The following is a 130,005-nucleotide window of genomic DNA, read 5'->3' as shown; positions in this document are numbered from 1 at the left end:
CTCTTATCTGTCAGCTCAGCAGCAGCCCAAGGTTTCTGTCCCTTTCTGTTACACATTTTCCTGTTTCATGTGCTGGGATTTTTGATTTTTTTAGACTTCTAACTAGTACAGTTACTGTAGATGCTCCTGGTGCTAAAGCAGAATGAATCAGTTCTGTGTCCATTCCATACACTGCTGAGAGCTGCTAACCCAGAGCAGAATGCCTCAAAGCTGTGCACTGACAGCTGTGATAGGTAAGTGATAATAGTTAATACTGGTAACCAGGATGGAGTAATGTCTACACAGAGCAATCCAAACTGGTCAAATACTGCTTAGAAAGAGACATTCAAGTCTGATTACAGAGCAGAAGAGCCAGTAAGGACACCTTCACACATGCTTGTCTGTTAGAACCAGATTCATTCCTTTAAAAGCTGTTGTTTCATTATTATAAATGTATAAATATACTCTGTGAAATGGTATTAAGATCACAAAAAAAGGAAAAATCATGATCTGTAGTTGCAAAATGTTGTGGAATGTTTGCACTTTTTACTGGCCAACAGCTCCTGTGTGGGAAATAGCAATTGCTTTTTGTCCCTACTTCCTTACCTAGCAACCTACTCTCCTGTCTTGCATCCTCTCCTGACTGAGTTAAAAGCATTTCTCAAATGCAGCTGGCAGGGAGCATCTGCAAATGCAGACCTTTATAGCTTTTGTATCACCAGAAGATATTTTTCTCAACTGTAAATAAGGATTATTTGATCAGTGTTTCAAATGCCAATATGTGGGGTATACTGGCTGGGGGTTTCTTTTACACTTTATTTTTTTTTGTTTAATAAAAACATTTTAAAGGTCGGGTTTTGTCTTCAGAGCCATGTTTGCTAGAATCAGGTGACTACTTATGCAGTACCTAAAGGAAACTATCAAAAGCCCTTTTTCTGGGCCTACAATGCAAACATTGAATATCAAAATTCCCTTCACAGAAGCAGAGTATACTTATTCTTTATGAACTCTAAACTTTGCAACACCCCAGTAAAGTAGTTTTTACTATATTGCAGTGATGATGAGAAAATCTTGGGTCAAGGCCACACAGAATATAGAACCTGGTGACCAGAATATGGAGTTACTTTGTTTCTTTTGATTCAGTAGGCCACATTTCTAGAGTGTATTGTTTCTGTCAAGGAATATACATTTAGTTCATGGAGAATTGCTGCATAGATCTTCTTGCTACCTGTACAGCACAATACATTCAGGTGGGCTCAGTGTGGTGATTGAGTTGCTAGTGCTGAGAAGAGGAATGAGAATTTATGACTCAAAATAAATAAAAGTGAATTCTTGCAAGGCAAGAACAGCATCTTTCATTCTGCCTGGGCTTCTGAGTTCAGTCTTCAGAAGCTTCTGATCTTGGGGAGGGTCTGTCACATCAGCAGCCTGATTTTACATTTGTTCTGTGGCAAAGGGCCAGCTTTCATGTTCTCATTCAATGACTGGAAGTGATCTTACATTTAGTTTAAGCTCACATTTTCAGTTACAAATCTGACTTCCTGTTTGGTGGGCTGACTCAGTGTTTACACTGAGAATTCCCATTTTCAATTGCCACACTGACCAGTCCTCAGTAGCACTAGAGCAGTTAGTTGTTCCCTTCAAAAGCAGCTGTAAAGGAAACATAAAGTGCATTTGCTTTACTGCAAGCAGCAGAACATAACATACTTTATAGGCAGAGAAATTATCAGAGCATCTACAAAAAAGAAGACTGTGAAGACTTCCTTAATTAGAAGTGGGGTGTGGACTTGGGGAGGTGGAGAATATCCAAAAGTATTATCCCAGAAAGGGTAAGTAATATGTGAGGGAGCTGGGACCATAGCATGGAATTGAGAGTACTCCACAGAAAAGGACAAAATACTGGGTTTGGGAGTCATAGAGGAAGAGTAAGACACTTCTGGTTACAATATACTGTGAATCTGTGATTATCTAGGCTATATCAATTCTGCACAAAGCATTTTGCTCTGTCACTGGGTAATGAGGTCTGCTATCTATTATGCAGTTCTCAAGTTTGGTCTCTCCTTTTGTACTCAGAAACCACATTTGTCCTCTTGGACAGTTGTCAATATGCCACAGTAATAAAAAATAACTTGTAGAATGCTACATAGTTGAAGACTTGAGAGTTGTGTGATATTAATCAGGTTGAAATGAATGTCAGGTCAGCAGTATGATGTCAATGTGTTTGGACAATTCTGAAAGCAAGGCTTCATCTCTGTCCTTAGAATGTGGCACAGAAGTATTACAAATGCCATCAAAACACTTCTAGTGTGAAGAGACCTGTTCTGCTGCACTGTGGTCTCTTAGTTGCCAGAGTGAATTTACATCTTGCTAACTTTCCTGGTATTTGGGTTTTGACAGAATTGTCTGTTTGATGTTGGAGCAGGACCTTTGGAATTAGAGAATGAGGAAGGAAAAGCAGTTATCTCAGTTCTGAATTCTAAAGACACAGGCCGTTTTTGTAGTCTGCATTTGCACATGATAAAAGGCAAGGGAGGAATTCCCTTGTGGTCTCAGTAGGGTTGGGGATAATCTGGAAAGAAGAATTTTGACTTGGCATGTTGCTAAGCTGGCAAATATACTGGTAGATATTGCTGCTGTGCTTGTAAGGGTGGGTTTGGATTTGTTCAGCCTCCCCACTGTCAGTGTGAAATAAACAGTTAAATTTAGCTGTTGGTTTCTGACAGTGGAAAACTCACTTCCACTAAATTTTCAGCTTTGCTTCCTTTCCCCTTCCATCTTCATTCTTCCCTTGGTACCATTACAGTAGTGGAGCACAGTGCTGGGAGCACTTGTGAACGTCAGATGTAAGAAACCTCCAAGTTTTCTTGTGTCTCTTTTGAGATGTGGTTTGCCAAGATTTTTTTAAAACTCAAAATGTTCCCAGTACTAGCAGTGGACTGGAGGCCCACCCAGGCTTTTGTTTCTTAATTATTTGAAGAACTACCACATAGAAAAACCAGTTCTTTCAGCAAACCTTCACCTCTTAAAGGTACTGGTAACGTAAGACAGCACTGACTTCTGCAAGAGGTGACTTGTCTTTCTGGGGGTGGAGTTTGTGTATAGCATTTCTCTGCACTGTTTTGAGGGCAGCTCTAGAAGAAGTTCTGTACCAGTTTGGACTCTTCTTTTCTTACCTGAAAATTTTAGATGAATAGATTACCACACATTAAAGAAAATAAAGGAAACTAGAATAGGTGAACTTTTCTTTTGTAATACTATTATATTCTGATATGTAGGTCTGAAATAGATACATTTTAAAAGGCAAGGCTGTGCTTTTTAGCCTCTCTTACCTTTCCCAAAGGATCAAAACCCACATTGAACTCTGCATAAAAAATTGGCATAGAGATATTCTTTACAAGAAAATTACTTGGAAAACATTTGAACAAAGCTTAGCTTGAAGTTTGATCATATCTTCCCATGCAGCAAGTTCTGCTAAGTGGAAAGATTATGTCCCACTCTACCTTTCCTCTTCTACTGTTCTGGAATAATGCTTGCTTTTATGCAAATAACTAAACAGGAACTAGAAAACCTCTCAATTTTGTCTTTACAAACCAGGCATAACTTCAGTGCATCTGTGAGATGAGCACCTTAAAATAGACTCTTTGCTCATCTGACTCTGCACATGCTGTACTTTAGTGACTTAAGCTGGATAGAAATTAATCTGCTTCTTCCCAATAAACTTTGTGAAGACAGCATGGCTAAGACATAGTAAGATTAATTCTGTTCCTTCTGATGCTTCCCCATTACAAGTCTCAACATCAAAAGTCTGACCATCAAAAGCACCTCTTTTGGCAGCAACCTGAAATACTTACAGTACTTTTTGCTGTTACCAAATAATGAATTATTCCACAGCGCTAAAAATTACTCAGATTTGGTCACATATATATTTACTGGTGTATTAATTCTTAGGACCCCTCCCTATGCACCAAGTCAGCTGTATGGACTACTGTGAAAGTTTGAGTACTCTATAATGGAATTAGTAGGTTGACCACAGAAATATATTCACTGTTGCTTTAAATATATCAAACCAAAGGATTGTTTTTCTTCCTGGTCTTACTGAGTTCCAACTCTGTCTCATCCTTTTTTCCTATTTTAACATACAATCATAGGCAGTAATAACTGTCATTTTCCTCCAGAAGGGAGTGAATCTTGCAGCTTTCAAGATATTATCAGAAAACAGAAATATCTCCAATGTAGGGTATAACTAGAAACATTTTCTGTCTGCTGTCTGGGACAATGCATAAGAGGAGCACAAGCCCCTGAGGAGACCAACTGTGGTGCAGGTATTTTTGCCTGAAGCATGTGGATCAGACATAATGCTAGGAAAAGAAAGGTAAAATAGCTGTTAGTACCTGATTGCTGGAGTTTTATATGACTGGGATGTATGAGAATGCCTTCTCCAGCCTGCTAATGCAAGTAGTCAAATGACAAATGTTCTCTCCCTGTGGAGTGAGTGCATCTGCAGTGTGAACAAATGGCCCCTATGCTGTATCAGAATGCTTAGGGACGTTTACGTACTGAAAAAGGAGGGAGTGGGGTGGAGAGAATTTTTTTCCTTTGGTCCCAAGTAGGCCAGCATTGAAGGCCCTGGTCTGAATGGGTGAGAGCCTGGCAGGAGCATTTTCCTGTGATGTGTTAATACTGTGTGAGTCCTGTGTGAATTTGATCTCCTAGTCCACAGTTGTCCTGAATGTTGAGAAGGTGTCATTTCTCTGCCTGCAAAGGATGAAAATAGCTCAGCAAAGGTGAATTGAGAAATCCTATAAACTTTGTCTAGTGATTGTGATATAGATTCTTCCCTATAACTCCTTTGGAACTTTCCGTAGTTGCCACCTGTGGGATCTCTACATTTCAGTTTAACACCAAGGTTTAGAAAGCTAAATGCTCTCCAGGAAGAGCATAGCATAAGTGATAGTAATCCACCTTTCACAGAACTGTGCTGGGTACTGTACAAATTTGTATATCATCTGAATCCCACCTTTAACATCTGATCTAGCAGCTCAACTTGCTTATTCACTTCATTTTCTTGGGCAGGCTGGGGGGAATTAATCAAAGAGAACATCACCCAGCAAGTATATCCTTTTTCTCCCTAAGAGGAATAGATTTTCTTCCCTAAGAGGAAGGAAAGTTGGTTTAGTGATAGGGAAATTGCATATGTTTAATGAACTTGCTTTTGTTTTATATGCTACCACTTAAAGTGCCAGGACTGTCAGTGTGTTTTGTAGCTATTAAGCCATTGATTAGTAGCAACAGTAACATTATGTTTGGATAATGCACTTACTGCAGAAATGCCTTGAAGCGGCAGAGATAGGGAAGGTTTCTGTCTTTAGAACAAACAAGGGAAACCTGGGAGCACCTGCACTTGCAGGGACCATGTGCATAACTAAGCTGGGTGGACTTGCTGCATGTTGTTCGTAAGGGGTCTGTGGCTTTGTCACAAGGGGTGGCTCAGAACTGTGAGATCTGGTGGTCAGGCTTCTTGGAAGGTAAAGGAGGTGCTCCAGAAGAGGTGAGTTCTATAACATGTGACTCTTCAATGATTCCATCTAAATCAACCTGTAAATTAAACAGTAGGAGAAACAGGCTGTGTCCTCCATAGCTGCATTAAAATTTTTTCGTTGTTTTTATTTTCTAAGAGAGCTAATATCACTAGTCAGGGACAGCAACAGTACGGTTTTATTCCTACTTCTGTTGAAGGCTCATTAGGGGCTATTTATTCAGTTTCACAGAATATCCTGTGTTGGAAGGGACACCTCACAAGGGTGATTGAGTCCAACTTTTGAGTGGCCCATACAGGCAGTGAACCCACAACCTTGGTGGTGTTAACACCATGCTCTGACCAAAAATCTCCCTGCCTGTTGATTATTCTCCCTCTCTACTTGGGGAAAGTTGTTTACTTATGATATTTCCCAGGGAAGGCAGGTGGAAGACTTTTGATAGACTTTGGTTGGATGAGACTTCATATACAGAAGGTATGTCAGTGCAAAACTTTTATGACAGAAGGTTTGGGCCGATGGGAATAAATGAAGGAAAAAAAAGCGAGTTATTGTGATGTTCCCTGGGCATGAGGAGAACATGATCATTAGTCTTGAGCAGAAATGGAACAGTGGGAGTTCCATTAAGTGTCCCACAGGCACCAGGGATATATGGGAAGCAGACATTAAACAGACAAAGACTGAGGTATTCTAGAGAAATGGAGAAGCAGTTATTCCACTTAATGACTTTGAAAGGCAAGGAGAGGAAACAGATGAGATTTCAAAGCTGATTATTGGAAAGAACAGCCTTTCTATATCTCTTTTCACATTGCAGAAAAAATTATCTATTTTACATAATGAGCATTTACTTACAGTTCTCCCAGATACACACACACACTGACCTATTTAAAAATGCAAATGGTCGTGAAGTTCCCTTCGGGCAGCAGTGACAAAATCAATGTAGAAGGAAGAGGGTTAGTCCAGCAAGACAAGATGTAATTGTGTTGTAGTTTGTCTGCAAGAGATTTCTCTGCAGTCCTCAGGAAATGGGAGCAATATAGGCTTTAGCATTCGAATGACTCACAGCTCAAGGTTTACACATGAGATTGTGTATAATCCCTGTTAACCCAAAGCTGATGATGATTCAGAAGTAAGAACTGTGATGAGACAGAGGACATGTGAAAAGATGAGAGAAAAACATGCAAGAATGACCTTTTGCTACCCACAGGTCACTGTAACTTAAAATACAAGAATGACACATACCCAAGGGGGCCACTGGAAATCACGGGAACCACATTATGGATATATGTTACAGATTGAATGTGTGTTGGAAGGCAGGACCAGCTTCACCTCCTAGACAGCTGTGTACTCCTCAAGGGAAGATTATTCAGCAGAATCTACTTCTTCACAGAAGAGATGTGGGCAGTTTCAGAGATTTATTGTGGAGTAAAGAGAATTGAAACGCCAAGTCACAACTGCATAGAGAAAACGTATGTTAGGTATCCAAAGCAAAATAATATCCTCCTCTGAAGTTTAACTGCTGGAGCTTTTGTGCAGGAATTTTCTTGTGATGGAATCTGGTCTTTAAGTTGCTAGTATCTGGTCTTGAAAAATTGCTCTAGGCCAGGCTGCAAATGATTTGTGGCTGGTACAAAAACTCATCCTATGGGATGAGCTAAACTGAAGAAAATATGGTTCTGTCATTCACTCAGTAGCTTCATAATGGCAATAATTGTTGGGATGTAATTCTATACTTTGTTAGGCTTTAAGTCATAGAATAGTTTGGGTTGGAAGGTGTGGTGGGCACATTGTTTGTGGTGATTGTGAGTGGGGCTGTGGCCCAGCCTCATTCCCCAGTGGTGCAGCTGTGAGCAGCACTGACAGCAATGAGTCCTGGAGTGCCCAGGGGCACTGACCAACCACCAAAGGGAGCAGAGGGCACACAGGGGCAGTGCATCAACATGAGGGGGATAAAAGGATGGGCTAAAGAACAAGAAGGGCAGATGCTTGCAGCTTTCTGAAGTGCTGTGGTGTTACTCTGTATGAGTTGAAGGCTTCTGATATTGTATGGTGACACTCTGTGTATCATGGCCCTCTCAACTGTGGCAGGAAGGGGCCTTGAAAAGTCATCTAGCCCAGTCTCTCTGCAATGTTTCTTTAAAGAAACAATCAACTCCACTTTCCAATTCCTAGAAGAGCAAATGCATCTGAAGGTAATATACCCTTGGCTAAAGTCTTTGTTGTACAAAGATTTCCTAAAGTCTCTGAGGATTTTCTGTGTATTCTCAGAGACAGCACAAAACCAGCCAATAGGGCAGAAGTTGATGTCTTCATTACATTACAGTTTTCCTCTGGGTAGCTTTGATTGCACAGATGATACTGAGGCAAAATCCCCAGGTACACCTAGAACTGGCAGCCTGGTTGATCAGGTTCTAAATTCTCTGGTGGCAGGGTGCAGGGAAGCTTGCACAAGTGCTGTGAATGCTCTTCCTCTAGACTCTTTTGGGGATTTGTTTGGTACCCAATAAGCCAGGCATGTCTGTGGAGCATGAATTTTTCCCAGCATGAATTAAAGGCATCAAGGCAACTGAGAGAGGGAGAAGGAAAAGGCAAGTCAAAAAGCATTTACAGTTTGAAGTCAGATATTAGCTGAAGAAACAGTTCTGCTAAATTGCAGCTCCAAGCCATATGATTCCCTCTCCAGCCTGTTTTGCAGCTGTGCTTCATTCCCAGTTCTTTTATTCAGATAAAATCAGCAATGTGTGCTGCACTTCCAGGTTTGGGAGGCAAAACTATTAATTGCAGGAAATTGCCATCTGGTTCTGACTCTTGGGGACTGGAATGAGACCTATGAAATCCTTCTGTTGTGATGGCTTTTCAAAAGTCACCTTTCTGGAAGGGTACCAGTGAGGCTCCAAGGTACCATTCTTTGGGGACATAACTATTTCTCCAATGCTGCATGGTAGGCCCCTTGCCAATTTGTTGTGCTAGGCTGCTCCATTATAGCTTTTCATCTTGCTGTACAACTAATCTCTGCTCTCTGAGGCCAGTGTCAACCTGGTGACCTAGAATTATCTCTCCCGGAGTTTTCTTGGGATCACTAGTTCCTGAAAATCATTTTGGATGATAAGGTGAGAAAAACTCACATTATGGTGCTGCTATATGAGCGGTTATGGTATCAAGCATATGTATTTAATTCATATCCAGAAACTTCTGTGAGTAATGAACCAAGGATTCAGGTTTCCCTGCTGCTGAATTTCTAGCATATACAGGTGGTAAGGGTTTTTTCAGTGAGAATATCTAAAAAGTTTTCAGGGCTTTGTGTGTTTATTAATAACCTAGTGGCACAGAGAGTGCTCTAACAGCTTACTTTCATCCTGAGGTTTTCAAAAGAAAAGGTTTTGCTCCTATTTTTCAGCTGAGTGGTTTATAATATTGAGAAGCAATATGCACACAGATAGGTGTATTGGTAGAAATGCAGATGTAGGCAGGACAAGATTGTTCCTGTGGAGGATTTTGGAGATGCCCATTTTGGGCTGGGGCACAGCCAGTGGCAAAGACTGTGCTCTGCCTGCATATTCTGTGTGCATGTTACAGTGTGCCAAGGCTGCATTGATTTCCTTGCAAAATTAACAAAGAAACTGTCTTTTACCCACAGGCCTCGAGTGTAGGTGTCCTCAAATGATGTCTGCAAAAAGAGATTAGATCTGAAAAAAATCCAGTGGAAGCAGGCTGGTTGTGCTGTTCCCTTACCCCCTTATTGTCTATTCTACTCAAGAGGCTAAAGCATCTTCTAGCAATAACAGAGTTTCAAATTGAAATCCTTCCTCTACCTGATTCCTCTTGGCTGTTAATCTCTAGTCCGTGTCTGTATCACTGAAGATGTGCTCTTGTATACGGGTGTATTCACAGGGTGACCAGCTGGAAGCTGCATCTAGGAGGTGACTGTGAAGTACCAACCTAGAGCTGCATTTTCTGGGACACTGCCTCCTTTGCAGACCTCATCCCTGCTTAGAAAAGAGACCCTTTGCTCTGAGGACAGAGTCTGTTTGACCACACTTTAGACAAACAAACCCTGTCTTTTGCACTTCTGGAGGAATATGTAGTAGGAAGATGGAGGGAAGTGGACTAAATAAAGCAGGACATCATTTTACAGTAAAGGAGAGCTAGGGTTCTGTCACAGATACTCTGCTCCTTACATTCACTGTACTCCTCATTTCCTCCCTGCACCTGATGTGGAGTGGCCATTTATCTGTGCAGTGGATGGATCCTCCATCTGAACCATGGTGCAAGTGCTGTGTTTGCTTAGTGACAGCTCAGTGACAGCTCCTCTTCCAGCTGCTCTTTGGAGCTGAACTCTGCTCCCTGTGTTACAGTGAGTCATTTAGCTTGCAATTTTGACCACACAGTTTCTATGACAAAGGAATGATTTTTATAGCTCAAATAAGATCGAGCATAGATGATCTTTTAATGAAGAGATCCTTGTGCCCGATTGTATTAACATCACAGGGAGACAAATGAACCTGAGCTGCAAAGAGCCCCCCTGCAGCTATAATTAGGTTAATAAAGAAGTTCATATTGATCTGTCCATTGGCATGAGGAAGGAAAGAGCATCACCAATATGTGCTTTCAAGACAAAAGCTGGCATGGGCTGCAGAGATATCAACATAAAATTGTGACCCTAAACCAAAAGTTTCAACCTGCTTGTAATGATACTGCTCCACCTACTCTGCAAAAGAGATGGCCTGGAGCAGAGTCTGTGCCTCTGGAGCTTTTGGGGTCACTGTTGCCTGGGAGGAGCTGTGTTTTGTGTGGTGTGACTAAGAGAGCAGCTGTGCTTGGTTGATCTAGCAATGAGCAAGGTGATGGTCTGGTATCCTAAGAAAACCCATTGTAGGATTTTCCTTTGCTGGCACCAAGTTGGCTTGTGCACTACTCAGTGCCCAGTAGTCCCTGAGCACTGATCAGCACCTTCTGGCCAATTCCCCCAGTTTATGTACTGAGCATGAGGTTTGTTGAATATCCCTTCTGCCACACTGGGTCAGCTCTTCTGGCCATGCTTTCTCCTGGCTTCTTGTGCACCTGCTCACTGGCAGAGCATCAGAAACTAAAAAGTCCTTGATTTAAGGTAAGTGCTACTTAGCAACAACTAAGACATCAGTGAGTTATAAACATTATTCTTACAGTAAATCCAAAGCACAGTCATGTACCAGCTACTGAGAAGAACGTTAACTCTCCCCCAGCCAGAAGCAGGACACTGCTGTAGCCCAGTGTGTAGGTGTTTGCTGTCTCATGCAGCTGCCTGAGATCCTCACCCAAAGGGAACACAATCCCTTTCAACCAGGCCTTCACTCCCTTGATTGCTTTTTAAAATGTCTAAAAAAAACATTTTCAAAACAATCAAAGGAATCTAATCATCTGTTCATGCTTAAATCTGTATGAGCTTGCAAGAGGTCTCCAGACACAACTGCTTCAGTGCAAGGGGTTGTTCATGCACCCTTCGCTGCCTGCTGCAGTGTGGCTGATGGAGGACACAAAGCAGGAACGTGTCATTGGACTTGGTGTTGCTCTCTGCTTGGCAAAGTAAAGCATATAAAAGTATTTCAAAGATCTTATGTGCTAATAAACATATGTTCTGGTGGCTAATCAGTGATACTTGTGATTAGGACATATGGGATTTACTTGTAATTTTGCTGAGTTCTACCCTCAGGGGAGGTGGTTTAGGTCAATTCTCTGAGCAGAGCTTTGAACAGGACTTTAACATCAGTTTTCAGTGCTGCTCATCACATACACTCATCTTTCAGTGCTGGTACACCCTTTGCCTTGCTCAGTTTTTGTGCTCAGCTTTTGTGCACCTTTGTTTGAGAGCAGCTCACTGGGCATATCTTTTACAGTTTCTTGGACAGCCATCCTTCCCCTTTCTGTGCCTCAGAAGGAATATCTGGATCAGAGGCCACCTGTGAAGGAACTGTGAAAATTCAGTGTTAAGTACATGAGATGGAAAGGGATGAGAAAAGTGTAATAATTTTGTTAGAGAAGAAGACATTAAAAGCTGTATTATATCCATGAATGAAGCGAGAATCAGGTCAATTTAGAGGTGAGCTTGAATCAAAAATTATTATCTCTAGTTCCCTAAATAGTGTTTTTGTGTCTTGAACTGAGTTCTTATCAGCTGAGCCAGACCAAACTGCTCAACTCCAGCTGTATGTGAATGGTCTGAGACATCATCTGTAATTGCAGATCTCAGATCAAGATAAAAATGCTAGAAGTGATGTGTTGCCTTTTGATTTGATTTTTGCTGGTTTGCATACCAATACAGTTTCATTGACTTCATCAGAGAGATGCTTATTTTGTATATTCTTGTGAATAAAATAAGTCCCTCTGCACTTCCAGATGGGTCTATGACAAAAATAAGGCAGCTACTGCAGTAAGTGGTTAGTTAAGAACCATGCTACATCAGAGAAGAGCTGGTTTTGTTTTCCCCTCTTCCTCCTCACACAGCTTCTAAAGGTACAAATGAGACATTCTCCTGACATTGAGAACTGAGAATGCAATTGTCTATTGTACCAGACTAATTAGTGTTTCTCCTTGACTGTCCATGACAATAATGCTATGTAACTGGAGGTATTAACTGATTTATAAGACAGGTGTTAGAAAGTGATTTTTATATTTTTTTTATATTACTCTTCAACTACATGCCTGCTTGTGGAAGAACAGGACAGAAGTGTAGTAGAGAATCACTAATTCAATATGACACTTGTTTTGCAGTGTGGCAGGTTACACCAAGTTCTTCTGTAGTACCTGGTCTATACAGTGGGTAAAAATAACATTGGGGCTTACCTCAAGCTGACAGTGGCAAGAAAGAAATTTGAAGCTAATGTTGTACCCACATCCCCATCTTACCTTATAATGGCCAAATACTGCAGGGAGCCTGGAATGATGGTTCTCTTTGCAGCATGCAGTAAGGTTTTAATGTTGTTATGAAAAGAGTTTCTTCTAACATGCTTTTTTGGAGGGAGCTAAAACTTTAACATTAAAAGACAGTAAGTGAAATGGGCTTAAACCTAAAACTGGGACAAAGAAAAAAATCCCTGTCCTTGGAGCATGGTTTCCCATACTTTTCCTGATTGTGCAGTCTTTTGGGGCTGGACAACAAGGGAAGGGCTCTTGGAGAATTTGATGAGTTAAATATGTAATACTTGGAGGGGTTAGAAAGCAAAAAGATGTGAAAACCCCAAATCCCCCACCACATCCTTGCTCTCTGGTTTTTGGAATGGTCTTTAGTTGAGGTGCAGGTAGAGTCAGAGAATCTGACCCAAATCTTAGGTTGAGTAATGGATTCAGTCCACAGTGGATGCACATGTCTGTACCTATCTGTCACGTCAGCTGATCTGCAGAGACATGCCACATTATCTGCTTCCTGAAGATGGCTTAAAATGCACTGGTGGAAGATTAACCTCCTCTAGCCCTTTGGGCTCAGGGGAGCACAGTGTTCTGAGGAGATACTTGCAGAGCTCTGACCTAGCTGGCTTTTCACAGATGCCTAGGGCACTTCTGCATGCTTCTGTTCTGCATGATACAGACATGCCTTGAGGCAGCTGGGGTCACCTGAGCAATAACATCTCCTTCTGTGTTTTGGTTAGTCTTCAAAAATTTTAATCCTTGAACATCTGGTCTGTTCTAATTTCTCTTCCATTCTTCTCCTGAGACATATAGGTATGTATGTGGCATCTGTCTCTCACCCTCCTTTGCTTAGATGGAGATAAGAGTTGTTACTATTTGCAAATGGCCACAGCATCTGTTGGAAAGTGCCTTCCCCATTTTGATTCCATTTCTTTCCTTGACAGTTTTCTTCTTTTTGTGTAACAGGAAAAGGGGCCCATTGTTACTTTGCTTGTATGTTAGAAGTTCCTTTCTATACTGAAGCCTTTTGAAACACTGTAAGAACCAGGTACTGTAATTTGAAACAAGAGCCCTGTGAATAAACTCATTTTGTTGTCCTCTGCTAACTGGATCGTGTCTTACCCCTTGATATATGGTTCTTTTTCAATTACTGAACTAAAGACCCAGCAAAAAGCACGAGCCATGCACCCTGGGTATAATCACCCCCTCTAATGTGGGTGGAACTGGTTGCTTGTTGTGGATGCCCCATCCCTGAAAATGTTCAAAGCCAGGCTGGATGGCACGTGGAAGGCAGGGAGGTTGAAATGAGATGATCTGCAAGGTCCCTGCCAACTCAAACCTTTCCATGATCATAAAGCAGTGGTCTCTGTATTTACTTCAGCATGTCTAACCTAGCTGTTTCTTGTCCCATTCCAGCCTGAGGAGCTGTGGGAAGCTGCAGCTGCATCACGCTGAGCTGGTGCTGCAGAGAGCTGTCCTCTTGTCCTCAGGAGCGAGGCAGTGTTTAATGAGAGCAGCTGGCGTGATCCAATGCACTGATGCCTCCAATTGCCTGGCAGGCAGTGGGATTGTTGCATTGTGGCCATATTAACTAATCACTGCTGATAATTGTTATTAATCATTGGATCTGTAGCATGAAGAAGCCTTATTTCCTCAATTTTTACTGTTCGAGGTGAAATGCAAGAACTGCTTAATAATGCATAAGTAGGATAAAAATGGAAGGAAAGGCTTTTCCTCCCCATCTCTCTGAAAAGGCAGCACCTTTTGCAAGGTCTCCAAACCAGATGTGTGAGCTGCACTGGCTTTGAAGGTGATCTGGTACCCTCTAGCTCTGTTTGTTGCACAAGAAAGTGGACTTTTGTGGTGTTCCCTCAAAAATCCATTGCCTTGTAGTTGTGCTTAGATTATAAAACTTGAAAAGCCCTAGTTCCTGCCCCTGGCTGTGGGCATTTTCTTTGCAGTACAGTGACAACATTTTTTAGGTTTAAATGGCTGTGCACTAGGGCTTTCCTCTTTTCCCTTCTTTGGAAAGTGCTTCTGGAGTCTGGGATTTCTCAGAGTAGAAAGTGCCTTGATCAGCTTCATCCTGTTTGACTCAATGATCCTTGTAGGTCTCTTCCATCTCAGGATATTTTATGGCTCTGTCATGCCTGGTCTTTGCTCTGATGGAATCAGGACTCGTGGTTTGTGTCTGGTTTCTCAGAGTCTTCCCTTGACCTGCCCACAGGTGCCCAGTTTGCCACCACTTCCTGAGCAACTGCTGCTGATTGCTGTCATTCTTTGACTGCTGAACACAGGAAGCATTGGAAGAGTTTGGCTTCCCATTGCATTTCCAAAATCCCTCTTTTTCAGGACAGGTTACAACTAGTTGAAGGAGAACAGACACTCAAGATCAAAAATGCAACAAATTCATTACAGCTGGAAGATTCTGGAAAAAGGACAACAAGGGCCAAAGTCTTTAATTTCCTCAGCAGTTCCTGTCCTTTACTGAGACTGCCCCTTCTGATGTTGAGAGCTAAGAAAAGGTGATTAAACAAGAAGTTAAAACTACTAGGCCCCAGCTCCCAGCAACACCAAAAGATTAATGCATCATGTTGGGGATGCTTCAAACTCCATGATATGCTCTGCTGCCTCTGTTCTGGGGCTGTTCACTGTGGACTCTTCTGCCAGTTCAGTCAGTGGTGCTGTTAGATTTATTGAGGACTTTGACAATTAATTGCTTTCAGACCTGAGAAGGGCCTCATTGTTGTCCATCAGAGTTTTAATTAATCAAAGCGGCAGATGGGTAGTATCAGCCTCAAATGCTGCTGTAATTAACTCATTCATTATCATGTTCTCCTGCTCTGTGACGGTTTATAAAGGACATCTTTAATCTAGCTGTCATGATGCTGTCCCCATAGCAGGAGTTAAATCATCAGTCCTTACCATAATTGCCTTCTGTCCAGGATACCATTAGGGAAAATGCTGATTTTTGCCAATAAATATGGAGGCCCCCCTTGGCTTCAGACAGGTGAGTAGAGTTTGACCTGCAAAGATGAGCAGGGCTGGTGAAATTAGAGATCCTTTTGAAAGTCTCTGGAACACACCTTTTGAGGCCCTCAAAACTGGCTGTGCAAATTGCCTCAGGAGGGTTTTGTTTGCAGCTGACCAAGTCCTTGCTGGGATATAGTGCCCGTTTGGAAGGAGTTTCTTGGGTCTTTCTGAATATTTGAGATGTCCTTGTCATGAATGGATGCCCAGGAAACACTCCCAGGCTCATCTTGGTAAGTTGTTAACACAGATTTTGACCTGCTTTTGGCCCCAGCTGTCGGCATGAGGGTACCCAGCAAAATTCAGGAGCTGACACAGGTCAGGAGGAATGGACAGTTTGGATGTGGCCATCCTTTGGCCTTTTTTGCCCTGAGGAATAAGAGTTTGCACTTGGCTGAGTCTGTACCCATTGACATTGGCACCAGAAAAAGGTCCTGAGCACACTGGAATAAGTGTTGCTATAGATACACTTATCATGCATTAAATGAAGAGTTTGAAGTGGAACCAGGAGTAAAAAAACAAAGAACTTAAATTCTGTGTATCAGAAATATAACCAGTACTCCTCCTAAGTCCTCATGTGATGCCCGGGAGGATTTCTGGCTGTCTTGTGGCAGCAGCTGCTTCAGGAGCTTTGGAGTGACCTGCACAACTGCCCATACCCAAGTGGCTGCTTGCAGCCTGAGAGGGCTGAAATGGTCTTTCCCAGATTGCCTGTAGGGTTGTGAAAAGGCTGAGACCTTGGCCTGCTGAGGAAACTTTTGTCCTGGATGTTCTTCCTAAGAAGTGGAGGGAAAGTCATGGCTTTACCTGAACTGTGGGCCCTTACATGAGGATGGAGGCACTGTCCATCCCAGCTGAAGCCAGGGCTTCTCTCCAGCACTGAGGCATCTTAAAGAATGAGATCATCCACCTTTAATGTAGCATCAAGAAGGCAAAGTACAGAGTTTGTAGCTCCGACTGTTGTGTGAAGACTTTCCTGCTGCCTGCATTATTGCTTCCAAAACATTTGTTAGGAACAAAAAACCCATTAAAATTTAGACCAAAATCCTCAGCCAAACCAATACTGTGACTTTATTAAGCACGAGGTTTGGGAAAAGAACAGCTTGGCTGTTCTTAATTAAGGTTGTCTTTCCCTGGCAGATTAATTACCCAGAATTCACTGCAGATTCCTGGCACCATGGATGTTATTGATCCAGTCAGGCTGATAGTTTGTGCTTGCAGGGATCTGTCTGTGATCCTTCTTCCATGGGAATTTGGGGAAGGAGGGTAGGAGAGAGGTGGCTGGTAGTTATTAATAGAATTTGGAGTAGGTTTTTTTCCCATGCTGATTAAATCAAAATGCTAGACAGTTGCATAATCTCGTGCATCTCAGTAACAGCAGCAATTACCACCACCACAGGGCAGGGAAAAGTGTGGAAAAAGTGTGGAGACAGATGTCAAAGGAAGTAGTGAATTTTTTTTTTCTGGAGAAGGAAAGTAATGGGATTTTTTCACACGTGTTCAGAAACAGAGCGCTGAGTGTGTACTGTGGGTGTTTCAAATGCCTCCTGGCTGTAGTTTTAGTGTAATTTCATGTGTTCAATCCAGTCCATGGCAAGGAGCAGGGTTGCTGGCACCCTTTGATGTGCACATGCAGGTCAGGGCTGATCCCACCAGTGCTTGTGAGCTCAGCCCAAGGCCCACTTGTTGGTGGGGGTAGGAAGCCAGTGGCCTCTGCTCCTGCCCTGCAGGAGAACAGCATGTCTTGGCTTTCCAGAATGGGAGGCTGAGATCTGAGATGCCAAGTGATGGGAGAGGAGCATTGCTGTTTGGGTAGCTGAGAAAGGCAGCCCAAGGAATGTCTCCTGGGTGCAGAGCTCTCCCTGAAAACATCAGTTCCTTGCTGTGTGAGATCATGAGTGATTCCCTTTCACACATTTGTTACTTTGCAAAATTTAACGAGCTCCAGCAGCTTTACCTTGTTGAGCCTCTGATCTCCCTCAACCTTGCAAATAGTATTTCAAAGCCTCAAAACATCTCCCTATGTCTCTTCTTGCTCGCTTTGGCTGTCAGAAAAATGCTTTAGTTAAACATTTTCAGGCATGATTTCTAATCCTGAGGCTGTCCTTTAGCACGAGGCTGTGCTTTCCATCAGGCCAGCTCGCTGGTTATGGTGGCTTTACTTGCTCCATTTTGTCTGGTACTCAGCCTCTTTCTGCATTTCCTTTTCTGTTTTCTCAGGATTTTGTGCAGGCTTTAAACAAGTAAACTATTTTCCAAAGCTCTGAAAGATGCTTCTGTTACAAGATGTGCTGTAATGATGAGAGTCACAAATGGTGACAGGCATAGGACTAGCTGCCTTGCTGTTTAGAGAAACAACTTTTTGCCAGACTTCATCCACAGCCTCAAAGAATTTGCTGTTTAAAAAATCCTGTGTTTCCCCTGAGTGTTTAGAAATTCAGGCCTGAATTTTCAGGACGCAACAGTAATTTGAGGTGCTAAATTGGCCTAGAAAGTGTTTGGTGGTTTTTTGGGTTTTTTTTTTACTTTTAGGAAAAGTTGAACAGTATTTTACTTTATGCTTTTTGCAAATTCAGAACTGAAGTTAAGAATAGGAGGCAGGTTTCAAGCCACAGGTGTAATGATCTGTAGACCCCAAGCACAATTAACTGCAGGGCTGAGAGGTTTGGTAGCTGAAGTCTCACACTGACTGTGGATAGTAGGAGAACCTCACAGTTGCTGGAGGTTCCTTCTCCCTTTTTAAGGAAGTGAAGAAACAACTGTTTTGGAGACCACATCTTGTATTCAGCCTGGGCAGCCAAACTTGCTTCCTCTGATTAATAAAGTCAGGGGGAAAATGACTGATGCAACTGCTGGGTATGTGGTACATGCAAAAGAGGGGTGGATGCTTTTTTCCTAACTTTACAGAGAGGTGTCAATTTAAAATTGAGACAATGGAGGCCAGTCAAGCATCTCAAATCATGCTAGACAACTGTGTGGGCAGTTTGGTGCTGAACACAATTGAGATGAATAATTCCAAGGAGGCACCTATTTTTCTCTGATGATTACTAAAAAAGCTTAGAGTTTGACAAGTGTCCTTTAGATGTATAAATTTGGGTGAGCTGTAGCTGTAGATGACTACGTTAAACACAGACAAAGGCAGGTGGAAATAGGTGGCCTTAAGCATTGCTCATCTGGCAGAGGTGGTTTACTGGAGACTGAAGACACAGAGAGCTTCAAGGGTCACTCCATGTGCTGTGAGCAGAGACAGCTCCAGATCTGGCATCTTTCACCACTAAGAAACCTTATCTGAATGGAAAAGACACGGCTTGTATGTGAAAGTGGCTCTCAGTGAAATTATTTTTCCTTCCTATGCACCAGTTATAGCTCTGAACATGATCCATCATACTCTGACCTGAGACCACTCCAAAGTTTGATGGGGCTTTAGTGGTGCAATAAAGTTCACAGTAGTCACAAATTAGAGCGAAGGCTTGGGCATTAAAAAAAAAGTATATAAAGTAAGTGAGTTTATGGGTGTCTGTTGTTCTTTAATGCATTAATCAAGGCACTGTTTACATGAAGTAATCAGTGCTTGTTGCTCCCAGCTAAACCTGAAATGAGACTGAGTGAAATACTTTAATTATTCTCTGTAAAGTGTGCAACTCTGTGCCTGTGTCTTGCCTGGATGCATGGAGCTATTTTTGGCTCTTTTTGAGGATAGGAGGCCTTGTTTACAAATGTAACTGACCTTGGTAAGAGCTCTGAATATTTCAGCTGATCTACCATCCCTGCCTGTGAACCGGCTCTTCTCCCCTGCAGATGCAGGTACCTAACTGTGGTTCCACTTTGGCTGCTGCCCGTTGATGGGGCAGAAAGAAATGCATGCCAGGAGTCATCTCAGGTGGCCTTGCTGTGACTTTGTGTGTGCCTGAGCACTGCCACCTCACACAGGCACAGGTTTACACAGGTAGGCATGACTGGGTGTAGCTGTGTCAATTTACACGAGGCTTTTGCAAATGTGATGCTTTAAAATTAAAGGCTATTAATGCAATAGGAAACATGGGAGGGGTGGGGAGGGCTGTATGGTTAAAATAGTAATTTTTGCAAATCCTGCAGCAACACTGGCTCAGTTGACCTCGCAGAGCTGATCCACTTACTGCTCTCCTGTGCTCCTCCTGAAGGATTGCAAAACCAGAAAAGTAATGAGGAGCTGGGAGAACAAAATGCCCCAGGGGCACAGCCCTGATCTTACTTGCCCACTCAAGCCTGAGGAAAAATCCTGCAGATTTCAGTCAGGTTTATGTCAGCCCCTTAGCTGATCTCATTCAAAATTAATAAACTTGTTGTCTATTTAACAGACTTATATTACATTGGGAATTTTACCACTATAATTGCAGACAGTTGTTTGCCATCTTCTTTAGAGATGGGCATTCTCTGGCCATTGAGTGGACAGTGTTCTATTGCCTCTAGAAGTGGCCAGTAACTTCTGGATGGGAGGCACTGACTTGCTGCTTGAAATTCTCAAAGATTATTTTCTCTTTGAGATTCAGGTAAATATATTCCCATTCACATGATACCTACATTCACAGTAGTTTAGGTTTTGAAATTTCCTCCCATTTCTAAACCAAAATACTTGCATGTTTCCAGGAGTTAAAACAGTTTCCTGTCACCACCTTGCCACTAAAGTTTTTCACTCGAGCCTGTGATTTTTGCAGTTCTGCTGTGAATTTTGGAGCTTGAGCTCAGACCCCAATGTTTTGGCAATACTCCTTTCTGTGTGTGAGGGAATCCAGGCTGCAATATCACTCAGACCTCCTCGTTTTACAGACTGCCTTACATCTCTGTAGAGCAACCCAGTGTTTGTGTCCCTGTTCTCTTGAAATCCACTGATGTGGCAAAGACCACAGCTCAGCAGAGCCATGGCTGGCTGGTGCAGGAAATTCCTTTTGGTCTGAGCAGGTGCAGGGCACATGATGGCTTTTAGCAATGGAGCTGTGTGCACTGAATAAAACTGGCCCTTGAAGGCCACCTTGAATTAGGAATAATGCATTCTGTTTAGAGTAATTGGGTTTGAGGTAAGATGATGTGTGCAGTAATTTGTGTTTGTCTAGCCTGGGCGATGCAGGTTTTTGTTAATCAGGGGATATGATCTAGCAAGAAGTTTGTCAGGCTGCAGTCTGTGAAAGAACCAGTTTTGTTACCAGACTCATAGAAAGGCTGGTTGGAGAGGGTTCCTTTAAGTCCATTTTGTCCATATTTCATGGCTTCTTCCTCATTTCCCTGAGGACCCTCTAGGACCTGTCTCAGCCTCTTTATTCCAAACCATGAGTGTTATCACTGAAATAATCAATAATTGCCACCAGTCTCTTCATGTTATCTTCCTTCTCTCTATCAGTCCTATCCCTGCTCCCACTGCCATAGTGCTTCTTCTTCTTTGTCCCTCATTTCTGATTAGCACAGCTGTTTCTTTACAGGCACCTCCTTGTCCTGCCTATTTCTTTTTCTCTATTTGTTCTTTCTCCTTCTCTGTCTCTCTGCATTTCAATAGACTTACTGGAATAGACCTATATTAAATAAAAAATAAAAAAAGAAGTGAGAGAAGTAAAAGGCTTATCTGCTTCCAGGGGATGGATGAGGAACAGACTGCCTAACTCTACCGAGCAATATCCTCACATGTGCAAGCATAGGGAAGTTCAGTGATCTTTTGGCATAAGTAGAATAAGCTCAGATTTCATAAGTTTTCTGAGTTCCTTGTGACCATCTTCTGGTGAAACCCTGCCCCTGCTTTCCTCCTGAGACAGGAAGGCTGTGTGGCTGATGGCACTGGGCTTCTGGGCACATCACCTTGACAAGTGATGCTCTAGCTATTCAGCAGGCACCTCAGAAGCAAGGGGCAGCCTCAGAAGATGTCCTGGAGCACAGCTTGGCTGCCACATGCACTCAGGAGAGGAGCTGTGGATCTAGCCCAGCTCTTTACCATTCCTTCCAACCATTTGGAATTGCTTCCACTGTCCTCCCTTTCCCTGTGCATGCTTGCTCTGAGCACTGCCTGTCTCTTGGTGTTCCCACAGCAATCTGTGGAAGACACAGCCCTGGATAGAGGTTGACTCCAGCACTGCTTGGACAGGAGATGCTCTGTTGAGGGCAGTTCTGTACGGTCCCTGGGAAGGACACAGCACATCAGGGTGGGTACTCTGAAAATAGCTGCATGCACTTACCATGGTTGCCTCAAGCTTCTCTCTTGAACATAGGGAAGGCATTACACAGGAACCTTACAGTGAAGTTTGGTAAACAATTTTTGCTGTTTAATGCCATAAACAAATGATAAATCAAAGTGCTAACACATTGTGCTAGGCATGCTGAGCCCTGGCCCTTTGTTCAAATCTCCTTATGTGAAGTCTTCACCTCTGATGTGTAAAAAGAAGATAAAAGTTTACTGTGCAAGGCCCTGTGTGAATTGTGACCAGAAAGAAAGTGATTTTATTGTAGCAAACAAATGAGAAAGGAGGTGAATTTCACAATGTGTTACAAGTGAAGAGAGGAAAGGAAAAGATTACCAAGAGTCATTAATTTTCTTTTTTTTATTATGTATATTTTCATTAGAAAACAATCTTGAACACCCAGGAATAGTTTTCTAATAAACGTAAGCTCATGAAGAGCACTTGGAAGTTTCCATTCTGGGTTCAGGAGAATGACGGGACAGTAACACAGTCGACATGGTCATTCCTCTTAGTCAGCCCCTCCCTTGTGGCTGATTTTTCCTTACATTGCAGCCTTCCCTTCCCCGTGCTTCCTGCCCTGGACAAAACCACCCCCTCCCTCCCAACCCCACAGACATCTCTGTAGTAGTCTCAAAGAGAGTATTTCTGCATGGACACACCACTGACTCATCTCAACCCACAGTGAACGTAGTGATTTCTGTGGATCCCAGCAGCAGACCTGGGGGATCCATGCAGAGACACTGCTTCCTCTCCTGGGCAGACCCTGTAATAGTGAAGGAGGCCTTAGGAGTGACTTCAAAGGGGACTCACATGTAGAGATGCAAAATTTGCCCACTGGGGACGAAGATCCAGGGAAGTGTTGTTGCCATCCCTGCTAGCTACCTCCATTCTTGCGCTCAGCCTCTCGGGGGCAAAAGTCCTGAAGGGATCGATGCATAGCTACGGGCTGGTTGTGCTTCTGGAATGAGGAAGATTTCCTGCCCAGGCCTGGCCTGCATTGCCTGCAAAAGGGTTTGTTTGTAACGGAGAGCTGATGTAAATGAGCTAAAAACACAAGGGAACAAGGCCATTTTGATTTGCTACCGTATGAAGCTGACAAAGATTCTTGCTCTTCTGTGGTCAGAACAAGCCTCGCCCAGGTTTACCACCATCCAAAGTACAAGTTCTTTGTCCTCACTGTGTTTCTGGCTCAGGTACATCATCCACTGTAGTTACCCTGAGGCTAAGAAACAAAAGATTCCCCGTGCCATTATCCCACAGCTTGATAGCAGTGAAGGAGATGCTTGAAAACAGTTGCTCTTCTGGATCAAGAAGTGAAACTCCACGAAAAAGGGTTCTGCTGGCCACATCAGTCTAGAGGGGCAGGAGGAAGATCTGTGTGCCTGTTAGCAAGGAGTAGAAGGGCTGTCCAGACTCCCATCTCAGAGAGATTGCTGCCATTTGGTAGCAGTGAATCACCCCTTTCCAAAGGAAAGTGAAGATTATGGAGTAGTGAGTGAAAGGGGAGAGGGAATATCATCTCGTAAGAACAGAGGTACTGAGATCAGCTGGTCAGAGAACATTAATTTTTGTCTCTCTAGCTAGAAAATAGATCAGGTGGGTTAGTTAGAAGTCTGTTAATCCTTATAGGAAAAAGGATCTTTATAAAGTGTAGTAGAAAAACTCCCAGAGAAGCGTGGCAGGCTGGATTTTAAAGGAAAGCTCTCCTGTGATGAAGACCAAAGCCTAGAGTAGCTCTCATCAGCTTGAGCTGTGAAAGGATGAGACCGGTCACTTGCAGGGGCACGATGGGCATGTGCAATTTTTGTGATTAGTAATATTATAACCTATATCAGCTGATCAAAGCTGCCCAACAGTGACTTGCTAACAACAGGTGGTGATCCTGCCACAGAAGAGAGAGGCCGGAGGCAAACAGCCTGATGCCAGCTCATCCAGATGGGAGCTCTGGTACTTTGGTGAAGGCTACACACTAGGAAGTCTCCTTGAGCAGACTCAGTCACTGAGACTTTCTTTGAATGATCAGGGAACTGAATGTAATATCCTAATTCTGTTTGGCAAAGCACATCTTGATGCATAATATAACATAGAAAGGAGCATCTTCTCTTAGTACCTCTTCTCCACTGTTACTTCTTTAAGACTTGGGTATCAGAACACTCCTTTTTCATTTTCTCTTTTTTTTTTCCTTTTAAAAATAAGAAATATGGGAAATGTGGCTTGGAAAATAATTTCTGTGTGAGTTCTTGTCCCGTTTAGACATCCATCTCTTTTCAAGCAGTTGTGATGACAGCTGTTTGTGCTTTTGCATCATTGTGCTTGTTTGAGGCTCAGATAATTTTGGGGGTCTTTAACCTGTTTCCTGCTGCTGGAGCTGAGTGTCTGTTTTCCATATATTTCTGTCTTAATTAAATGCTATACAATAATGAGCATGAACTAAAGATAGGCCAAAAGTGCCATAAAAGTATCTCCCTCTTCTTTCTTCTCTTTGCCTGGTCAAACCCTATATCGCTTTTTCCCCACAGCAGCTCCCTGGCTTCTGACAAGATCTATTAAAAATCAAGTATTGTTGTAGGTTTATTTAGGTTTTTATCTTTTCTTTATGTTTGCAGGATAACATTTATAAATATATATGTATATGTTTACATATCTATTATCTTGCAATTCCAGTTCTGGAAGAGAAAACATCATTCTTTCATCAAATGAGAAATTCACCCACTGACCTGGAGGTAATTTGAATAATGAACTAAGATAGTTTTTGATGTTTGTGTAAACAGCAGAGAACTGTCAGATTCTGCTCTCCTTTTATCCAACATGATAGATGTGAGATCAAAGACTGCCTGCAGTAACTGCTGCATGTCAGACTTGCATTATTGAGGGAAACATTCCTAGAGCCACTGGTCCATTGCTGCAAAATGGAGGAAACCAATTGGTGTTTTCAGCACACTTCCTTCAGCACGTGAGAGATGGTGAAGGTCAATGCAATAGGCTGCTACACGTGCTTGTGCTCTCAGGATTCGAATGTCATTGTTTGTCAATGGAGTGAATTTTCCTGTCTGGAAATGTAAGGATGTAGGAGACTTAAAAATTACTCTGGGAGGAATTTTGTCTGCTCATGAGATCTTCAGAGCCAGTCTAAGGATGGCAGTGGGGATGAGGCATCTGTTGCCTCAGGAATGAGAAGGAGCAGTCACAGGGGAGATGATGGTGGAGATCAGGATTCTCAACCAGTAGTTCCTAAGGCAATTGCACTGCTGAATGTTTTCCTCCAATTCCTTGACCAACATAAAAGAGAAAGAGGAAGCAGCAGCTCTTCTGACCATGCATCCTCACAAGAAGACAGACAGGAATCCTGGTGGATGTACCACAGGCTGGAAGTGCTAATGGTGCATCCTCATCCTACACTGAAGAGCATTAGTGCTTTGCTTAGTCAAAATAATATTTTTCTCTCAAGGAAAACAAAGAATGACTGACCACTAGAAGTGGACAGAGGATGGTCTTCAGAACTGGAAAGTCTTCAGAATGGTCCTCCAGCTACAGCCATTGGCTCTAGTATTACTCATGCCATATCAAGGGCTTTGAGAAGGGCCAGGGATCTAGCAGGCATGAATAGTATTTTCCTGTCTCCCTGAGTGAAAACAGGACAGCCGACACTTCTCTTGACTCAAATCTAAGCTGCTGACTTTCTCTTTCCTTGGGTTGCCCATTCCATCATGGGAAAGTAAAACATGAACCTCTTCATCACCTTGCTTGGGAAACCACGCAAACAGGGAACACACCGGATTTGTTTGAAAAACAGCCCATAGCTTTTTACATTTTAAATTGGAAATGAAGTGTTAGCTGGGTATATGGGTTTTGCCAGCATTTGTAGCAACCAATTAACAGCAGGCACTGGGATTGGCAAAGTAAATATATATCAAAGACTGATGGTTATAGAGTTTGAAATATTGATACAGACTCTTAACATTCCCTGTGTTCTCTGGTGACCCTTGGGTTAGTGCATGTGCCTGACCTCTTGCAGGCACAGAGGAAGAGGGTTTGAACTTGGCAGTGAGTATTTACCAAGAGACAGGATGGCAAGAATGGAAGAGCTGTGGAAGCTGGAGGCCAGCACTGATGTTTCAGTAGGCAAGAACAGCATTGGCGACTGACACAGAGCAAAACACCTCTGAAGAGCATAACCAGAAAAGCATTACCAGAAAGACCTGTCAAAGCTGACAGAAAATCAGGGGACTGGCAGAAATCACAAGATCGAGCAGGACCATACGCACACGATTTCTGATGATGGTTGAACACAGTCCTCCACACTGACCACCCCCAAACAATGCTGGAGGACCACAAAGCCCAAGAACTGAGGGGTCTCCACAGTGATAGGACCCAGAATTTTCTCCATTGGGAGAAACAGCTGCCATACTCTGCAAGCTTTGTTTGTCAGTGGAAGGTGATCTGACAGCTTTGCAACAAAGTACAGGGAACGTCTCTTCAGGGACCCAGCAGACAAGACTAAAAGAAAGACATGGGGAAGAAGAGATGCCTCTGTAGCATAGCTCTGCCCCGTCTCATCTATCTGCTAGAATCACCCAATACTCAACTTATTTTTCATGTCTTGGGAGCGTACTGTCTCCATTTGCACCTTTGAAAGTCCTGCATAGTAGCACAAAGGGGACGGCACAAGGAGATTGTGGGAGATGAGAGAACTGTGCTATGGAAGGAAGAGATCCTCAGTATTTCTGCCATCAAAACTTTGAGGAGGAAAGGAAAAGGGAATTCAAAACCCCAACCCCCACACTAAATTTGCACTTGTTCTCTCAGGCTGGCAGCCTAGAAGTTCGTAAACTCAGAAGTACCTTGTTGTGGAGTAAACTGTTCTGAAAATAGTTTCCAATGGCTTCCCCCGAGTTTGCTTTGTTGGTGGCAGCCCTTCGGCTCCCATGCTGGCACATGTATGAAGTTCTTTGAACAAGTTTTGACCTTCCTTTAGCCCCTCTGCCCATCAAGCCAGCTAATGACATGCTTCGTATTGCACAGAACACATACAATTGACAAGTTCATAGTGTTGTTTAAATATTAAACAGTCTAGACAGGCTTTGGAGTCTTATGCCGCTGTGAAAAGGCTCAGACCGTGCCCATCTCTGAAACTGGGCTGCGGGATCATTTGCACAGTAAGACAGACAATAAGACTTGTATACATTGCCATGCAACAGAATAGACCCCAAACCGCCAGCCCTAAGTGGAAAGTTTATTTCTAAGCACAATATATGGAAAAAACAAACCAACAAACCCCACAGATATAGAAAACGTTGTAGCAAATCCCTGGTCAAGTAGGACTTCATGTCTGTCACTATCCTGCACCTCACAGCCGCTTAAAATGTCATGCAATGGAGGAGAGGGCACTCGGACGACAGCCTCCGCTTCCGATCGAGGAGGGTCTCCAAGGAGGAGAAGGCCGATGGGACTCCCGCTGTGATTCAGACTGTAACCAGCAAAAGGGCAGCGCTGCTCACCCCCACCACACACCTCGTGACTACCGGTGGTAGACTTAGCACTTCTACAGGCTTTACCAACGTGGATTCTCACAACACCCCTGTGAGGTAGGTACGTATTTTTATTCCCCCTTTGCGTGGAGGGGGGACTGAGCCAAACAGCCCAAGGCTACAGAGTCAGTGGCAGAGCTGGAGTGAGAGTATGCAGAGTCCTGTGTGCTCAGAGTACACCACTCTTTCACAGCAAGTTGTGCTTCTGACCTCATAACATTTTATCTGTTAGCCAAATAAAAGGAATTTGACTTCTCCATATTAAATGAGTGGAGGGCAGGGAGGGAAACGACATCATGGGTGACAGCTGTCCCTTCATTCTGTGTAGGCTTCCCCCTTCCCAAAACCACTATAATTACTCATCTCTTGGAATGAGGACAGCTTCCAGAACAGGCATAGGGGTGAGAGGCTGCTGTGTTTGCTTGCTTTGGCCAGGTTTCTCTCTACTGAAGCAGTTCTTCCAGAGATCATTCATTGCAACACCTTCCTTCTGGGGGATAGCTACTTTCAGAGATGATTGGAACTGCCCCTTCCCTCTCCCTCTGCCCACCACCATCTCTCTTCTCCCCTCTGCCAAAAGCACTCTTTGGTAGATAGTAAATCTGGTCAGACAAAGGTACAGTGGCCTCAGAAACCATGCTGTTTCACACTGGTCCTCAGTAAGCTTTCTCAGATGGTGTTCCACCTCCCACATTCTCTGCCAGAGAACCTGTTCTGTTGCATTCTGATATTTAAAGGGACACTGTCAAGTAATTGAGGTGAAAAACATGACCTTGCCTCAAGCTGCTAACTTCCATCTTCAATGCTGCAGGATGGCTGCCATGTTCAAACTCAGAGGCACCTTCTCCACTCCAGAAACACCTGACCTGTGAGAGCCTGGCTGCCAAAGGAGCCTGTAGCCCACGTTTGCCCTGTCTCCCCAGAAGGTGCGAGAGGTGCTGGTATGATGATGGAGGGCAGCTGCATTCAGCCATCGTGCAACGTTGCTTGGCACTGCTGCCAAATGGACACAGTTTGGCTGAAGACATTGTCTTGATTTCGGAGGGAGCTGGGTTCAGGTTTGAACTCTATGGGGCCATTGTTTTGTGATAGCTGAGCTTTTGCTCCTCAAAATCCCAGCTAATCTCCATATTTCCAGGGTTCCTGCTCTTATGCTTCCTCTGTGGCAGCTGCAAAAGAACTCAACCCATAGAGTTGGGACATACCCTCCATAGAATGAGGACAGTCAGCAGGAAATCAGAAATATGGATTTCCTCCTGTTGCAGAAGAAAGGTGGGGAGGAGAAGGACAGGGATGGTGAGAGGAATGGGGTGAGTGGAGAGAACCATACATGCCCAAATGGAAAAGGACAAAATCCATAGGGAAAGAAATTTTATTTTCAAGCTTGTAAGAGAATATTACAAACAATGGAGAGTAAAAAAAGCCCAAACCCTAAAAACTATTTAAAAAGTACTTGACAGTGTCCCTTTAATATCCACAAATGATTCAGCCATTGTGCATTGAAAGAGAATGTTCCTGAAGAGCAACCGATACCTTCGAGGATATACCCCAGAGAAGGAGACTTATTAGAAGTGCTACACAGTCAGTCAGCAACTGTGCTCCCTCTTCAGACTAACTCTCTTTTGGATGATTGAATGGAATAGACTCTGTAATAAACTAACAGACTGGATGTGAAAGGATCAGCCTACAAGACTGAGTGAGACTGTTGCAAATTGAGCAGCAGAGATACAGACACCAAAAAAAAAAAAAGTACATCTCTAATGCATGAGTGTCTGAATCAGCAAGGGAGCAGAAACCCACCAAAGATGGGTCAGCTTCTTGTGATTGGAGTAAAATGGAAGGAAATTAACCTGGAATGTCTGCATGGAAAATGATGTGTGTGGGTGGCAAGGTCTGGATGCTGGATTTGGGGTTATGGAGGCATGAATCACACCAGTACTTGTGCTTGAAACACCTGCGGAACGTTTGTACAAAATTTGCCAAAAATGCCTATACGTCAAATAAAGGTTATGGAGCACCCTCCCCCCTCCCAGTTCTACCCTCACAAACCCCTTGTCAGGAACATTATGAAAAAACAGGCTTCTTGGTGAAATTTGGGTATGCCTGGATTTTGTTAAGATTTTCTTAGTGAGATGATTTAATCTGTCTTCTGTAAATCAATACTGAAAAATCCCCAGCCATTTCACTTCAGGTACCCCACGGTAAATCAAACAAGGCTCCAGTGACTCATGAAACAAAACAACTCATAGCCCTGGTTAATTGGAGTCTGGGAAATAAAAACACTCCAAATATTTTGTTCCCTTCCATGTTTTTACAGATCTCACACTACGTGTGTGTTTGTGTGCGCGTGCGTGTGTGTACGGGGGCTGTGCACAGAGCGTTACCTATTCCAGGTAATAGGATTTGTAAGACATGCTAAACCGTCTGTTCCTCTGCTTCCCCAGAACTCTGCCTACTCAGTTTGTAGTCTGTATTGCACTTGTTTTGTTGGTTTTTTTGTGATTTGTGTTGTTATTTTTTTCTTTTTTTTTTTTTTTTTTTTTTTTTTTTTAAACAGGCTGGAAAACATTAACCTCTTTAGCATGAGTGTGCAGCTCTCCCTCCACCTGCTTTTTTCCTTAGCTGGCCAGGTGCCGCCTCTTATATCTTGTGCAGTTACTGAAAAAAGAAAAGAAGAGAAGAAAAAAAAAGAAAAAAGAAAAGGAAAGAGAAAGAAAAAGGCACACCATGCTCCTCTGCTTTATGAGTTCTTTGTCTCCTCCGCTTCGTGTTAAGGCCTCCTGAATTCCTCTGCTCAGACCGTCGTGACCCTCATGACGAGCTCTCTGTTACTACTAGACTGACTCCTCTGTTCGTGAGGCCTCAGGTGGCTGAGTATATGCAGGATGGTATAAGCACAGTGGTGGTCAGAGAGGGTGCCTGTGGCATGGCCGGCAGCCCGTGCCCCGCTGTCGGCTGGAGCGGAGTTAGTGGCTGTACCACCAGTGGAGGACGAGTGGGTGGTTTGGGAGGAGGGGCGCTGATTTGTCCTGGTCCCTGTTTTTTGCTCCTCCATGTCCTTTGTTTTGTCATAGTTCAGCACTTTCCACTGCTGATTGACCGCCTGCCACCGTTTAAAAATCCGGTAAACCGAGGGCCCTTCGTGTATTATTAGACCTGGAGGGAAGGGGGAAAGAAACAGACATAAACCACAAAACTTCAGAAAGAACCATAAACTTTCCCCAGCATTCTCCCCCAGTTAGCTGGTTAAGCTCAGCTCTCCAGCCAGTACTTTCTCGATGATAAATCCTGTATTTTAATTACCGACAGGCAGAGCACTGGTGGATCCCTTTTCCCCCTGAATTAAAGGGATTACGGTTTTATCTCAGCCATCGATAAACGGATCGTAAATGGAGCACAATGAGTTATGCTCTTACAGCAAAAGAGTATCTGTTTACCAACAAATGCCCAAGGTTTATCTCTCACTGGGCTAATTTTGCATGCTGCATAGGCATGATTCACCAGGCTCAGGCGTGTGTTTGGAGGGGGTGTAACTGCAGCTGACGTGTCACTGACGGCTGCTGCACAGCGCCGTGTGTGTGCACAGCCCCTGTCTCTCCCCACACACACAGCAGCAGAGCAGACACTCATGTGGAGGCCAGAGGCAGAAACTAAGCAGAAAAAGAGGTCTGTCTATACCTGTAAGTGGTTTGTTATCCAAGGCAAAGTTTTGCTCATTTGCAGAGCAGGTACCTCATCGAATGTCACTGCCTCTTTTCAAGGGGGAGCTCAGCACGCTTGACAGAAAGGGCAGAGAAGCTCCCAGTGTGTGCAGAGCATTCAGACAGACAGTGCCTGTGTCCTGCTGCCCACCTGCAGGCACAGGGCTGATGTCTGGGGACGGCTCTGGGCTGTAGGACATGGCACTGCTAATGGTCTCTGTTCATAAGAGAAGGAGCAGCTCAGGCCCCTCAGTAGCCCTGCAGTTATCTCATTTCCCAGCTGTCTCCATCATCCTCCCAACCCATGCATGAGGACTAAGGAATTAAATCATTTCAGTTGCTTCGATGATGACAGAACTTGAGTATAAAGCTCTGCTATTATTATTGAAGTTGCCAGACCCTGGCTAGACCCTGTGGCAGTACTAGGTTTAGCAGTGGCTGCCACACAGGTCTTCTCCACTGATGCTGGAGGAAGCTGCAACATCTCCTGTAGACTGGCTTAGCTGGCACACCGTAATATACCTCACAAGCTTTGCTAGAGAATGGGATTTATGTGGAATGAGGGGAGACTGAGTGTCCCTGCTTTGCAGCCATCTGACTCTTAAGGGAAGTGCCTTTGTGTCCCATGTAACTGAAGCCAGACCAGGAGGCAGGACTGGGTGTGTTAGCACATGGGTGGCTTCATTGTCCTTAACGATGAAGGTTTCACCATTCTGGGTCAGGATCAAGATTATCAAAACCCCTTCTAAGAAGAATAGCTCTCTTGCCTTCCTGTTGCAAGCATAAAAATACAAGAACAAGACTCACAAGAATCAAACCCATGCCTAAACAAAGGGGCTGACTTGACCAACAACGTGTAGAGAGATGATGGGCACCCCAGAATAAAGTGGTTTACAGCTATTCCTGATTAATCAAATGCTACAGTTTTACCCACCACCTACCTTTTCCAGATAGTTCTAGCTTCTGATGACAAATAATTACTGGAGACAACCTGTGCCACATCAGACCCCAAAATACCTGAAGGTCATCTTACCCTTAGGGCTCATCTCTCCATTATTCACTGATAGGATGCAGCCACTTGGTTTCTTAGATCAGATCTGATGTCAGAGAGTTTAAAGCACTGCCTCAGTACAGACTGAGTTTCCAGCCTCCCTGGTTCTAAGCATAACTAGGAGCCCTGCTGACTTGATCCCAGATTAGCTTCAGGGGGACTGACATTCATTGAAATGGGGTGCTGAGCCTGCTCACTGGCTGGAGAAGTAACTCCATTGGGTTGCTTGTATGCAGATCTGACTATTTTGGGACAGGGAATGGTGTAGGGCACTACAGTCTGAGAGAACTCTACCCTCTGGTTCCCACAGGCCACTGAGATTGCACAGCTGTAACCCTGCAGTGCTGCTGGCTTTTTATAACCAAACCCCGTGATGTCATAATAGAAAATGTGGGTTTTCCTTCCTGCTTTGAAACACGGTTGAGAATTCTGACGTGCTCTGATCAAAGCATCATCCATAAAAAGCAGGACTTAGGGAAAGCCTGCAGATCCAGCCAAGGAGACAGAGCTTTGAAGCATGCCTGAAGTGGATCAGCCCATGACAAGGGACATTAGACATACATTTAAATGAGCTGTCTGATCGGTAATGAATGAAATTCCACTCTGATCAGTGTTTCTCAGAGACCACTTTAAGCCTGGGATAAAAGAGCCAAAATCAAATGTTTTCTCTTTGGCTGTAGAACATTCTCCATAGAATCAAATCCATTCTACAAAGTATTAAACACCGAGCCACGACTGTAAATCTATTCTTAATTACCTTATCACAAATATTTAATGCGCAGCCTGATTCAAGAGGGCTGTTTATAAAATTCTTGTTTGTTTGCTTTCTAATTATAAATGTTTATGATCTTATGCAATTAACTGTGTGATGCTGATGGATGGGTTGCTGAGTCAATTGAGCAGCTGTTTTCTTAGATAGTTTTGGTTTCCAAATATTTATAAAAGTACAAAATAACCTCTTTTCATCTGTATTTACTGGGCTCTAAATTACTTATCGATTTCCCAGTGTCAAGCTCAGGAAGCTGTAAAATTGAGAAGGAACCAAGTGGAGGGGTGGGCATGGAAGCGGAAGTAACAGTGATGTATTTGCAAGAGGAACTGCCAAGAGTAAGCAAGAGTCTATCAGTTAATATCAAGCTGCAGGATGCTTAATGCTCTCACTGAAACAAATCTTGTCTGCCTCAGACAAATTAGGATTGGAATTCTTACATTCAGCTCTGTGCATCCCTTAACAAGAACACCCCTCCCCTCAAGAATCATTGTTGTTGACAGAGGTGAAATGGTCAATTTAAAAGCCATAATTCCATGGCAAGTCCTTTAGAAGGACTGTATTCAACTTGAGGTGTTCATTTGGAAGCAATTATTCCATAAGCCAAATCCTCTATGTGAGTGTGTAAGACTGCAGGTTGGTGTGATCTCTCTCTTTTTGCAGTCCTCAACACAGAAATGTCTGTATCAGAGTTTGAGATGGATTCTGGGAGTGTCCTGCTCCTTTTCTACTCCTCCCCATTTTATCTTCACATCTTTATATTATGCTTCACAAAATCTGTTATCAGTGGATCCTCTGTGAAAACCATCCTCTTCTGAAGGAAGATTTCTGTGAGTTGTACACAAAACCTGTTAGTCCAGATCGCTGCCTGCTTCACAAAATCCCTTGTTTGTAGTGCTGGTGAAGTGGAACACCCATGGAATGTGGGCACTCATGATGTGCTGCTCTCATTCCCATTTTCTCATGTAGAGACCTGGCTGGACCAGCACTGGATGAAATTCCTTGATCTGAAAATCATCGGAAGCTGGACTCTCTTGGGCTTAGATGAGACAGAGGTGCATTGCATCAGTGGGCTTGTAAGAAAACTGATCAGGAGAAAAGTCCTGAGCCCAAGGGCCAGAAGGGCTGCTGGGAGAACAGTAGCAGATGTAACAAGGGAATTGTATTTGTGTCTCTGGATGGGGAAGCAGGGATCAATTGCTGTACCACCATCCTGTGAGATTAACCCACAGGATGTGAGCCTCCAATTTAAAGTAACTTTGGAGCAGCAATTTCCCAGAAATTACATTCAGTGAATTCCTGAACATGGTCAGCCTCTGCCACCAAGTGATGTTTTCCCCAGAATTTTCCGCCTCTAATTAACCTTCTTCTTATTCCAACACTTGTCAGGCATTTTCCTGAAAGAAACAGGTAAATTTTTAGGGCAGGAACTGTTTCACCTGTTTGCCAGTAAAGAAAACCACCAAAACAGGGCTTCTGCTGACAGTGGATGGCTCATCACCCCTGCACTGACACTGATATTATCTACACGAGAAAAAAAATCACAGTCCATTCCAGCCAGTTGCCTTCTCAAAAAGGCCCTGTTCTGTCACCTCTTGTTTCCACCTTCAGCAGGACTTTGCCTTTTTGTTTTCCTTTTCAAATGCAATTTCATCTCAGGCAGACAGCTGCCATGCTTCAGCCTGTTTCTGTTGCTTTCATTATTGGGTGTCAGGGGAAGATTATGGCAGCTGTGATCAAAGCTTAATGTTTGCCTCCACAGCAGTTGTGACTCAGGCCAAGGTAAACCAAGCTTTCTGGAAGATAACACTTTATTTGCTAGGCTTTCTCTCTACTGACATCATTGCATACACAAACCCTTCCCTCCCTTTCTGTGAATTCTTTAATCTTTTGTGACAATCTCAAAATTCTGCACTTTTGTTTCCAAAGCTCCACCAGCTCAGCCCTCACTAATCTTTTTGCCTTTATCTTATCATATTTGCTCCATCCTTAGTCTCCTTTTATCTTGACCTAAGAACAGGAAAGTGTCTGATGATAAATCAAGAAAAGAGAGCCAGAAGGATCTATTCCTGGAAATACAGGCTTGGAAAGGGGTACATAGTATCTGCCATCCCTCACCCTTGTGCCCAGGTCAGTTCCAGCTGAGTATGACAGGTTCTCTAACAGCCTGGCATACTTAGATGATCCTGTGGCTGATACTCAAGGCTGCAGAGCTGTGCTCTTCAGGAAATGGGGAAGAGGGTAAACCAAGGAGCAGGGAGAGGTAGTTTTGTAATTGAAAACAATGTCATGGCATCAATGTGACTCTGCACTTGGGCTGATTTGGAGGAGAGTTGTGAACCTTGGAGCTGACTAGGCTGGGAACGAGGTAATGTCCTTCTTCTCCTCAATCCTGTTCATCATCTCCAGAACCTCTTCATTTCATCCCCCTTTTTCTGCAGGCAAACTCCCCAGCATAGTGCAGTCCCAAACCAGAGAGGTGCAGAATCAGCACTGTAACACCCCACCTGCCTTTTGATTCCCTGATGAAATAAACTGGTGTGTCACTTTCTTCAGCAGTGTGACTGTCTGATCCAGCTTGCATCTGGGATTCTGATTTCTCATTCCTAAGGGTAATGCTTTGCACCGCTCTTTATTCAATTACATCTTGTTGATTCCTCCAATTTGCCAAGATAATTTCACATTTCAAATGCCGATCTGATCCTCCAAAGTGCTTGCAGCCTTTCCAAGCTTGGTGTCATCCGTGTATTTTATTACAGCACATCCTATTTAATTATCTAAGTCAGTAATAAAAATATTGAAGAGAGCAGAGTCCAAAAGACTCTCTACTTGAAATGTGTTTCCAGCTTACAGCACACCACTGGTGACTACTAAGAAAGCAGTTTCTCCATTGGCTGTACACCTGCATTATACTTACTTAATCTAGAACATGCTTCTGTGGGAGGAGAGTCCAAAGGCAAAGCACCAAGAGCATTGCCCAAGCCACAGCATATTAAAATAACAGCTTCCTCCTTAGCCACTTTACAATTACCTTTCCAAATTACATCTGGTTATACTCCTGTGCTCACCAATTGGTTAGCTAAAAAATATCCAGTATCTTTCTATGCATCAGTTAAGCTGATGTGCCCTTCATTTCCTCAGTGCCTACCTTCATTATCTGATAGAGATTATATTTAAAGTTAGGTACTCTGCTTGCATTTCCCCAGCTGCCTGGCACCTCCTGCATCCTCCTCAAGTTCCTGATGATGAAATGCTCATGGGTCAGCCACTGTTCCTGCAGCTGCCTCTGAAGTTCATTAGGACATGCTGACAAGGACAGAGCTAACTCATTTGAATATTTTTGAAGCTGTTCTTTTCTGATTCTGCCCTGGGCTCCTTTCTCCTCATTAAAATTATTTTAGTTAAGTTTTATTTTAGTTAAGAGGACTGAAACAAAAGCAACATTTAACTATTTGGCCCTTTGTTATCAAATACTATTTGAGCTCTTAGACTTGCCTTGTTCTTCTTCACTTATGCTTATGGACCCAGTTCTTTCTGTCCTTTGAATCTCTGGATACTCATTTTGGGGCTCAATTCTGACAGCTCCCCCTGCCTGTGTGATTTCCAGAGACTTTTCATTAGTTGAAGGTTATTCTTTCTGCCTTTTGTGTGATTGCAGCTTCTGATTTTGGGTCCTCAAAGAGTTCCTGATGCAGCCTCTGTGCTCTCTTCCCACGCTTCTGAGCTTCCCCCTGCACAGGCACAGTTTGCTGCTGTGCCTTTAGTATCATCACTTTTGGCAGCTGTGAGCTGTTCACAGCTCTCTTATCCTTCAGATTCTCTTCCCAAGAGACATTCGCTGCTCTGCTCCCCTGGGGATGCTGCTGCTGCTTTTCTGGAGTCCATTATCCTCACATCTTACTTTTCTTCAGCTCTGGAATGCTTTCATTAAGCAGTTGCTTCCCATACAAACTACTGATACATTCAAATTTTCAGGGAGTCTTTGCTTTCTGGGGAAATCGAATAGGAAGTATAGATTTCTTCATAACTGTCATCTCCACTCTCCAAAATATAATTTTTGTCCCCAGAATGTTTCAAGAGCTGAACACTCTGCCCTGCATCCAGAAGTAGTTCCTACTGGTTAGCCTGGAACATATGGCACTGTCTTTTAGACATTTCTGGAAGCTGCAAGACACTGGACCAGTGATCAAGATTTCTCTAGTCCACAATACTTTTAGCAAAGGTCTGCTCTGAATAATGCTGTAACTGTACTAAGAGGGTGTACAAACTTAGCAATTGCCAGCATTGAATGAGATAAAGTATAAATTGAAAATGTATTCATAATGATTAGAGCTCAAGTGAATGCTTAACATATGGAAAAATAATTAGCTGATTATAATCAAGCATTTTTTATCAATCATTCTCAATGCACTTTTTTTTTTTTAATGTCTAAAGAACTGATTATGTATGAATCTGAACTGTGTTTTGGCTCAGCAGAACTGGGATGTCTGTGTGGCCAGACTCCCTCGAGTGCTGTTATCACTGGACGACATGGCCCTCATGGATCCCATGGACCTGGGGAAGCCAAAACACTCCTTCTGCAAAGTGCATTCACTCTAGTGAGGTTTCACTATCACACAGCTTTCCCAGCACTGGGATGCCATGCTTGGATCTCCTGGGCTACAGGGCCATGACTCCAGCAAAACTGAAATTGAGTCCCTCAGAGAATGGTACCTCCATGGCCAGGGAAGAGCTCCCACCAGTGTACACAGAGAAGCTTCTCCCAGTCTTGAGGAAGTATTTTATGAAGGTTTGGACTCTTCCATTTTGGGTCACTACAGCAAAAGCAAGCTGACCCATAACCCTTCAAGTGCTGACTAACCAGAAAACCTTGTGTTTATTACAGCTCATTTCTCCTTGTTCAAAGGCAGCTGTGCCTCAGAGCTTCCTCAGATCCTGGTGGGCAAGGACCATCCCCACCCCCAAGTGCAGTGAGAGCCCTTCTCCCTCCCTGCTTCCTCCACTCCATCTGGCAGAGCCACGGGAGCAGCAGATCCCATCTGGGCAGGTCATTATGCTGCATCCCAAGCTCTCTGCATCAAGAGCCCTGCCAGGTGGGACAGGGATCCAGCATGCTGGCACCTCAGGGAGTCCCCACAGCTGCTGCTCCACCAGGTGGGTGATCCTGGGGCACAGTGTGGGAGACTGGGGACGGAGGAAGCTCTTTTATTACTGCTGGGAGTGCCTGGTGTGGCAGCATCCCTCCCCCAGGAAGCACTGTGATTTTGCAGGATGAGGCTGAGCTACATGGCAAGACACAATTTCCAGGCTGTGACACTGCAGCATGTCACGAGTTCACGTGACACAAGGATGTAGCAGTGATTCCTGCATGCACAGGATACCACAGGCTCCTCCTGGAAGTGGGAGCTGTCCACACCACAGACGTGGCATTTGTAGCTGCGGGAGGAGGAAGGCTTTATGCAGCAGGATGAACTGAGTTGACAGGCAGGACTGCCTGTCATGGGACTTGTGGAGCTCATGGGAACTGGGGGCAGGGTGTTACAGAAGCATTTGAGGAGCTTTTATGGCTGCAAAGTAATTCATCTTCTCTGTGAGGTGCTGCCTCCATCCCAGGGCAGCCCTGCTCAGCCATGTTCTGCACAAGACATGGGCTGTGCCCTGTAGGGCTGAGCTGATAAGACCCAACACTAGGAAATGCTGGCAAAATTTAGGAGCTGAGAGGAGGTGCCCAATGGAAATGAAATTTCATTTTGTTCAGCACTCCCACACGGTTTATTTGCAATGGGAGAATAACACCAGCTGTCCTGCAGAGATGTGACAGAGGAGCTGGGCTGATCCCTGGAGTTGCACACAGCAACACCATGGCCCTGGAGGAGATGCCACAGTACTTCCAGCTGTAAATATACAAGCTACCAATCACCACAACTTCCTCCTCCTGCACTGCCCAGAGCAGTACTTTTTGTACCCCTTGACTCAAAACAGCAATAAAAAGCACCCTAAAGCAATACAAGAAATAACAGTGAAAATAGGTAAAATGCAACCCAAAGAAATTCTTGCCCAGCAGTAGATAGAAGCATAAACCAAAGTACTCCCATAAACTCAGCTGGCTGTGGACAGCTACAGCAAAGTGGATGTTGTGCCCTAAAGGGCCCTTGTTCTCCTGTGGTATTTAACACACAGGGCATTATAAAGCAGAGGATTAAAGGGCAGTCTGTAGTTATTCAGGCAGCAATAAATGAGACTCTTCCTGGAAAAAGCAAGTAAATAAATGGAGATGGGAACTCCAGCAAGAGAACAACCCCTTGCTTCTGAATCACACCTCTCCAGCACTATTCCCCACTTGTGTGTTTGTCCTTAACTGTGCCAGAACAGAAGGGATAGGGCTTGGAGGCAGTACTCATATATCTTCTTGCTCTCTTAAAGTTTCCCCTCCTTGCTTTGCAGTTAGGACTGGGTAGATCCTTTTGAAACTTTTTTTCCCCTCTGAATTTAAAATGGACATAAGAGCAACACCCCACATATTGAAAAGGCTTTGTTTAAGAGGTGAAAGACACTCATTGTGTACATGACAGATACTGCAAGGTCTTTAAAAGAAGGGAGTAAATAATAATTTCAAGCTAGGTTGAACAGAGCAGTGATGTCTAGGTGATTTTATGGGTCTTTTCTACCTTCAGATTTCAAGACAGTCCCTACAGAAGTCCATGGAGTTGAATACTTATGGATGAGGAGAGAAAAAGCATGTGGCTTCCACTTCATCTGTTTGCATGACAGAAACCATTCCTCCAGGTCTGGGTCCTGAAAACCTTCCTATGCCATAGCTAATGTTACTCTGACCAAAGAACTGCCTGTACAGTCATGCTGATCCCCAGACATTCCAGGGACACTCCTTTAAAAGGAAAGCTGGACAGTACCATTGTGCTGTGCAGGGCTTGGGAATCTGCCTTCACACTTGGAGACCTGAAAAAATCACATTGTTCCCCAGAATGAAAGAACACATGTGTATTTGCAGACAGGTTAAAATGTTTCATTTGGAATTGAAATTTTTTTAAATGTTGTATTCTAAATTCTGACACTGAATTTGAAATACTCAGCATGAGCAGTCATCTCTAAATGTTAAATCAAAATGCTTTGTTCAAGAATGATCAAAACATGACATTTGCTTATTGAAAGTAGAACTAATGCCTCCCTCTCTGCTTTTATTAGCAAATGAAGTTCTGTAAGGAAAAATTAGAATAGTTTCACAATTTTTTCATTTTCTAAGGGATGCAGGTCCTGTCTGAGCCCAATTCCTCCAGCCTATTTCAGTCACCTAAGTGCTTTTTCACTAAGAGAAACACAAACCAATTAGGAGAGACACAAAGGCAAGTACAGATCACCCTTGCCATCCCGCAGGGTAACCTAGGGCACACAGCAAAACTAATGGACCTGAGTTGCCATATTATTGCAGAAGTCCCATACTGTTGTCTCCTTATCACAAGTTTCATACCTTCTTGGTGTTTTCTCATGAGCAGCTCCTCAGAGCACTAACTCGTTCTTCTTCACAAAGCAGCCAACATACTCCAGTTCCCTCTCAACCAGCTAACCCACTCTTTTATAGCACTCTTCTTCTTCTCACTGGTCACAGCTGTGGCCTGTCAAAATCAGGCCTGTTCCTAATCTTTAGTAATGGGCCCATCTGCAACTCCTTAGGGGTGAGATTACTTTCTGCACTATCTTTATTTTCTTACATTCTGGCCCCCCACACCTGAGATGCCTGTGATGTCACATGTTGGCATATGCATTGTGATTGCCTCTACTGCCTCACTGGAGTGAGATGTGGGCATGTGGGCATCTTTCCCCTCCAAAATGCAGGAAGGCATCCCAAGGATGTGAGGCAGAAGGTGTTCATGCTTGAATTGGGCCAGCCTTTTGCTGGGATAAACATGTTCCTGGGGCACACCACAGTGCAGCCTGTTCTGTGCTGCTTTGTAAGAACAAAGCCATGACAAAAAAAAAAAATCTTTCATTGCAAACCTAGGATTTCTGTGAGATCTCCCAAAGCCTTTCACCTTTGGTGCTACAGCCTCTCTCTGCTCCCTGACAAGGTCCCCACAGGTCTCGTCCCACCTCCTCCCCTACAAAGGTCTTCAACTTTCCCACAGAGGCCCTATTCAAAATTAACAAAGGTGGTAGAAGCCAGGAGGGCAAGGGTCTGTTACTTCTGATCTGTTACTAGCTAGGATCTCTAGGAAGGCAAAACGTGTTCCTTGCTTCTCTGCACCTACAAGGGTCTTCCACCAGAGCTGAAGCCTTTGTGGCTGCAATATCCAGATGAGTGAATGCTGACAGAGGCTGAGGGGCAGGTAAGGGTTTACCTGCACCTATGGGGTCTAACAATGCTGAGCTCACCAGTATCACAGCAGTGAACAGAGCAGAGTGTGGCTAAACCTGCAGCAAAGGTTTAGAGAGCCTTAGAGAACACAGCAAGGCTCCTCATGTGGCTGTGGCTGAGCAGAGTGAATTGTCCCACCTGGCATAGCATGGATATTGTGGATCCAGCTCTGCCATGGGGCAGAGGGGCTCAGGCTGTGGCTATCATTTGTAGGTCTTGGTGCAGGAAGAAAAGCACTGCTTCATGGAGTAACTTTCAGGAAAAACTAAGTTTAGCAACTTAGCCCATAGGCCTGTTTGCAATATTCTTCATTACAGCCTGTTCTATCTAGTTGAAAGATGACTCTGCTGGTAGGCAGCCATCAATCAGTCTCTCCGAGGTGATCCTAGAGCCTGATTAATGTGGCTTCATATTAATCTCTTCTTACCTCTGCTTCTGGCTCCCCACTGAGCTGGAGACACAGCAAAAGCAGCTTCATCCACGATACATGGGGGGTGACCCTGCCACGGTCTCATCTTTGACCATGGAGTTGAATTCTCTTGCTACAGCCAAAACAGCCTGCCATGGACCACAGCTTCCACCTCCAGGAGTAATGTGTCTGTGGGGATGCAGGCTGTAGTAGGAGGAGTGACGGGACAGAAGGCAGTTGGAAAAACACAGCCTGGCACAGAACTGAGGACTTTTTTCATCCCTTACTAGACAGCACAATTTGTGCAGCTGGCATGGGAGATCCTACCAGCTGCCTACAAGGGAATTTCCTGCCACAGTGTAGAGGTTGTGATGGGCAGGTGAGTGCTCCTGCCTCTGCCCACATACAGAAACTTAACCCGGGGACACCAGGCACATGATTTTGTCAAGGAGTTTAGTGACAGGAAGGCACCATTCTGATTGTAATGTATCACACCTGAAAGCACAAGATGCAGTTCACAAGGCGAAAGAATTTCTTTTTTCCCTCAAAAAATGTTAATTATGTTGCCCTCATTAAATGCCAAACACATTGATCCACTGGAGCAGAGAGCACCATATGGTTATTCACGATAAATACATCCCTGGAGCCCTGCTGCAACAGTGGGACCCTGCTGGAGATGGATGTGGGGAAGGAGTGTGGAGCTAAACGCACACACGTGAAAGCCCAGGTGCTGCTCAGGTTGTGCTGGAAGCCAAGTTCCTTCCCTGCAAAGAGGGAGAGGGATCAGAGCCAGGTCCAAAGCTGTGTCTCTGCTCAGCAGTGATGTGCTGGCTCTGTGGAGAGTGGCCAGAGCTGCGCTGGAGTCCTGTGGGCACACGGAGCCCCTGCAGCCCTGCCCACTGCTGGCAGCACGCAATGCACATGTGCCAGAGGCCCCTGTGCTCTCTCATGGAACAATCAATGCAACAGTGGATAAAAATAGGTCCCTTCTTTCAGGGGCAGAAGGGTGGCTTGTCTCGATTTTGCCGAGCATCCACTGTTCCTGGATGACAGCCAAGGAGTCAATGGTCAGATCAGCTTTGCAGTGTTGCTTCTCCTGATGCTGGCCCAGCTAAGGGCTAACAATGATTGCTCCCCAGGAGGGACCCTGCCCATCTGGATCGAGAGCCCCACAACATGCCCTGTGGGGGCCGTCCTTTCTGCACAGCCTCTGTACAGCTGATGGATCAATGATTTGCTCAGTGTTTTTAAAAGCATGCGCACTGTGTCTGAATGTGTCCAAACCAGAGTTCATGGTGAAGAAAAGGTGATTTTGCTGCCTAGCTTTATCCCAACTGCCTGCTCTGAAGGTAGGACCTGGATCTGGCCACTGCTCTTAGCTCCTGACAGCTCCAGTTTACATGCAGATTGGGTAAGAAGTACATGAAGAGCACGGCAAGCAGGGCATTAAGCTGAAAGACACAGAAGACTTCTGTATACTCTCACAGATCTCTTCCAGGTATGCCAAAGCCACACACATTTGCTGTGTGGGCTGCTGTCAGGTCTCTCCTCCAAAGGCATTTGCTGAACTTCTCTGCCTTGTGCTCTGCCTTTAGGGTGTCATCAAGCCAACATGCAGGTTTGGTGCTTCCTCAAAACTGATTCCCTACCACGGTAGTGATTCTTCCAGCTTTGTACCTTGGGGACTGTGTAGACCTGAATGAAAACATCTGCTTTCCTTTTGAGAATGGGATCAATACAGATGAAGACCAAGACCCTGAAGACACCTCATTTCTCAGTTTCTTTTTATTTCATTGTGATTTTGACTCCTAAATCCTTTGAATGCTGAGGGCCCAAGTGACCTGGCTAGATAACACCCTGAGGCTACCTCAGCCTGGCATTTCCTCTAGAAAGCAAAGCTCATTTAGAGCAAAACCCCATTAATCTTGGCAGGAAGCTGGAATTGTCACTGTTTCAAGGAAGCTCCATTAATTACTGTTCCCACTGTACTATGAAAGATCAAATGCTGTGGATCAGTTTTAATTGGCTATTGATTTCTTATGTTATTACCTATGGTTGTGCTGAGATGCTGTCAGACATACTGGATGCTTTTGATTATTCCTTCTGGCAGCTGGGATTAAAAACATCAGGCAGACATTTCCTGATCTGTAATGGATTGCCATGGTGTGCCAACAAGAATCGTTGGCTGGATGAATGGTCCTGCTCTATCTTGTGCTGCTGAGCTGCAGTGCTGTTTTGAAGGCAAATACCATCAGGGACCAGCCAGGGAAAGAGTGGGGAAAGCTTCAAAGAGCACGAGGATTTAGTCCTTGCAGAAGTGCACTGCTGTCAGCACCAAGGCAGGGTGAGCCAGGGAGCAGGGACTTGGGCACAGACAAAGCAGAAGTGCCCATCAGTCACTGATCCACGGAGAGGCAGATCAGATTACTTTTGCATTGCTGGGGATAACCCCCCAGCACACCAACTCCATGTGATCCCAAGCAGGCCAGCACACACAAACCATATTGCCACAGCCCTGTGCACACAGCCTGCTAATGGCCCTCCTGGGACATGCTTCTCCCTCAGAGACCATCTGGGGATGCCTGAGCCTACTCTGTGACATGCTCTCATTAGCTGGCAGAGTTCCTCCTTGTTTAACAGGAGATGCTTTCCTGTCCTCCTGACCCCAAATGACACCTTATTCTACAAATGTCGACTTCCCCTAATTGCACCCTGACAGGGAGAGAGGAAAACCCCTCCTTTCCTCTCCAAGGACTGTCATTTAATTAGCAGACAGGTATCTCTCAGGATTTACAGGCCAGCTCTAAGCTGCTACTCTCTCTGCTCAGTAGCTGAGGCCTGTGAAGGCTCATTCCATTTATCTGTGCATTTCTGCATTTTTGCTAATCTCACTATGCAAGAGATTTACCTCTTGGATTTACCTCTCATGGACCATGGAGAGAGCAGTTAATCAAATGAACAGTCCCCATCTCACGTCTCATTCCCTTCCTGGTTCCTGATCTCAGATGTCTGTGTTGTAGATGACTTCATAAGCAGAGCAGTACCTATGCTGACATCGTCACCAGTTTCTAGTTTAATCCAACTCTCATATCTGTCCTACAGACATGACCAGAGATAGCACAGATGAAAGAGAGATCAGAATCAAAGACATCGAGGCTGGCTGGATATCAAGAAGCATTTAATTTGTTCCTCCTTCACAAACTGGGATCATCTCTCTGCAACCTGTTCTTGACATATGTTTTCTAACAGGTTCTTAAATAAAATCCAGTACTGGAGGTTCCCACAAATCCCAAGCAATCTTTCCCAGTGCTTCTTGCCCTCCTGTTAGATGTCTGAGAGCAAGGGGGAGAACAGTGTTGAAAGGCCTTCTTGTACATCTTGCCCAGAACAGAGATTCTGGTGCTTGGGGCCATACCACCTGTCCTGCTGATCATGAGGAGAAGACTGGTTTTACTTTGGTTGTGATTGTTGTTTTTATCGTGGGTGAAGAGGTAAATAATGGTTTCTGTCCCTCCCAACTGTTTTTGTGGGGCATGCCAGATCTAGTAAAGTCTGAAGAAAACTAGTATATTACTGAAGGTTAGTGACTGAGGGTCAAATCCAAACCCCTGGATTTTGTTCCATGGATCAGCAATCTCTGAGTAAACAGACATATTTTGAGAGTTCAGCTTGGAGATGATCTGATCATTTCAGACCAAATGAGGATAACAACAACCAAATGAGTGCTGAGGGAGCTATATGTGCAGGGAAGCACTCATGCCCTCACCTTTGACTCCACACCAGAAAGATCAGTGCTGCCATGGGATTGTCCATGCAAATTTCCACTGGTATCTCTGTCTTGGCAAATTGCTATCTAAATCCCTTACTGACTAGGTAGAGAGGAGAGCACACAAAACAGCGGGGCAGTTGCTGACTGCTTGTCTGATTTTAGTCACACCTCTGCAGAGTTGGTGACTTCTCCAGCTTTGAGACTCCACAGTGCCAGAGGAAGTGTCCTGCTGAGCACCTCCAGTGACAGTGGCAGTGTAAAGAGGCCTCTGGGACAAGAGTCACTGGCTACCCAATGGATGTGAGACACCCAAGTATAACTGAAGTGCAAACTGGCAGGAACTACAGAGGAGCTCTGTTTCAGCACACCTGCTCTTCAGTAAGTACCTTGTCTTTAAAACCTCTGCTCCTCTGCTAGTGAAAGAAAAACTTGGGGGTCAAGCTGGAGGAAGAAACAACTGGAATTAATACTATTACTGAAGGACCTATGGTATCACATTCTGCTAGCTATGGCTGCCCAGCCTGTTACAAAAAAATGTACAGACATCATCTTACATTAGCTGAAAAAAACAAGTGTGGTAGAACTGAGTGCACCTAATGTCCTGACCTTTCCCCATGACTGAGAATTTCTTAGTTCCTAAATCTTTCCTGCCCACCCACAGGCTAGGTAACAAAAGAGGAAAAGGGCTCTACTGCAGAGGAGGAGACACTGAATTGCACCGACAATGCTCCACTATTTCAAGATCCATTGCCACTGTAATTATCCATGAGAGGTTTTATCCTAAACTTGCAGAAGTTGAACTAAAACCCAGGGATGAATAACAAGAGGCTTGGGGCCATACTGGCAGTCAGGAGCAGAACTTTCAATCTCTAGAGCTGCCTTTGACTATTTGTCAAAAGACCCTGCATGAAGCAGTAAGGTTTGGAGGAAGGATAAAGAGAGGGAGAAAAGCTGTTCCATAGTGAGGAACTCACTGCAAGCCTTCTAGGGAGACATTGCTGCATCTATCACAAAGTTATTATGAATGAGGAATTCACCTCAGTTGCAGTGTTCATAGAATGGGTTGGGTTGGAAGGGACCTTAAAGATCATCTTGTTCCAACCTGCCTTGGGCAGGAACACCTCCCACTACTCCAGGTTGCTCAGAGCCCCATCCAGTGTGGCCTTGAACATTTCCAGGGATTGGGCACCCACAACTTGTCTGGGCAACCTGCTCCAGTGCATCACCACCGTCACAGTAAAGTATTTATTGCTAATATCTAACCCTGTAGTGATGGAACACGCCATGACCTGTGTTCCATCACTACATGCCCTTGCCCTAAGTCCCTCTCCAGCTCTCTTGTAGGCCCCTTGATGTACTGAAAAGCTGTATCCCCAGACCCTTCTCTTCTCCAAGCAGAACAACCCCAACACTCTCAGCTTGTGTTCATAGGATAGAATCCCCTGTGATCAGTCCTTTCCCCTGGCCTTGCCTCTCAGTGGGACAGACCAGCCTTTTGGCTCGTGCTAGTGCAGCCCCCGAAATCTGCAAGGCTGAGGAGAAGTCACTCAGAAAAGAGACATGACCACATCAACAGCCAGGGAGTCACAGCTCCTGCTGAAGATCTCATTTGTCGCTGAGTTTGAACTGGGCAGAAGAGGAGGAAGAGGAGAGGAGAGTGAACACACACTCAGCTAGTACTGCTCAGACCTCATTTCCTCTGCACTGCTGAGCTGGTAGCAGCAGCAGAAGCAACAGCTGAGATTTCAAAAGCAAAAATGCACTATACAATAAAGTTTTACACTGCAGGGTGGCATGGGCAGAGGGCTGGCAGCATCACATATGAGCTTTTCTACAGAATGGAGACAGAGCTCACGTGCTCCAGAAGATCCCCTCTCCTGCAGGAGCATGGGTGGGCTGCCTGGCAGCACGGGCAGACGTGCTGCACACAGCCCAAGTGCAGCCAGCTCTGGGTAGCTGCTGAGTGCTGGGCAACAGAACCCACGTACAGACATGTTAACTCACTGCATCTGTAATGCTTCCCACTGGCTTTTGAGTTTGTGGGAAAGCCAGCATGCCTGGCACCCCAGGACTACCAGCTGTGCTGGGAGGAACATGAGACAAGGGGATGCCCCAAGTCACGACTGAAATGTTCCTGGGAATGGGATGTTTGCTTGTTCTTTTGCTGGAAAAAAAAAATCAAAGCTCTCAGCTTAGGGCATTATGCTTAATGGTGACATCAGTGGAGATGCAAATAAATTTATTTTTCCCTCAGACAAGGTGGAAAAGAGAAAAAGAGGCCAAATCCTTAGAAAAGTTAACAAGAACAAACAAACAAACAAACAAAAGGACCTAAAATCTGATCTGTCTGCTCAGTTCCCCTTCAGTTCAAGGTTGGCATGGTTTGTTCTCTGCTATGTGGGAAGATTTACCTTCTATTAGCAGATGAGCTAATCAGTTCCCCTCAGCTCTTGAAGCTTTATCAAAGCCAGTTAATCATGACATTGATGTCCGCCCATCTCAGAGCTCTCTGCTTCTGTCCCCTGCCAACAAGGCGACACATGTGCACACCACACATGCATAGGGAAATGTTTTTTCCACTTTTAATTCCATCAGCAAGAGGTTATCGCCTATTGTGCCAACATATGGGTGCTGCCCATCTCTCTTTAACCCCCTTTGCCACACTAGTTCCTGGGGAAATGTGGTAGCTCCACCAGCATCACATGAAGGAGCAGGATGCTCTCTACAGGCCAAGTGCACATCTCATTGCTGGCACAGTGGTGGCAACAGTGGGAGGAATTGGTCTTGGCAGGCCCATGTCCTGTGCTGGAAGGCTGCTGAGGCTGAGAGCTATTTGAACCTGGATACCAGGGTGTGCAGTCCAGAATTTTGTCCCTGCCACTGGGTCTGTTTTACTTCTGCACCCAAATTCCACCAGTTGCTGCTCTGTCCTGCTTTTCCTGAGGGTCAGAATGGGGGCTGTTCTTCCCTCTGGAATGGCTCTATCCACACATACACATATCCACCAAGTCAAGAGGACCGCCTTTTCCCACTGAGTTTGTGAGGAGGGCTTCTTCTAACTTCATAACAGTGATGCCAGGACCCAGACATGAAAAGCTCTCTGGGTCCCTTTTTGCTTCCTGTCAGGGTCACTTGAGCTGACAAGTTTTCTTGTGGCCTGGGCTTGGGTGGACACTGCTCAGGGGCACATTTCAAGGTGGCTGGTGCTCACCAGAGTGCTCCAGGAGCTGCTGCAGGTATTGGCAGCTATGTCCCTCCACCCTGCAGACCTACACTGGTCCCAGGGAGACTCTACTGGGGTCAGGCTGCCAGCAGCTGCTGTGCTTTCCAGGCTTGTGCAGTGTGAGCGAGGCAGCTGCATCCTCAAAGAGCTGCTCTGCACCAGCAACCTGACAAGGACCCCAGCCTGGCCCATGATCTGGTTTGGACTTGCAGCTCCAAGGTGGCCCAAAGAAGAGGAAGCCATTCCTGCCTGGCAGAGAGACTGGGCTGGAGAGCCAAAGAGCTGCATGTGGAGAGACCCTGCCATGCCCCGTGTGGGGCAGTCTGTAAATTAGCTATTCCAGGAGGAGAGGAGTTCCTCTAAAGCCTTACACTCTCCAGCCTCCCCCAGACCTCCCCACCCACTTCTTGCTCTGAAGAGACATCTGCTTCCCTCTGGTGTTTTTGCAGGTCCCTCTGCCACCCCAACCAAGGAAACACTCTGGGGCCGCCCAGGTGAGCTGAGAGAAGAGTGAAAAATGGGCCATAAAAGCAAGGAGGAGGAAAAGCTGTGGGCACTCAATCCAAGCCAAACTGCATGGGCTGGCTCTCCATGCCATCCCTCACTCCTCTCCACAGGCGAGTGAGCGGGCGGCCGCAGCCGCGGTGTGAGAGACGATCACCCACCTATACAGACAATGTCCATGAAGCCGTACATTCCATAGCAGATCTGGAAGAGCAGGTCCTGGCGCTGCCACTTGGCTGAAGGACTGAAGGTCGACCAGATGAGCCACGAGATACTGGCGATGAGGAAGAGGGAACCCAGGATGGCGGCTGCTATCTGAACCTTCTCAATGACTGTCAGAGAGATGGCCTGCCACTGCACAGGGAGGGGACAAGAGGGAGGGAGGGAGGAAGGACAAAAGAGAAGAGATTAGTTACTTGGAGCACATCACTGTTTGACACCATTGTGGTGGCTTTGGAGATCTCAACGAGCACCTATGGGCATAGGTGCTTTTACCCCATCCACATCTGGGATGGAGTGTGGCCGTTGTTCCGTAGTGCATGGCCTTGGGTTTCTTGACAGCACTGCCAAAGAGGCAGTGGAAAGGAGTCCTGCATCTCACCAGGAAAGCACAGCAACCTGAGTGAGGTAGGATGGATGAAGGCAAGACACCAAAAATAACATGCTCATGACGGTAGATCTGCCATGGCCATCACAAACCATAAAGTCCAGTTACTCCCTCAAATACAGGCCAGGCAACATCCTCATCCATGGCATCCCAGTACCAAAAGACTAAGTATCTCAAAGAAGCAAGCTTTCTTTGGAAGGCCTCATATGAGCTGGCTCTGAGCCACTTTGTGAGATCTGGCACTGATCACAGCCCTAGGTAGAATCTCACAGTGGCAAAGCACATCCCACAGAACGTGCTACAAAGAACACAAGTTGTTGTGGTCAGGACACCCTGCCTTTAGATGATGACATATTCAGGCTGTGTTCCAAGGTAAATGTCAATGCTTCTTCCTCAGAAAAAGAAAAAAATAGAAATAACTCCTCCAAATCCATTCACTTTGTCAAATAGCTTTGTATAAGCTACGTTATAAATATCCTAAACCCAGACTCCTCTCTGTCATCCAGCATAAAACCTCCCCACTCAGATTTACACTGCTGAGAAAACTGTCCTATAAAACAAAGAGCAGAAATTGGAGTCTTTAACAAGACTTGGGGACATGGTCCATAGCATCTACTGCAAATCAAAAATCAAATGTGTAAACAGGCTGAGGAGAGGCAGTCTCTCCTGGCATTGAAGTATATAGGCCACCTCTAGCTGTGAGATACATGCCCTTGAAATCACAGTGGGACTGGCAGGAGGATAAACAAAGATGGACTTCAACCTCCTGCAGGTACAGAGGATTCAGAGGAGTTGAAAATCTTTAGCCTAGATTCAGTCTGAATTCAGTGTCCCCATGAAGTGACAGTCTTGTGAGATCTCAGTGCTCTGCATGTTGCTCAAACATATCCTAGGACAGCAGCATCACCCAGCAAGCCTTGTCCCATTCTTCTGCAGTGCAAGAAGGGAGTTCACGTACTGGATACCTCTTTAATCTCAGGCCAGCCAGGATTTAGCAATGTTTTTTGCAAGGACTTTTGAACTGAAGGGCAAGAAGGACAAGAAGTGACTTGTGCTGGTACAGGCATGCATGGCACTGCTACCAGTCCAATGATCAAACTCCTGAACCGAATGCACTTCCCTGTAAAGGGCTGCATTTGGAGAGGGACAAATGAGAGCTTCAGCCAGAGGCTGAGGTCTGCGGGTGCCAGCTGAAGGAGATTCCTCTGCCTCTGCCAGCCTTGCTCCCTGGCTTACATCCTGCAAGGGCAGACAGCCCTCAAATTGTCTACCATGGATGTGCAGCACCAGTGAGGTGGGCAGTACCAGCTGATTTGGTAGTTGGCCACAGAAATGGCCACTGAGCTGCTGAGCAGAGAGAGAGCTTGTTCCCCACTGAAGCAGGACTGGGCTCAGTTAAACCCAGTCTTTTCCCTGGGCTCAGTTACTCCAGTCCCCTTCCTGCCATCTGCCCCAGCAGCTGACCCAGGCAAAGGCAAACACTCAGCACTGGGGACACTCAGTAACCTTTTCAGCAGCCCATTCCCACTCTTCCACAGCCTGACCTGCTCCATGCCTCCACCAAATCTATCTGGCCCCTTTGTGCCACTGAGAAGGTGCCACAGTGAACAGCCTGGAAGTCCCAATGCTGCAGGGGTGCTGCAGTCCACAGGAGAGGTGCAATGGTGCAACTCCTCTCCTGACATCAGGCAGAGCAAAGGCCACCCAGCACCCATCACAAATCTGGCTTGTGAAGGTGGGATAAGCAGCACTGCCATCCTCCTATCAGCTCTGCCATCCTTGTTCTCAACAGCACCATAAGCCAATGAAATACAAATTTGCAAGCAATGCCATTAGCCCAGAGCTCCAGGACTAAATTCATGTGGTGGAGAGGAAGATTGGCTATGTGCATTGGGGTTGCAGTTTCACCCCTGCAGCTTTCCCCAGACCTCATCTCCCCTTCCACTGCTTGTGGCTGACTGGGAGGGAATGAGAGCACAGCCTGGTGCTGGGTGCGTAGGCTTTACTGCAGGCCCCTCACACTGACCGTGTGCGCCTGTGCCAGCCAAATCATTCTGCATCATTTCTCTCTCTTGAGGAGGTAATGGACTGGCTCCTCACCATCTGCCTGGCATACTGCAAGGCCTCTGGTAGCAACAGGTCCTTCCAAGGTAGCAATTAGAGGCGAAGCGAAGAGAAAAAGGAACTGTTTTCTACAACTCAAAGCCATGTACAACCAACACCATGGCTTTGCAGAGAAAAGGAGGCTTAGGTGTAGCACTAAATACACTGTCAAAGGGGATGGGGCTCAGAGAACAGAAGAGTTACACCTGAGTGCAAAACCTCAAACCCTGCTCCCCTGGGCTGGGAACAGGGAGGCTGAAACACTGGCAGGGACAGTGCCTGACACTGCTCAGCTGGCAGTGGCTACTGGGAAGTTCACTGTGGTGATAATGAAGAGCCTGGAGTCTGCCAGCTGTGCCAGGGGGTAGGAGGCTCTCCCCCTGCATCTGGCACTAAGTGACAGTGACACACACAGCAGCAGTCCTGACTCTGTTCAGAAGGTGGCACTGGGGTGTGATTTCCCTCTGGCAAGAAGGTAAATGGGTTAAAGCTGAACATTGGGGAAAACAGCCACCATGCAGAAGAATTTAATATTTTTCAGTTAAAAAAAAAAAGAAGAAGAAGAAGTAATAAATGTTGTATTTTCTCTCTGGCAACCCTGAGAACTGCAATTTACTGTCCCAGATCTAGCTTGAGCCACTAATAACTAGAGTGATTATTTTTCATCTTTTAATTCCATTTTGCTACACATTAGTGTATGAGATAGAAGATGTTAGCATGAGACAGAAGATAGAGCTCTTACCCCCATGAGTGCTCAGACAGAAAGGTCCAAGAGCTGTTCAGAGGTGGAATGTGCTGATGAATTTCAGCTGCAGGAGCTGGGCTTGACGTGTCCCTGCACGGGTAGCCTTAGGAGCTCACCTCAATCACAGCACTGTGTCTCTCAGATTTCATAACAGCCCTTAGAAAATCACCCTTTTCCCCCAAGCCCTCTCCACCCTCATTATGTCCAGCAGACCAAGGACTTGGCAGGTGACCCTATCATCCTTGGGTCACCAGTAGAGCTGCTCAGCAACTCTGGAGTCCCTCTACTGGCACATCTGAAACCCCCAAAGCTCTTTGTCTGAATGCCTGGCAGCAGGCACAGCCCCCTCCCTCCAAATCTCCAGCTCAAATGTTCAAGATCTAGCAGGGTCACAGTGTCAAGCAATCCCACCTTGTGGGAAGAGACCTAAAGCTGAGCCCTTCTTCCCTCAGCTGATAATGACTGGAGCTCCTGGTAGCCACTGAGCTGCACTGAAGTGCACCTTTAACAACCCAGCTCACCCAGGCTGTCAGTCAGGGACGTGACCTTTAGGCAGGTAGAAAGCTCTGCTGGTGCTGAACAGGGCAGAACTAAGGACTTGGTGGTACCAAAAAGTTTAAAGGCTCCTACAGGATAACAGGACCAGCTTTGTGAGCTCCAGACTCACAATGGCTTCAGAACATGCGCCAGCAGGTGTCTGTGATGGTCTGCCATCCCCTCTGGAAAAGTGCTCCAACCCTCCAAACCATTCTGGAGAAGCTGTCTGGAGCTGTCTGTCTGTCCTCTGCTACCACCCCCCTGGGCCAAGTGCTTTGGCACACCATCCATGTTTGCAGGTGCAAAACACCACTCTCTCTCAGACCAATTTCCCCAAGTTTCCCCATTTTGCCCAAATTGCAAAGCTCTGCAACCCAGATGCCTCAGAAAGGGCTTCTTAGGAGCTCAGGTCTGACATCTGTGATGACTTTAGTCAGGGTCCAAGCTGGTACTGCTGCCTTTGAGCATGTCACTTACTCTCCTGCACTGTTTCATAACCTGCAAGTTGTACTTGACACAAACCTGTTTCCCTGTTTGCTTCAGTGCTCCTGCTTAGAGGTTTTGTAAGTGAAAACCTGCTAATGTAACACAGATGAATAATGTCATTACTATAGCATTTAATGTCTGATCTGTATTTCCCTTTCTTTGGCACTTGCAGTCTACAAAGGTTCCCAAGCACCAGCACAAGCATATCCAAGGCAGATACTGCCTGCAGAAGATGTCTATGTCTTACTGCAGAGGCTTGAAAAGAAGTCTCATTTGCTGGAAGAGCCTTCCTGCACTCCCCTGAGAGCTCCTCCATGCCTGCCTCAGGCAGTTCAGTTTATTTTTATTGCTGTATCTGACACGTCCCCTTAATACACATCATTAACATCCTGAGCTGTGCTAGTCAGCAATTTAATTCTTAGACCCAGGGTCACAAGCAAGAGGAGGTTTTTCCTAGAAGGTTGGAGAGGATCATTTGCAGCCTAGGTGTGGTTCTCCCCTTGCTGCTGTCCCAAGACCCTGGCCATCCTCCTCAATTATTTTCTGCAGGATGTTTTGTTTTTTTGTTTTGTTTTTTTATAAATTCACCAAGTAAAATTAAGCCACTGCTGTGGAATAGCTTCCCTGCTGTGCACTTTCAGATGATGTGGCTTATTCAGATACTAGAAAAGCAGCAAGGAGGAGGGAGGGCCCAGTAGGGCCATGTAATGGAAACGTGCAATGATGAAAACTCCCCTCCTCCATGTGCCACAGTACCTGGTAAGACTCAGGCTATAGCACCAGCATCCTGGAAAATTCCTGTTATAACACACAGGCCCTGAAGTGTCTCTTGCAGTGACTTGCACCCATTGCTTGCAGGCTGCAGCTGAAGCTCAGCAGGGACCAGCAAAGCTCATGCTCAACACAACTGATTCAGCAGGCTGGGACAACCAGGAGACATCAGTAAACTTGCCTCAAGCTTTTTAGCTCAGCATCTCAGGCTGAAGTTCAAACACCCTGTGAGATCAGCTGTTCTTGCAGTTGTGAGTGTCCTGATGAAGGGGCCGTGTAAGAGCACTCATCAGCTCCTAACAGATCATCACCATGGACAAAATGGAGCCAGAGGAGAACAGAGACCAGACCCCAACCCCAGCACTGGATAACTGGGGATCTTTGGAGCTGAAATAGCCTGCAATGCAGGAAGAGTAGGAGATAACAACTGTAAATCAGAGCTGAACTCATCAAGACTGCAGACAGTTGTTGGGAAGGTTGGTTCAAACAGATTTGCTCTTTGCTAAAATCAGAGCATCAGAGTGGATGTGGTTCAGGACTGACTACAAAGGAGGTGTACAGATTAAATACACTTCAGAGGCCCATCAAGGCAGATACCCACTCCACAATGTATCAGCACCAGGATGCAGGCAGTATGATAATGTGCTTCCAAACTCCTGTGCCTTCAGGGCCTTTTAAAAATCATGGGCTTTGCACAAGTATTACAATGGAGGGAAGCATTTAAAGCCTCCAAGCCCATGACTCCTGTCTTGGTGACTGGCAAACTGGAGAGCAGGAGAATGGATTGGTGGATGGATGGCTGGATGGATGGGTAGAGGGATGGATGGATGGATGGGAGGGATGGATGGATGGATGGGAGGGATGGATGGATGGATGGGAGGGATGGATGGATGGATGGGAGGGATGGATGGATGGATGGGAGGGATGGATGGATGGATGGGAGGGATGGATGGATGGATGGGAGGGATGGATGGATGGATGGGAGGGATGGATGGATGGACGGACAGACCAAAGCTCTGGATTTCCTGGTTGTTCACAGCTGATGGAATATTTTTGCTCATTCGCTGCCCAACTGCTGCTTGGCAGGACACCTGCTATGTTGTCCAACAACTAATCCCCCAGTCTCAGCAGGTTAGCAGTATTGCTGCTTTAAGACCTTTGCTCTTAAATGCCTGCAACCCAGGGAGCAGAGAGTGGGGTGGGTTAATTTATAGAGATTAATTCTGCCAAAACAGAAGACTAAAGGTCTCTCTCTGGTATGAAACATCATAATAGCCTGGAGGCTGGAAGGAGACTGTGTTAATTATGCATGAACCCGACTGTAACTTCTCTGCCCACACCATGAGTCTCCAGACACATCTGGCCCATGCTGTGCTTCTAAGCACTCCAAAAAATGTGCAGCAGATGTCAAAATGGGCAGAGAAACATGCAGGTCCCAGGGAACATGTGGGTGTTGGATGCTGCTCTGCTCAGACCAATTGGACATGCTTCAAGGAGCCCAGGGTCTGCCAGCTGCCTGGATTTGGCTTCCCAGCAGTCTATCAAGTCTATCAGATACAGGACTCAGAAGAGAGGTAGGCCATGTTGCTGGTTAGAATCTAGCCAGGCTCAGAGCATCATCCAAATAGGTTATATTGGACAAGGACATGAGGTTTGTGTGGTCCTTGCCTGTATTATGGTTGGTCTGGAAAAAACAGATGACCATGACTTCCTCCAGCATTTGTCCTCTGAAAACTGTTTGAGAAATTCAGAGATTTCTGGTAAGAATAAAGCTGGGCCCAAGTTCCAGCAGACCCTGAGAAGAAAGTTCAGGGACTTTGAGATATGCTTGTATGTCCAGCTGGGCCATTTTATTCACATGTGGGGTGCAGGCCAAGCAGAAAGGATGCTCCTCCCACCTGCACATGCTGTGACTTGTTTTGGGGAGGGGGGCAAGCCCTTAGTACTGGTAGGAAGTCCTGGCCTGCTGCATCAGCCACTTCCCAGAGGATTTTGCATATTAATGCCAGGGTAGCATCTGCTTCCCAGCAGTGCCTTTGTGCTGGCACCAGACAGGGCACCCAGGCATGCAGCTGTAGCTCTACACACTGCATTTATTCCAGGCCAAGTGGCTTTTCACTCCAGTTGCTTCTTCCCATCCTCCAAATTTCCCAGTGCTTCTGTGAGAAATGCTGTGAAGTCTAAGCCAGCAATCTGAAGGCTGCAAGCCCCAGATCTGCACAGTCCTCTGGGACCCTTGCTCCTGGAGCTGAGCCCTCTAACTCAGCTGTTTCTGCCACTCAGATTTTTGTGTTTGTGGCAAAGGCCATCAGATCAGGCCACCTTCTGACAGGGGAGCCCAGAGAGAGAGAAGCTTTGCACAGGCTCTGAAATTTTTGTGTATGAGGCGGAAGCCTGTCTATGAGCAGCTCCAACAAATTTTAGCTGAGTGAGGAACAGGAAGAAAGTCATTTACCCATTGCCCTGAGCCACCTGAAAGTGCATTTGGAAGTCACTCATTAAAGGTGGTTCTGGGGACACAAAGGCTCACAAATTTGAACTCACAAACTTCAGTGCTGCTCAGCATCACAACCCCAATCTGAGACACAGGAAGCATTAGGGCATTCATGGAGCAGCTTTCCAGAAATAAAAAAAAGCTGCTTTGTCCACATCTCCCCTCCTGTGTTTCAATCTGCTCTGAGTTGCTAGAGCCAAAAAATTAAAACACTCTGGGTCTGATGCTTGGGATGAAACTACTGATGTGTCCAGCCCATGGCTCATGGAAAATTGAATCAGAAGCTGTAGGGACTCTCAGAGAACAGGCAGGTTTTTCCTTCCCCTCAGCAAAGTTTCCCCATGATGTTCCTCCTAATTTCACTACTTCATTTAAGTCTGGAGTCCTAATGGGCTGTCCCTTTTTCCTCAATGTGGTAAGTGACCTCAGGCCTAGAAAAAACCACACAGAGATCACAGTTTGAAAGAGAGCAGGAGTTTACATTCCCCCACTCCCCTGTACAACTGAGCACCATCACCAGCCCTGTCTTTGCCTCCTGGTAGAGAGTGACCCACAGAAGGCCAGATGCTGGACAGACCAAAATCCCTACAGACATGACCCTGGTCTCTAAACCACTGTAATGCCTCTCCAATCCAGATGATGATGATTAAGCAAAAGTGCCTGGCTGTAATGTGCTTCCTTATTGCTGAGGCACTAATGATGCTCAGCAAAGGCATGGAGCAATTAATGCATCTTCAGGCATTGCCCCCGCAATAAATCAATAGCTTTTAAGGATAATTTATCCCATTTTTAATAGTCACACAGGTTTCCCCATTATGAATCCTGATTTTAAATCACCAGTCTGTACTTTGACTTATTCACTACAATGCTTTTCAGATAAGAAAGAATGTGGGTCCTTGGATGACTTTCACAGACCCATCAAATGTGCTTTACCTGTTGTGTGCACATCTGCAAAAGTCCATCAAGAATCAGGCTTGAAGAGACCAGAGTATCAGTATGGCCACTGCCATGCCATGATTGTGTGAGAGCAGTAAAGTGAAAAAGGGGGTGAGATTAGAGAGGAGAGCTCTAAGAACTCTCCATCTGCCTCCACCATCCCTCACGCCAACACAGCGGAGTCTCAGCAGGAGGAGATCAGGATTAATGGCACAACTATAAACACATGGTGTCTCGACTGCTCAGTCACAGACTGTGTGCTCTGTTGCAGTAAATCCCACAATGGTGCAGTCCTTGCCTGGCCCTGGAGACAGGCACACCTGGGGTCTCCAGTGGATGAACACATTTGAATGGCTGTGAGGTGTTATAGCATTGTTGTGGAATTTTCAACAGAAGGCAAGTGAATATAGGAATCGCCAAGGACAGAAAGAGCAGACTCCTGAGGGATGCTCCCAGAACCACAGAGCAGAACATGGGGCCTCTTTGGACCAGCCCCTGGCAATCCTTTCTAAGTACCTCAGACATATGAATCCCTGTGCACAGGGAAGGAAAACCCACACTGGTAAAATCCGCTTGCTCCCAGAAACAAAAACTGAAACAAGAATAAATAGACTTTGAAATGTCTCTAGTACCTTTACCTGCAGAGGGTTCTTTGTGCTTATGGCAATGACGTGATACTTGTAGTAACACAGCTCACAGCTCCAGCAGCCTCTCTCGCTAATCCATTTGATCAGACATGGCTGGTGCGTGCACTTCACAGATCCATCGCATCGACACGGGCTCAGCAACTCCCCCTGAAACAGACAGACAGCATCAGCGAGGCTCCCCTCCTTCCACAGCACAGCACACGTGGCACGGCATGGCAGAAGCTCCCTTAGCCACCATTTGAACTTTCTTCCTTTTTTCCCTGGCTTGGCTCAGGCAATTATGCTGCTTCCGTCCCTTTTCCCTCTAATAATGCTTGGCTGATTGAACTGAAACTGTCAGGGATGTAACGGTCTCAGATACTGGGATCTTACATGCCTTGTCACCACTGAAGGAAAAGCTGGACAAGCACAACTCTTACCACTCCAGAGGACCCACACTGACCCCAACCAGTGGACACACCTCTGTTGGCAACCAGATGCCACAGGTTCATTGTTCAGGTTTTTGTCTCTCTGCTACGTATTTTAGAAAGTGAGGTTGGTGGTGGTGATAAATTGTGAGACAGCTTCTGCTGCAGACTGATGTCCTACTCAGACCCAAGTAGCTTCCTCAAGCCAAGGCATGCAAAACGTCCTCAAATTTCTCTCCCACACCATCCACCATCCCAGACAGTCATACTGGTAAACTACAGGGCTGGCTATTTGCACCCTAGAAGCAAGCAAGATGGAGAACAAATTGTGTTTTGGCTTGTGACCCAGACAGTTATGAGTGGTGGCTGAAACTCTGAACCTCCTGGCTCATTCCCTTGTTTCTGTGCAGCTTTAACAGGGTATCCACGAAAACCCCATATTATTCTGATCTATCTGTTATCATCCTGTTCACCATGAGACTGAATTTCTCTGTGCACACAAGCTCAGGAGCCCTTTACAGTTGTTTGCCATCATTTATTTAGGTTAGTAGAGAGCCATTACATTTTCCTCCTCACTGTTTAGTGTTTAAAAGCCATAGTATAGATTCCAGTAGCCTTTTTTGCTGTGCTCCAAGATTAAAAATCTTTTAAAGGCAGAATAAGAATATCTATGGGACAGGAAAGGCTGGATCATACTTTCAGCACTGGGGAGAAGATATCTGCTCTTACAGCCCAGATCAGACTCATCACTAGCCTGACAGAGAACCAGGATAACAGACCCTGGCACTGGACACTGCTGGGTATGGTAAAAGACATCCATTCCACTGCCTTGGGTTACGAACCACATCCTGCTCTTGCTAACCCTGGGGGGAAACTGTCTCACCTTCTAGGTCACTACATCAGGTCTCAGGACCTGAGAAACTGAGGGCCACACTGGGCAAGAGTGATACTTCTTTTTTACAAAACCTAATGCAAACATGTTAATAGTTTCATTTGTTTCAGCTAGGTCACCTAAAAATGTCATCTTTCATGAAAATTTAGCAAAATGTAAATAACTGTTTATGTTACAAACCCAGACTTGGTCTGTTACTGGTCTTCATTACGAATCGGAGGGGATACAAAGGGAGAGGGGGAGCAAGGAGGGTTGTAGGTTCCATGAACCTTTTTCACCTGGCAAGGGGTAACATGACAAACCAGAAGAAAGGAAGTAGGGAAGGATTAGATGGGAGAAAGGTGCACGTGGGAATGAGCACTGACATTTGGCACTCAAACTCCCACGTGAGGTCCAATTTGAGGGGGCTCAGGTTTGGCTGTGCATGTTTGTGCCCTTGGCTAAGACTGAGGGGGGACATTGCCAGAAGAGCAGGTGCTGCCAGACAGGATGCAAAAGGGGAGGGACCAGAACTTGGCACAACTCCTCTGCTTCCCCACTTGCCAAACCTCTTCCACACCAAGAGCCAGCCTGGTACAAGGACCACTGCACTGTGCCTCTGGTCTTCCCTTCTCATCTCAGTCCCTGGTGCCTTATTTTGTCAACAGCTTTGCTCCTCAGCACACAAGTGTGGCCCTGGCAGTAAGGAGGTCATGCAGAATCCTCCCAGATCTGCAGCATCCCTGCCTTTCCACCTCACTGCACACCTGGGTCTCTTGCAGGGCTCAAAACAGTGAGTGCAGGACCTGGGCTTTGTCTAACGAGCAGCTGGAGGCATCAATAATGAGGGATCAGGAGAGGAGCAGAATCGAGCAGGAACTAAGAGCAACAACCTCCAGGCAAAGGCAGAGGGGAAAAGCTGCAGCTAAGCCTAGACTTGCATTGGCTTCTGGGGCTCTGTAATAAATGAGTCCATGAAATCTGAGCTTCTCTCTTCAGAGCCAAGAGATGTTCACAGATGTCCTACAGCACCATGGGGACCCAGTCTCCCTCTCTAACTGTGATGCTCAAACACACAGTCCTGCCAGCTCCTACAACCTCAGGATTCAGCTGTGGAGATGAATCTGCCAGTAACTTGATTTTAGCAGATCTAGCAAAAACTCAATTTATCACATTTTCTCCAGCCGTCTGAAATATTACATCCTTGTATGTGGCACACAGCTATTTTTGCATACTGTGAAGCCCAATTCTATCCACAGCAGGCATTTGTAAAACACTGCCACATGCACACATGTGCACATGCACTCCTGTACCAGCAGAAAAACAAACACCAGGGGCATATTAAAGGAATAAATCCTTTGTACAGCAAAGGAGGAGTCTCATTGCTGGCTGTACAGAGAGCTCAGGAACAGACCATTGGCTGTGATACACAGGAAGGTTTTGCTGTACAGAGTCCTCTGCTGCTAAAAGCTACAGGAACACAAAAGCAAACCCAAAGTGAGACAAAAAATCACAACAATTAGAGATGGAAATTAAATCCCTAGCACCCATTTTTGCAGATTTATAGAAGATACTGCACAACATATTCTCCAGTGCTCAAACAGCAGCATTCCCACGAAATCCCTTTGGGGACTGCTCTGCAAAAACCCTTTGAAGGGTCTGTTTCCCTACTTCACAACAGTTATTTTTGCAACTTCCCATTGTGGAGTTCTATCCCGTCACTGGGATGAGTCTAAGCAGCATTCTTCCTTTGTCAGTAACTAGTGGAGAAATGCTCCCCAGCTGCAAGCTTCGTCCTCAGTTCGCTCACTACCATCTTGTTCTTGTGAAACACTGAAGTGTGCTAGTGTGCTTTGGAGTCAGGGCACCTGCCTTTTTTTTTTTTTTTTTTTGGTGTTTTTTTGGGTTTTTTTTCTGTTATCCAAGTTTTTTTTTTTTTGGTGGTTTTTTGGTTTGTTTTTTTTGTTATCCAAGGCTAAATTAGAAAAAAACAGAGTTAACAAAAAGGGAAAAGTGCTCTGGCTCAGCCACAACCATTTCAAACATATTCATGAAATGCTCTTCCCTACTTCTGGCAAGAGTAATATACTAAGCAATTACATATATAATATTCTTCCCTATTCTTACTTTGATGGAAGCTTGTCTCAAGGAGCAGCAAGGGCAAGGCCAGGTTGAACTGGCTGTACCCTGAGGAGGACAACACTGCTGGAGATACACCAGTAGTGCAGCTCTGCTCCAGCTCTGTCCTTTCTGTCTGAATTTCCAATCTGTACCTGCTGCAAAATGTCAAAGTGGTTAATGATTATCTGGCCCCTGCTATTTAAAGCCTACTGGCAGGAGTGCTGAGAAAGGATGGGGAAAAAAAAAATTATTGCCAGTGCGTGCTTGTGGTGCTCGGTATATCCAGGGAGAAAATAACCACGTCAGGAGCAGCGTCACCCCTGTGGAGCAGTGGTGGCAGAGTTTTCCTGGCTTTTATCTGTCATTTATCAGTGCTGGGAGCCCATCCGCACATCCGCAGCTGCAGCTGCTCACCCACCAGCAGGCAGATATGGGATGTGTTTCCCAGGCCTGTTCTTTTAACTGCAAATTAAGCACAGCAAATTTCCCAGCCAGTCTCCTTTAAACAGGGCAGGGCTGGGGATGATGGTGTCACTGGGCCAGGATGTGGCTGGTCTCCTGGGCTGGCCCAGCTGTGCTCACCTATGTCTGGTGCCTGGGCTGCTCCTGAGCACCAGCCCAGCTGGCAAGAGCCACGTTACCAACATCCTACTACCACAACCATTAAAGCAAACATTTTGAAAGCCAGTGAAAGCTATACAGAAAACCAAGATAGCTGATGATGATCTTAAGACCTGCAGATTTTCCTTTACCTGTGCATTATTCCTGCTCAGGTATGCAAAGTAGCAGAAGCATCAGTAAGAGGAACAGTGCCTGGGCCAGAGCAGGTCAATGAGAAGACACTGGAGTAGCTGCCCCATCACAAGGGCTGCCATCTCTCTTTGGGGGTGTACATGCAGCTGCTGCTGCTCCCAGATCTGCATGTGTTCATCTGACTGCTGGCATTTATCTGAGTTTGTCTTGTTTGCAAAAGGAAGTCAGGGTCATTTAATTTCAGGTCTTCAGCTGCATCTCCTAAATATACTTAAATCTTCACATTGAGTTTAAATGCAATAGGAAGCTTTATTACGGCAAATAAATGCCAAATGATTTCTGTATTAGGAACATAATTACAGACAAATTAAGTAAAATGGCAAAGAGAAGCCCATTGTTACACAGCTGGTAAACTTCAATAAACATGTACTAATGACCACTCTGTCTTCACACACTTACAAGAGTTGCCCTTCTATCCTTTTGAACTAAACATGTTGAACTAAGCATCTCAAATTCTTCCCCATGCATGCAAGCCCTGTGCCAGCCAGCAATAGGCAACAAGAGACATGGAATAGGTATCCATGTGTACGTGTGTGTATATGTATTTATTACATTGCATTAATTTCTCCAGCACTGGGGGAAATTGACACAGAGTGTGGACCCAGAGAGGAGTGGACCTAGGTCTCCTGTGGTGTCAGGACAGCACAGGACATGGTTATGTATGGTGCTCTGGTGAGATGGCATTTTCCCAGGAACCTCAGCAGAGTAGGGTGCTGATCCCAATCTCCATCTTGGCAGAAATCTGCTGAGAGACTTTTCTTGACGCAGCTGGGGGAATTCCCCAACTGGGCACCTCCCTAACATCTGGAGAGCCTATAGGAAAATCTATGCAAATGATTAGAAAAAGAAATCATCCAGACTGCCATCTCTGTGACCAGAATTGGCTCATCCCACAGCTCCCCAGCAAGACCTGATATCCCTGTGCCATGCGGAGACAGCACTGTCCATGGCAGGCAAGACCTGTGTGCCCTAGGGTGCTATGAGTACCCCCATCCCAACAGCAAGAGAAAATACAGTCCCATAACGGAGAAAAATCCAGCTCTGGACAATTGTTTCTGTTGCTTAGCTGTGATTTTATTAAGTCTGTGACTGCCTGGCTGAAGCCTCTGGTGTGTGCTCTTGGCCTGGCAGCTCCCTGGGTCAGGATCATGTCTCAGCAGGGTTCAGCTGTGGTAGAGGTGTGGGCCCCTCTCTAGGATTCCTCAGCCTCTTGGCAGTAGGAAGGAGCAGCCACAGCTGGGCATGTCAGGCTGGGGGCTCTGAGATGGGTGTGGTGGGGGCACAGCTCTGCTTTTTCATGGTTTTCTGCAATTTTCAATGGGTATTAGCTGTTCTGTGTGCCTCAGGCATCTCTGCCTACAGGCTGGGTGTGAGCAGACAGGGATCTCAGCTTTAGTGCACCCAGCCAAACCATCACACACCCCTCTGAGACCACCAGGAGTATTTTGGTGATGTCTGGGAGTGTGGGCGCTGGTTGGGAAAGGGATGTGTCTCACAAAGTCCTGAGCCGAAACCCCACATTTGTTCCACAGTGAGTCTTGTCTGAAAAGCCATCATTTCTGCAGAGCTCCCAATGCTCCAAAACAACACAAATTGCCTTTCCACCCACATAGGCTGCTGCTGTGGCACCTGCGAGGAGCGCTGGGGCTGCCACGTTGCTCAGGCTTTTTCTGCACCTCTCTGATGAAAACATGAGAGGTTGCAGCCACAGCTGAGAGGAGGGCAGGGTCGGACCTGCTTTGCATCTTCCTTCTGCTGGAAAACTCATCCCACCACTATCACAAGAGGCATGACTTCCCAGCTGAGCAGCTGATGCCCACAGCCTCTGGTTTCACCATGGACCAGGGAAATTTTAAGTTTTCTCTGCTCTTTCCTGTCTGCAGTGTTTTGTGCCTGTCACCACTGCTGAGACAATGACAGAGGTGTCAGCTCAGAATTTGGGAGTGGGATGGAGAAGTGGGAAGGGAGACTTTCCATTTTCTGAGCATTACCATTCCCCTGGGGACTCTTCTGTCACTGCAGAACTGAGGGACCATCACCTCATCTGGCTGCTCATCAGGGTAGGAACAAAGCTTGCCCATGTTTTAAATCAAAACTTTTCTTTTTTTTTTGGTTGAAGCAGATGACTCAAGAGTCTCAGCTGTGCTGGAGGCAGACAGTGGGTCAAATCCCTGTACCCATGCCCAACAACAGGGGGAGAGACATCTGACAGGTCCCTTCTCAAGGCTGTTCAGCAGAGAACAGGAAAGTCCCAAGAGGGCCCTAAGCTGAACCATTGCACTGGCTGCCCTCTTTACCAAATTGCTCTGCTCCTACTCTGCCACTTCTGAGCAGGGTGTTCCAAAGCAAGACCCCTCATGGCACTGTCCATGTGCTCCAGGGGATCCCCACTGCCTATTAACAGGGGTGGGTGCCACATCAGACGCCTGAGGGCCACGTCTGTACTCCACCTTCCCACAGGGTAAGCAATGATGCCACAGACTCAGCCAGGCAGGAGCAGGAATGGGTTTCCTCTGCACACAGATCATCTCAGCTCTGCCAAGCAGCAGGAAAGAGGATGCCTTCTTTTCCTCCCTTAATTGTTAAAACCTTAAAGAGTTCTGCAGGGCAGGAGGGTGGGAGAGGGAAATGAAGACAAGGAATAAAATCTCATGAAGAAAAGAAAGAAGAAGGAAGAGGCTTGAGAAGTCCTGGGTGCAGAAAGCCCAGCGCATTAGAGAGGCGGCTCTGGCTGACTCAGGCAGGAGCCTTTGCTGTGGTGACTCATCCTGGGAGCAGTCTGGAGTGGTGGCTCTGCCCTCACTCCTTCACTCATTTCCAGAGCAAGGTGATTGAACACAGCTCCACTGAGCTTAATGTGATCTGTCAGGGAGCTGGGGCGCATTTGCCTTGGTAACAGAAGAGAAAACAGGCAAGTTGCAGAGTTTAATATAAAATATTTGGACATGACCCAATCCCTTTTCACTATAAAAAAGAAAAAAAAGGACTTAATCTTGGCTAGGGCTGTTTCAGTATTTATCTGACAGCAACTTGGTCATGTGTTTGCCCACAGCCTGGTACTATCCAACAGCTCTGGGCACTTCTTTGCCACCACTGGTAAAGACCAAAGGGAGTTGGTTTGGGAAGGGCTGAATGTCTCATGACTTAACATTTAACTTCCTTCAAAGGAGCAGAAAAAATACTTTTTTTGTGAGAAACAGAGAATCACAGAGAATTTTATGTGCAATGAGCTATGGAGTACTTTAACACCTGGTTTCAGGCCAATGAAAGGTGAAGAGCAGATTCAATTGAAGTCCCACTTGGCCAGGGAAGGGAGACAGCATGGAAGGGGATGCTGGGGATTGGTTCTCACCTGAGTCAACCACTGCAGAGGAAGTAAGAGGGAAGGACAGTCCCCAAGGGTCCCCTTAACTGGGAGGAAAGATGCTGAACTCCCTATCTGTGTGGAGGTCTTGCCAAGACAGGCCCTTCTCAGAGGAGATTCCTCTGAACAGGAATCCTGACCCATCAGTTTTCCTCAGAGCAAATAAGCAATTGAGAGCAAACCAGAACAAGGCAGTCCTCAGAGCAAATCAGCTCCTCATCAGGCACTCCTGCCATGTTGTTGTTGCCACCAGCAAACCCATGACAAAATAGCTGAAACTGATCCTGAAAAATTGTTCCACTAGAACAAAGTTGAACATTACCTGAAATACGGAATAAGGAACCAGGAATTAATTATTAATAGCTCAAGGGGCAGAGAGGTTACAGTATATGATATTTATTTGCTTTTCTTTCTACAGAAGGATTTTCACAAGAAAAATAACTTCTGTGTTCTACAGCCCACTTCATCCTAATGTCATTGAACATGTTTTTGATTAGCTGATTTAAGTAATTCTTATAAATGTTGCTTGGTTGCAAGGAATCAAAAGGCAAGTGTCTCAAATATCACCTGCTGTGCCTCATCAGGTGTGATAATAGCACCGATTAAGTGAAGAGCCTTCAGTGCATGGAAAGCACAGTGCTGCACATGTGAAATCAAGATACCTGAACACCCCATAGCACTTGGGTGTTGCACTGAGTTCAGCTCCAGACTTGTCCTGAATACCGAGTGGAGGCATTTCAGCATCCTGGAGAAGAAATGTCATAGTCTGTAGCTCCTGGGCTTTCACCCAAGGTACTGAGGGCTTTAAGCTTCTGGAGACTTACTGTAGACCCCAACCCTTTCATGAGCTAGAACACTCTAGTTGCTTCTGAAAAAGAAATTCACAGTTGTTTCACTCTGGCTCTTCTTAATTAAATTTAAAGTATTTCAGACAATACTTAGATTTATTCTGTGTGAGATACAAGAGGGAACTCAATTTTGCTCCCTAGGATGCAATACTGGGATAAATCTGATGCGACACCATGAAGTCAAACAACTCTTCAGCACAAATCAAGTACCCTTAAGATATAGCTTCTTGTAATAAATGTCTAACCAATTAAAGAGGTTTTCTTCTTTTTTTTTTTGGGGGGGGGGGTTTCATTAGAGAAAGCCTCATCTAAATAAAATTTTTCTAAATATATTTTTCTTTTCATAGTAAAAAAGACAGCAATTATTCCTTACTATCTCTAAGTTCAAAGTATAAAGTTAATGCTTTCAGAATGCAAGCACCGTACAATGCAATTCTTATCCGAGATGTGCTCATAATTCAGCCAATTGAACTTTGCAGCTACTTCCCTGGGAAGCTGTTCATAAAGATACTCAGCTAATGGCCATTTCAGGAAACATTATGCCATCAGCTGCTGAGGAACAGGCATGGAAAATCCACAGAAATGGATGCTGGTTTGACTCTCCAGATGTAGATCCCCCTTTTAAAGACAGTGAAACAAACAGAAAATAGGCTTTTTGGTTTTCTTTTTTTTTCCTCAGAGAAAGCTGAAAAAGCCCTTCAACATTAGACCTGAGAAAATCTTTACTCTGTAATATTTGCCTAATCTTCCTGGGTTCTTCAGGTATGAGAAAATGGCCAGGTGCTACTGGCAGTCGTACAGCAGTGAGATGCTCCTTCCAAAAGTGCAGCAACTGCTTACCTGGTACCAGCAGCTCATCAGTGGAGGGGAGCAGAAGATGATGGCAGCCAGGATTTGAGGGCTGTTGTTTCCCCTAAGTCCCTCAAGTGACTTATGTCCCTCAAGTGTCAGCACTGAGGGCAGCATGGTAGGGAACTGGGCACTGGCCATGTGCACATTCAATAATGGAAGCCAAAAAGGTGCAAGCAGAAACACAGAGCGAATCTCCACTACTCGGAAGCAGTGTCTCCCACTTGGGAGTGGAGATGAGGACATCACAGGAGGGACTGTCCCAAGAGGTCTGGATGGGAATGGTTATGCAGGAGTTTTTCCTGCTCCATTTGGGATGGTCAAGACTGGCAGCTCAGAGATGGAAACCCTCCAAAGCTATGTCTGTCTCCAAAGCTGTTTGTGTCTCCTGTGGCGTGAGGTAGAGCTGGAATGTGGGCTGCTGGCCTTGGGTGCACCCGGGGTGAAGGCTGAGGACAGCCTGGCAGAGGGCTGAAAGCAGAAGTGAGGTGGGAGACAATACACATGGCTGCTGCAGCAGCTGGGGAGTTGTGATATAAAATAACGAGCATGGGTTGTTTACTTTTGGCTTCACTAGCACTGCGGGACTGAGCTGTTTCATTAAGACGTGGCCTGATCCGCTTTTCCTTTCTGCCTCCCAGACTCAAGGAGAAGAATATGCAATTACAAAGTTCACTCATGTAGAGCCCTTCAATTACCGGGTAACTCTGTTATGGCTTTTCCAAATGTTTCAAGACTCGTGCAATAGGACATGACATCTGAAGTAATTCATTTTTCATCTGCTGATTAGCAGAAATTAAAATGGTTCTTAGAACATCCCAATTTATGTAAGATCAAGTTCCTTATCGTTTTAGTGGTGAAGGCATTTCTTTTTAATGTCTCAGGCAACCCTGCAAGCAGAGATGCTGAACAAAAATACATGAAGGAGGCAGTCGGGGTGAGAATAGAGGCCCACAGGGTCAGCATGGTGGTGGAGCTCCAGAGCCTTGCCTTCCAGTCCTGCCATAAGGTCACTTAAGTATTTGGCAGAAAGTCAAAATTCTTGCTGGCACAAATGCGCACTGGAGGCAGAAGCACCTCCCTTTGAAATGATGCAGCTACAGAGTGAAGCTAAACTGCCTTTACTGAGCTAAAAACCAGACATAAATATAAAGGTAAAGAGTTTCTTCTGCAGGTGTCTGCCAGCAGCAGCAGAGCAGCTGCCTGCAGGATGTACTTGTGCCATGATGACGGATACCACTCAGGATCCCAACAGGCAGAACTGCCAGCAGCACCTCTCCAGTGGGATCCAGGGAAGTACTCGTGGGGCTGTGGTGGGGGGTGTCTGCAGGGCTGGCAGCTCAGGGGGCTGCCAGTCAGATGGAAGAGCGACAGCATGGAGCAGCCTGAGTAAGGAATGGGATAAGGGAGAGGATAAAAGCAGGGGCTCTCACACCATTTGGCCATGGCAAGATGGTCACATTGCCCTTTCATTTGCTTTCTATTTTCAAGGCATCCTGGGAAAGCAGGTGAAGTCCCCTGGGGAAAGGCTGGGATGAGGAGGCAGGAGAGCATGCTCTTACTGACTCCCAGAACCATCCTCCCTGCCACCATAGGAGCCTGCTCCAGAGCTCATAAACTGAGCTGAAGTGCACAGGCCCACTTAGCTGAAGTGCAGCAAAAATACACCACGGGAAAAGGCAGCTTAATCCCCAAACCCTTTTGCATAGTGTGACAACTTTCCAGTCAAGAGCAGCCCAATAGGATAGAGCCAGAGGTACCAGTGGCAGTGGCTGCACTGTCCCCAGGGGAAGCTGCACAACATTAATTATGATTTTTTTCAGTGCTGCCCTAGCAAAAGGCCTCCAGTATATGAAGCTGCATAAATCCATGTGTTCCAGTCTTTGCCTGTATGCATCTCCTAGAAAGCCCTTTTGTGTTTTCCTACTTCAGCTGGGGAATCCAGCTTTCCCTTTCACAGGCAGAGTATGAAACAGAAAGGAGAGAAAGTAGAAGTAAAGGTAAGAATAGCTGTAACATTAGTCAAGTGGGCTATAGAGGCCATTTTCTTTTTTTTATCAGTCTTTTGCACAAGTTGATGACCAGGTTTATTGGTGTGTGTAAAAGTGAAATACACACACACAGATGTGCACATACAAACAGTGCCAGGGCTTTGAGGTTTCAGCACTATCAGCGCACAGATATTACATACTGCTCACTTATCATCTGATTCTGTGATAACCTTTTGAAGATATACTGATTGGTAATTTACATACTAACAAAAACATCAACACCGAGGCAATGTCAGATGCTATGCACAGCTATGCTCCACTCTAGAGGTGGCTGAACTTCAGACAATGGCCAAATCATTTGTATCCCTCAGCATGAAAGATGCCCTATTGAAATATGAATTATTATCTCTCTGTTATTGGTCTTTGTGCTTTGTCAGATTGGTTCTCCTGCCCTTTCCCCATGGGATTTGCTGCATCAGATACAGGACCTGCTTGTGCCAAGCAAAATTCCTCCCACCACAGCTGAATTAGCTCTGTGAACTAAGTCCAGTCAGACTGGGCTGTGGTCTTCTTTAGCTACAGGTTAGGTTGCCTTTCTCTGAACCAACACATCTCCTCTGTAACAACTTACAGTTCTCTCAACAAGTTGTGTCTCCACACAGGGAGGCTCAAATACCTGTTCCTGAGTTCCAGTGGTGGAGATTTTATTGTCCATCTAACCTGCACTCAGTTTTAAGGATGGGGTTGTCCTTCACTGCTTTGTTGTCCCAGCTGCTCTACTCCACTTTTTGGTGCACCAAGCCAGGAACAAAATGAAAATGCCCAGCCCACTTCCCTGACGGTGACCTGCTGTATTCTCGCAAGACTCGTCACTCCTTCACTATTGTTCATGCAAGCAGCTGGGATGGAAGAAGGACACTGGAGAGAGAAGAGGAAAGAGGAAAGCTGTTCTCATTGCTGTCATGAGTACAAAGGGGACAGGGCTGCAAATCCCAAGAGCTGAGTTCTTTTAGTACAATGCTCCTAGGCTTTGTTGTGCCAGAAAGATTTTAAGAGGTTTTTGAAAGCTCCTAGTGTTTTGGATTTTTTTGCCTTTGCAGAACTGGGGCTGGTAGAGAGATAAGCACAGAAATGATCACTATCCACACATGTGTATTTCCTGGAGGAAGTCCCACTAACAGCTCAGGGCAGGGCATTGTGTAATCAGTACTCATCTGCTCTTTGGTGTCAAACGCTGAGAGGTTGTGTCTGCAGAGCCGAGAGCATTCAAGCAAGACTAAAGAAACTCATTACCCAGCTATCACCCTCCAAGGCGATGCTCCAGGAATGGGAAACACCTGCAGCAGCCACAGATGCTCCTCGTGGGCTGCAGTGTGACGGGAGCACAGCCGTGTGGGGAAGGCATGGGCAGAGTGGGCCCTGGCCCCAGCTCTCCCTCCCACAGCTCTGCTGATGTCCTGCTGCTGGGTTTGGGGAAGGCTCTATGTCGTGATCCTTGCTCTGTGCACCAGACTCTTAACCACCACCCAGGGACAACTGTAGACTTCATTTATCTACATCTGTCCACAACGTGTAAAGATCTTGAAAAAACAAGGCTGTTGAAGAGAAAATTATTAAGCATGGCTGGCCAGCTGTCTGCATGGACATGGATCTTCACTGGTGTGTCTTTGTCGCTCTGGCAGTCAGAGCATGTCAAGCCTAAAGCACTGGGGCAACCAGTTCTGCCCTGGAGGCAGATCCCATCCCTGCCCTATTTATCTGCAGAGGTGCTTAAGTGGAAGCTGTTTTTCAGAGGCTCTGCTAGTGTTCTCTGATAGCAAACTGAAACTTTAAGGAAAAACAAATTACCTTACTACTGCACAGCCTCCTGGTAAGGGGGCTTCTCCTCTTCAATATGTTTACATACAAATACTCAGTCTGCTTTCTGTGTCCTGGGTGAAATGAATGGGCAGCTGCAGATGATTTTTTGTTTCCAAAACAAGTGCCTCCAGCTACCATGCAAACCTGTGAAGGGCCAGTGCTCAGTGAGCCCTCGCTGCAGGGATGGCAGAGCAGGGTCGAGGTGCCTTGGCAGAGATACAACACCTGCATCCAAAGCACTTGTCCAAGCCATGTCTGCCTTCATCTCTGGTTGAGACACATTTCCACAGGTAGTAAATACATTTCGAGGTTTTCCTTTTGAGGGGCAGTGAGTATGAAATGAAAGCAGCAGTGCCTCCCGGCAAGGCTATGGCAATCATCCCAAGAAGCTGGAAGAGTTCTGACAGCCCCAGGGCCTGGAGGGTGAAAACATCCATGTCCTCCAGACCCTTTCCCTGTGCTTGGCCACATTCCTGGGCTCTGGTAGCCACCATGGAAGCTGAACAATATCTCTGGGTGGGACCTGCATCCTGGCCTTCACTGCTCAGGATCTCCTCCAGCTATTTTGCCCTCCTGCTGCTGGGAGGAGAGCAACGGGTTTTGAATTTTTAATTTAATTCCTTCTCTTTATTTCTTTGGAGATAACGGAGATGAAAGTCTGCCTGGTAACAGTGCTGAGGAACACAAGCACACAGGGGGCAGGTCTTGAAACGTGCTCTGCTGCACTGCCACGTGTTTTAGTGCTGGCTGTATTACAAACTGAAAGCAGGGTGTCCAAGTCCCTCCTGACCGGTTCGTTTTCTGGTTAAATTCATTGCTTAATAGGAAAAAAAGTAAAAATCCAAGCCTGCAGCTATTAGACTTGCCCATGGTTACAGAGGGGAGCTTGCCTGACTCTTTACCTGAATAGATTTCAAGGAAACAGGGACATAAGCTGAATGAGATTTTCCCCAAGGTGAGCCAAAAATATGGGCATGTTTGCCTCCACAGGAACGGTTTTATTTGCACAGCCTGCAGGTAACTTGGGCACGTGAAGGCAAGGCTGGGGCTGGAGCACAGGAAGAGGGAAGCTGGAGGGAATGCAGTGATCTGGGTGTAACACCATGAAAGGGAGCAAGGTGCGAAAGCGCAGAGGAAGCAGAGCCGCAGGAGCTGCGAACTCGGGCAGGCAGCAGCGCAGAGCCCAGCCGGGCACAGATAGCTGGGGAGCCTGTGAGATTGGTTATTTGCTTTTCCCTGTGGGGCAGGGACAGACCACTGCTAGGACTGAACGTGTTAAAGCCACGCCACCTCGACACTGCTGGCAGATCCAGCCCAGCCTTAGCCTGGGCGATGCTTTGCTTCTCTGCTTCGGGCCTTAGGATGTTGGGCAGAGGGTCTCAGGGTTGATTATCTGCTTATCATGCCAGGGCACGAGCCCTTCAGAGCAGGGCTCGCCCAGGCTTTGCACAGATCCTTGCACATTGTTTTCCAGAAGCAAACTCACTGTATTCCGTGCATTAACTATGAAGTAAACTCAGAATTGCACAGGCAGTCACTCAAACCTGCCTCGCTCTGCCATCACCTTCCCTTTCCTCCCTGTCTGCACTTTACATCACCTCTCTACAGGCATGAATTTCTTCTTTTTCATTCCAGACTGTCAGGAGGAGATGGCAACAGACAGCTGCTTATCCTATGTCATGTCCAACTGCAGTGTTGTCTCAGGAGGAATATCATACATTACAGCTGTGAAAGATGACGGGACAATACCTTGGGACAGACACAGGGAGTGAGGGCCTGCAAGGGAAATGCCATAATTCATCATTGGTGTGGGTGTAGTCAGGCTTTTTACACATTGGTAGTCAGTTCTGGAGATTGTCACACATAGAAAAGCTTCCCAGTTCCCACCAGGCAGCAGAGGGAAGATCCTAAAGTGCCCTAGAAGGTGAAACAGTCCTACTACAGTCTTTAAGTATTAATATAACCCTAAAAGCATCCTGTTTAAAGGAGAAAATATTTCCGGGCACCTAACTTCCAAAAATACAGTCCAAGGAGACCCCAGGGCTTCCACAACATCTTCACAGCCCACCTGCAGCTGCTGCAGCCTTCCACCTCGCCAAGAGTGACACAGGAGAAAGCCCACTGGGCTTATTTCCACAATCCTGAGGGCATTATCAAACACACCTGAGTATCCTGTGCACACCTTTTAAGAGTGGAAAGTGAGGCTGTTTTAGGCTTTGGCTAGGGCAGTGGGGTGTCCTCTTGTGCTAGTGGCCAAGAGCAGTCCCAGGGTCCCCAGGAGGGGACTCTCCATAGCTCAACTGCTTCTCAGCGCAGCTATGAGGAGGTACTTATAAAGTCTATTAAAGCAGGGAGCTGTCTGGTTATGGGTTTGCTATGGATCACACAGAAAGCTTGGGAAGATTTTGCTGGCTCCCTAGTGCTGCTGCTGCTATTTGGGTGGCTGTGTCCATGACAAGCTCTGCTGAAAACAAGCTTAAAATCTTTAGTGGGGCCAGGGAATATAGAGATATATAGAATGGAGCCTATTCCTAGAGGCAGGATGGAAGGAGTCTGAGCTCCCTTTCAGTCAGCAATAGCCTTTGTTGGGCTTTAGTGAGTTATGTTACTCTGAGCCATGCAGGATTCATTTCTCTGGGACAGTGACAATGTTAGGCTGCACCTCCTTTCTAGGAGAACTTAGCTCACTGGTCTTGCTCCCTCATGGGGAGCAGGTACCACTGATTTTTCTCAGCCTCCCCTTTCCTGTCTCCTCTCCTTGCCTCCATGGTCATGCAGTGCCTGCATGTACTCTGGGAGCTCATTCCCAGGCATGGATTGGAAGTGTTTGATAATGAAATGCAATTTAGTTTTATTACTAAAACACAGCTATTTTCATGTAGAAGAAAAACACAACGAAAAAAACCCCCTCTGGCAGCCTGTGGTGACGAGAAAACACTTAAACCCACCTCTCATCAAGAGATTTGCCCTTGCCCCAGTGCAGGCAGCCCCTAGGGGACTGATCTGTCCTCAGTGCAGCCAGGTACAAATGGAAGTGTGAGCTCTGAACTGAGCTGACTGGGATTTCCTCCTGCATCCACCTTTTTTTACTCCAGATGTTTCCCAGGTACAGAATTTCTCAAGAGCATATTAATGGCTGAATGTGAGTAGAGAGCTGACATGAGCTTTTTAACCTGATGCTAAACACAGTTCATCTTTAAGCATCTGTGGTTCAGAAGCCCCTCACAGTATTTCAGTCCCTGGAGAAGACTTGAAGCTCTGCACTGTGCAGGACTAGAAAATGAGACTGCTGTAGATATAAAGATTGTAGGTTATGTCTAACATACCTCACCCTTGCTGTGTTTTATGCTCCAGACTTGTTTCCTCTACCATGAACCTGAATACAGATCCTCAGCCAACGGGAAAGGGATGTTTTTTACCAGAGATCTGATCCAGTTCTATTTTTTTTTTCCTTTCTTGAACATCAAGAGTTTTATATGGTCTTGGGGCTAAAACTAAGTTTTCTGTCCACAAAGCACTGTTTCTTTCATGTTCAAGGACTGGAATAATGGGTCTGATCACATCGTTTTTTGTTGTTTTGGTTTTTATTTTTCCTGTGGGTCAGACCAATTTTTCACTTTTATCAGGTCAGCTGATGAAAACTCTCTGCAAACCTTGCTGTGGACTATGGGACTGCACCTTCACCTCCCTGCCCTATCCCCAGGCTCACAGAAACATGTCATTGCAACCCTGCAGCCTTTCAGGTAGGCATTTACTTATTTCTGTAATTTTGCTGTAATTCTGTGGGTCTGTGAGTTGTAAAGTGGTTGTTGGGAGTGCTGTTACTGCTCCTTGTGTTGCTATGATCAGGTGATCAGACATCACTCACCTCTGACCTGTTGTCTTGGGCTCCCTGCAAATGCAGGGAGCAATAATCCATCCACCATAATACGTCTTTGCCAATCATTTTTGCAACTGTGACAGCATAAGGTACTGTGAAATTGAAGACTGAGACTCTTGGGAACAATTATGAAACCCATATCCTAAAAATGCTCATTTCCTTCTTGCAATTCTGTGTTTTCATTTACACTTTAAGAAAACTACCGTAGCTTGTATTTTCTGAGAGACAAACACTGCCAGCAGCAGACTGGAGATGCTGTTGAGTTCTTTGGGATGCTTTTCCTCAGGGCAAATACTTTCCTCCCCCCCCATCCCTATTCTACTGAACGGCTCATTAGATCCTATTTAGGTGGAAACAGTACTTATTTCACTTGGGAGATACTCAGAGCTGTGTGCCAGGCAAGCTCTCTCTACCTGGAATTATTTTGAAGGATGCTCCTTTGCAATACTACAGTAATTGTAAAAAGATCACCCGGGTGTATTAGCAAACTGGAAGCTTTGAGTGATAATGTTAAATGAGTGATAAGCTGTCTACTAATTTGAGGTTTACCTGTTCCCTCATGTGTGTGAGTTTGGAGCTGGCTGCTTTCAGTGATCATGGCTGGTTTCAGAATTGCTTGCCCTGATTTAGATTTGCAAAACCCAGAGGGGGTTTTGCACAGAGGAATACCCATGCTAGAAACAGCAAAAAAAGGTTGGAGAAGCACAGGTAGGCCTGCTGTGTGTGTGGCCTGATGGGAGCTGCAAGGTCAAGGAGGGACAGTGATTATCTGGCAAAGTTCAAAGAGAAGCAACTGGAGAAAGTGAACAAAAATCCCCTATGTGGCAAGGGTCCACCTTAGCTGGGATGATGCTCCTCTGGTCTGGGAAGGGTTTTCCCCTCACACTGACTTTGGCCCAGTCTCCATGTATGGCAAACCATGATGCTTCTACTGTTTCTGTGGGTATTAGGTAAACACAACTTGATCCTTGCAGTCAGAGAAATAAAAGCTGAAATATATTCAAAGGAGGCTCTCTCAGAAAGAGCCCTGTTGGGTTTGACTTCAGAGGAAGGAGTTTTTGGTGCTGAGATTTTGTTGCCTTGCATAGTATCTCCTTAGGGAGAGCAGACCATGGCAAGCAGCTCTGGGCTGTGGGGAGAGGCCGGTGGTGGTCACCAGCCACACGTCTGCCCTTGCTAACTGAGTGAATGCTTTCCTGTTCACAACTTGGAGCCTGCTTTCAGCAGAAAGATGTAAGATTTAAGAGATCACTTCAGCTACCAGCTCCAGCCTCCTGTTATTGCATGTCGTAAATCTGCTCTCAAACATGTTCTGCTTCATTATAATATCAGTTCCAGCTCCTTCTGGAATGTTCCTCCAACAGCTCCCCACTTGGTCAGTTGGAAACTTCTGAGTTTCACCCTAAATTCATTCAAGCTCTATCTACATTAAATATTCCTGTTGCAGAATAATCTGGGGAAGCTTGAACAGTTTGAACTCCCTACCCAGAGTTACTTGTCTCCTGTGTATTTACAGGGACAAATCAGGTCAGCAGTTTACGGGCTCCCAAGCTCCTGCTCAGGAAGCCACCTTGGGTTTTGTGTAGCCTGTTTCTGCATGGTTGCTGGATTGAAACTGCACTCTGAGCATGGTGTGCTCCCTGTGCTACCCTGGCCCAGCCTTGCCTGCAGCCAGACACAGGTACCAATACTGCAGAGAACAGTAGGGACACCCTGTTTTCCACTGTGTTGCAGGATCACATTTGTCTTTTTCAGCCCAGACACACTCTGGTCTCTCAAAATTATTGATCCCAGAGTTCCTCAAGGAGCTCAGTTATCTTCTCTTTTCCAGGGGCAGAGATATCAGACACAAGGAACCATCATCCTTCTTCTTTTGATGTGTGAAGGACTTTACAGCAGGAAATGCAGGAATAATATTTGTGGCATATACTGGAGCTTTGTGAGACCAGCCTGTTTGAGGCGGAAGCCTCACAAGTTACTCCTAAAGCCAAAGGGTCTTTAAGTGATGGGTGCCCCTAGCTACAAAAAGCCAAAAATATTAAAGAAAAACATGAAGGAGCACAGCAGCAAAAACCCAGATGAGCTGAAGATTTCCTTCAGCAAAGCAGAGCCCCCAGTGTCCCTCGTCTGTGTTTCCCTCCAAGGCCCAAGGCAGACAGTGATACTCTAAGCCACAGAGCTGGGATGGGGGAGAGCTGGGGAGATTTCCACTTCTCTTTAAGGGCAGAGTTCCTATGCTTCCTGCTCATCAGTTCAAATGATGCATTGTCCAAACAATTCCTTGCAGAAGGGAATTAAACAAACATCTCCTTTCATTTTCCACAATAATAGTTTTATTCCCGGGAAACCTTGTTTGCTGCATAATAATTTAATGGGTATAAGACAAATATACTGATTAACTGTTTCTAAATTTACTCACTTGGTGCAACAAAAGGGAGCTTAATCTTGCAATGATGTGATTTGAATGATGGGTACCTTTGAGAGGCGGATCAGGCTATGAAGTCAAATAAAGAGCTGTCCTAGGGAAACCTGCTGCTCTGTTCCTCTGTGCCTCCAGCTGTTCCTGCAGGTGGGGCAGAGCACTGAACTGGAGGCAGAGATTCAAACCTTTAAAATACCCTCAGTGCCATTCAGTATGAGGCAGTCCTTCTCCCAGGTGTGCTCAGGCTGGCTGTGGCAATGGCAGTGTCATGCCAGGACCTCAGGTTCTTCACAGGATCAAGAGGGAAGTCTGGAGTGTTTACTTTCTGCTTGTCATCTTTTGAAGTCTGTGACCATTTTCAGACCTCCTCCTGTGAAGCCAGTGGGAGGGTGCAGGCAGAGATCTTGAAGTGCTTTCTGGACCCCTTTGTTATATCACCCTCCTGAGCACATGAGCTACAGTACTTAAATAATAGTACTAGAAAAGCAATGAGGTGGTGAATGCATTTCCTAGCACCTTTCTTCTGCTGTTTTTGCAGAGGAAGGGCACAGCTGGTATTTCAAATCCCCCAGGGCTTTGTGAATTTGGCCTTTGGGTTTCAGCGTAGCCTGTGAACGTGGTTGGTGGCCAGTCTGATGGCTTATTCTGCAGTGAGACATTTTCTATGTCCCAGCAAGGGAAAACCCTGAGTCATGGCGATGCCTCATTCAGTTCTGATGTCTGGACTGGATTAATAACCTGGTCATCTTCACACAATTGTAAAGAGGTAGGGCAAAATCCAAGGGGCTGCCACTAAAACTGGTTCATTCAGGCCTGCAGCCAACATTCCAGATGTTCTGAATCTTCTGGGACATGTGGCAGAAAGGATAAATACAAAACAAAAAAACCAAGTCAGCTCTTTAACACTTAATTCACATAAATTTTTATGCTTTTTCTGATCCATGTGTCTATGGCTTGTGAGAATATGAATGCACTCTAGGGATGCAGGCAAAGATTTAAGCCATAATCCCTTCAATTTCAGACATTTAAAAATTATAAATGCACCACAAGAGTAACTGCTTCTCCCAGGTCTAAGAGATGTTAGTAGTACATGAAAGGGAAGGTCAGAAAGGACAAAAGAAGACTCAATCTTGCTCTCCAGCAAATTCAACAGGAAACCTCTTTTTGACTCTGCTGAAATTGGGACCTTGAAGAAAGTGTCTCCTGCTGAAACATGCTGAGGATATTTTAAAACCAGATTAATAAATAATTAGACCATCTGCATCAGTCTGTAAGTGGAGTGACACATGGAGGGTGTCTGTAAATGGAACAGCTTCAAATATGCAGAGTAAAATACACAGTGGAATGGATTATTTTTTTTCCAGAATAGACATAATTATTGCCCATTTGCGTCTCAATGGCAAGCACAATGAGAGACACTGCCTTAGAGATGGGCTGATTTCTCCTAAGAATTGAACAGATAGATAGTAAAAGATTTTGCCTGCCCTGCAGAGGTGACAATCATATTACTGAGACAGAGCTGAGTCAGGAGCAATACCAAGGAAATGGTTTTCCTGAGGCTGTGGAGCAGATCAGCTTCCCATTTCCTAGGATCCAGCTGGGCCCCTTTGCTGACAGAAGATGATATTGCCTCTAAAGCCACCAATATCTGTTGAATCACCTCCCATCACTCCTGGGCACTGTTTGTCCTGCACTGGACAAGTGTTTTAATTAGTGCTCCTCTTGGGGCTGCAGGAGTGGCTGGGGTTAATGCTTTCCAGACACAGCCTTCATAAGAGCAGGGTCAGACCAGATCTCATTGAAAGAAGCTGCTTCTGGACCACTGTGTTTAATAACTCCTATTCCCTCTTTCAAGTGTTTTATTCTTTTCTTTTTCTCCTGCAACATCCCAAAGAAGTGAGCTGGCCAGCTGATGGATTGTGCTTCCTTGTGCTGCCTTTTGATCTGGTAACTGGGCACCCTTTGGCTCTTGTACTGGAAGAAGTGATGAGTAATTAACTGTTCCTTGCTCTTGATGCTGGATTTTGTAGCTTTCTACCCTGAAGTCTCCACTACCACTGAATTGCTGAGCCAAGGTGAACTAGTTATTTGGCTTCTTGCTTTCTAGAAACACACCGAAGGAAGGTGGTGCATTTTTTGGGGAAAAATGTCTCATTTGCATAACCTATAGATAGCAGCAACATCAGCCTTTTTTAAAACCTGAAATGAAGAGGAACACTGAGAGAAGCAATGACAGCAAGAGAAACAGTTTGACTGAGAGACAGAGTGTGGGATTTATCACATCTAATGTGCAGTGCTCCCCTGCAGACTCTCCATCTGAGCTTGGCTCCCTGAGCTCCTGGTTTAGGTACAAGTCAAGACAGGTAAGAGAGGACCATTAACCATCCACAGCAAATGAATTAGTCTTGACACTTCCTTGCTGGGCCATACCTGTTATTGATCCATGCAGACAGTGCTTGGTTTCTAGATGTTTCTGAAGGTATTTGGGGAGCAGTGTGCTTACCTTCCCTTGAACACCTGGAAATTGCTCATCTCCAAGGCAGAAATTATGCCTCAGAAAACCTGAGATGTGGTATTTTTAGTCTTTTTGCTGCACAATCACGCTGACTAGAATTTAAATTTTTTATGAATGCAAACATGTTTTTGATCAGTTGATGTCTCGTTTACACTAATAGAATTAGCTTTTATAGGGATAACTACTTATTTTTAAATTGTAGTTGAAATTGCATTATATATATGTAGAGGGGAGACAGTCTCTTCTGTTTTGGTTCATAGAAATGCATCTTTACTGTGAACAATGCATGTCATATTTTTTAGAGAACAAAAGAGAAAAACCTCTATGTCAATTCAGCTCTTCATTTAGTGTCCTCATGAGCAAAGAAAGCAGCAGCATTAGCATGAAGCAGGTGCTAAATTTATAAATACATGCCAAAGACCTAAAAAAGGGTCCTAACTCATGGTAGCAATGGAGTCTATCTCTAAAAAAAATATAAAGGAGTAGAGATAATTACATAGATATAAAGATGTAAATAAAGCTAAGAGGAGTAGAGCATCCCCTTGAAAAAAGGGAAAGTTCCACCTGGGTGGTAGAACAGTTAAGGCTTCCAAGAACAGTCAGGCCCTAACTTTAGACAGTATGTGACCTAAAGAATGGGACAGTACCAGGACTGTACCCATGAGTGCACAACTGCAGGGGTACCAGGAGAAACAAAGCCTGCAGTTCTTCCCTCCAGGCATTGCCCTACAACCAAGTCAAGGCCATGACCGAGGACCTCAGCTGAGCAGGCGGTTAAGAGATGATGGGAACTAAAATCATGGGATAGCATGGAGGACTGAAAATAGCAGGTGTTGCCACGTGGATCCTACCCTCTCCCTTGCCTCTGTTTCCCCTAATGTAAATGTCAAAGTAAAATGCATGAACAGAGATGAATCGAAATGGCTGTTTTGGCCAGGATGGACATGACACATCCGTGCTGCACCATCAGGATAACCCATGTTCCCTGCTTCCATCTGAGGAAGTATGAGGCCCGTTCCTGCTGGCATCAGTGGGTGCTTGAACACAGCTCTACATTCAGGCCCACCAGCCCCCATGTAAGATCCTCCAGTGGAGTCTCCAGTCATAACCTGTACCCAGACCCTTCAGCTGATGGGATGGCAAGACAGTATTTGTGAAATCAGCCTGTTATGCTCTGTGGTCTTATAGTCTTAACCCTCAAGGGTAGGAAGTTGGTTTTCATGACTAACTTTCAACCCAAACCACCTGACCATCCCCTGCTGAAATTCATGACTCTGGGTTGGGGCAAGATGGCTGTCAGTCTCTGTAGGAGATTTTGGGCAGGAAACACAGAGGTAGCTCCAGTTTGCCACTGCTGGCAGGTTTGATAATGGTTTAATCCTCATGCAGTGTCTCATCTCTGTATCCAGGCATTCAATAAATGTAAAGCAGAAATAAAAGAAATGCCTCATTAAAATATGGTCACAGAGCTGGAGATAATAGCCCTGTTTTTGTCAGATATGAAGTCACACAGGCCCCAGCAAGGAAAGGAACTGATGGACGGAGTAAAATGTAGCTCGTGTCCCTCAGACACCCCCCGCTCCTTTGCGGCCCCATCGGCAGCTGCAGTGAGCGCGCAACATCTCTGGCAGTAATGAATGACTGGCAGCGCTGCACGGATCCCTGCTGGGGAGCTGTCAGTCAGGGGCTCCCAGCAGGAAAGAGTGAGGAAATGGGAGCATCCTGATTGAAGAAATAACCCCTGATGCACATCTCCAGTGACGAACTCCCCGCCCTCATCAGGGGATCCAGATGCAACCCTGAGGGCTGATGTCTGAGTCGTGTCAATGTGGCTCCTTCTTCCCTGCTCAGCACCAACACTTCCATCCTTCTGGCTTTATCACTCCAAACTCCTGGTTGAAGACTAGCTCCTTTGCTCCTGGCCTTTCCTTGAGCATGGCCCATGCTGGAGAAACACTCCTTTCCCTTTAATGAAAACTCCCTGACTCCAACCCAGCACTACTAACACATAACTGTGAGGACATCTCGATATTCTGCTCCTGCAAAGCTGTGTAATTTGGGACTATGGCCCAGAAACAAAGTTCAGCTCTTTTCCTGACAGGACCACCCTACACGGGCATTCACTGACCAGGACTTAGGTCTGTGAGCTAGGAAGGAAAAAGCACTATTTTTTTTCTGATTCCAATCCCCTGCGCACTTGGATGCTGTGAATGCTCTGGCTTTTCAGAAGGGAAGAAATACCTGACCACACTGAGGATAAACTCCCAGAGAAGTCAGGCAGCACTGAAGCTTCACATCTGAAGAAAGGGAAGGGACACAATATAAATCTAGATCTTAGAAAAACTTTTTCAAAGGGCTTCTGAAAAGGCCCTCTCCCCCAAGATTTAGTAAGCACTTTTAAATGCACCGAACTCTAGAGATGTGCCCTGGGCCGTGCCATTAGAAAAAGTGCAAGATTGGAGCTGATCTGAAGTGACCCAAAATCTGCTGAATTCAGGTCTAAAACCTCCCCTGAAGGGTTGCCCTCATTAGATTAGTCTGACTCTCAGACTTCAGTCCCTTGCGGAGATGCAGATAGGGGCAAGAAGAGAGATTCCACCTGGAGTACTGCATCCAGCTCTGGGGTCTCTAGCTGGACATGAGTGTACTGTAACAAGTCCAGAGGAGCTCCCTGAGGATGATCAGAGGGCTGGAACACCACTCCTATGAAACTGGGCTTGCTCAGCCTGAAGAAGAGAAGGCTCCAGAAAGACCAGACTGCAGGCTTCCAATTGAAGGAAGCCTTTAAGAAAAATTGAGATTTTTTAGCTGGGCCTATTGTGACAGGAGAAAAGAGTAATGGTTTTAAACTAAAGAAGGGACAACTTATACTGGATACAATGAAGAAGTTTTTATGGTGAGGGTGGTAAAACACTGGAACAAGTTGTCCAGAGAGGTGGTGGATGCTCCATCCCTGGAAATGTTCAAGGTCAGGTTAGATGAGGCTGAAAAACCTGATGTTCCCCTTGCTCATTGCAGGGAGGTTGGACTAGGTGGCCTTTAAAAGTTCCTTCCAATCCAATCTATTCTATGACTCTGTGGTATCCCCAGCCTGGTCCCAGCTGCCCATGAAGGTTGATCCATCACTGCCCTTGGGATGCCTCCTCCTGCACCACTGTGTGTGAAGTGTGAGGACACCTTCTCCCTGTCATGGCTGGGGACGAGGATGAAGCAGGGATGCTGCACCCCTGGATGGGGCTGTCTTTGGGGGCACAACCTGGTGGTCCATGAATCTGCTCCAGAAACATCATCTCATGTTTCTGCAATGAGCAGTTGCTTTCAAACCCCACCCTGCAGCAGTGCTGACTCAACACTGAAGTCCTGAGCACCCAGTATGTGAGTACTGAAGGTGCTCACCTCAGCACTGCTCCCCACAGAAACAGGCAGGGGGCTCAGGAAAGCAGGCAATCAAATTTTTTTTCCTTTTTCCCCCAAAGTTGCACTCTGTAGTGACAGTTCAGGTTGGGTCTGAGTGATTCACCAAAGTCCCACAGGAGATCTCTAGTAAAATCTGTGTTCTACCCCCATTTCCTCTTAAAAGAGAACCCTGAATGACATCTTATTTTTCCTGAGCAACACACAGATTTTGGTACAGGCCATTCAATAGATTTTCAGACAATTCCAGTGAAGAATTAATGTTAACATAGGACAATCACCTCCCAAACTGACCACTGCAGAGGTAGGAGCAAGAAAAATAATATAAAATCAATTTATTTGTATGCCATAAACTGGATTCAGTCTGTGATAAGAGGACCAGGATGCAGATCATGCAAATGAGGTCACTGCATGGACTTGGAGCTGAAATGTTGCAGACCTCTAGACAGGGGTTGGTTTTCCATCTTGGCAAGTTTTCATAGACCCCAGTGTCAGCTGGACTTGACAATTCACTCACAGAAGCATCCCTCTATCACCAAACAGTTCACAAAAGTGCCCAGACACAGTGTCTTAGATTGCAGCATCTCTTTGGTTGATTGGTGAAAAGAGAACATGCACTTGGTGGAAAATATAGTGTACTGTGACTGTAAATACTACGTGAATTATTAATTTGCTGTTTACTGACTTCAATATTTTTCTATTCAATTATTCTCTATAGATAGAGCAAAGGACTGCTCTGATTTTTAAATAATACACAAATTATTTTTTGCACATATTTACATGAAGAATTTTTGTACATCTTTTTATTTGAATAGATTTTGAATTATTTGCTGCATGTTTTATTAAAGCAGCTGTTCAATAATTAAGGAGAGTATATAATTATATGTAAGGCTACCGAATGATTCATATTGCAGTATTTATTAGCAACACATTGAGAGTATAACCCCTCTCCTATGAGCTGTTTTTCAGGATTCATAGGTAGGAAGACCACTGTCTCAAATTTACTGCTGGGGAAACTGATGCATGGGAAGGGGAGATGGTTCAGGGGACTAAATGTGAACTTAAGAGTTAAACTCAGAACTCAGGACTCTCTACAGATCTCCAGTCATCACACACTGCATTTTCCTGGCATACTTTGCATTGCCATGCAAGACCCCCAACCATATTCCTGTGAACAAAGCAATAATCTCCCTGGAAAAGGAGGGAGTATGAATAATTAAATCCTTATTGCTCTGTGGGCATTCTGTAAGCAGTGATTGACCTCCGCATTCAAAAGAGAGGGTCCCAGGTCCTCTGTGCAGATGACATTTAAACAAGAATAGCCTTAGAAGTTAGTTGGGAGAACTCGCTGACTCAGGAAAAGGAGGGCTCATGTTTTGGCTGGAGCCAACTGAACACACTGTGATGTAATTTATTCTTCACAATACACAACTCATTTAAGGCCCTGCAAGCTGTGAACCATTTAAAGCAGAAAGAGGGTGACTTTGAATGCTTTTACTGAAACATGTTGAAAAACCCTTCAGCTTAAGGGTTAGGGAGTTTGGAGATGTCCTGTTCCTTTCCAGCCATCAGAAAATTAGTCCAAAAGTGAATGGCCCATACAGGGATCAAACACACAACTATGGTGTTATTAACATCATGCTCTGACCAACTCACCCAAGGCAACATTTGCTCCTAACCTCCTAACTCTTGCTTTTCATTAGGTGCAGTCCCAGCCTCTCAGCTGAGAGCTATGAATCAGGCTTCCATCAGCACCTCATAAATATGACATGAGAGGTCCAGGTTAGAATGGTGGAGGAGCAACAACTGCACAGACCAGTCCTGGCTGTGGGAAGAGATTTTATGGAGCAGCCAGGCAGGAAGGTGGACATCTCAGGAAGTGGATGTTTGCCTTCCAACTTTCCTTGACATAGGGAACCTCCCAATGATGAACTGAAAACAACACCTGTGTTGTTTTTGGTTTTCCTGTGAGGCCTTTGTGTTGGCTGTCCTTGCTATGAGTTTCAGAGCCAACAAAGACAAAATTCTCTCCTAAACTGGATTTGACACATGGACCATGGAGTCACCATGTCTTGTGGACGGGGCAGTGCCAGAAGTGGGAAGATGTCTGGGGCACTGGCACTGGCCCTGGCCCTGTACAGGGAGCCCTTTCAATTCAGCACACTGCCATCCTTTCTCTGCAGAGCTTCTTGCATGTCACACAATCTTATTCCACCAGATGCACAAACTGGCAGAGCACATGGCTCCACTGAGCTTCTCACCTCTGCTCTGATCTCCTTCTCCTCTGTCCTCAGCAAGAAGCTCAGCAAAGCCACAGTTACCACAATTTGTGGGTAAATACTAGGGTGGTTACCAGCATGTAACTTGAAGGCCTGTGACCTTTACAGTGACAGTGATGTCCATTTTGGTTGTGGATCCCTGCCTGGACCTCCCATGTTTCCTCTAGGAGCCTATATAACAACTGTTCCTTAAAATAATGCTATTCCCAAGCTCTGTAGCTCATTTCTTTCTCATCCCAAAGAAATGCTGTGGGGTGGGCTGGATAAGGCACTCCAACTCTCAAAGCTGTGCCTCACCCGTCAGCTGGGAGAACTTATAATTACAATTCCCATTATTGTAAGTTGTACACACAGTCTTGTAAAACATGACACTTTAAGCCTATTAATTGCCATGTTTTGAATTCTTGCCAGCAATTTACTCTCCCCCACCCCTAAAGACCCAACCCCCAAAAAAGAAATTATTCAATCAAATCTGTAGCACAACACCACAGCCACAAGAGAACCCAGACTGCTGTGACTGCTGCTGGATTTGGGGCTCCCAAAGCACTGTCCTGAGACATGGTGCACATGGGACTGTAAGGTCCCTCTCACAGCTGCTGGCAAGGTCTGCTCCTCCCATGGGATTAGGACTTCCAAGACCCTGGCATGACCCAGGTTTATGGATGCCAGCTGCTTCTCCCATTCCCTAAGAGGTTGTTTGAGCTTAATTAGTTCAACCCCTTGATCTTAGACCCTTTCCTGGTCCCAAATGCTCAGCTCTGCATCATGGTAGACTCAATCCAGACTCTGCAGGCTGCCAGGAAAGAAATCTGGCTTGCCAGAAAAACTGGGGTTCAGCACCCACAAAATAACACCCAAAGTAGCCTAGAATGTCTCTGTGTGAACTTCACAGGCGTAGGTGGGTTAGTTTCTATTTCCTGCCCAAATTACAGCTTTCTTCCTAGGAGGAAGTCCCTGTCCTTCAGCTCAGCATCTTCCAGAGCACTTTGAATACTTGGCCCCATGTGAGCTGTTGCACCTTGGGTGGCAGTGACTTTCTTGCTCTCCCACCACGACTTCCAGCAGCAGGACCCTAAGCCTTGCTTTTGCACACCGCTTTGGAGCCCTTTAAGTGAAAATAATGACACAGAAGCAAAAGGTCTGTTTGCAGCAAAGACCATGTGGATTTAAAATACTAAAATACTTTTTTTTTCTGTCTGGAGCATATGTGATGACCCCAAAGGGTTTTGGAAACAATGGTGAGACTCTGATCATGTTGTGATGTGGGAAGGCAAAGAAACCACGTGCAGTCAGAAATAAAAGCAAATAGAGATGGTGAAGAGCCAAAAAGGAGATGGGGTCCTGCTTGCCTTTGGCTTCTCCTACAAATGGGACATCTCACTGGTTTCAGAGGGGAGAAAAGGGAGCACCAGGGCCCCAGCTCCCCTTTAAGGGAGCTGTTCTCCAACCAGACAAGAAAGAGCATACAGACAAGGGAGCATACAAAAGCACAACACAGAGATCTTCCTCAGAACCAGGCTCTAGCACAAGAGCCCCAAGAGCTGCATCTGGCTCTTTTCTAATCCCTCACCAAGTGGACTTTCATCATACTTATAATTAGGGATAATAATTTAAAGAGATAGTTGAATAACCAAATCTGCTAATCCTTTAGTGGAGCCTTTACCCTTTAATCTCTCTCTGGTTCACTAATGCATAGAAATGTAGCCGGGCACCCACTGCCCTCATTAGAAGGAAACTTTACCCTCCTCCTCCGCGCCTCGGAGGCCTGCCAGCGATGAAGTGAGGGCACAAAGGCAGCCCTCTGACTGCTTGAGACATGCAGCAACTTTGAAAACATCAGCCTGAGCTTGTTTCAAGACCGATGTCACAACAGTGGCTGGTTGTCATGGAAACAGGTTATCAGCTATCGAAAACCATCCATGAGAGAAATGTCACAAGGAGAGATGGCAACTCGGCTGCGAGGCCCTGCACATGGGCAACTCTGACTCCTCCAAGCCTCTTGCACCATCTGACCAGATGAATATCCTCCCCTTTGCTACAATTTCTGCTGTCATGAGCCACTCTGCTCTCCCTGTGACAAAGCTTGGTTTGCCACCAATGGGGTGGCAGTGGCTTTTGTGCATGCCCTCCAACCTCTTGTTTGTACCCTGTGTTGCCGTGGTGGGCAGTGGGGAGCCCACTGTGGGGATGGATCACTGTGGGGATCAGCAACACCAGTGCTGGCAGCTGCTGGGTAAGAGCTGACGCACTTGCTGGGCGAGGAGCAGCCGCAAGTGGGAAGCCACTGTTAATTAATCAGATACGCCATGTAATGGCATTAATCACAATCAATATATTAGATAGGGATGATGAAGATGCTGTGCAATCTCTGTCAGATAGCAAATACACCCACACATTCCGGCACAGCCACACACAGTTCTTGGGACGTCCATGCTCTTCCCCTGATCCTCCTGGCTTGATGACAGCATCAAACTGCCTTTTTGCCTCTGCTTCTAGGATCCTATCATTCTCCTCTCCCCTGCCTGCCTCTGGACTCACCCTTCCAGTCTGCCTGCCCCCCCTTCCCTCCATCCTGCCTGCATTCCTTGTTTTTCTCCCATGATGTAATTTGGAGAGCTTCTCTGAGTGGCATCGTCTCATCCACACACGCCTCCATCTCCAGAGCTGGCGAAGACTTTGGGAAAGGATGGGATTGAGACCTTGATGTGCTGCTGTGTAGGTGGGCAGTGCAGGCTGTGCTGCTCCTCTTGGAGGCCCTCTGCTCTACCAGAAAAGCACGTTAGCCTTCGCTGGAGCTGACTGACAGCAGAGTCTGCCTAAAAATGCAACATGCTCACAACATTCATCTCAATTGCACTTCCCCATATTTTCCTGAGGAACAAACTCCATCTTCTTTTCTCCTGGTGTCCCTCATCCCAGGAGCAAAAATTTTGTGATGGAAAGGCATCTGCACTTGGGTAAAGGGTCCTTCCAGAAAAAACACTCCTCCCTTCCCACACACAGTGCCACAACCTCACTGCACAAGCTGGAAGAGTAATGCATTTTCTCTGGCAGCTGCCACCACAGACGTGGTGGCATGTTTGAGATAACAAGACTTCATTTCAAACAGGAATGGTTTTCATGGCCAGCACAGTGAATAAATGTAAGACATCTATTTTTGCTTCATGTTCTGCTCTTCCTAACACACATGGAAAAGAAACCCCAGACATACCAAAACTTTGACAAAGCTAACCAACAGACTATTTAAAAACAGAAAACGCCTTAATATTGGGTAAAAAAAAAAAAGAAAAAAGAAAACTAAATGCAATCCATTAAAAGCAGATGAGAGGATATGAAAAACACTTTTGGAAGCTAAGTAATAGTAAAAAACATTTTAAAACCCCAAACTAATTGGCAGAAAAGCCCAGTGAGTCATTTAATGCTGTCTGTGCAGGCAGCATTACTGGCTGGGTAATTTATTTTTCTTCACAGCATGGTCTTGGGGCAGGCCACTCAGGGAGGGTGTGTTCAAACCCACCATGTTTTTTGGCTCTGAAGAAATAAAGGCTCTTTCCTGGGCTCACTCAGACTGGAGGGATATTTTCCACCTGCGCTGGGGCCCTGCAAAACAGGTTGGGAACTGGTTTTTGATGCGCAACAAAGCAGCTTGTGCATGAGGTCTGCTGTTCCCCAGGAAGGCAGTGCCAGCAGGCTGGAGAGCCCCAGCAGGAGCTGGGAGTCTTAAGCACAGTCTCTTATGACCAGGAGAAAGGATGTTACACAAGAATAGTGAGGGAGGGGCATTTGAAGAGTCCTACCACACATGAAGGCTGAAGGAATAATTGTGTACAAAATTTGCTTTGGGGCTGATAAAGGCCAATAGCCTCTTCTGAGTGAAGGAGAAAAATAGAGCAGTTACTCTGGGATAGACCAGCAAGAATTGCCAGACTCTTTGCTTAGCTGCCCTCCTGCTACCTTTTCCAGATCCTGATTTGTGGGTCTGAAGACATTTCTGGGTGGAGAGGTCTGACAAATAGTGTGGGGCAACAGGGGACAGTTTTTCATAGAGACCACTCACCCCAGTGACAGTCTTACCTTTTACTTTCCATGTTTTCAAGAGATTTCAGGAAAGCTGAAGCTATCCATTTAAAGCAGACATTGTGATTTCTCAGTGGAAAAATACAGTTGCTCTAAGTCCTTTCCAGCAAGCTGGAAAGCTTGCTGTCCCTTTGTCAGGCTCAGGAGGAGAGCCTGATTCCCAGCTGCAGTTTTGGGAAGAGCCTTTTCCTAGCAGAGAGCATTAGGTCTGTTGGTGCTGGAGAGGTTGCAGTGCCTGGCACAGATGGCTCAGGTACAATGGGACTGTCAGTGCCTCTGAGGAGCTGCACTGGCTGCAGGTAATGAGCCACAGCCAGAGCCAATCCCAGCTGCCTGCTGACCACTTGGATTTGTCCTCACACAGCCATGTTGGACAGCCACGAGCTGGACAGTGAGTGGAAGTTTAAATACTGACCTGAATGATTGACACCTTCTCTCCCATCTCGCCACAAGGCCATGAGAGATGAGAAAAAGCCAAAACAAGGTCAGGATGTCTGCGCTTGCAGCTTATGAGAGCAGGAGCTGGACCAGAGCAAATCTCCTGTCTCTGACTCCTGACAGCTGACCTGGCTACTTAGGTGAGATGAAGAGTGTGTGTGGAGATCTAGACCTTGCCCAAATTCAATACTCTGAGTTCACAGGAGGCTCTACACTGATTAAGACCCATTTCATCAACTAAATGTAGATTAAAAGATTAACTGTCTGATTAATAGTTCTAGTTTTGAGCAGGGAGAAGAAACCAGAGATGATGAAATAGTCATAAGTTCAAAGTTATTTTTAGTTTGCTAGTGAATGAGTCTCAAATGACTAAAACAAACAAATCCAGCTGGGATTAACAAATTGTACATACAGAATTGTATACCTGTTGTTGGAATCTCAAGTCCTCTTCTTCCAGCTTAAGTTTCATGACACCTTCTTCTTACCTTAGCCACCTAGTTTATTATTTTTGGCAAATAGGTTTTGGATGTGTGAAGAATATCAGAGTTACATATTCTAAGTGGCTGATTTACACAAGACTTTTCTGAACTGACTATTTTTATGGAGGAGACTTTTATCTTGGATAGCCCAAGCTGTATCCCAAGGCAAGCATCAATCCCAATGCAAGCATCAATCCCAAGTAAAAGACCCAGGCTTTTAAAAGGAGTTTTTCTCCTTGTGTCATTCACCTTGAGGCTGTTTCTGATATTTTTTTCCTTTGAGAACCATGCTGACTGCTAGTGGACATTGTTCCTTCATGCTATGGTCTCCCACACCCCATCTAACACAGCTAGAATAGCCCAGCATCCTTCCTTCAGACTTTGCCTTCTTAAGCTAAGCACATGGCTGGTGTCTTCCTCTCATCCATTTGCCCTGCCCAGCCAGCTAATAATCTCCTTACTTGCCAAGAAATGTAGCCAGTGTTAAATTACATGTTTGATTGACTGGTGAATGCATTTAGCAAGGATTTATAACCAAAAAGACAGAAGTCTCCTTAGACTCCTTTCTCAGCATTCATAAGGATTAATTATTTTTAGTCTGAGCATTGTAACTGAGAGTATCTGCTACCTAAGACCTTTCACAGGATGGAAAGGGAACTGGGTGCCCATTACTCGCACAATTTCACAATTAATATGTACCCTTATCTGCTAAGCTTCATCTGCCCAACTACCATGCTATCACCTTCCTGGGAAAGCAGATTCTTCCTCTGGAGAAGTCCTGCTCCTCTGGGAAGTCTGGGGCCACAAAAAGGCATCAAATGTACTGCTCAATGCCCAGCTTGACACACGGAGAGGAGGTGTCCATATAGGTAGCTGGAAATGTGGGAGAATAGAGCCCAAAGCAGGGAGGCAATAGACTGCCACTAAAAGTAGTAATTTACCATCAATGCCACTGGTGTTGGCAAGCCTACCACAATTTCATAATTCTGAGGAGGGACCTAGGCACATGACAGAAGCAGTGGTTTCCCCAGCCTGGCGAGTGGCCCAGACATTTGTTTGGATGCCTTTTCACCAGGACTTCTTTGGATGCCCTTTCCAAAAGCATCATGAGAACTTTCATTCCCACCAGTGGGAACAGTCACTGCCATTCTGACTGAAAGTAAGCTTCTTGAGATAAACACAAGCTTTTCCATCACTCTGGGAACCAGAGGTCCTTAACTCAGTAACACTGCTCTGGGCAGTTTGTTGGGCCTGCACTGAAAGGGTCCCCAAGCAGTAGGGAGATTGTGGTGACACTGGGGTAATTTCCAATGATTACTTTTCTTTCTACCCCCCCTAAAGCTTGGAGCTGTTTTCTGCTTAGTCTTGTTGCACACTAAATCATTCTGCATCACTTTGAGGATTTCGGATTCTTCAGTCCTTGGCAAAGCTGGACATCCCTTTCTTTATTCCACAAACCGGAGAAAAGAGGACAGAAAAGACTTGGGGACCTGACGCAAAACAATCTGAGTGCTTTCTTTATTCCACAAACCGGAGAAAAGAGGACAGAAAAGACTTTGGGTACCTGACGCAAAACAATCTGAGCACATTAAGCCAAATCAGCTGCTAAGGAATTCATGTTTCACAGACAACAAGACAAAACATCATGCAAAGACACAGGATTGAACATCTTTCAGTCCCCAACTCAGAGGCCTATCCCACCCACTGCTCCTGGGTGACAGCAATGACGGAATGTCCTCAGGCTGCCAAGACGAGAAACCGTGCATTCACACTGAGGGAGAAACCTGTGATTGAGGAGTGTGGCTTGGCCAGAAATCCAGAGGCAGAAACCCTCTTCAAGACTTGGCAAGGCTGGTCAGGCACGACATGTCCTGGCTTTAGAGCACTTCTGTTATGTGGAAGCCAGGTCCCAGTGTTACATGGTAAGAGATCATGAAAACAGCAGTTGGAACAATTACGTGAAGCTGCTCAAACTTAAAAACTTCCAATAAGTTTCAGGCTTTGGATCAATTCTTATTCCTTCCAGATTGCTTCACTCATCCCTCCTGGGTACTCTTGATCAAATCACAAAAATGCTGAGCAGATTCTTACAGTGTACTTTCTAATAAACTGTTTAGGAAAGCAGAGTTGACAGCATCTTACAGTTTTTTCTTCTTTTTTAAGCTAGCTCCACAGCCTCTGCCAAATTCAAGGATGCCAAATATGATCAGGCTGTGGATGGCACCATTCGTTTGTGTCAATCCTCCTCATACTAGATGAGCAGACAGGACATATGGGCCTATCCTTAACAAAGTGCACACAAGAAGTAAATGGGAAATTTCTGCAAACTGGTAAACTTCTAAGTGCAAGATTAACCCAAAGACTGCCAGATGCACAGAGGAGCTGCTCTAAGTTGAGAAATGTTCTTTCACCTCCAATTCCTGTAAATACATCCTGGAAGAAGATACGGCAGAGAGGAGAGGTCTCCAAGATTATACAGTACTGTGCTTCATCTCCATGGACCAGAGTCTGGCAAATCAGCACCTCAGAGTGAGTTCAGCCTCACAAACACAGCCTACACCTTATCCTCATGTCTTGAGGTTAGTCTGGTCATCTGAACCATCTGGAGCATACCCTGACTCTGCACAAACCTCCTACAATTTCAGAGGTGAAAAGCAGAACTGTGAGTCTGTGTTTGGGAAAACCTGTCTCTCTAGTGAGTAGAGAGAGAAGCTTAATCTTCTTAGCTTAATGAAGAGAAGGTGAAGACGTGACGTGACTGTAATCTGCTAAGTACTACCACTGGGAGAAGGTTTTTAACAGTGGAGGGCTTTTTAATCCTGTAGACAGGCAGAATGAGATCCAGTAGATTGCAAGATGAAGGTGAACAGATACAGTCTAGAAATAAAGTGCATTTTTTTGAAGGAGTGAAAGCAATTAGCTACTAAAGAACTTACAGAGAGATGCACTAGGTCCCCCTACTCCTGAAGTCTTAAACAAAAGCTAGTTATGTTTGAAATTTTAAGTGTCACTGTGTCTGAAATGAGGGAAACCTGACAGAATTTCATACCACAGAGAAACCAGGAGCATTGTTTTATAAAAGAGCTGCTTAAAGAAACCCATGAATTTACCTTTGTTTCCAAAAGGCTTCTGCATGTCTGTTTAATAGCTGTCACCTTCCAGCCACGAGTTGTGCACTGAGCAATTACACACATTCTCCACGGAAGAGCCTTAATCAGGCTCTGCATCACTTGCACACAGTCCTCCTTTCCCACTTCCATTTCCAGGTGTTCTAAGGTACCCATGACCACAGCTCCATGACTATATGTGACCAGAATAACCTGCCTCCTCTTGCAGCCCACTCCCCCGCTCTCTTCTTCTACTGTTTTCTCCCTGAATCTCTGGGGCACAAGAATTTCCTGTCTCTCTCCTGGATGTTCTCAGAGGCTGAAAATTAATCTTAACCCAGCCAGAACATCTGGCTCCCAGTTTGGAATCCCTGTTTTTGTGTTTGCTGGGACACGAGGAGGATCTCTGTGCTGCTCAGGCTCACACAGAGTCCCAGATGCCTCTTCATCCCCTGCCTAGATACAGTTTTTCTGGCCAAACTGCTACACACCGAATAACAGAAAAAGTTCCACATGCTAAAAGGTCGTACTGTCATCCATCTGGTGACCCAAGGGCCACATCGGCACTGTCAAGAAAATCAAGGACTGTCTCTCCTAGCTACTGCAGTCATGGTGGCACACTGAGCCCTTGTCAGAGACTTTCTCGTCCAAACGCTTTGAGACATTTTGGCAGTCCTGCCCTGAAGCCCTTCCCTGGGGCACAACGTGCTTGTGCCCTAATGCTGGCAAAAATGCACACACCAGTTTGTACCTGCCCCAGTCTTCCCAGGGACCCCCAACAGTCTGTCCAGTTCTCTAGCCCAAACTCTGTGAAATGCACAAACATGTAGCATGGAGGCATTCAAAACAATGCTCAGCCACACCTGAAGTATCAACCTTTTTCCACGACTATATCCAATTACTTGAGCAGCACTGCTGAGTGTACTTTTTTCCTCTCTGCTGCAGTCAGAGCTACCTCACTTCTGCCATCACCGCTATCTCTATAGTGTTGCATCTTCCCCCATCATGACTAGTCACACCAGGTTTTGCTCTTTCCCTTTTTAGCATGGTTTGTAATGGGAATGACGCTTGCAAGACTGCATAGGTGGTAATACACAGGTCTGCCTGAAACCCCGAGTAAGTATTTTTTTAGTTGTTGGCCACTTTCAGCCAAACTTGGCAAGGATAAGAGGATTCTAAGTAAAATTGCTTATGTGTCTTGAAAATAAGGGAATGCACAGAAGAGAGAAACCTTATTACAAACTGTCCATGTAGGAAAATCAATACACTGAGCTGAATTTCCTATTAGACTCTGGAGTATCCTCACAAAATTGAGAGAATGTAAAGACAGGGTCAGAAGTGCCTTGGTATCCTGGAAATAGTTCACATGATTAGGCACCAGAGACTTTGAGTGCAAGGCACAGAGGAAAGCAGTCTTCATCAACGTTGATCCATCTTTTCTTCAAGGCCTGCCTGAAGATCCCACATCTTTACTCCTGGAAACCTCAGAGCTAGGACCAGCTGCCAGCATGGAAGACAGTGCTTGCCAAGGCTGTTGATGGAGGATCCTCCCATCCTGAAGCAAGCAGGCAGCAGGAAGCAAGGAAGGAAGCAGGGAAACCACATTTTCCAGGCTTCTCTGGAGCTCCCTCTCTGACTGCAAAGCAGCTATGTCACTCAGTGTGACTGGGTGATGTGCTGAAGAGCAGAGAGGGCAGAGACTTCACCAAAACTGGCCTAGGAATTTTCCCTCTACAGGGAACTGGTAGGTCTTTGGGCGTTCTACTATATGAGGAAAGAATGTCTGCCAAGAGCAGAGGGAAATCCAGGACTGGGGATTCCTGCCTTGTCCAAAGCAATTCAGCAGGACAGCACTCTCAGGGCAGAGCTGGAGAGCTAAGCAATGGGTCCAGCAATAGCTAATAGAGCCACTGGGACTTAGAAGTCATGCCAAGAGGGTCACTGCTCTGGCACTAGATGAGATGTGACTGTCCCATGCCCTGAGCCTGAGTGGGATGCCAAGAGCACAGAGTGCTCTGAGACACACAGCTCCTGCTGTGAGCAAACATGCTCTGCACAGCTTGGGCAGCCTTGGGGGTCCTGCTCCTTCCTAATGACCTGGTGTTACGTGTGGCTGTGACACAGCTTCTGGTCACATCCTGTCCCTGCTTGAGGCCAATCCTTGGACTCCCTATTGGATTTATGCAGATGCCCAGTAATTCACTTGTCTTGGCTGCTCCTGGGATGGTGTGCTCTGTGCTGTCATGCTTTCCCAGTGCTTCTTCAGCAGTTGTCAGCCACTTGCATTTAATCTGTGCAAAGTTGGGGCACACCAAACAGAAAAGCAGGGCCAAAGACTCTGCAGGTGACACCCATAGAGGAGGAGAGGAAAATAAACAGGAGTGAGAGCAAGAAAATGGAAGTGCTGGACGTTGCTGCATAAAGCCCACTTCTGCTGCTTCCTTCCCTCAGTGTGACAGCCTGTCCATGGACTCTCTCACCAATATTCCCATCCTGTGCTGGAGCAATGCCAGCCTTGATACTGCAATGTCCCTATCCTTCAGATGAGCTCTGCCAGGAGGCTATCAAATCTGCTGGTGCTGATGCTGACACCTATTAACAGCAATAGCACGGCCGGGGCACTGCTGGGATATAAATCCAGTGATAGGAATGCATTTGCAGCCAACACTGCTGCGTGGGAGGGGTTGGTGTGTGAGGCTGCATCGATTTTGCTGGTACAGGTAAACTCCCTGCCCATGCAGACAGCAGCTGAGCACCGGGCCTGGTGTGTGAGCCAGAAATCACCCAGCTGCTTTTAGCTCTGCTGAACAGCTATGTTCCCTTCTGTTAAAGACTGACACTGACTTTAGATACAGCCAGAGCCTTTGTCTCAACCTGCAGAGACCGCAGCAGTGTCTGGGAGAGGCACCGGTGTACAACCCTGTGCGTGGAACCAGCAGACAGAGCCTCGGAGTCACTGCGGCAGCAAGAAAGCGTCACTGCTTGATCCCCAGGGCCTTTGAACTCTCTCGTCAATCCCCACTCTGCTTCCTCCTGCTCACAGAAAGAGCATCAGAAGGTGTAGATGGCTATGTAGGCAGAGGAGGAGGAAGGGCTGAGAAGCAGAGAGCGCTGAGGCTCCCAGCACAGCAGGAGGAATGGGAGGGGGATGCTGGGGACATAAACAGCAATGACTCTCAAAGGGAAACTGGCAGGGTATTGTGCATGACTTTCCAGTTTTTCCTACCTCTCCCTGTTCACTCTGTGACACTTAAAGCAGTCTCCTGGAAAGACATTTTTGCACAGAGTGCTGCTGCCTTTAATGTTTTTCAGGGCTGTGGCAGCTGCAGTGGGAACAGGAGGGAAGGAGAGCCACAACCAGGTCAGTGCTGGGCCCTGCTCAATGCCCCAGGCACAAGCAGTGGGAAGAGGAGGGAGGTTTCTTTTTGGTTCTCCTGATTAAACTCCAACTGGCTTTATTTCCCATTACGTGGTTCCTCTGAAATGCCAGGCTGCACACATGAATTTGCTACTGTGGGGCTCCTCCTTCTGAGGAGTAACAACAGAAATGCCTTTATTTTAATGAGTCCCATTACGTGGTTCCTCTGAAATGCCAGGCTGCACACATGAATTTGCTACTGTGGGGCTACTCCTTCTGAGGAGATTGTTACAGAAATGCCTTTATTTTAATGAAAAACCAAATGTTATGAAAGGATTTGTTCTGAACTGCAGGAACATAGAGGAGCTTGTCAAAGAGGCATCCCATGAATGAGTTCTATCCCTCCCCACTTGTCGATGGGTTTGAGATCCAGGGGCTGGGCTCTGCCTGCTTTTCCAGACCAGGAGCTGGGTCTTCAGGGTTGTTCCTCCTGGTTTCCAGCTCTGGTTCTATAAGATACCTTACTCTAACCAGGTGCTGTCAAAAAAACAGCATGAATGAACTTGTGGGCATCCATGCTTATTTGAAGATAATAGATGGCATAAAGCTCTTGGACATAATGAAAGGTCAATGCCAAGAAGATTATGATCTATTGGATAGAGAGGCTCATTAAAGAGAGGGGATGGCAAGCTAGAAAGAGTGAAAAACTGCATTTCCTGAAGCTGAACTTCGTAAAAAGAACTATATCTGAAGGCAGCACATCTTTCTTTGACAGCCCTTATAGGCTGAGATATAAAGTAGAAGATAGGGGTGACCTTTTTTCCCTGTAGGAGATAAGGAAACTGAGGCACAGGCAGCCAATTAAATGTAGATAATCAGTGCATTTCTGAGAGCTAACATGGAGACACCCAAACTTCTCTTCCAGGCCATAAACATCTGTAGTTAATGACAAAATGTTAATTACTGGCAATCAGCTAATGAGGGTAAAAGCTGAACTAATTTTCTGCTGCCTGTAATGCTACTCTAGACTGTGTTTTGCCCATCAGCTGAACTGCTATTTAAAAAGAGGATGAAAAGGAAAAGGGAAAAAAAACATTTTGGCACCTCGCTCTGCCTCCTCTGCCAGACCAGATTAGTGCAAGGGGGAAATTCTCTGGTGCAGACAAGCCCTAGTTCATTTTCCCATGTCAGGCAGGGAATCAGCTACAATCTGAACACAGGGCCCTGCTACCCAGCCCTGCTTCCTACTATGATCAGCTCAAATGACTCTATGGAAAGGTGGAAATTCCGTTTCTTCATGATGCTAAGAAAAGATTCTGCACAACTGTGCTCCCCATAGTGGGACAGGGACAATGTGCTGCCCCTCTTTTTGCCCATCTAGGGTATCAGCCCCACTCAGCCACAGCATGGGCCAAATCACGCCCTTCTTGCGTTTTGAAGAGGCAGCTGGAGATGACCCTCCTGGAACAGTAAGGGAGCACGTATTCCTGCTGTGCATGAGTAACCAGCAGCCATTCCGGAGGAGGCTGTGCGCTACCGCTGGGCAGAGTGATTCATCTCTGTGTCACGGACATGGTAGCAATAGCCCTGGAACAAAAGGCAGAGCCATGGGGTAATTTGTCATTATGGTGACTATCAGCCTTGCACTGATCAGCCTGGGTGCTCACATCTCTGATGCTTGCAATAAAACCTCTCCATGGCACCAAGGAGGGAAAGACACCAAGCTGGAGTCACTGAGGATCCAGCCCTAGTGGAGACTCTGAATTGTAGGAAGTGGGTTTGGGGCTATGAAGACGAGCTACAGGGTTGGAGATTAGCTGTCAGTGTTGCCTACAACACAGTAACACCAACTTTGACTGGCACTGTGCTTTACCCTGCCATGGCACAGCAGGTTCATGGTAGCTCTGTGCTTGGGGAGCAGAAATGCCAGGCTGAATCTCATGCAGGATGAGCAGCTAAATGTCCCTTATCCTCTGACTTAGTTGCCAGGGACAGCTACCTCTAAAAATTGCTAGCTCCAAAATTCACTTTTTAATCTGGTATTTCATTTCAGTCCCAAGCACTCACTTGGAGTCCACATCTCAGGATTTGTCTGTGGCTGTTTTCCTATGATCACATCAAGCCAGGTTTCTCAGGCAGCACATCCCAGCTGCTGTCCTCTGAGTCTTTCTCCACATCCCTGGGGAGCCTAGGCCGACATGCAAGTGGCTGCCATGGTCCTCCACTGTGCTCCTCCAACACGGCGGATGCCTTCAGGCACGAATGCCAACAGATGTCTTTTCTGTCCAGCTACCAGCTGAAGAAAACTCCTCCTGATTAAGCTGATTCCAGCTTTCTGATAAGGCTCCCCCTCTCCAGACTCATCTCCCTGCTGCCACGATGCTGACTGCCAATCAACTGCTACTGCTGGTGCAATTAATTTCATCTCCCTTTGCAGCCCCAGTTCACTGCGTGCAGGGACAGCTATCGCATTTCATGCTCTAAAGGGCTTAACACCCCACTACACACACATACATCTGCACACTAGCAGGGTGGCCAGGAGGGTGACTGGAAACAGACTAAAGGAATTGGAGGCCTCAAAGATGAGGCCACCCTAAATCAGATTTAGGGGGTGAGAGGACAAAGCAAATGTGCTTGGACAGAGTGGCACATGCCCTCCATAACATTAGCGTCTTACCTGAGTCAGGGTTGTATCTATCCCATACCACTGTGGGTTAGCGTCACCTGAGCTCTGCATTGTCTCCCTTGGGATGCAGCAGCAGCATCCTGGTAGTTCTTTCCCCAGTTAAAAGCTACCAGCCTTGCAAAGGGGCCTGGTGGAGAGGTAACTGGAGGACAGCAAATATTTTTAGTGTTTAGCTCCATGTAGAGCATCCCCTGCCTTGGCACTCAGGCTGAGCTGAGCTAGGCTGGGATGAATTCATCCCATCGTGCAGCATTTCCACAGGTGGCTGTGCCAGCCCTGAGCCCGGGGAGCTACAGTGAGTCCAGGGATAGCTTAAAGGGGGGGACCATTTTGCTACAGAGCCTGGGAGTGGGAGCCAGCACCAGCATAATCCAAACACCAATTCCTCTCCATTTCTTGCAATATACTTCCAAGCAGCTCCAATGCTCCCCAAATTCAGCACATTTCCCAGCAACTCCACCACCCTCTGGGCTGATGCCATGGAAAAATACTTCTGGATTACTGCTGCCAACAGCTCCCCAGTTGACTGTAGTGTGAAAATCCTACGGGTCACTTTGGCTTATGATATTCAGGCTACATTTTACAAACGTGCTCTCTCTGGCTCTGTTGGGTGAGAGCAAATGAGCTGTGTGACTGCTGTGCAGGGGTTCTGCATCTCTCCCTTCTCCTGCAATAGCACAACATGGCTGGTTGATGCTGCACGATCGAGTCGATAACTACTATTATCTTTATTAATCAATAATAATGTCCTTATTTTCTCTTGTAGGGCTTCCCAGTACATCCTGGCTTATTTATCCTCTGTCTTGTTTCCATCCCGACTTTACAATCAGATCTGGGCGAGCAGCTGTCAGCTCTGACCCAGCTGCTGAAGCCCAGCTGCACTCGAGTGAAGTCTGTTTCAGAGCAGGGACAATTCTGACTTCAACTAGCCTCCCTGTAAGGAAGGAGCCTCATGGAGCCAGGGCCAAAGCCATCAGCTCCTGTAGGCAGCTCTGTCTGAGCTGAAAGGGCTGTAAGTACCTAACATTCCTCCAGGGAGACACCGAGACATCTGCAGCAGCTGTAAAAATATATAAAATGAGGCAAGGTTAATAGTGGCTATCTTGGGTATGTGTGCCTGTGTCTCCTTCTTTCATGCTGCCTAAGGGCGTATAATTGTTGATGCCCTCACCCCGATGGTCTCCCTGGGGAAAAGGGACAGCACAGTGTCCCCCATGCCCAGGCAGGAGCTGGTGTGTGGGCAGAGGCTCACTGGAGAACACACTGGCAGAGCAGACATTTATGCCACAGGATTCCAAATGCCAGGTGAGAGGTTTTGTACTGGCACCATCCTTTCTTTCTTTAACTAGCCTGTATGCCCCTCCCTGGCTTCTCATTCAGCCCCTTTCTAACAAAACCAGCTGATCCTACCCAGCCTGGCAACACCCCTTCAGAATCCACGGCAAATTCCTGAGCTAAGCCACGTTACAGCAGTGAGAAGCCACTGCTCCATGAGAGAGCTCTTGCTCCTTGGGAGAACAAAACTTGTTCTGCTTAATTGCTTCTGGCAGCGCATTCTGGCATAATGAAGGTGGGAGCAGTGTGGCAGGGAAAGGCAGTGCTACTTCTTTGCACCGAGCCTCAAAATCCATCCTTTTGTGCTAAAAGCACAATGCGACGCTGGGCTCTCTCCTTCAAGTCACTCGCGCTGGGGAAAGCAGCGTCTGCATTGAGCCCAAATCCTCCCTGCACACATCCCCAGCTCCGAGCGCTGGGAGGAGGCTCGTCTTGCTTTATTTTTAATCCCATGAAAAACCAAAAGTACGTCACAAGTGAGAATCTGCATTGTGGAAAGGCTTTTTCATAGACCCTTTGGACTCTGCTTCATGCGCCCAGAGGGCTTTGCAATAGTTAATTTTGCCTCCCAGCTCCCGGGAGGGAGGGATGGAGGGAGGTGTTACTATTTGCGGTTTGCTAAGAGGACTGTGAGATGGATGGCTGAGAAATAAAGTCTGTGGCCTGATGGTGCTTCTCGAAAGCATTAACACACTTTCTTCCTTCTCTCCCACAGGCACAGTGACGTTTCACACTTCTGCTGGGGTCTGGCTCTCTGGAGACCTGATAGCTGTTCCCTAATGCCTCTCCTTTCACAGCAGCTTAAATAAGAGTCAGAGCCAGTGCCACAATCAGGAAAATGGCTCCTCTGCAAACCAGCAATGTGGTACCAAGCCCCATGTGGAGCCTGGGAAAGCCTATCCTGTCCAGTTGTGGCACCTAATCCTAACTCATTGTAGGAGATCAGGAGAGAATTTTTTAAAAGAGGAAATTATTAACTATTTAAAGGAATATGAATAATTTATTTGACATTTTTGGAGGCCTGATTTTGGTTAAATAAAGGACTTAGTGAACACAAAACCAAACATGTCTCAAATAGTCTGGTCTTGGGGGCTGGCTAGAAATTGGTCAAGATTTCCTGGCCATCCCCAGTGCAGGGGCTCCCCGGGTCAGTCCCCAGCAAAAGCACGTAGCGAAAAAAGTCTCTTGCTGCTGGTGCTGAGTATGCTCAGGGACACAGGGCAGCCAGACCTGGCCAGCTGAGCCCATCTACCTGTCCAGAGCTCCTTCTTTGACTGGCTTCTTCACTGGGGCAGGCTGCATTTTATCATCACTTTCTCCCTTGGCAGAATAGGACCAGATTCAAACCTTTAATCTACTTCCTTGAGGGAGAAAATGAGCAGCATTTCAATGCATGTGTCAGATGACCACACTTATGCCTTTTGATAGCTGAATCCCACAGACAGAAACAAGCAACCACAGGTGAACAGGAAAGGTATCTTCCCTTGAAAGAAGGTGCTGTAGTGAGGCAGAGATATCTCTCTCTTTCTTTGAACGTCATAAATGCAATCCATTAAACAGTGATGAGCAGACAGCACTGAAAACAAACACCAAATTAAGCACACCCACTCTAAGGGAGAGGTTTTGCCTGCCTTCTCCTCCCACACTCCTGCCAGGGAGGAAGGTGAAGATAAAGGGAGGCCACCTGGAAGGACCATTCTGGGGGGCTGGGCTGGAAGAGCTACTGGAAGAGGGAAGTGGGGACGTGCCATAGGAGAAAGAGCTTTGTGTGAGGATGGTCACAAGTGTGCACTTAGCAGCACTGAGCTTGGGAAGGCTCTGGGAAGTGGGGGTGTAGGAGAGGTGCTGCTAAGAGGGAATCTGAGATGACAGTCACTGGGAATATGTTATTGGGGTGCCTCAGCCCATTAGATAGATGGAGAATAATACTGAAAGCAATGAGGTTGATATCTGGGGAGCAGGAGTCTGATGTTACACTGGAGGGACCTGGTGTAACCTACAATAAACCATGTTGATGATAGGGGAGGTTGGGGTTATCCAGGGAATAGAGCAGGAGTCATGCCAGAGGTAAGGCAGATGGTGGGCACATACAGCACATCTATCCAGTCTTTTCCAGCCCAAATTTTCACTAGTTAGATACTAATTTGATCTCAAAGTGAAGGATGGCAGTACCAGCCCCCACAACATGAGTGGGGAGCACAGGCACCTCCTGGACATCAGTCATGGACTGACTGCTGACACCAGTTCAAAAGGCCATAGCTTTGCTGTGCTCATTAGGACAGGCTCTGGTGCTGGGCCAGCTCATTTGTCCAAAGGTCAGACAGAAGTTGGGACACACTGAGATGGCTGCAGACACAGTCATATCTGAAGGCAGGCAACTGGGTGGGCTCACATCTCTGCGTGCTTAAGAATCTTCTCCCCGTAACACCATTCTCCAGAATGAGAAGGCTAAAACCTACGACCAGTGACATTGCAGCCACTTTTCAGTCTCCTCAGCCCCTGTTTTTTTTAAGGTCACAGAATTTAGTTTGGGACGTCCATGGATTTCTTTTGTCCAGCCTTCTGCTCAAACCTGGGCTAGCTTCAAGGTTGCTCAAGGCTTCATTCTGCTGAATTGTCAAGATGACAGAGGACTGAGATCCTACCATATGTCTGGGTTCTTGTCTCAGTGCTGCTCTGCTCTCACTGCGAAAGTTTGCTTCTGTATATCCAGTGAACACCTCCCTTGCTGCAACTTGTGCCACTAGACCTTTGCTGTGCTACTCTGGCTCTGTGGTCTTTATGATCTGACTTCAAGTAAAAGAAGGCAGATGATCTCCCCTTTCATCTTCCTGTTGCTAGACTGAACATGTCGAAATCCCTCCACCTCTCCTCACACATAATGTGCTTCTGTCCCTTTAGCATTTTAGCATCCCCTACTGACTAGCCCAAATTGTCAATCTCTCATTTGTGCTGGGGGAGTATTTGGGCACTAAGAAAGTTATCTCTGAAATTGCAGCTTGCAACCACCTCGTACAGCCTTTCTTCCCAGGATGGCCAGAAGACATTGCCTCCCTGAGCTGGGAACAACTTCAGTGTCACTTGGGAAAAACTGCAGTGTGTAAGAACAAAAATGGCATGGCTCCATGCCTAAAAGTGTCACTGGCTTTCTTTTTCCTTTTACAGAGGTAAAAGGGACTCCCTCCTGGGACAGATATTCAGATGTCAGGCCAGGCAAATAGCTTGTTTTCTTGAAGAGCTGAGCTTGAAGTTTGCTTTATCTCTGGGCTGAATATAAAATAATCCCCTTAAAATTGCTGCAGAGTATCTTCAAATGCCTTATACTTCATTGTTGCTAGATGGGAGTTGCTAAGTTCTTGGTATTGGGATGCAATTCTAGGCACAGTGTATGCCTAAGTCTGTGCTGCCATCTCCCCCTTCCCACTGCCCTTCATGTGTGTGCTGCCCTGCCCTATTACCAGTGCTGTGTTGGTGACCAGATGGTCAGATAGGAGAATTGATTAAAAAAAAGCTCATCAGAATTAAAAAAAAAATTTGAGATCAAGTCCCTGGCTGCATGGTCCCTGGTGCTAGAGCTTGGAAAGTGTTGAAATGCAGAGCTGAGGCTGCTGGTCATTATAGCTACAAGGTCTTGGACTGGCTCAGCTTGCTCATGAACACACATCACCAAGGCACTGGACAGTCACCCTTACCCTGAGGAAAGGTCTGTAGATAAGACTTTACCTTCTTTCAGTGACACTGACTTCTCTTTCAACTTCAGTGACACTGACTTCTTTCCCTTGGGAATGTCCCTGATGCTCCTGTCTGAATTGCTGTGCAGGGAGACACCATGTTGGGAAGATAGTTTCTGAACTGACTTTAACCTGACTGTGCTCACCGTGGATGTTCTGCTTTCCAGCACTGCATGTCTTTCTTTCATGGAGCCTTTACCCAATGCAACTCCTTTGTCCCAACCATCCCCCTCCTCATCCATCCCCTAGCAAGGTGTCAGTTTTCATTAGCAGAGGAGTGCGGGGTTTGCTGATATAATTTCCCAAGCAGTCTGTCTGAATACACAGTTGTAGGGGAGCAAAGGTACTCCAGGCCTTTGCTCACTGTTGTGAGCTGGGGCACTTGTGCTGGCACTGCCAATCTCAGCTGGGGTAGGGGTTCCCTGAGGGCTGAGCTCCTGAGAATTTTCTCTCAAGACAGATGCAGAAAAATACCTACGTCCATACTGTGATCTGTCCCAGCCCCTACTCTAGAAGGGAATCACTGACGTAGAAGCTTCAAGGACATTGACTCTTCTTTATTATAAATATTCAGACGTATCAGTGTCAGAGGGAGATGCAGCTCTCTTAATCATTCTCAACACTATTAACTAGACAAATAATGAAGGAAGAAATTAATTAAGCAAAATTAAAAACAGACTGAATACCTGGGAAAGTGTCTTGACACTGAGTTGCCTTAGGATAATCTCTTAGGGACTTGGGGGAGGCTGTGGTACTCCTGGCATGTGGAAACAGATGTAGAAAAGCAACAAGAGAAAGCAGTGGGAGCAATGTGTAGGTGCTGCAAGGTAGGAACCAGAGAGGAAACAACAAGCCTTTGATATCTATGACACAGCTGGAAGACTGATAGATTCAGCCAGCTCAGATTTTCAAAAAATCCCAATAATGTAAATTCCTTAAGTACGAGCCAAGCCTATGAATAAGATAAATCTCTTAGTCACTTTGCCAGTGATATCCTTCTAATCTCATCCTTCCTGAACGATGCTGCTCAGCGCTGCTCAGAGAGTGAAACACTTTGCATAAATGGGTTTGCTGCTCAGAGCCATCACTCATGCTTCCCACTCTGACCCCAGGATTAGAGAAGTCCCCTGGATTAAGGCTGTTACTATTTAGAGCCAAGGGTGAGCCAGCTAAGCAAGGGCTCAAGGGAACGTTCAAGTGATTGCAAGAGAGCGAGAAAAAGAGAAGGAGAAGTGAACAGGAGGCCACCACCATCTTAGGGAATTGCACGTCCCACACTGGTGTTGAACTGTACTTAAAGTGCTTTACAAAGAGAAATGACCCAATAACAAGGAATTATCAACATGCACATGAGAAAATAATGAACAGTAACTCAAGGGCCAACCAAGCCAACTTTTTCTTTAAAAAATAAAGATGAAATTGAACTGATGGTGCTGTTTGCAGAGATGCTGAGAGCCTTGCTTCCCATCAGACATCTCTGTCTGTTGAATAGGCCCAGCAGGTTGAAATTCAGAGCCAAGGTCTGCTGAACTCTCCCTCCCAAAAGAGAGATTGGAAATGACCTGCTGAAGGACAAAAAGTGATCTGAGGACCAGAGACACATCTCCTGTGCTCCCATGCCCAAGAAGCATGCTGGAGACACTTACATCCAAATGAATGAGAGCCTCAGCATCATCAGATTTCAGACTGACTTAGGCCACTTTATGAAGGTGAAAAGATCATTCTGCATTCCAAAAATAGGAAAACCATGTTGGTTCGCCCAAATTACACCTAGGACCACCATAAACCATTTGCCTTTTGCTTACTGCTCCCCTGCAGCACAGACACATGTGAGAACTGTTCCCAGTACTACTTAGGTAGCATATACTGTAATATAGTATGTAATCCCCTAATATACAAGAGCTTTTCTTATAATCCATGCTTGTGTGAACCCAGACAAATATTTAATACATTCTTATCACACCAACAGAAAATAGTTTCATAAATTCTGACAGACACATGAATTTTCAGAAGTGCCTGTCACACGTTTACTGAATCATTCCCCAAGAACTTCTCCCTTTCACTATTTCTCTGTGAAGACCCATTCTGCTGATGCTCTCCCTTCCCCATAGGAGAGTTTCCAGCAGCAATTCCAGTTGCATACCATAAAATGGAAAATAGTGACTTTTCAGAAGCCGGAGGATTTTTGCTGTTAGCAACATCAGACTGGATTTTCAGTGTTTTGCCAAGAGAAGGGTGTCCTCATGTAGTTTCTGCCTATGTTTGCAGAGCAGCTTTTCTGGGCTTTGGTTAATTAAAATACAGCACGTCTTGCACAACTTTTGAACTCCATTTCTGTAAAAGATATGTGAGGCTGCAAGCTGTCTGTCACATTATGCATGTCCCCCATGCCAAGACTGTAGCATTCTATTTGACTGTAAGTCATCTATTAGATGTAAGACAATTACTGTTTTTTAGTGAGTCAATTTTTTCTCAGTAATTAGCAGTTGTCAGTTCAAGTCAGCCCAGTGCTGGTGTCACTCAGTGACTTCAAGGCTGTATTTAAATTCTTTTTTCTCCCACACAACAACTTACCACAAACAATATCACTTTTCCTGCCTTGTCCACCGGAGCCATTTTGCTCCATGATTATCCTGATTAGCCAGGCCAACAGTGAGGAGCACTTGCTGCTTGAGCACAGAAGGGACTGCCCAACAGGAGAAGAGCTTGGCCAAGAAAAGGCAGCTCACCTTCTTGACCCTATTTCGTTGCTATATGCTTCAAATCCTGGCTGCGTCTGTCTTGCTATAAAAATGTCAGACTGTCTCTAACACTTATTTTTGCTCATCACTTCAGCGTGGCCTTACTTGGCAACTTCTCCCATCTGTTTACTTCTCCTCAGTGTTGTGCATTCATTTCAGAATTGCTGTTTACTTATAATAACATGAACACTCAGCATTTGCAGAGCACCTAGGTTGAAGTAATTTCAGTGTTTTGTAGTTGAGCAAGGATTCCTTAAAGCATTCCTAGAAGTGAAGGTTTCCAGTCTGCTTTATGGAGGCACGAAAGAGTCCTATGTACTCTATGTAGATGTAGCAGCTCTGTGTGCACTGGATGCCCTGGTTCCTGGATAATCAATGGAGGTCTAGTCAATGTTGACAGCAGAGCCCTGGGAGTGAGTCAGCGGAGCAAATGTAGGTGTCTGGCTCTCCAGCTCCGCTGTCTGCATTCGCTAGGGGCATGATTACCTACCTCAAGATGTTTTCCACTAAGAAATCATTGCGTGGGCATGACTCAACTCTTGATTTTTCACTGCCTAAACACCCAGTCCACATGCAGACACCTACATCATGACACTCACATTGAGGTGTCTGCAATTCAGAGCTGTGTCCCACCTTGGTGATGTGCCCAGAATCACAGTTTGTTTACAAAGCTCAGACGAGAAGCTGAGATCCATAGTTGTTGCTCATCCACTTTCATTCACTTGAACTGGAAGAGGAACCTCCTCTAGTCAAGCCACCCCAATGGGGGAAATATTCTAAATGTGTCCTCTTAGAACTACAGACCAACCCTCTACCTGTTATCCAGTGACCCAGCTGCCACCCTGACTCTAAAATCTGGGGTTTGCTAATTCTGACCTCCTAGGGTAACTCTCATCTGAAGAGGACTGTGTTAGCTGCTCAGCTCCCCACACCTTTTAGTCTAATTCTTTTTCTTTAGCAGAAAGGCAAACCTGGCTCTGCAAAAAGCAGAGGTGCCCTCTCCAAGAACTCATGGAGGCAGGCCATGTAGTTTTCCTCCATATCACAGTGTGCCATTTGCTTAGTGATCTTCTGACATGGCCAGGAAGTTTTCTTCACCACTTGCATTATGCAACAAGGGCTCACTATTGTTTCACAGTCACAGCCCTGACACCCCAGGGTCAGAAAATACTCAAGCCTAAATCAACTTCTGAACCATCTTCATATCTTGGATCTTTCCAGGTCAGCCTGCTTTCATGACCTGATGAACTTACAGCTGACCAGTCAGATGGAAAAATCTTTTTCAGTGGATGGACACAGAACACTGGTAAGTGGATTGAAAAACCACAAGACACAGAGGCCTGATCTGTGAGCCACTGTGATTCAGTACAGTTGTGATACACTGCAAATCACCACACTGCACTGGCCATGCCATGCACACACTACTGGAGAAACAGGAAAGTGAAGATCTCTCACTACAAATGTACCAGTAACAGCAGAGAGCAGCTCTCCCCACCTGGGAGATCTCTTGGCTGGTGTGCTGTGTTCCCAGCCCCGTAGGAAGCTCAGCAGAGTCCTCCAGGAAAGTGCCTCACAGCAGCTTAAACTGCTGCATCTGCTCCACAGCCCAGATGTGCATCATGGCATCAATCTGCCCTCTGCAGGAAAACGTGACCCACAAATGACCATTTAATCTCCTCAATCCAATTTGGCTCAGCCACGTGGCAGCTGCCTTCTCCCACACTGCCACAAGCACACATACAGCCAGTCTGTGCCCAGCGGTGAGCGCTGGGATCAGCACAAGCTGTGGCAGTGCTGGCAGCTGGCTGCTGCCTGGGAATCACACAGAACCTCTGGAGACAGAGAGGCCATGGAATGTGCTAATGGGAACCCGGGACCCTGACCCCCATGGCTCTCTGACCATCTCATGAGAGCCCCAAAGGCTGTGCAGTCCAGAAGCAGAGCAGTGCACTGGAGATACTGATGCCAATGCTGCTGTGCACATTTCAGGAGGGAAGAAAAACAGCTCAAGGCAATGTAGACACAGTGATTTAAAAGGAAACAAGATTAAAGACAGTCACGTGAGTGCAGCTGTGTACCAGCAGTTGTGCCATATGCATTTAGAGGTAGATGGATATCTGGCAAAACTCCTTCTCTCTCCCTTGAAAGGATGTAAATCACAGGAAGGGCTGTTATTCATGCTGCAACTCACCCATGACAGGTGAAGCTGTGTCAGAGAGTACCAAACATTATTGGCCAGGTGTACAGGGCTGTCTGAGAAATGGGACTTGGGGTGAATATTTGTTCCAAACATGTATAGGACATGCCAAAGGAGGGGAATCCTGATGGTTTTCCCTATCTCCATGGATTTGTACAGCATCTTTTTGACTCGTCAATATCTCTGGGATACAAATAGCTTACGGCCTTAGGAGCATCTACATGGGGTAAAGACCTTGGCCTGTACTGATGGTTGTATAAAAATGCAAAACAGTTGTCAGTCAAAGTGAGTTTTGAACTCAAAGTTGTTTCATTTCCAGCTGAGCAAATTTTCTCTTATTTTACAGGATACAGAGAGAACATACTCTCTTGTGCCTAAGCACTGCTCCTCGTCTCTGCAATACAACAGAACAAATAGCCTAATCAAGCCAAATGCAGAGCATGCTGAAAAACTGGGAACATTCACAATGTAGTTAGAGAAGGTGAAAATCTCCCCTGTAGCCTAGCAGGGCTGGTATTGCTGCTCCACTCAGAGCACTTAGGGGCAAAAATTATCCGGTAAGAAAAGACAGAGTTGCATTGCCCTGTTGGAGAGCTGCCACCTGGAGAGGGATGAAGTTATAAAGCCTATGGAAGGAAACACACAAATGGGGCAATGCAGAACTGGGATGCAAAGAAGCAAGGAGCTGATGAATGTCATTAGGCTTTTTTGGTGGCATTGGGATTGCAGAAATGAATGAATGAGTGAATGAATGAATGAGGCTCCATCACGTGCAACAGAACCTTGTGCTGATCAGAGAAGCAGAGCATGTGTTTTCCAGCTTTCATCTGTTCCAAGAACATCCCTCTCCATCTTCTGTTTCATCACAGTAACCCAGTCTCAGAGGCCTTCTCACATCCATTACAGGGAAAAATAACTGGATCCAACACAAACAGAAAGCAGAGCCATGCTATGGTAGAAACCTGCTACTTTCAGAGATCACAACTTTTACCCTGCACGTTTCTGATCCTCCTAAACACAGGCAGAGCAGCTCAGTTACACACACAGACGCATTTGTATGCCTTGTGTTTGCAAATAATCTCTGATGTGGAGCTTATTGGAGTACTCCGTGGAAATCTATAAGCCTGTAGCAGCTTCTGCATCCCCTTTGGCTTACTATAGCAATAAGAACTTCTGAAGAGTCCCTGCAGCTTAGTTTGCTTTCCTACTGACAGATGCACTTTGGATGCCTCTGATCAAAGTTCCTCCTCTTATTAAGTTGCAGAGAATTATTTCTGATATTCTCCCTGCCAGTCATGATCACTTAACTACAATCCTTCCCCTGATCACCTGGCTCTCCACTCCAGCTGAGTTTTCCACAGTGATGGAGTGACACATAAGAGTTCTGCAGGCTTGAGAAAGAGCTGCTGCCATCAGCCATCTACCAAAGGTGTTTCTTCAGGTTTTCAAGCAGTCCTAGGTAGGGCTGGATCAACATCCTCCCTTTCTGTCCTGCCTGAAGGGCAAGTCCCACCATTTGGCTGTGTGTGACCACCCTGTTGTGAAGGGCCCTTGAAAGAAACCCACTGAAATAACAGATCCTGGACTGGGGTCAGTGGAGAAGCCTCTAGAACTTTTACTATACAGTTCCCTATGTTTCCTAAATGTACAGTTTTCTGAAATATTCCAGTATTGACTTCAAACTTGCTAGTTTCACTTCTGCTGGCAGATGGATCTTTTTCTTGCCTCTTTGTAAAGAGAATTAAAAGCAAACAAAAAAACAACAGCAGAACCAGAAGTTCTCAAGAGCAATGGAGCCAAACATTGTGTATGTTCTCCCTGAATTGTACCTGGTAGTAAGGCTGCTTTTTTGATGTCTAGTAGGGATGTGCCTCTTATGACAGTTCCCCTCCATGGCATCATGCCCCACTTGGCCACACATTTTCAGGCAACTCATAAGAGCTTAAGAGTTCTGCAGCCCTTTCAAAGGTGGCTGGGTTTGGCAGAGAAGTTTAAACGCCACTGAGTGTATCTTGTGAACTTATAAACAGAACTGACATGGATAAGTACTGATGCTTAGGGAAGCAAGTAAGAAAGAGAATATTTTTTGTTTCTATTAAAACATATCTTGGGACAAGTTTTGAACAGCTTTCCAGGCAAATAAATTGAAGGCAGAAAGCAAAAATAGTCTGTAGAAGAGAGAATTACTGTAAGATTCCAGAAAGCAGCAATTGTAACAGAATGCTTCTGTTTGTTATAAAGAGACTAATGGGTGTTTTGGTAGTAATAAGACAACGTATAATAAATTTCTGCTATATTGCATATTTTTAGAGATTCATAGTTTTTCAAAATCTGTTTCTGTAAAGTTGAAAATCTTAGTTACAGATCTCTTTTTGCTCATCCTTCTGTTCAATTTAAACAAAAATTATTCTTGTTCAATCAAGGTTTTCTACAACCAGTATTTCTGTAAGACTCAGATTTGAACTAGAATCACCTCCTTGAGGTTTAGTGATTATTGGATCAAGAAGTGTCCTGGCTATGACAAAGAGACATAGCTGAACTTTTGCTATTATTAGCAATGTTTGTTCTCATTCTTCAAGGTACAGATGGGCAAGTATTTTCCTTTGGTATTTATCTAACTACCATTACACAAATCTCAGTCCTTGTCCAAATCCACACCGGGAAGTTAGAGCAGACATTTAATCCTTTTTTTTTGCACAGCTACTCCTAAAATCACCGTAAAAGCTCTGGGGAGATCTTACTGCTGTCTTCAGCAACCTCACGGTACAGCAGGAAAGCCAGACTCTTCTCCAAGGTGTCTGGTTACAAGAAACAGATACAATTTGAAACACAAAAAATTATTGTTATAAATCTGAAATACCACACACACATTTTTACCACAAGGGAGATAAATATTAAATCTGGTGTCCAGAGACATGGCTGGAATAATTGTCCTTGGAATTATCCAGCTCTGGATATCTGGAGATCTGATTTGGTCAGGTCTGCTTGAGTAGAAGTTGAACAAGATGATCTGCTGAGGTTCCCTAAAATCCTAAAATATTCTGAGCTTGTGTGAATTTGTTTGACCTGAATTATAACTCAAAATTGTCACCATCATCTGACATTTGCACTGAATGCCTGAGCACACCTTCAAAGAGATGAAGCTCCTATCTGGCATCACCAAGAAAAAGATGAGAGAGGAAATCTCATGAATAGTTGCAGGATGGGAAGGCCAAGAACTCTCCCACAGATTTCACATGTCTGCAAAAAGGGCAAGAAATAAATCATAAGTAGTGGGAAAGGTAAAATCAATGACCCAACATGATCAACTGGGCCAGGTCATGACAGTGTAGCAAACTGGACTTTTTCTATGAAACAGTCCTCACTTCAGGCTATGGGGGCTCTAAAAATGGTTTTCTTAGAAATGATGTAGCCATCCTGTCTATGAAGAAAATTCTCCAGATGTGGGTTAAATGTAGGTGACAGCACTTCTGCTCTCATATGTCAGAGGAGGCTATGAACTGTTTTTTTCCTAACTAGCTGAATCCCATGAGTGTTTTTCCAGGCTAAAAGTTTCTTGCTTTTAATCTGATGTGGAATAAAACTGTCTTCAAACACAGAACTTCTTCCATGAGGGAAATCTTCTCTGCCAGCTACCCAAGGGTTTTTGAAGTTGGTTTCTAAAGATGTGCACAGTACACAGTTCTTTCTGTGACAGAAAAGACAAAAGTTGATATGCAAAGACAGTTTCAGTTCTGTGTTTCCCTAGATTTTCTCCTTGGGCACTGCAACAATTTCCCATTGTTGGAAATCTGAAAATCAAGACGGGGTATTTCTTCTCCAGTCCTTGCACTGCTATTAAGCTTCAAGCAGGAATTTCATTGACGGAACTTATTTCACTGCTATTACAGAGAGGTTCAGACTAGACTAACCCAGTAACTCCCTCTGGCCTTAAATCTTGTAAGAATGCCCACCTTTTCAATGTTAAGGAAATATTGGGGTTTTATGTCCTAAAATGTGAACTCTGTAGGGCAAGAAAAGCCTTTGCTTCACTTCTTGGTGCAATATTTGACATATTGACATACTGTAAAGGTTATCATAGTATTAAAATAAAGAATGGTCAGGAGGCCAGAAGTACTCATAACTCTCCTTCATAACTCTCCTTCTGCCTCTTGTGGAAACCCTCTCTTTAATTACTTAACTGCTATTTCTCTCTGATACAGTATTTTATTATTACCTACTTTTCTTGAATGCCCATCTGATCCGTCTTAATGTTCTTTTAATATCACTTGGAATGGGATAATAATATTCTTGTACTTCTCCAGCACCTTAAGCCCTGACAGGTCCTAGTGTGCTTAACAAGGAGAAAAAGAAAAGGGAAGTGCTTAATTCATCAGACAGTGCAAGGTCATGCAAGACATCAGACAGAGAAGAAGACTGATAAAACTAAAAGCACTGGGGTGTTTGGAGGGGCAGGTTTAGCCCACGGCCCTGTACTTGCAGGAAGTGCAAACCATCCACTGAGCTTTAGTTCAGCACCTGCAGGAAATTGCCAGGGTAGGTGCTGATGTGATGTGGGTGAAGTGCCAGCAGGATTCCTGCAACGCTGACGCTGTGTTATGTCTTCAACAGATCCTTCCACATGGGTTTTTTTTAGCTCTCCCAAACACTGAGAATTGGAGTAAAAAATTACACAGGATCTATCTGGGTAAGGACAGGGAACACTGAAGGATGTGGAGAAGCACATGGAAGTTGTCAGAAAACCACTTCTTTCATCAAGATACCAGTCAAAGAAGTGAGCTTCTTGGTTTTGACTCCACTAAAGCAAGACAATGCCTGTGCTGGGAAATTGGAGAGGGAAGGATCACAGTAATGAAAGCAAGAAATGAGGATCTGAGCAAATGTCTGTGCAGCCCTAGAGAAAGAAAATGAACACAGCATGAGTACACAGCTGGGATATGAGAGAAAATAAGCTCAAGCTGGACGGAGGGTTAATGCCCAAAGTGAGAGTGCTAGCACAAGAAGGTGCTAGCACAAGAAGATGCTAGGAGGAAATGTGAGCCTCCCCATCTATAAAGTGATTGAAGAAGAGGTGGTGTGGGCAACATTTCAAGCACTACTGGCTAGAAGCCTGAATCTGACAGGAAAATCATATTCAGCCTTGCTGAGAGTGGCTTTAATTGGGGCAGAGAGCAGACACCTGAACTGAAGGAATGAGGATCCATTCGCTCTTCCTCCACATGGCTAGAAGTGGGCAGGACCAGCCCCAGCCATAAGTCTTACCTATGGCAGTCATGGGATCCTTAAAGAAAAGCACAGATGCTCCTCCAGCCTTTTTCTTCCAGCTCCCCTCAGGAGGCAAGGCAGAAGAGCTCAAGTCATTAAGGATCTGAAGATTCAACAGAGTTAATGCTTACTGCATCTGCAGACCCTCCTCTAAGGGGCTGCTACTGTAAAAATGGATGCAATTCAGTAAGGCCAAATGCAGCTCCTCCACCAGTGCAGTAATGCCAACTGCACAGAGCCAGGATGGAGGACTGGCCAAGAAGCAGCTCTGAAGGACGTGGAGATCATGAGCTGAGTAACAATCAATAATCATCTGCTGTTCCCTAAATAAATGAATAAATAAAGAGGCCAAACATTAGCCTGGAATGGATGATTTCTGCTACCTGTTACACAGGATTCAAAATCTTTCTGTCTGCTTGGCACTGACAAGGGATTCAGCCAGATAATTGTTTCCGGTGCTTTTATAACAAAATATGGACCATTTGGTAAGGGTAACACCAAGGATGATTAGTAGTCTAGAAAATACATCATAAAAGGAAAGGCACAATTGGGATTGTTTGGCCTAGGGAAGAAGGAGTGTTATGGCTTCAGCTGTCACTTAAACTAGTGAAATCCTGAAAGCATGAATTTTCACTGTATTTACATGCAAATACTGGAAAAAACCTTCAGTTACTCACTTATTGGGGAAAAAGGAAAGGAGAAGAAGAAATGAGTGGCAGCAGGAAAGATGGGTTCTCCAACTATGCCCATCATTAAGAACTGGTTAGACCATGCTCTGTCAGGACTTTGGATGGGTAGGTGTCTTGAGAACCTGGGCACTGCCCCACGCTTGACATGATCAGTTAATAAACAGAGGAGACAAAACTTCCTCAGGGATCCCTTCAAGATACTACTATCCCATCCTCCATGGGGTTTACACAGTCTTCCCCAAGCACAGCCTGGTCCTACGATAAACACGAAGTACTAGAATCCCATCCTCCATGGGGTTTACACAGTCTTCCCCAAGCACAGCCTGGTTCCTAAGATAAACACGAAGTACTAGATGTAGGAATAACCCTTTTTTTCTTTGTATCATTCTCTCAATCTGTATCAGCCCTCACTCCCCACCCAGGGAAGCAAGTTAAACTTGTGTGACTGTTGGGAGCGATGTCACTCATATTCCAAGATGCACAGAGAGGATTCTTGGATTTGATGGTACATAGGCTATAGGAGAACCTGTGCAGATAAAGACAAACAGGATGGGTGAAACCAAGATCTGATGTGTCAATTGGCTTTGGCCAAGAAGAAAAGAAGGAAGAGGAGGTGAGAGAAAACCACACAAGAGTATAAAGAACAAGAAATGACATGACAGAAGATGTGTGAGAATTTCAGTATAGGGGCCTTGTCACTGGAACCAGTCTGCCCACCATGACTGTGCCTTATCTCATCACTTTTCACAGAGGGGCATGGGGACAGTCCATTTATTATCTACATAGGTTTCCAGGTCCTGCTGTTACTTTCTTCACCAGAAGAAAGTCATCACTCATCACTCTCCACTGCCAACAGTGTAATCTCTTCTACTGTAACCAGTGATAAATCAGAAAAGGATAAAAGGTAGGTTGTGAAAAGATGGGGGAAGATAAGAAAGTCTTCAGCATCAAGCAATTCATTTTAGGTAAGCAATTCTGGTTAGCAAAGGAAAAGGAGAAAGATAAAAAGTTAACAAGCTATTCTGTAAGTCTAGTTTCCCATGGAAACCATATCATGATGGGGTTATTCTTTTTTTGTCTAATGGGATACACGTTCCTATTACAGCTGCTGTTCCATCTGAAGCTCTGTCCTCCATGGACTCTACAGTGTGTCTAGCACAGATAATGCTATAATCTCTCCCTCAGCAGGACATTTCTAGCTTTCCTCCTCTTCACCCAGCTAGTTTTCACGAAGCATACAGGAATTTAGTGCCTTTCAGATCTCTATTCTCAGCCAGATGTGGCTGTCATTAGTCAGTAGGTTTAGAGGAGGGCTGATGAGCATAACCTGTAACAGCTAACACCATCACACAGCTTTATTCCTGTGGCAACCAGATAATAAAGGGATGGGATGGTCACAGACATGGACCACTAACAGTGTATTTTATCATCTTACTACAGGCCGAGGAGGAATGGAGACGTGCAGCAGGCACATGGGACACACAGTATCACAGATTTTTGGCACAACCATTCCTGACTTCTGGAATGTTGGCCAGCCTTGAATGGAAAAACACCGATTTGAGCAAAAGGCTGTTACAGAGGAGGCCCTTGCTGGGAATGAATTTTGCTGAAAAGACAACCTAAATACAGTTCAGTTTTGTACGAACAGAGCCCTTCCAGAGGCAAGTGTTGCCTTTGTGGAAATAACAGTGACTCTACAGATACAAACAATGGAGCTACATGCTTTTGCATTGCTTGTTCTGTCACTAACTGACATCAGCCACTGTTAATCACGGCCTGAAATGTATATTTAAGAAACAGTGACACACAGACAAGTTCCTTCATGAAGTCTTTTATACAGGGAAAAGTAAAAGAAAATAAAAACTGCTGCTCAGGCTAGCTGGTAGCACTGAAATAAATGGGTCAGGCATCAGAGTTTCAGCAGGCACAAAAGGTGAAAACCTTGTCTTCCAGAGCAATTAAAAGTCAATGGGATTAGTGGCTTTCACTATTATTTATAGAAACCCCGCTGTGTGCACAACATTATTGAAATACAGGGGTCAGGTCCCTGCTACTGGATGCCTACACTTTTGCTGCTGAAGTTAATGGGAGCTTTGCCAATCAACTCTGTGGCAACAGCAACTAAATCTAAAATAGATGACATCCTGGGCTCCATTCAGTTGATGGCTCAAGCAAAGCTTTTGCCAAAGCCAAAAATGTTCTGCCTGCACAGTACGGATTTCATCCTGGGACAGGTGGAAGAGGAGAGGTAGCTATAGAGGTGTTAAGATTCAAAGATGGGAAGGCAGAGAGATAGACTGAATGTCACAGGAAGCATCCTCTCTTTCTTTCTTTCTTTCTTTCTCCCATAAATTACAATATACAGATTGAAATCTAAATGGCTACATTACAGCATCTCATATTCTTCAGTTTTAGCAGGACTAGCTGTTTTCTAATGAATGATTTTTCCTCCTAACAGCAAAGAAATGAATCCTGTGGGAACACACCTATGAAAGGACATGGATGGAACCCTGCACTGTCATATGATTCAACATGTTTGAAAACAGTGTCCTGATGGTCTATGGTCTAGCCAGTTTGGACAGACTCTGTGAAGCTGCAACATCTATATTTGCAAGTTTTCTGGGCTTTGGACACACTTGTGGTACTGGTTGCACAGTTGTTTCTTCTTCCACTCATTCATTATCATACTTGTGCCCTGAATTCTGACACAGACTGTCTCTTTTCCTCTTTGTCTCACTCTAGTACTTAATTTTCCTCAATCTTGCAACAGTGCAAATCAGAAATCAGGTATCCCAGACACCTCCTCCAATCCTCTGTGCTTCTGAGAGACCAGTCTGTGCACCACCAGTATCTCCTGGCCTCAGCTCATGCCTTCTCTGCAGACCCTTCCATGCAAGGAGCTGATGATGCTTTTTGCTCACGTCTGTACCAGGAAGAGGTTGAGATTCCCACCAGCTATTTCAAGTAACACAGGCTAATGACCAGATGTTCAATGGTACTGACCATTCCCTGAACCTACACAAAGCCCCAAGAATGCGTGTTAGTCCAGGATGAAAAATTTGAGGTCACTTTAATTCTAGACGTCCTGAACATGGCAGGTGCCAACACACTGAAGACATTACCTTACATGAGCACGAAATCCAGAAATGCACCTGCAGGGGTGGATCTCACTGGTCAGGCACAGGAGGCTGGTGAGCTGTGAGGCAAGGCACCAGCTCCAGGGCCCTGCTCCTAGTCAGTCTTACCCTGACCTCTAGATTGGCTTCAGATGTGAAGGATGAACCTTACTTTCAGAAGTGTTATCATTAATTGTGATGACTCTAGGTATTCATAATAATCACATGGCTTTATAATACTTCATTAAACTTTAGCTCTTTTTTGTCCTGCAGCAGGGAGCTCCACAGCCCAGTTACATCTCACATAGAAATGCATGTCTTAATATCCATTTTAAGTTATCTTCCCTTCCAATTTTCTTGAAGGTCTTCATGTTCTCACATTAAGGAGCTGGTGTCCCAAAACTCTAACAGGAAATTTGGTGGGAAGAATAGTCTTCATCCAAGCATTTCTATTGAATACTGAGCTAAGTCCAAGCTACTAGCCTGCAGGTAAGAGTCTACAATCTGTTCTCTCTGATTCTTCATAGCCAACTAAATCTACCACTACTGACTTTTCAAATCTCCATCTTTCCAGCATCTTTCCCCAAAAAGAGAAAAAGAAACGTAGACTGAAAATGATAGGTAAGAAAAGATGTGCACACACTCTAAGTGACAATATAACAAGCAAACCTTAAAACACATGGCTTTCCAAATTATCTGTTTCATTTAAGAATGGTTTTCTATTTATTTTCAGCACAGCTGAAAGCACCACTTCTGAGACCCTAAACTCCACAGCATTGCTAACTCCTTGTGACGTGGGCTAACAGTCCCTAATGCAAAGGGACTTTTCACCCAGTGATCCATGACTTTTACCATGGTAATTCCCAATGACATGCTTTCATCTTGGAACCATACCAAATATGTAAAACATTTGTCAGAGAGGAGCTCATCTTAGTTTCTTTCTCTTGCAGAACATTGTCAGAGATCCAGGAAAGCAGACAAAATTCTACAAACACTAAGCATTAACCAAAACAGAAGAAAATACCCCAGCATTTTTCTTCCTTACTTTCTCCCCAGAGCTTTGCTGCTCAATCCAGGGTCTCAGAATTTGCTGACACAATGGTGCAGGGCGTTCAGTCATTGAAACCTTTGAAAATGCCAAGCAAGTCCTTGAAAGGAAATGCCATTGCCAAGAGCTGAGTTCAGTCCCTCATCTTCAACAATGTTTAGCTCTCATTTTCAATGAAAGCAGCTGCCTTTTTCAACTGTCAGACCTGAGCAGAGTTTGCTCTTCATGCCCTCAAAACATGAGCCCAGATGCTGTGATGCCCCGGTCATCAGATCCACTCTTTTCTTGCCCACATCCCTGGTTTCTCTGGGCTAACACACAAGGATCAGAACAGTTTCATAATAATGAGTTTTCCTCCTTCCTACGGTCCTCAGCACATTTTTATTTTAAATGAAAGAATCAGCTTACCTATAAGAGCCACCAACCAACATGAGGAGCTTAAGATAGAAGCAAATCAGTAGCCTGAAGTATCATGCATGTTGGGCAATCATAAATTTAAAGCAAAAATCCCTACCAATTTTATTTTGCATTAGATACTAAGTAAAACCTACTTGCGAAGCCAGATTACTAAAAAACCTTTTTGGCTGTTGTTTTAGTTGGGATTTTTTTACATCAAAACAGGATTAAAACATCTTTTGGAGACTCACTGTCATTTTATCTGAGTAAATAAGCTTAGAGCGCCTAACAGTCAATTTATAATGAAGGCTTTTGTTCTTGTTACTGTGATGCAGCCCTGTAAATTTGCCCACAGCTGCAGCAAATTCAGATGGTTTTGACAGGTAAATAAAATACTATTTAGATCTGTCATTGTTATTAATTTGCAGAGTAAAGAAATAGCAATTATATTTTGTTTCCAAGCAGATAAATTTTCATCATGATCTTGGCAGGGGTGGTATAGAATTATGTGCATCTATGACTTTTACAGTTGTGAGGGTCCAAAATATGAAGAGTCTTTGGTCAACTCTTGAGCTGTAAAAAAAATGGGAAATAAAGGCTAAACCAGTAATAAACACCATAACAAAAAGGAACAAGGAATGTGGGATTTAGCCCTGTTGGAGTTTTATTGACATAAACACCAAATAAACCAAACTGCAGGTCTTGACATCAGCTGCACCAATTCAGTGCTCAGTTATTCTGAGCTGTACTTCCAGGAAGCTGTGTCAGGATCTGGCTGTGCTTTAAAACCCCACAGTTTGGGCCTCCATAATGACTTGTGCTTTCCAGCTGCTGCAGGGGCAAAAGGTTTCAAATACTTCTCAAGCAATGCTGGTGAACAAAAAATTATTTGTGGAATAAGGTGCTGCTCAAGGATGAGTAGCAAAATACAGCTGCAAATATGTTATTGTATTGGTCAGAAACTGTGAATCAAAAAAGAGAAATCCTGCTGAAAACCCTATGAGATGCCAGTCATATCTGCTCAGCTCCTCACTCAGGTAGGCTGGCAGATGGTCAGCAAACAGTCTCACTTTTACAATGCAACCTACACTGGTTTTCAGAGTGAAAATTAGGATCAATTATTTTCAAGAATTAATGTCCTCCAAGGAAGCAAGCTACCTTTTAATTCTGCTTAGCCTCTATTTGCTCTGACACGTAAGCCAATCTTGCAGGTGCCTACGTCTTGTGTACACAGGCAGAATGGCAAGCCAGGGAAGAGTACTAGAAATGTGGAATAATGCAAATTCCCAGGAAGCAAATTGCATAGCTTTCAACTTTTAGAAGAGATGGGAACAAGACAAGCAAGAGAAGAAGATGTACAGTATCTCCAAAAAAGGATTATTTCTTCCACTCCCATCTGAAACCCTATGACTGAACACTGTGTTTCACAGCTATCTACCAGCTGCATAAACCATCGGAGAAGGCTACAGTCCATTGAGCACTGAGCTGTGACCTGTGGAACCCTTGGTATGACACACCCCGCAGGACTGTGGATATTGGGATCGGTTGGCGGCAGACCCTGTTTCTCCCAAGCAAGAATGGAAGCCCATTCCCCACTTTCCAGCATCCATCACCACCAACCTCAAACCGACATAAGGGAAGGCACAATCACTGCATTACAGATGTAGGCAACTTTGGGAAAGGCAGGACGTGTGCCAGAGCATGGCCACTTTCAAATGAGAACTGGCTTTCTCCTCAGCAGAGCACACAGGTCCATGAAAGGGAAAGAACATCTGGGGTAAAACCCATTGTGCATAAGATTTCAACGTATCACCTTATATGCCAGAATCTGTGCCCAAAATGGAAACAGTCAGGTTGAACTTTGCAACCCTTTTTCATACAAGGATCCCCTATTACGACAAGTAATGGAATTATCCTGAGTAATAATGGTTATCTGCACACATGGGCTTGATCCCACAAGCACAGGTCTGCAGCCTTCCTTGCACCTGCAAGCTGTGTTATGTTAGGTACAAATGTTGCTGGGTACATCACTGTAAGGAAGCTGCCAGCCTGAAAATACATTAGATGCTTTTAATTGTCATTAACTATGGAGCATAATGCTCCAGGGTGGCATCTTATATTCTAGCATAGTTGCTTTTGTTTCATTCTCCTGTGTGGTGGAGGGAAACTTCACTGGCCTAACCTCAGTCTGTACCACAGAGCATCTCAAGGCTGCAGTTTCAGCAGGTACAATCGTAGCCAGCCGTGTTTCTCCTGCAGATTGTGCAACTGGGAGCACGGGAGCAGTGGAGCACCTGCACAGTTCCTATTAGCCATCCCCTGGGAAACACCAAAGTGGGGTTGTCTTGTGCCACGTGTTTTGTACAGACTGAAGCTGTATTTTTAAAAGCAAAGAGCACATTAAACTCCTCCTTTGCATCACTTTTGGAATCATTGCGACTGGGTACCCACAAAGCACGGAACAGCCTCCCTTGCTCCATGAAGGTGCCAGCACGTCCCTCCTCCATGCCACGGCTGCACGGCTCTCAGGCTGGGCATGAGTGCCCGGGGCAAGGCTGCCGGGAAGCAGAAAATGACGGAGCACGCCTCCACCCCACACCTCCCTGGGAAACTCCACCGAGGTGCGAAATCTGGAGCCCGAGGCCTGGGCAGAAGGCAGAGCCCCTCTGGGTTTGGGGTGCTGTTCCGGCCAACAGGGACAGCCCCTCAAGCAGCAGGCCCCGGGTCCCTCAGGCCGGAGCATCGCTGCCACCGGGCCCGTCGCGGGCCTCACCCCGGCGCCCACCGCCCGCGGCCGCTCACCTGCTCGGGCCCCTGGAAGCAGATCCTGCAGAGCGGGGTGCGGATGCCGCTGTCGACACTGCTGCCCAGCGAGTAGCGGTCCTCGGCCTTGCCCTTGCCGAAGTCATCCGAGGAGGTGCTGCTGGGCAGCGAGGCGGGCGGCTCCCCGGCGGGGCTGCCCCACTCCTCGGCCGCCTCTGCGCCGCCGGGCATGGGGAGCGGCGGCGGCGGGGAGGGCGGCGGCGGCGCGGGGGGTCTCCGCAGCAGGAAGACCTTCAGGTCATTGAAGAGCATGCGGCAGCGGCACTTGAGGAGGCCTTGGTTTCGCAACATCTGTCTCGGACGGAGGAGCCCGCAGCAGCAGTAGCAGAAAATGCCCGCGCCGGGTGGTATTAACATGTGCCTTTCCTTGGCAGGCGGGCACGGGGGAAAGAAAAGGGCAGGAGCCGGGCGCCCCGCGGCCGGGGGGCTCCGCGGCGGCCGCAGTGCCGGGGGGGCTGCGCTGGCCGCCGGGGAACGCTCAAAAGCAGAGCCGGAGGGCGAGGGGGCGAAGTCCCCGGCAGCCCGCTGCAACCCGGCGGGGACGGCAATTGGAAAAAAAATCCACGCCAGGAAAAAAAGCGACTCTGTGCTGCCGAGGGATCCTTTCCCCCCTCCACAAGTTTGCTTAGAAATCAGCGGGAGGAGGAAATAAATCTCCCACGCCCGAGGGTCCAGGGGCGCAGGCGGCGGTCTCGGGAGAAAGCCCCCGATCAGCTCTCGCAACTCCTAAGCCTGTAAAAAAGAAGGGTCCACGTCTCCGGTGGGTGTGGGGAGGAGAGAGAATATGGTTCTCTCGACAGTATTTGGCATCTCAAGTAATTTTCCTTTTTCTTCTATTTTATAATAATATTTTTTTCAATTAAAAAATAAAACCCTATCACACGAATCCCGGTGTGCATCCAGACAAAATAGCAGCTGGTCTGGCTATCAAAATGCAAAATTGGTAGCTGTTGTTATTATCAAAATTGCCTCTTTGACAAAAAAGACCTTCACATTGTTTGTGGGAAAACACCCTACGTTTTCAACACTGTGCTCCCAGGTGGCTTCAGATTTTACCGTTGCCTTTAAAAGATTTAATTGTAAATATTAAAAGTCCAGAAAGAAATAATTAGCATTCAATGAGCTTAATCCCAGATGTACTGAGATAAATATATTTATATATATATATATAATATATATATCATATATATTTTATATATATTTATATATTCTGACCTTCTCTATTCCAGCAGCTGTCTGGACCACACGCACCAAAAAAAAAAAAAGAAAAAAAAAGAAGAAAAATCAGGGCGAAATTGATGAGGGAAGGCGGCTGTATTATTCCCTAAGCTGTTACCATCCTGGACCAAAAACCCACGTCGAAATCGGATCTATTCTTCGCATGTAATTGACCGGGGAAACGTGGATCTTACATGGTCACGTTTCCTTTCCTCCTTTCGCAAAACAGGAACGTCATCAAACGCATTGGCAGCTTGTACAGACCATTGTGGATGGCGAGGCGGTCAGGGCTCTATCAGCAATTGCAGGGACCTCCTTTTGATGCATTGGACGAGGCTCCTTCTTTCTCTCCTCCACCGTCCCCACCTTCATTTTCCTCCTCTTCTGTCCTCCTCCTGCTCTCACTGTTGCTCTCTCTCACAGGCATTGACATTCAACCATCGCAAGTCTGTCGCACTCTCGCTGGCAGGGGAAAAAAATCGGAGCAGATAATTCTCTTCTTCCTCCTAAAAGGCTCGGATGGAGCACAATGCGCCAGACACATGGGGCAGCATGGCTTATTTTTCGTGCGGTTCCTACCGCTTTGGCAACATCGAGCTGGTGTGTGCGTGTGTGCCTTCCTCCCTCAGCAGCAGCCTCCTCTCCGCTCTCCCATCCGGCTTGCCGTGATGATGTTGCTGTTGCTATCTCCCTTGGATGCAATGGGGAAGGCAGATTGTTTGCAGTGCGAGCGGGGATTTGCAGGAAGGGAGGGGTGGGACGTGGCCGCGCTCTTCTTCCTCCCCCAGCTTGAGGAAAAAAAAAATAAAATAAAAAAAGAAGAGCGAGAAAGAAGAAGCAAAAAGGCGGGGTGAGAGGGGGAGAATCAAAGCGAGGAATGGAGCCCTTCCCAACCTTTGATGCCCCGAGCTGCCGGCTGCCTGCGAGAGCCCACGCCGGGGAGGAAGGGAGGAGGGGCGGGGAAGGGGCTGGGCGGGCGCTGCGGCTTCAGCACCACGGGGCGCGGACAGCTCCGCCGGGCGGGGCGGCGCGGGCTCCGCCGAGCCCCGCGGCAGCCCCGCCGAGCTCCGCACCGGCCCCGCACCGGCTCCACCGAGCCCCGCACCGGCCCCGCCGAGCCCGGCCCTGCGGGACGCGGCCCCGCCGCCAAGGGGCACCCGGAAGGCGGCGAAGCCTCCGCGCCCCGGCGTGTTCCAGGCGGGTTTCCACCTCCCACCGGCCGCTGTGACACACGGGAACTTCCAGGGGCAGGAGGCAGAGGCCGCGGGTGCGGCGATGTCTCAGGCAGTGGTGCGGGTTTTACAGGTTCCCAGCAGGAAGCTGAAACCCCACCAACAAACTTTTCCCTAGCAGATTAATTTGTTGCAGAGGTTTTCACGGTCTAATAGCTATGATATCATTATTACATTTTACTCCAGCAGCGTTTTTTTGCTGATAGATTTGTTTTGTTTCAGTAGCATGTATTTCAGTAGAAATATGGGTTCCTTGTAGCCCAATGGAGGGTAAATATAACTGAACACTATTGCTTAATTAGAGTTTTGCTGCAAGTAATGAATGAATGCCAAGGCCAATAGTTTTTACTCTCTCAGCCTGTTTGAAAATTTTAAGTAGCAGCTGCTGTTGGCCATTAGCTTTTCTCTGCAATCATCAGCAGAAGTGGCTTTCCCCACCCCATCCTGTTATGTGCGTCCATGCAGGCCCATGCAGCCTCTGAATGCTAGGGGAAACTTAGGTCTCCACTGGACCTTGGTATTTGCCATTGCAGCTGGAACAGCTGACAAAGGTGCTGAGTTTGATGCAGACCAAAAGTATTATTGATACAGTCCATGCAATGTGGCTAATGTCAGTGGAATGTCTCAGCTCAGGGACCAGTGAATACCTGCAAGACGGGACGCACCTCATGGTGCCTGGGTCTGACATCATGTCAGTGCCATTGAAATTTTATTTAGTTTGGTTTCTTTCTTAAATTTCTCCTTGAGGAGGCCATTGCCTGCACCAATGCCCAGTCTGGGTTCTCTAGCTGGTCTTGTGTACAAGGTCTTCATTGGCAGCGACCCAGGCAATACAAATGATAAATAATCTCATGTCTCTTAAAAGTTGTGCTGGACCCTAGACAATGATCTGAAATTGTTTCCCATAGGAAAATACATGATATGCATAAAACACCACATCATGATTAGTAGAGGAATCTATGTTGTTACCTAATTAAAAAGGAGCAGACTGATTATTTGCTACAGGAAAATGAAACCAGCACATGCAATTAATTTCCAGGAAATAAATTACACATTGGGATGCTTTAAAACATTCATCAATGCAGCCTGCCGTTCCTCAGAAAAGCTGGGCAGATTTGCCAGTGTGGCTGTCTACAACATATTAAAGCTCCTCAGAATTTCATATGTGTCTAATGGGGTCATTAGAGAAATAGTAATGGAAAGAGCATTTTAGAGACTTCCTGTGTGTGAGACAGGCTGGCTAGAGGCTGAGTCTCTGTGTCCATGCTCCAGGATGGCTTTCCACCAAAATCCCCAATCCTTTTTATTGCTCCCATCTTCTTGTCTTGATGTCACCAACATTTTCAGAATGGTTCCATCAATAAGAGAATTGGAGAAAAATATATTGTTGTCATCCTTTGCTTGTGTAAAGCATCTTTCATCCTTCCCTCCTGCCCATGCCTGGTTTTACAGAAAGGATATTCTCAGGCTAGATGAGATCTTTGTGTTATACTCTGGTTTTTAATGTATGGGCTGTGTGCCCAGAGAGCTGAATGGCTGATAAATGTGACAAAATAAATAAAACAAATAATAAATCGGAAGTGCTCCATATGCTTCCCAGAGGTGAGTGGGTATTATTTCTGTTTTGGTAAATGGGACAGCTGCCAATGTTTTCACACTTGGATGCTGCATTCAGGCCCTTTGGTACGGATCAAGGTGTCTCACTTAAAATGCTTGCACTGGAAAGAGCTGGCCCAAGACACTTTGGTGAGATCCCAGTTCAAGTCAGGAGTTGTTAGGAGGCCATTTCAGCCTTCCTAATTTTGCTTCACAGGAAGCAATGTGCAGCAAATGATGAGCAGCATTTTCTCTTGGAGAATAACCTGTTTCTGGGAGTTTTGATCCATTGTCTCTTGAGCCCACTAACAGGCAAGAGGTTAACATTGGGAGGGTAACTATGGGAGGCATCACCTCTGGCAGACACTACCTCTGCCCTCCTCAGGTACCCAAAGAGGAAGAAAAAACACATGGCTCAATCAGCTAGGAGTGGATAACTGGCTCCTCTTGGCTGCTTACATCCAAGCTACTGACTAGGAAATTAGACTGGGGAGATGTCCAGGCACCTTGGCAGGCCTGTTTGTTATAGAAGGATTCAGGTGTCAGGCTGCAAGTTGGTCTCAGCAGACACTCTAACACTGGTTATCTAAAGCACAGTGTGGGCCCATTTGCCCTTAGCTACTCCCTCAACAAGGACAAAAAAAGTATTGCTATTCATGTGCCTCCTCGTCACCTCTCTGTACAAGCCATGGCTCAGCGCAGAGGGGGTGGAGGCAGCAAGAAAAAGAGTGGCTAGAGCTGCATCGGTATTTGGTCTGCCTGTGTGGCAGCTTGATATAAAATCATATAAGCAAATTTTCTTTTTTTTTTTTTTATGTTGTTAGTTCAGGGATTTTTTTTTTAATGGCAGACATAGTGAGAGGGCAAATGCAAGCAGGAAAACATTATGTGGACTGCAGCTGAACAGCTTGAACTCAGCACACTGGTCATTGTGCACAAGCATGTCAAAGACAGACAATGTAAATGCTGATGTGGACAGAGAAGATCAGGGAGCCAGAAGGCTGCCAGAGAAACATTCCTTTGTGTTTTCCATCTCTCAGGAAACAGTTACCTAAACCCATTTTCATGCCCACCTACTCGGTCAATAGCTGCACTGCGCCTCCTGCTCCACCTACAGCTCTTTAATGGTGCAGAGTAGCTTTGATTGCTGTGGCATGGGCCCCATCCCTCTGGCAAACCATTACTTAAATCCAATACATTGAAGGTTCCTGCTGCTCTCTCAGTGATGGGGAGCTGCTCATCAGCTGAGTACCCTCTGATTGCTTGTCACAGCCAGACTTCCTAGTTCTTTTTCCCGGACAGAGATATTAAATAAATCTCAAGTGATGTAATTACCATAACTCAGTTGAGGAAGCTTGTGGGCAGATGCAGCCAGGGAGCTCTGTCACTTTTTTTTTTTTTTGGATCTTTCTTTCTGGGCAGTTGTAAGTGTGCTGATGCAAAGGATGTCGCTGCTGGAAAGCTGGGCTGAGCAGGTGGGGGTTATGCATCTTCTAAACATTCAGAAATAATCTATATATTGATTGGAATAATCTTCTCAGAGGAGAACACAAATAATTTCTGGAGTTTTATGCCTTGGTGTATCTGCAGTCTTGAACTGGAGCAAAAGTCATTGCATTCTGCACACAGGGAGTTCCTGTGCTATTGCTTTCTCCCCAGGCAAGGACTGAACTTCCACTTGCTCTATTCCTGCAAAATTCATGGTCCATCTCTGAGTTGATACAGAGCAAATTTTTCTATTTCCATGGCAGCTTGCTCTCTACAAAGGGGAGAGAAAAGGATTGGTTCTTTTTGAAAAATCAGGCATGTCCAGCAAGAGGACCTCAAGCAAAGCAAAGTACAACTGCAGATCTTTTTCCCTGGGTTCAGGAAGAAATCCATGTCTTTGTTTCAGAGTTTTCTCTACCAGCAGGCTTGAGGCCAGTCAATGTGCAGGAGAATGTGGGTGAGAAAATACTACTGCTGATGAGGACAGCCCCCACTTTTTCTTTCTTTAGGCTCTGGATTTAAAATTCAAACTTGCAGTGCCACAGCACTTCTCTTCAGGACTAGACAACTTCAAACATGGAGCTTTCCTGGTAACAAGTCCTACACTACCTCCTACAAAAGGAATTCCTTGTCCCCTTGGATGACTAGTCAGAACTCTGACTGGAACAGAGCAGCTGCAATAGACGGTGTGTTTCAGGATATCTTCAGAAGGCATTCAGCCAAATGCTGAGTGGATTTAACTATCCAGGAATGTAGTAATTGTCATGAAATCCCAAGCCTAAAAGGACCTGAAAATTAGACATTAAAAAATGAAAGTATATAATCAAAAGTCCCTTGGATATTTTCGCTACTCTCCCAAGTCAAGTCAAATTTGTTTCAAGTGTCTAATTAAATTCTCAGACTTATGTTATTTTAGTGACACACAACAGTCCTACAACTAGCTTACACTTGTCTGACGGAAAGAAAAGCCAATGTTGTTAAACAAGCCCATTAGGGGCTGATCCTGAGAGATACCCCATGCTCTCCAAATCCAGATGAACAGATAGGATCTAGCATGTCATCCAGCATTTGCTTA

The 130,005-nt window shown here is 45.7% G+C and overlaps 1 protein-coding gene across 1 annotated transcript; it reads right to left on the bottom strand.

The window, feature by feature from the left end:
• Positions 1-26,844: 26,844 nt before the first annotated feature.
• On the bottom strand, positions 26,845-125,567 carry MARCHF4 (membrane associated ring-CH-type finger 4). Its single transcript, XM_039701450.1, has 4 exons — positions 123,376-125,567; positions 58,268-58,423; positions 49,112-49,304; positions 26,845-30,309 (listed from the first exon to the last, which is right to left on the bottom strand). Exons 1-4 carry the CDS (start codon positions 123,751-123,753, stop codon positions 29,948-29,950), a joined length of 1,089 nt encoding a protein of 362 aa, XP_039557384.1. The 5' UTR covers positions 123,754-125,567; the 3' UTR covers positions 26,845-29,947.
• Positions 125,568-130,005: the final 4,438 nt, after the last annotated feature.

The sequence above is a fragment of the Passer montanus genome, unplaced genomic scaffold, assembly GCF_014805655.1.
Source record: "Passer montanus isolate IOZ18808 unplaced genomic scaffold, ASM1480565v1 scaffold1, whole genome shotgun sequence".
NCBI classification, from domain to species: domain Eukaryota; kingdom Metazoa; phylum Chordata; class Aves; order Passeriformes; family Passeridae; genus Passer; species Passer montanus.
This window is presented reverse-complemented; position numbering and strand designations above follow the sequence as displayed.

Excerpts from the sequence above, each read along its gene's own strand:
- MARCHF4 (XM_039701450.1), bottom strand. The coding sequence starts at position 123,753 with ATGTTAATACCACCCGGCGCGGGCATTTTCTGCTACTGCTGCTGCGGG. Across the intron at positions 58,424-123,375 it reads GCTTCCAGGGGCCCGAGCAG|GGGGAGTTGCTGAGCCCGTG; the intron begins GTGAGCGGCCGC and ends TGTCTGTTTCAG. Across the intron at positions 30,310-49,111 it reads CATGGACATTGTCTGTATAG|GTCTAATAATACACGAAGGG; the intron begins GTGGGTGATCGT and ends CCTTCCCTCCAG.